At 43.0% G+C, this 144,179-nt stretch overlaps 2 protein-coding genes across 7 annotated transcripts in view; one reads left to right on the top strand and one right to left on the bottom strand.

The window, feature by feature from the left end:
- Positions 1–40,817: 40,817 nt before the first annotated feature.
- On the bottom strand, positions 40,818–108,440 carry LOC140194722 (cytochrome c oxidase subunit NDUFA4-like). The gene is made up of 5 exons (XM_072251982.1): positions 108,350–108,440; positions 108,075–108,193; positions 63,721–63,809; positions 41,345–41,405; positions 40,818–41,165 (listed from the first exon to the last, which is right to left on the bottom strand). The coding sequence occupies exons 2-5, from the start codon at positions 108,114–108,116 to the stop codon at positions 41,109–41,111; spliced, it is 249 nt and encodes an 82-aa protein (XP_072108083.1). The 5' UTR covers positions 108,117–108,193; positions 108,350–108,440; the 3' UTR covers positions 40,818–41,108.
- A 30,165-nt stretch (positions 108,441–138,605) lies between these two features.
- Positions 138,606–144,179, top strand: part of phf14 (PHD finger protein 14) — a 268,298-nt gene continuing 262,724 nt past the window's right edge. For 4 of the 6 annotated variants that reach the window (XR_011885414.1, XR_011885415.1, XM_072253394.1 and 1 more), the window contains exon 1: positions 138,607–138,747. Coding sequence is in view for 4 of the 6 variants with exons in the window: in XM_072253394.1 (XP_072109495.1) it covers positions 138,705–138,747 (43 nt within the window). In the remaining 2 variants the exon portion in view is untranslated. Of the gene's footprint in view, positions 138,748–144,179 lie in introns of all 6 variants that reach the window. The other 2 variants (XM_072253393.1, XM_072253396.1) reach the window with 1 other exon arrangement.

Below are 144,179 nucleotides of genomic sequence, written 5' to 3'. Positions count from 1 at the left end.
GTTCGTCTGCAGTCTGCATATGCATCACTTCTTTATGCTTCACTTTCCTAAATGAGCTGAGGTGTGGAGAAATTAAAATGACAACAAAATGAATTTTAAAAGTATTAATTAAATAGCAATAAATATTCATTAACAAACAAGAAAAGTTAAGAAATATTAATTTATTAACCTTTAGCAAACTTCATTTAAATTTCTACCTTTATCGGGTAAAAGATTAAATATACATTTTGCATGAATTATTTTGTCTGCCTTGATGTGATACTATGAGTTTTTCAAAGAATTTCCTTGGTTTCATTTTTACTGATATTTTCTCTAATATATGCATTCAAAATATTGCTTGAAGAGTTCTAACATCAGACGCAAAGCAATTGTTGAGAACTTTATAAAATTCTGTTTATTAGTTAGATATAATTATTTACTTTTCAAAGCACTCCAGCGTGTGGTGAAAACTGCCCAGGGGATTATCGGCACCCAATTGCCTATCATTGAGAACATCTACCATAAACGCTGCCTGGGCAGGTCAAAAAGCATTATCAGGGGTGCATCTTATCCTATCCATGGACTTTTTACTCTCCTCCCATCTAGTAGGCGCTACAGGAGCCTCCGCTCCCGCACCAGCAGGCACAGGAAGAGCTTCTTCCTGAGGCTGTGACACTGCTGAACCTCTCATCACAGCGCTAAGCAGTATTGCATCCATATTGTACTGTCTCAGTACTTTTATATTTGTGTGCTGTAGCACTTTTTTTATTCGCAGTTATTTTGTAAATAACACTATTCTTTGCATTTCTGGTCAGATGCCAAATGCATTTCATTGGCTTTGTATCTGTACTCGGCACAATGACAATAAAGTTGAATCTAATCTAACCTAATAATGCTTGTAATTCCAATCTGCCTTTCCTACTCTGCTCCAGCTGAACTTGTAGAAAAGAAAGGATGGTTTTCCACCTGATATTGGCAAGAATACACTCACAATTCAATACTAAATTTTTGGGGCATTGTCAACTCATTATCCACCTCCCTAATGTCACTCCAAAGTCTGGCTTTACGTAAAACCTGAGCTAGTGCCCAAGCCAAATGATCTGCCTGGAAGCTCACAAGCAAGGTCACTCTCCCTAGACCTACATTAATTTCAAGAAGGTGGACTTTTTGAATTGTATATATATTTAATCAAGGTGATTTTTTTCCTTTTTCCTTATATACAGGAAATGGTAGACACAGGATAACATGGTAATATGAAATTCAACTCAATATTATGATGGGGAAGTTAAGATATCAGGACGGTGATTTTCCTCAGGCTGAATGTTATTTTCTCATTTTTGTCTTCAATTATGCAGTATAATTTTATCACTGCAGTCAACTGGCACCTTGGGCTATAATTGCAGCAAAATATTCCTAAATGCATAGAACTGTTTTCCTCTTGTCTCTTTTCCTTCAATTATTGTATTCATATTGATGCTATTTGGGTGAGAAATGTCTGCATAATATTGTGATGTAGTAGTGGTGCCTACAGCATCAAATCAAGGCTGAAGATAGGGTTATGTCTTCAAATAATCAGGAATGACATGAATGATGATTGAGCTAACAGAAGAATTTTGACCTAATGTTTTCAGAAAAATTCATTAATATTGATTTCATGATGACAGCTCTTACAAGATAAATTCAATGGAAATGCATAAACATATTCAAAATGCAAATCTTCTACCAAGGAAGACACGGTTTCAAAATGAAGATGTTAGACGGGTACAGAAAAAAATTAGTAGTAGGTTTTGACATCACAATTGAGATTTTGGATATTTTCTGCATGATAAAGTATGGAGAGAAAATAGACAAATACTGCACGATGTAGAACGTTAATATGTTTCCTGGGTTTGGGAATTCAACTGTAAGATGAGTCTGGAGGTACTGGAGTACTTCTCCTTGCGAGACCATTTGCTAAAAGTGTCAAGATCATGACTGTTCAAGTTCAAGACCCTCTCTACCATAGCTACTCACTTTTCATTCCGCCAAGAGAAACTGATTTCATTTTTTTGCCTACTACATTAATCAGTAGGCAGAGAACCTGGAGTCACTCTTGGAACAGTTTATTCACCTGTGAGGTTTTTCTGGTACCCTCCTGTGTACAGTCAAATAGCATCTTTAAACTCTTCTAACAGTCCTTAAACTGTTTCACTGAATATAAATTCCAGAAAATGGGTGCAGAGCTAATGAATAGCAATGGAAACACTGGCTATGTTCTGTGAATCCTTACAATCAAGCACTTTAGCCATTGATTTGAAATGCTTATTCATCACCATCATCATAATGTGCCATGTCGTATGACATAGGCAATCATGATCCTATTCATGACCATGATTGTTCTTGGCAAATTTTTTCTACAGAAGTGCTTTGCCAATGCCTTTTTCTGGGCAATATCATGACAAGACAGGTGACCCCAGCCATTATCAATACTCTTCTGAGATAGTCTGCCTGACGTCAGTGGTCACATGACCAGGACTTGTGATACGCACCAGCTGCTCATAAGATCATCCTCCATCACCTGCTCCCATGACTTCATGTGACCCTGATTGGAGGGGGGCACTAAGCAGGTGCTACATCTTGCCCACAGGTGACCTGCAGGCTAGCGAAGGGAAGGAGAGACTTACGCTTCCTTGGGAAGAATGTATTTCCACTCCACCAGCCTAAAATACTTGCAGCATACACAAAATATTGGAGGGACTCATCAGACCAGGCAGCAATTATGGAAAAGAATCCTAATGAAAGGTCGTGGCATGAAACGCTGACTCTTTACTCTTTTCCATTAACGCTGCCTGGCTGGCTGAGTTCCTCCAGCATTTTATGTGCATTACTTGGATTTCCAGCATCTGCAAATTTCCTCATGTTTGAATCGAAATATTTATTACTGCAGGTAAATCTTAATTTACTTGTTCATTAACTCTGTAGACCTGATCTTTGTTTGTTTTAGCTGTGTACAAAACTGGGGAGCCGAGAGACAGCAGTCACTATTGAATATCACAAAGTTATGGCACGTCATTAGTATGCTTATTGAATAGAATCATCTCCAACCAACTTTATTATTGTTTTCTTTGTTGAAGCAATATGACTCTTAAAGGAAAGAAACACTTGGACCAAGCATGCTTCAATGAAGGATGCATTCAAGTTTATCTTCCTCCAAAAAGAAGAGACACATACATTTATCACGGCGGTGGATTTGGTCCAGGAAGAATACAAACTCACTGTTTTTACTTTTGGTACTGAAAAACAGGTTATTTGCATTACAGATTATTGAACTCTGTGCCCTGGTCTTCAACGAAGAATCTTAATAGGGCAGCTTTTTGGGCAGGGGCAATATATTCCAAGTGAAGCTTAAGCTTGCACTATAACTAAAGTGCTCTGTTTTGTTTTAAACCAAAAACTTATAATTAAAAATCAGCATGCTATGATACACAAGTTTACATCTGCCTACAGCCAATTAACAAAATTGTTCCCAAATATATCAAAGTTCAAAGTAAATTTATTATCACAGTACATATAAGTCACCATTTACAGGCCTGAGATTTGTTTTCTTGCAGCATGCACAGTAAATCCAAGAAACACAATAGAATCAATGAAAGACCACATAGACAAACCATGTATAATCTGTGCAAATACAGAAGAATAATAATTAGAATTAGAATAAATAAGCAATAAATATAAAGAACATGAGATGAGGAATCCTTGGAAGTAAGTGCATAGGTTATGGGAACTGTTCAGTGATGGGACAATGAGGTTCAGTGAAGTTATCCCCTTTGGTTCAAGAGTCTGATGTTTGAGGGGTAATAACTGTTCCTGAATCTGGTTTTGTGGGTCCTGAGGCTCCTGTACTTTCTTCCTGATGGTAGTAGTAAGAAGAAAGTACGAACTGGGTGATGGGGGCCCTTCACAATAGGTGCTGCCTTCCTGTGACAGTGCTCTGTGTAGATGTGCTCAATAGTAGGGAGAGCTTTTCCCGTGATGGACTGGGCCAACTCCACTACATTTGTAGGATTTTCTGTTCAAGGGCATTGGTGTTTCCATACCAGGCTGTGATTCAGCCAGTCAATATACTCTATAGAAGTATATTGACATCCACACATCCATAGAAGTTTGTCAAAGTTCTAGATGTCATGCTAAATCTTCGCAAACTTCTAAGGAAGTAGAGGCGCTGCTACGCTTCCTTCTTAATAGCACCAGCGTGCTGGGCCTGAGACAGGAGCTCTGAACTGATAACACCAAGGAATTTCAAGTTGCTGACCCTCTCCATTCTGATTCCCTTGATAAGGATTGACTCATGGACTTTTGGTTTCCTCTTCCTGAAGCCAATAATTAGCTCCTTGGTCTTGCTGACATTGAGTGAGATGTTGTTATGGCATCAGTCAAGCAGATTTTCAATATCCTTCCTTTGCGTTAATTCATCACCACCTTTGATTTGAGCATCAACAGTGCTGTCATCAGCAAGCTTAAACTGTGCTTAGCCTCACAGTGTTAAGTATAAAGCAAGCAGAGCAGGGGGCTAAGCACACAGCCTTGTGCTGACAGAGACTGGGAAGGAGACGTTGCTGCCAATTCAAAATAACTGGGATCTGCAAGTGAAGAAATTGAGGATCTAATTGCACAAGAATGTATTGACGCCAAGGAGTTTATTGGTTAGTTTTGAGAAGATGATGGTATTGAATGCAGAACTGTTGTCAATAAAGGGCATCTTGATGTATGCAGCTTTGCTGTCCAGATGTTCCAGGCTGAAATGAGTAGTCAATGAAATGGCACCTGCTGTGGACCCATTGTGACGGTAGGCAAATTGGATCCAAGTCACTTCTCAGGCAGGGGTAAACATGTTTCATCACCAACCTAACAAAGCATTTCATCACAGTGGATGGAAGTGCTACTGAACAATACTTAGTGAGGCAGGTTACCACTTTCTTCTCAGGCCCTGGTTTAATGGGAGCCTGCATGAAGTAGGTGGGTATATCAGACTGCTGAAGTGAGAGGTTAAAGATGTAGGTGAACACTCCATCGAGTTATCAGCCTAAGTCTTTCATACTCAGCCAGGTATCCCTTCTGGGCCAGTAGGATGCTCTCATGTCAGCCTCAGAGAATGAAATCACTGGGTCATTGGTGGCTGTGGGAATTCATGAGGGTTCCTCCATGTATTGACAGTCAAAGCGAGCATAGAAGGCATTGAGCTCACTGGGGAGTGAAGCCTCATTGTCACTTGTGTTGCTTGATTTCACTTTGTGAGAGGTGATAGCGTTCAAGCCCTGCCACTGCTGTCGAGCATCCTTCAGTGATTCAGGATTGGTCTGGAATTGTCACACGTGTGAGATATATATATAAATACATTGCAGGATTTCACCTGCTTTGTGTAATAATCTTAATAAAGCCAAAATAAAGCAGAAAATTCACTAGACTCTGAGAATATAAATACACAATATTTTGGAACATAATCTGTTCGATCTGAAGATTAAGAAAAGTAACAACTGCAATATAATTTAATGTATTACCTTCACACGTCTTCTTGAAACGAAATGACTTGCAAATTTAGGATAATGAATTGTCAGATTCATGTTGCCTGACTGCTATTCAGTCAGGCAGTCTGAAGACCTTATCAATTATGACTGAAGTTTATGCAGTTTATGAATGTCAGTGGAACGTCAAGACTGAATTACAGCTGTAAACTAATATCCAGCAATTTATTACTTGGTAAAAAACACATTTATATTTTGTTAAGAAGAGTTTGCTGTTTGACCTTATTTAGACTGAGGCAGTTTAAAGTGATAAATGCTAATAAAGACAGGAAAGACAATTAATCAGTAGCTTATGGAATCATAAGTCTGATATTTTTAACTAGTTAACAAATAATTTTGAATACAGCAGACCTGTGATACCATACTACAAACTTTGTTCAAAAATATATGTGAAAAATATTTAACTTTTGCATACCACAGCTACTGATTAGCCTTTGGTTGCACGCTGTTTACAGATGAAGGATTGAGGTGGTAAATCATTCCAGAGCACAATGTGCATTTATAGATTTAATGAGTATAATGGTGTGATACTACTCTGGTACTGAGGCTATAACTAATTTAAATCATTCAGACACACAGACTAGTGATTTAACCTCACAAATCTATTCTTTTTTTCAATTAAATACTGTTAATTTTAATTTAATACAAAAATTTGAACTGCCAGAGGTTGCTGTTCACCAAACAATAGCCTTTGGATTACAATTGTCCTTTATTTTGTGTTGACGCACGGCCAGTTGGTTAAAGCGTTCGTCTAGTGACCTGAAGGTCAGTAGTTTGAGCCTTGGCTGAGGCAGTGTGTTGTGTCCTTGAGCAAGGTACTTAACCACACATTGCTCTGCGATGACACAGGTGCCAAGCTGTATGGGTCCTAATGCCCTTCCCTTGGACAACATCGGTGGCGTGGAGAAGGGAGACTTGCAACATGGGCAACTGCCGGTCTTCCATACAACCTTGCCCAGGCCTGCGCCCTGGAAACTTTCCAAGACGCAAATCCATGGTCTCACGAAACTAACGGATGCCTATATTCTGATGAAAGACATCAGCAGCTACAATTGCATTCACTCACCTGCCTCAGTGGTGGTTGAAGTGAGTTCATTTATGAAGATATAATAGGCAGTTCTCATAATTAGGTTTTAAACTCTGTTTGAACTGCTGATGTGCCTACGGTGATATATTTACAGAGGAAGAAACAACTACTAGTAATCTTATTGGGACATTAGCAGTAGCAGCCAAAGATTGACCCAAAAGCTGCTAGTTGGCATTGCCTTATCCTTGAAGACTTACAGAAAAAAAAGTACATAGACTATATAATTCAAACAACAGGAATTCTGCAGATGCTGGAAATTCAAGCAACATACATCAAAGTTGCTGGTGAACGCAGCAGGCCAGGCAGCATCTGTAGGAAGAGGTGCAGTCGACGTTTCAGGCCGAGTCCCTTCGTCAGGACTAACCTGACGAAGGGTCTGGGCCTGAAACGCCGACTGCACCTCTTCCTACAGATGCTGCCTGGCCTGCTGCGTTCACCAGCAACTTTGATGTGTGTTGCTAGACTATATAATTGATCTCATTGTCCTTTTCTCTTAATTCAACTTTGCCTGTCAGGAAATCAAAAATATATAAATCTCCTCTAATACACTGATTCTATTGTCACTCTGAATACTTACTCCCTGTTGAACAAAGAAACATATCCCAAGTTCAATGTTTATTTTATTTTTCACATATTTAAAGACTTCTCTGATTAGACTGAACTTTTGTTGAATATTCTGTTTAATACTGCAGGTTAACCTCTTGAACTGTGAACCGGCAATTCTCTGACCTAGAAATTTGAGTGCCATCTTGCAGATAACAACTACTACATGAGAATGGACAACTTGAGGTTTTGCTCTCCAAGTTATCAAACTGGTAAATTCTGGGCGCTGTATTAATACCCCAGGCAACTCAAACAAGAAGACCTGGAGAATCGGGCTGGTGCAATACCAGCAGCTATCCTTAGGCAAGTCTCTAATGGAAACTAATGAAGAACTGTGACAGGAATTGAAGTTAGCAGTGACTGGGAGAGCAGAAGGAATGAGACTGGAAAGATAGTGACCTGTTAAAATGAGTATTGTTGGTTATCCAAATTTTCCAAACCTAAACTTTGTATGGATTGTAGTGGTGTTTTGGTTTATTAGTAATCTTTAAGGAACTTTTTGGAAACTAGAAAACATCATAATATATGGAATTGTGATGTAGTGGCCATTAGATTATGAGAACACTCAGTCCTCTTCCATTGTCATTTAGAAATGCATACACGCATTAAGAAATGATACAATGTTTCTCCGGAGTGATATCACAGAAAACAGGACAAATCAAAGACTAACACTGACAGAATCACATAATTATAACATATAGTTACAGCAGTGCAAAGCAATACCATAATTTGATGAAGAACAAACCATGGGCACAGTAAAAAAAAAGTCTCAAAGTCCCCGAGTCGATCGATTCCCAGGTCCCCGATAGTGGCAGCAAAAACCTGCCATAAATATCCAGGCACCGTCAACTTGCCGATGCCTTGGAAGCAGCCGACCACAGCCGACACTGAGTCCATCCATCCGAAAACTTCGAGCTTCCAACCAGCCCCTCTAATACAGCCTCCCGAGCACCATCCTCTGCCGAGCACCTTTGACCTAGCCCCGGCCGCTGAGACAAGCAAAGCCGAGTATTCGGGGCCTTCTGTTCCAGAGATTCCGGTTACCACACAGTAGCAGCGGCAGCGAAGCAGGCATTTCAGAAGTTTTCCAGATGTTCCTCCGTACTCTCACGTCTGTCTCTATCAAATCAGAATTGTGCACAATCCCCTACTTAACAGATTACATATACCATTCACCGGAGAGGCCGCGCGTGCTGCCGTCGCACCGCCATCTTCTTGGAGACTTGGCTGGCACCAGGGCAGGAATGGATTCTCAATATTCCTGGATTTCAGTGCTTTAAAAGGGATGGTGGGGGGAAGGAGGGGTGGGATTACTGGTCAGGGATACTATTACAGCTACAGAAAGTGTGGGTAATGTAGCAGAATCCTCTTTTGAATCAGTATGGGTGGAAGTCAGGAACAGGAAGGGAGCAGTTACTCTATTGGGAGTATTCTATAGGTCCCCTGGTAGCAGCAGAGATACCGAGGAGCAGATACTTTATACTTTATTGTGTTACGTACCCCGTAACTGGGTTGCCAAACCAGCAGAAATGGATCACTCAGTTGGAGTCTGGATTACTAGAACTAAGAAAGTTTTATTAAAGAAACAAGCAACACAGTACTCTAATCAAAAGGATAATAAATGCAACAGTTCAGCAATGATAAACATACATGTGCACAGAATTAAGATAACAGGATCAATCAAGCTCTATCGTTGTCTAGGGGTAAATGACCAATTTCAAAGTGACGCAAAGTTCAGTTCAAACAACAGGAATTCTGCAGATGCTGGAAATTCAAGCAACACACATCAAAGTTGCTGGTGAACGCAGCAGGCCAGGCAGCATCTGTAGGAAGAGGTGCAGTCGACGTTTCAGGCCGAGACTCTTCGTCAGGACTAACTGAAGGAAGAGTGAGTAAGGGATTTGAAAGTAGGAGGGGGAGGCGGAGATCCAAAATGATAGGAGAAGACAGGAGGGGGAGGGATAGAGCCAAGAGCTGGACAGGTGATAGGCAAAAGGGGATACGAGAGGACCATGGGACAGGAGGTCCGGGAAGAAAGACAAGGGGGGAGGGGTGACCCAGAGGATGGGCAAGAGGTATATTCAGAGGGACAGAGGGAGAAAAAGGAGAGTGAGAGGAAGAATGTGTGCATAAAAATAAGTAACAGATGGGGTACGAGGGGGAGGTGGGGCCTAGCGGAAGTTAGAGAAGTCGATGTTCATGCCATCAGGTTGGATGCTATCCAGACGGAATATAAGGTGTTGTCCCTCCAACCTGAGTGTGGCTTCATCTTTACAGTAGAGGAGGCCATGGATAGACATGTCAGAATGGGAATGGGATGTGGAATTAAAATGTGTGGCCACTGGGAGATCCTGCTTTCTCTGGCGGACAGAGCGTAGATGTTCAGCAAAGCGGTCTCCCAGTCTGCGTCGGGTCTCGCCAATATATAAAAGGCCACATTGGGAGCACCGGACGCAGTATATCACCCCAGTCGACTCACAGGTGAAGTGTTGCCTCACCTGGAAGGGCTGTTTGGGGCCCTGAATGGTGGTAAGGGAGGAAGTGTAAGGGCATGTGTAGCACTTGTTCCGCTTACATGGATAAGTGCCAGGAGGGAGATCAGTGGGGAGGGATGGGGGGGACGAATGGACAAGGGAGTTGCGTAGGGAGCAATCCCTGCGGAATGCAGAGAGAGGGGAGGAGGGAAAGATGTGCTTAGTGGTGGGATCCCGTTGGAGGTGGCGGAAGTTACGGAGAATAATATGTTGGACCCGGAGGCTGGTGGGGTGGTAGGTGAGGACCAGGGGAACCCTATTCCTAGTGGGGTGGCGGGAGGATGGAGTGAGAGCAGATGTACGTGAAATGGGGGAGATGCGTTTAAGAGCAGAGTTGATAGTGGAGGAAGGGAAGCCCCTTTCTTTAAAAAAGGAAGACATCTCCCTCATCCTAGAATGAAAAGCCTCATCCTGAGAGAAGATGCGACGGAGACGGAGGAATTGAGAGAAGGGGATGGTGTTTTTGCAAGAGACAGGGTGAGAAAAGGAATAGTCCAGATAGCTGTGAGAGTCAGTAGGCTTATAGTAGACATCAGTGGATAAGCTGTCTCCAGAGACAGAGACAGAAAGATCTAGAAAGGGGAGGGAGGTGTCGGAAATGGACCAGGTAAACTTGAGGGCAGGGTGAAAGTTGGAGGCAAAGTTAATAAAGTCAACGAGTTCTGCATGCATGCAGGAAGCAGCGCCAATGCAATCAGTTCAGTTCAATTTAGCTCAGTTCAGTTCGCAGACAGTGGGGGGAAGGAGAGAGAGAGCAAAACGAATGAATATTCAAACGGCTTCCACACACAGACCTTCGCAGTCAGCTTTCGTGCGAGCCCTTTGTGATGTCATCTGAGGTCACCGACCATGACCCCTCCGTTTCCAGATACGAATCGTTTCCCTGTGGTGAACCTGGCACCCAGGCAAGGGTGGACACACACCAGGTTCCCACCGATCGTGCCTTTCCACCCTGAGCGTCTATGGCTTGATCTCGCGATCAGCCGTCCAAAAGCTTCCCACCGACTTGTGAGAGGCGCACCGCTTCCAGGATCTCGTTACCTCGGGTGTCGTGTGTGTGCCTTAGCGAACCTGTCCCTTTTTATCCCCCTGCTGGGGTATCGCCTGTCCATCACTTCAAACAGTTCAGGGTTCAAAGGGGGAGCCGCTCTTGACAGCTCTCCTTCCTTCATTAACATCTCCACATGCTGCTCCATTGTTTTCCTTATCTCTCTCTCTCCTGGGTGGCAGACCAACTGCTGATCCCACTGGTGCCAGCACAGGACAGCTAACATCATAATCTATGTGTAGTCTTGTCACAATTGTCACCAAACAATTGATACTAGAACGTACAATCATCACAGCAATATTTGTTTCTGCGCTTCCCGCTCCCTGGATTACAAATCGATAGTAAATATTAAAAACTTCAATTATAAATCATAAATAGAAAATAGAAAAATGGGAAGTAAGGTAGTGCAAAAAAACCGAGAGGCAGGTCTGGATACTTGGAGGGTACGGCCCAGATCCAGGTCAGGATCCGTTCAGCAGTCTTGTCACAGTTGGAAGGAAGCTGTTCCCAAATCTGGCCGTACGAGTCTTCAAGCTCCTGAGCCTTCTTCCGGAGGGAAGAGGGATGAAAAGTGTGTTGGCTGGGTTGGTCGTGTCCTTGATTATCTTGGCAGCACTGCTCCAACAGCGTGCAGTGCAAAGTGAGTCCAGGGACGGAAGATTGGTTTGTGTGATGTGCTGCGCCGTGTTCACGATCTTCTGCAGCTTCTCCCGGTCTTGGACAGGACAACTTCCATACCAGGTTGTGATGCACCCTAGAAGAATGCTTTCTACAGTGCATCTATAAAAATTAGTGAGGGTTTTAGAGGACAGGCCAAATTTCTTTAGTTTTCTCAGGAAGTAAAGGCGTTGGTGGGCCTTCTTGGCAGTGAACTCTGTTTGGTTGGACCAAGTCAGGTCATTTGTGATATTGACCCCGAGGAACTTAAAGCTTTTAACCTGTTTCACTTGCGCACCACCGATGTAAATTGGGTCGTGCAGTCCACTACTTTTTGATTGGGAGATTGGGAGGCAGATTTTGGAAGCTGCAAAAATAACAAGGTTGTTATCATGGGTGACTTTAACTTCCTTAATATTGATTGGCACCTGATTAGTTCCAAGGGTTAGATGGGGCAGAGTTTTTTAAGTGTGTTCAGGACGGATTCCTGTCACAGTATGTTGACAGGCCAACTAGGGGGATTCCCATACTAGATCTAGTATCAGGTAACAAACTGGTTCAGGTCACAGATCTCTCAGTAGGTGAGCATCTGGGGAAGAGTGACCACCACTCATGGAAAAGGATAAAATCAGAGAGGACAGGAAAATTTTTAATTGGAGAGGGGCAAATTATGAGGCTATAAGGCTAGAACCTGCGGGTGTGAATTGGGATGATGTTTTTGCAGGGAAGTGTACTATGGACATGTGGTCGATGTTTAGGGATCTCTTGCAGGATATTAGGGATATACTTGTCTCAATGAGGAAGATAAAGAATGGTAGGGTGAAGGAACCATGGGTGACAAGTGAGGTGGGAAATCTGGTCAGGTGGAAGAAGGCAGCATATATAAGGTTTAGGAAGCTAGGATCAGATGGGTCCATTGAGGAATAGAGGGTAGCAAGAAAGGAGCTTAAGAAGGGGCTGAAAAGAGCAAGAAGGGGCCATGAGAAGGCCTTGGCGAGTAGGGTAAAGGAAAACCCCAAGGCATTCTTCAGTTATGTGAAGAACAAAAGGATGACAGGAGTGAAGGTAGGACCAATATGAGATAAAGGAGGGAAGAACACCGCACTGTGTTAAGCCCTTTGCAAAATTTGAATATATGTGCAATTCATGAAAACTGATTACTTGAAAATTAGCACTCTTTTTTAAGAATAATATCTTAAAATATATTCCACAATCCATACTGTTTTGAAGGTATTCTGAAGAAAATTAATAAACACTCCATAATATTCAAAAATTGTAAACGAGAAGGTATTAATGAAAACTGAAAATATCTTATGGAATCATTGAGTCAAATGCTGGATTTTCATGCTAAACGTCAATCAAACAATCAAAATATTAACCTCTGTGGTAGTTAATTATTTCACCATTGTATGTGTTGTCACTTCTGTTTCAATATTTATTGATAAAATATGTGAAGTAATTTAATACTGCAAAAAGTGCCCTAATATTGCAAAATATATGAGCAAAGCAAAAAATCAAATCCAGACTTTTATAGTCAAATATATGCAAACCTTTATTGGTCTGAAAGTAGTGCTTAACTTAGTAATTTTAAAATAAATTTATAGTCTTTCCATAGTTACAAATTAATTTTAATATAATTTGGCTTGGTTGTCCCAAGCTCTGCTCATGTGCCAGTCCTGCCATTTGAGAAATTAGTTTGCGGACCTTCACTGCACAGCACTCCCTCTTTGGAAACTGTATCTTTTCTTCAGTGAAAAGACCAAAATAACACACAATACTTCAGATGTGATCATAGAAAATCCCTGTACAACTGTAGTAAGATATCCCTGTTCGTGTACCCAAAACTTGTACTTGTCTCTGTAAACCTAAAAGGTTCAGGAATCATACTTCAGTTATTCAGTTTTTGTCCAGAAAAGTCGATTTGCAGTTTTTAATTGTTAATAGAACATAGAACATAGAACATAGAAACCTACAGCACAATACAGGCCCTTCGGCCCACAATGCTGCACCAAGCATGTACTTACTTTAGAAATTACCTAGGGTTACCCATAGCCCTCTATTTTTCTAAGCTCCATGTATCTATCCAGGAGTCTCTGAAAAGACCCTAATGGATGGAGTTAAGATGGCGCCAAGTGGCTGCCTCTTTGAGCTCATTTGCAGAAACAGCTTAAATTCCTCTCTTTAATGTTTCTTTTTCTCCTTTTCAAGGTGGATTGTGCTCTGTCAAAATCCTGATCTGCAACTGATGAGTTCCCGTTCCTGGAGCTTGCCAGCCGACCGTTTTCCGGGCACGGCTTGGAAGATGGCACCTCTGGGATGAGGCCTTATGCTGCTCTGTGGCTGACCAATTCTAGCCTGGAGTTGCCAACTGAGCTGTCGCAGGAGATGGAACATCAGGATTTCGCTGTGGTGGGGGTGAGGACAGACTCTCTGTAGTCAAGCAAATGACGCTCTTTCTCTCGATGGTGGGGAGAGTTTGCTGCCAATTCTCAATTCGGAAATCTCGGAATAAAAAGTGGCACGGCAGACTGTAATAATGTAACAGTGACTTTCAGTCTCCCCTTTCGCTGTGAAATAGATGATATCTCTCTGTCCCTCGTTAGTGAGAGAGAGAGAGAGAGTTTGTGGCATGTCGAATTATCAGGTAAACAATAGTTTTTGTTGACTGCAGATCAGGGACTCTCTGGTTGCTTTGCTGTTGCTTAGTTGGTGGTGGGCGCTGACACATCATGCTAAAGTGGGTCGGGGAGGGCGGAAATTGATGTGTTGATGCTTTGCTGCCTCTTGCGCAGGGGAGGAGGTAGAGTAAGCTCTGAGGTTCAACGTTTTTCTTTCCTTCATTCTCTTAGGGTTTTTATATTTTTTGTGGATGTCTGTGAAGACAAGAATTTCAGGTTGTATGCTGACTACATTCTCTGATAATAAACAGAACTATTTGAACTATTTTTATTACATTATTATAGCCGAGACTTAACGAGTGACTCTTTTTTTATCATCAGGTGTAGTGGATTGAAGGAATTACTAGTTCAAATCCAAGCTTAATTATTATACAATCATACATATGAATATATGTTGGCACGTTGCCAAGGGGTTAAGGCACTCGACTAGCGACCAGAAGGTCGTGAGTTCGAGCCCCAGCCGAGGTAGTGTATTGTGTCCTTGAGCAAGGCACTTAACCACACATTGCTCTGCAACGACACTAGTGCCAAGCTGTATCGGCCCTTGCCCTTCCCTTGGACAACATCAGTGGCGTGGAGAGGGAAGACTTGCAGCATGGGCAACTGCCGGTCTTCCATACAACCTTGTCTAGGCCTGCGCCCTGGAGAGCGAAGGCTTTCCAGGCTCAGATCTATGGTCTCGCAAGACTAAAGGATGCCTTTATTTATATTTATTTACATATGAATACAGCCAAATGAAGGAGTGTTCCTCTGGGATCACGGTGCAAAACACAGAACCGACTGTCACAGACAGCACACATAGCACATACCGTTTGTATAATTATGATAACAGAAAAATATACTGTACAGTTCCAAAGAATATTTTTAAAATATTAATATAGCTCAAGCCTCTGAGTGGCATGACCAGTATATGATGTTGCATGGATGTTGTCCTGGAGTCACGTTTCCGCAATTACAGCCCTCAGCAGTTTCTCAAATTGTGCAGTCCAGCCACAGATGAACACAATCCAGCTTGTGTCTGACTGAGCGAACACTGGAGGGCAGCAGTGATGGGAGAGACCAGCCTCTAACCCCGTGCGGAGTCCAGCTGCACACAGCCAGCTCCGGCTTTTCTTCCTTGGCAACCTAAACAGGAAACGCCAAGGCATGAACAAGGGCCTGGTACGTGCCACAACTGAGGCCATGCAATTCTCCCACTGTCAGTCTTGCCAATGAACTGATGAATCAACTCACCTATCCAACAGGGTGTGCAATCACAACAAAAACATCTGAGACAATCACCCGTACTATCCATTGTAAAGGACAATTACCCAGTTGGACCCAGAGAGACTGCTGCATCCAAGCACGCCACACCTTGCCACCTTCCTAAAATGCAATGTTAGCATATTGACTGTGCAACCTCTCGCTTCAGTACATAGAACAACTAAGCAGGACATAAGTAAAACAAAACTGTTCAGCATCCATAACTAGGCTGCTTATTTTCCTCGTATTATCTGTGTATACTCTTCATTCAGAATTGCAGTTTATTTTCTGTCACAGTATTCATATCAACGTTTATTTGGCTAGTATTCTCATAAATATGACTAATGAACAAATATCAGTTTAGAAGTTTTTCATATTTTCTATGTCTCATAAAAAGTTGTCTTCAGAAATTCTGTAGTCCACTTCTGAAATTGGATTCTATTGAAGCAAATGTCAAAGTGTCATAACATTTGCATACAGTTTATATGTAATGAATACATATGAAGCTGAGCACAAGTGTTATTGTTTCTTCACAACTTTCTTTTTTTTCAAATGGTATTGCATGATATTTGCACACTTCTAGTTATTTTATGGGCTTTAGGACTGCCAGCAAACCCAAGTTTACTGCTCAATAATAACTGACCTTGAGAAGGTGATAGCGATCAAACTTTTTGCACCACTGCAACCTCCCTTGTGAAATCACTCCAACAGTGCTTCATGCTTCATGCAAACCCCTGACACTGACGTTGAGGAAACCAGTAAAATCCTTCCAGATTAAGCTGATGTGCAACATAGTGATTTATTTCCAGTTTTCTATGTGCCTGGTACTCTTGCTGCATTGAGATAGAAATTGTGGGCATGGAAGTTGCTGGTAAAATGCTTTAGTTGTTTTTTATTTCACTGTAACAGCAATGCACTGATGCTAAAGGAAAATGAAGATTGTGGATAAAGGGCCAAATCAGGTGAACTGCTTTGGCTCAGACGGTGTTGAGCTTCTTGTAAGTAAATGATTGTTTGTGTCTTGATTTGAGAATATCTAAAGATTTATTATCCTCTACGGGATAGTTTCTCAAATTTTTCACAAAGTCGTCTCATTTTTATGTCCTGCTGAAGGGTCTTGGCCCAAAGTGTCGACTGTACTTTTTTCCATATATGCTGCCTGGCCTGCTGAGTTCCTCCAGCATTTTGAAGTTTCAAATGAGAACATTGTGAGATCACAAGGAGAACATGTGTATAGTTTTGGTTGCTCTGTTATAGGAAAGATATCCTTCATCTGCAGGTGTCAGGATGGAGATACGTCTCAACCAAAGGAGGTATAATGTGCTCCTTCCTTCTGCGAGCCTGCAGGTCACTCTTGGGAAAAGTGTAGTACCTGTTTAGCCCCCCCCCACCCCAATCAGGGTCACGTGAAGCTGTGGGAGAAGGTGGTGGATGGTTGTATGAGCAGACAGTGCATATCATAAATCCTAGTTATGCAACCACCAACACCAAGCAAACAAGCTCTAAAGAGTATTGATAATGGGTGGGGCAACCCATATTGTAAAGACATTGCCCAGAAGAAGGCAATGGGAAACCACTTCTGTAGAAAAGTTTGCCAAGAACAATCATGGTCATGGGACCATAATTGCTTATGTGACATGGCACATGATGATGATGATGATGATAAACCTTAAACTCGAAGGAGTGTAGAGAAGATTTACAAGAAATCAGGGGCCTGAGTTATATGGAAAGATTGGGCAGGCTACCACTTTATTTCTGGGAGCAGGGAAATTGATAGATGACCATTTAAATATGTATAAAATCATGAGGGCCATAGATTGAGTGAACACATAGATTTTTTCCCACACAAAGGGGGAACTTAAAACTAGTGGGCATAGATCTAAGATGAGAAGTGCCTAATAAAGTGGCCACTGAATGTATTTGCAGTTGAGTTGATCTGCTTGCCATAGGTGCGCCATTATTATGTGCTGGAAATAATCAGGATAGCAGATAATGACAATAGTGTACATATTAATTTGCTACCAGAACCATGAATTTTAATGTTGATGATACCCTCATGCTCAATTCACAAATATGTCCTAGTATTTTAACATCAGGCAGACCTTCTCCATGTAAGCAACAATAGGATTGTTACAAAACCACTGAGTTCCTGTAGCAACTTGTATTTTTTATCTTCCAGATCCCAGTATCTTCAGACCTTTGTGTCTTCTCCATGTGAGCTATTTAAAGGAATAAGCAACTAGATATGAGCTTGTTGCTGATTAACTTGTGGGATACTGCTTGGAATAGATCTTGAATTGATTTTTTTTCCCTGGAACTCTTGGTTATCTTCTTTGACTGGTATATAAAAGTAAGTGGACACATGTTGACTACAAGCTCCTGCTTCCAATCAAGTTACTTAACAAACATTCTACTAATAGTGTATCAAGATTAGTGGAACAGGAGAGGATATGCAGAACAGGGCAACCAGCCCAAAGTGGAAAGAGCATGAGGGAGAGAGGGTCACCTAACAAAAATATATCAAGCAAAAGTTCTTAGTGGGCAAGTCTTCTTTATGAATTTCAGCAGGGATCCATCCCTTAGGAAACTCTGCTTTACTATGGATGTCTTTAAGGAGAATTGCTGTCTCATTAATCAGGGCATTGAGTTTAGAATCATGTTGCAATTATATAACTCACTGGTGAGACAGCACTTGGAGTATTATGTGTGGTTTTGGTCATCCTGTTATAGAAAAGACATTGAGTTACTTGGAGGCACATATTAAAATAGGCTAAAGTTAGCATGGTTTCTTTAAGGAAAAATTTTGCCTGACAAATCTGTTAAAATTCTTTGGAGAAATAACAAGCAGGATAGACAAAGGAGAATTGATGGATGCTGTTTACAGTACTTAGATTTTCAAAAAAGGCAAGGTGCCGCACATGAGGTTGCTTAAGAGCACATGGTATTACAGGAAAGATACTAGCATACTTAGAGCATTGGCTGATTGGCAGGAGGCAAAGACTGAGCATAAAGGAAGCCTTTTCTGATTGGCTACTGGTGACTAGCAATGAGCCACATGGGTCAAAGCTGGGACCACTTCTTTTAACATTGTATGTCAATAATTTGGATGATGGAATAGATGGCTTTGTGGCCATGTTTTCAGATGATACAGAAAAAGGTGGGGGGGCAGCTTGTGCTGAGAAAGTGGGGCAGCTGTTTAGGAGAATGGGCAAAGAAGTGAAATTGGAGAGGGTTCAAAAGAGGTTCACGAAAATCATTCCAGAATTGAATGGCTTGTCATATGAAGACTGTTTGATTTGTCTGGGCATTTACCCTCTGGAATTTAGAAGAATGAGGGTTGACCTCTTTGAAACCTATCAAATATTGAAAGGCCTAGATAGAGTGGATGTGGAGAGGATGTTCCTTATGGTGAGGGAGTGTAGGACCAGAAGCCATAGCCTCAAAATAGAGGAACATCCATTCAGAATGGAGATGAGGAGGAATTTCTTTTGCCATAGGATATTGAAGCAGTGGAATTCATTGCAACAGGCAACTGCGGAGGCCAGGTAATTGGGTGTATTTAAGGTGAAGATTGATAGGTCTGTGATTAGTCAGAGTGTGAAAGGTTATGGGAGAAGGCAGGAGAATGGGTTGAGAGAGAAAAGAATTGGCTATGACATGAAACCATATCCTTAACAATCAACTCCAACATCTTCCCAATCATTGAGGGCAGGCTAACTAGACTATAATTTCCTTTCTTCTGCCTCCCTCCCTTCTTGAAGAGTGCAATGCTTCAGTCCTCCAAAAGCATACCAGAATCTAGTGATCCTAAAAGATCATTACTAATACCACAACAATCTCTTCAGTTACCTCCTTCAGAATCCTGGGGTGTAGTCCATATGGTCTAGGAGACTTATCTACCTTCAGACCTTTCACTTTCTCAAACATGTTCTCCATAGTAACAGCAATTGCAATTGTCTCTGCTGCCTGACACTCTCAAAATCCTATCATACTGCTAGTGACTTCCACAGTGAAGAGTAGTGCAAGATACTTACTCAGTTTATCCACCATTTCCTTGTTCCCCATCTCTTCAGTGTCATTTTCCAGTAGTCCTGCCTGTCTTTGAATTTTTATATAACTGGAAAAACTTTTGGTATACTCGTTGATTATTTGCTCTATTATATGCTCCCTGTTTTCTTTTTATGTGGGCTTTGATTTTCCTTATCAGCAACTGTAGTGTCATCCTGCCTTTAAAATACTTTCTTTTTAGGATGCATCTATTCTGGGTCTTCCAAATTGCTCCCAGAAACTCTAACCATTGCTGCTCTGCCATCATCCCTGCTAGTGTCCCCTTCCAATTAACTTTGACTCATTCTTCTCTCATGCCTTTGTAATTCCCTTTATTCCATATAACCATATAACCATATAACAATTACAGCATGGAAACAGGCCATCTTGGCCCTTCTAGTCCGTGCTGAACTCTTACTCTCACCTCGTCCCACCGACCTGCACTCAGCCCATAACCCTCCCTTCCTTTCCTGTCCATATATCTACCCAATTTAACTTTAAATGACAACATCAAACCTGCCTCAACTGCTTCTGCTGGAAGTTCATTCCACACAGCTATCACTCTCTGACTAAAGCAGTTCCCCCTCATGTTACCCCTAAACCACTGAAATACTGATTATTTTGACTTTAGATTTTCCTACTGAAACTGTAGGGTGAATACTATAATATTATGACTATTGACTCCTACAGGTTCCTTTACCTTAAGCTCCCAAATCAAATCCAGTTCATTACAAAACACTTAGTCCAGAAGAACTGATCCCCAAGTGGACTCACCCAAAAAGCCATCATATAGGCATTCTACAATCTCTGTCCCTTGGGATCCAGCACCAATCTGATTTGATTTTCCTAAGCTACCTGCATATTGAAATCCCTCATGACTATTGGAACATTGCCCTTTCGACATGCCTTTTCTATCTCCCACTGTAATTTGTAGCCTACATCCTGGCTACTGTGCAGAGGCCTGTACATATATATCGCCCATCAGTGTCTTTTTATCCTTGCAGATTCTTAACTCTGCCACAAAGAATCCACATCTTACACTCCTATGTCACCTCTTTCTAAGGATTTGATTTCATTTTTACTATCAGAGCCATGTCACCCCCTCTGCCTACCTGCCTGTCCTTTTGACACAGTATCCTTGGATGTTAAGCTCCCAACTATAATTTTCTTTCAGTCAATACTCAGTGGTGCCTGCAACGTCATGACTGTCAATCTCTAACTGCACTATAACATCATCTAGCTTATTTGTATACTGTGTGCATTTAAATAGAGTACCTTCAGTCCTGTATTCATCACCCTTTTCAATTTTGTCCCTGTTGCACTGTAACCCATTGACTGCAATTTTGCCCTATCATCTGCCTGTCCTTCCTGACAATCTCACTACGCACTGCCTCTGCTTGCACACCGACTGCCCCATCCTCAGTCCTATCATTCAGTTACCCTTCCCCTAGCCAAATTAGTTTAAACCTTTCCCAACAGCTTTGTCAAACCTGCCTGCAAGGATTTTGGTCCCCTCAGATTCAGGTGTAACCCATCCATCTTATACTGGTCACATCTTCCCCAAAAGAGATCCTAATGATCAAGAAATCTGAAACCTTGTCTTCTGCCACACATTCATCTGTCACATAATCCTATTCTTACCCTTACCGGCATTTGGAACAGGCAACAATCCAGAGATTACTACGCCAGAGCTCATGCTTTTCTGCTTTTTACTTGGCCCCCTAATTCTCTCTTCAAGACCCCCTCACTCTTCCTACCTATGTCATTGGTGCCAATATGTACGAAGTCTTCTGGCTGCTCACTGTCCTCTTGTAGAATGCCATGGACCCAATCTGAGATGTCCCTGAATCTGGCACCTGGAAGGCAAAATATCATCTGGTTGTCTCTCCGCATCAATATAATCTTGTGTCTTCTCCTCTAACCATGAAATCCCTTATCACTACTGCAGTCCTCTTCTTCCCCCTTTCCCTTCTGAGCCATAGTGCCAGACTCAGTGCCAGAGACCCAGTCGTTGCAACTCCTGCCAAGCACCCGGTAGATCATCCTCCTCACCAGTATCTGAAACGGTATACTTATTATTGAGTGGAATGGCTATAGGGTTGCCAGTTTCCTTTCTCTCTCCTGACAGTCATCCATTGACCTGCCTCCTGCAGCTTAGGGGTGACTATTTCTCTGTAGCTCCTATCTATGATCTCCTCATCCTCCTGTATGAGCAGAAGGTCATTGAGCTGCAGCTCCAATTCCATAGCATGTTCTCTGAGAAGCTGCAGCTTGGTGCACCTGGTGCAGATGTGGTTATCCAGGAGGCTGGGGTTCTCACAGAATTCCCACATTTCACACAAAGAACACAACATGGCCCCTGGAACTATTCTCAGTGCTGTAATTATGCACTAACAGATGAAGAATGAAGAAGAATAAACTTACCTGATATATACCTCACCCAAGTCTGTTTTTGCAGAAGCTTGATGACTCAAAGCTTCCCCACTTTAACACTGGTCCACTCACACAATGGCCGCTCCTCTTGTCCCTGTCATATTTTTGTTTGCCCTTGCTGACGAATTACAACTGCACTGCCGAAATAAATCCAAAATCCTGCAAAAGCTTCTTTTTCAAAAATTTGTCAGTTCCTGACTGCAAGATTCCCTAAAGGTTAACTTGCAGGTAGAGTCATTTGTAAGGAATGCAAATGCATGTTAACATTCATTTTGAGAGGAGTAGAACATAAAAGCAAGAATGTAATGCTAAAGGTTCATAAGGTGTGGGTCACACTGTATTTGGAGCATTGGGATCAATTTTGGTGCCCATATCTAAGAAAGAATGTGATGGCAGTGGAGAAGGTCCAGAGGATGTTAATGAGAATGATCCTGGGAATGAAATGGTTAATGTATGAGTGGTTATGATGGCTCTGGGCTGTACACACTAGAATTTAGAAGAATGGTGGGAATCTCACTGTAATCTACCAAATATTGAAATTCCTTGATATAGAGAGGATGTTTCCAATAGTGGGAAAATCTAGGATCGAAGTCTCAGATACAAGGAAATTCCTTTAGAACAGAGATGAGCAGGACATTATTTAGCCAGATGGTGGCGAATCTGTGGAATTCATTGCCACATATGGCCATGGAGGCCAAGTTATTGGGCATATTTTAAGTGGAGGTTGATGGGTTCTTGCTCAGTAGGGATATCAAATGATATGGGGAGAGGGCAGGAAATGGGGTTGAAAGGGAAAATAAAACAGCAGAATGGTGAAGCTAACTCTATGAGATGATTGGTCTAATTCTGCTCCTATGTCTTGTGGTCTTACGCCTGTAAGGAAGATTTTACTTTATCAAAAACTGGCCAAGAACAGTTTTGCTGTGACTGATTTCCATTCCCAGCTTATTGCCAGTCTGCTTGTATCTTATTTTGAGCAGACTCCGAGGGCCGAGCGGCTTAATTCTGCCCTTATGTTTTATGGTCTTATTCCATCGAGCATAGCAGAAGGACGGTTGACCTCACAGATTTTTTTTAAATCATGAGGGCTACGGACAACCTGGGCAGTCATACTCCTTACCCCAGGGATGGGGAGTCCAAAAGCAGAGGGTACAGATATAAAGGAAGTGGGGGAAGATCTGAGAGGTAAGTTCTTTACACGGGGTTAGTGAGAATGCAGAATAAGCAGCCAGAGGCAGGAACAGTTGCAGCTTTTAAGAGGTATTTGGATAGGGACATGTAGGGGAGGGGCTTGAAGTGCTATAGGTTGAACGCAGATAACTGGGACTAACAGGGAGTATGCTGTGGTCAGCATGGACCAGTTGGGTCATACAGTTTTTGTTTCCCTGGTCTATCACTCTATGACTATGAAAACTACAGAGAAAGAGTAATATTATTTGTGGTTTTGTTGGTCAATTTCATGGTTCTAACTCTTTCCGATATGGAAGATGGGGCATCTGCAACTTTTCAGTTTGCAACACATCCCTGCATTCGGAAGATCACTGGTGATCTGTACTCCAGAAGACTGGAAGTCATGCCATATCCAAGAGAGAGAATCACAGGAGAGAGAACACAAAGACCAGGGCACTCAGCACTCCTTTCTCAAGGATACCATGTTGAAAAGCTCTGTATTGCAAGGATTTTCATTTCCCCGAATGTGATCTGTGACTGTACCTCATGCATTTTGATGGTCGTGATTCATTATTCATACATACAGTCACGCAGCATGTTTTTGTACCTGCCTGTCATGTCATGAACATTTGAAAATTCATGTCAAATCAAAAAGGTTGGCAGGCAATAGTAAGAGAAGGCAATGCTGAAATCATGAATGCTGCACTTAGTGAGAGGAATGATACTTGGTGAGATCGCACTTGGAGTATTATGTACAGTTTTGGTTCTCCTTTGGCAGAAAAGATGTCATTAAAACAAGAAAGAGAGCAGAGCTCCAACGGCCTGAGTTATAGGGAGAGTTTGGACAGGCAAGGGCTTTATTCCTTGCAATGTAGGGGGGTTAAATAGTGACCTTATAGAGGCATATAAAAGGCCATAAAAAGGGTGAATGCACACGGTCTTTTTCCCAGAGGAGGGGAATTAAAAACTAGAGGGCATAGGATTAAGATGAGAGTTGAATGATTTAAAGGGGGCCCAAGAGGCAACTTCTTCATGCATAGGACAGTGCATACTGTATATGAAATGAGCTGCAGGGATAGTGGTTAAAGCAGGAACTATAACAACATTCCAAAGACAGTTGGATGAGTACATGGATAGGAGGAGCTTAGTGCGGTATGGGCCAAAGCACATGCAAATGGAAGTAGCTTTGTGGGCATCATAGTTGGCATAAAAAGATTGGGACGAGAGGCTTGCTCCCATGTGTATCACTCTATGACTCCATGATATGGGATTTTTGCTGAAGGGAGTCACTATTCTTGGCTAAAGCCAATGATTAGCATTACAGAACTGTTGGTTAACAGATTGCCAGAGGAGCATGATAGCCTGTAAATCCTTATCAAGTTGAAGCACAGACAGAATACACTTTATGAATGAAAGATATTGCAATATAAACTACACTTTCTTGATACATAATGAAATTTGCTCTAGAATGGAAAGCCCTTGTACAGATGCAAATACTGTATATTTTCACATGAAAGAGCTGGAATAAAAAGAAAATTGGTCATTCCACGCTGAGTTTTCTTGTCCTCCATTTAGCCTGAAGTGTGCTGATCATTTATAGCTGTTGTGCTTTAGTAATATAAATTGCACGATTTAAGTTAGCAACTGAGGAATTTCCTTACCTCATTACCTTGTTACCTCATCTTGATTATGGTTACCAACTTAACTGTCTAAAGCCTCCTTCCGTCTGTAACTACATAATAGTGAATAAATTGTTCTTTGTACTTATGACATGATGAAGTAAATATTAGTAATGACACCAGTACAACTGAATACAAACTAACAATGCCTACACAAAACTAAATATTAGACACTGTCATTCATACTACAGTTGTCCAATGCTACCATAAGTCAATGTGAATGTTGGCATTAATTAGAATAATAGTTTATTTTAATACCAAAAACGTTTTTCTTTGAATGAAAGATTTTTTGTGTCAAATTGCATCAGCAGCATAATTCACTTATTTTTCCAGAAGGGCGATGGCAATTAATTCTGCTCCTCTAGTTGATCAATAGCTGTTAGATTTGTTGGGACACTATGATGATTAAACAGATAATTTATGAAGCACGTTTACTGCAGAAAATAAAAGCATTTTTGTTTGTGTTTAACTTTACCTCTCAACATTTCTCAGTGTTGCTCTGGTATCCACGAGGCTGTTTTACATTTGACGTATGGTTTTTGGAGAAGTAGGAGCTTGCCGTACTTAAAATTTTGTGGGTTTTTTTCTGGATAGAAACATAGAAACATAGAAAATAGGTGCAGGAGTAGGCCATTCGGTCCTTCGAGCCTGCACCGCCATTTATTATGATCATGGCTGATCATCCAACTCAGAACACCGCCCCAGCCTTCCCTCCATACCTCCTGATCCCCGTAGCCACAAGGGCCATATCTAACTCCCTCTTAAATATAGCCAATGAACTGGACTCAACTGTTTCCTGTGACAGAGAATTCCACAGATTCACCACTCTGTGTGAAGAAGTTTTTCCTAATCTCGGTCCTAAAAGGCTTCCCCTTTATCCTCAAACTGTGACCCCTCGTTCTGGACTTCCCCAATATCGGGAACAATCTTCCTGCATCTAGCCTGTCCAATCCCTTTAGGATTTTATACGTTTCAATTAGATCCCCCCTCAATCTTCTAAATTCCAACGAGTACAAGCCCAGTTCATCCAGTCTTTCTTCATATGAAAGTCCTGCCATCCCAGGAATCAATCTGGTGAACCTTCTTTGTACTCCCTCTATGGCAAGGATGTCTTTCCTCAGATTAGGGGACCAAAACTGCACACAATACTCCAGGTGTGCTCTCACCAAGACCTTGTACAACTGCAGTAGTACCTCCCTGCTCCTGTACTCGAATCCTCTCGCTATAAATGCCAGCATACCATTCGCCTTTTTCACCGCCTGCTGTACCTGCATGCCCACTTTCAATGACTGGTGTATAATGACACCCAGGTCTCATTGCATCTCCCCTTTTCCTAATCAGCCACCATTCAGATAATAATCTGTTTTCCTATTTTTGCCACCAAAGTGGATAACTTCACACTTATCCACATTAAATTGCATCTGCCATGAATTTGCCCACTCACCCAACCTATCCAAGTCACTCTGCATCCTCTTAGCATCCTCCTCACAGCTAACACTGCCACCCAGCTTCGTGTCATCCGCAAACTTGGAGATGCTGCATTTAATTCCCTCATCCAAGTCATTAATATATATTTCATGTATTTTTAAAAGGTCATTTGGGCTTTCTGCAAACCAGCTCATTATCCCACTGCATTCTGTCAACTTAGACTTACTACAGGTGATCACATTGTATTAATGTATTACATTGTATCATTGTATTAATTTCAAGGCAGGATAATTCAAATCACACTAACATGCCATGACTTCTTTCCTACCAGCAAAATAGATGAGTAAAGGCACCTAAAACTTTCAAAGGAAATAATCAATACCTGCACAAAACATAACTTGTATTGAAGCCACCCTGTTTACGAGGATACCTTATCCATTTTTATTCTATCATCTTTATTTAAATGGGATTATCATAAGCAGTTATTTTCTTCCATCTCTTGATATGAAACTTTTAGATGTCCTGTTTCCTAGGGGCAATGTTTCATTGTTCTTTTGGCACTTATCTTTTTAGACCCTAGGTTGCCAAGATTGAAACAACATAATCATAAAATATAGTAAAAAAGAATATTATCCTGCATAATTTGTGTTCATGTCATAGCCATTTTCTGTTAAATTAATCTCTTTATTGTACTTTGTGATGCATTATGCATAATTTGTCGCGAAAAGTTGAAACAAATAATTCTGCTCCATTATTGCCTGGTTGAAACAAAAGGTTATCCGCTATTAAACAGAATGGCCGTGCACCTCAGGGACAAAAATATTGCAAAAGGATAAACACAAGTAACATTTTTGAGATGGGAACATCACAGCAGGTAACAAAATTATAATGACTACAGCCTTATCAGACTTCAATTAGATTAAGACTACAAGGTATTTTTACCCTCCAGTGAAGCAAACTATTCATTATCCTGTCCTGCTTTTGTAATATCAACAAAGGTCAGATTAGTTTAAAAACATAAGAACATAAAATGAGGAGCAGGAATGGGCTAAGTTGACTTCACTATTCAATATGATCTTGCCTGATTCTATATGTCAATTCTAGTTTGCTGTCCAGTCTTCATAACCCAACACTCTTTCAGTATACAACAAACAGTCTGATCCTTACTTGAATATATTCAGGAATTGTGCATTTGCAAACCTCTAAGGGAAAGAATTCCTAAATCTACTATCAAGTGAAATGAGAGATTTCCACTCATTTCACGTCAGTGGTTAAATCCTTCAACAGAGCTGAGGGCGAGTTTATTAGTTTTCAAAAGCGGAGAGGTACAGGAGAGATGGGAGGAACAAAGGGAAACTCTTTGATAGACTGAGACCAAATCTATCAGTGGCAGAGCTAGTATAGCAGTTAGCAGCTTGTGCTTCTTTGAATACTGTACTTTTAATAGCATCCCCTCCAGTTCGCCAACAAGCCCCGACTAGGAGTTGAGGATGCCATCATCTTCCTGCTGAACCGTTTCTACGCCCACCTGGACAAGCCAGCGAGCACTGTGTGGGTCATGTTTTTTGACTTCTCCAGTGCGTTCAACACCATCCGCCCTGCTCTGCGGGGGGAGAAGCTGACAGCGATGCAGGCAGATGCTTCCCTGGTATCATGGATTCCTGATTACCTGACTGGCAGACTACAGTACGTGTGCTTGCAACACTGTATGTCTGACAGAGTGATCAGCAGCACTGGGGCTCCACAGGGGACTGTCTTGTCTCCCTTTCTCTTCACCATTTACACCTCGGACTTCAACTACTGTCATCTTCAGAAGTTTTCGGATGACTCTGACATAGTTGGATGCATCAGCAAGGGAGATAAGGCTGAGTACAGAGCTACGGTAGGAAACTTTGTCACATGGTGTGAGCAGAATTATCTGCAGCTTAATGTGAAAAATACTAAGTTGCTGGTGGTAGACCTGAGGAGAGCTAAGGTACCGGTGACCCCTGTTTCCATCCAGGGGGTCAGTGTGGACATGGTGAAGGATTACAAATACCTGGGGATACAAATTGACAATAAACTGGACTGGTCAAAGAACACTGAGGCTGTCTACAAGAAGGGTCAGAGCCGTCTCTATTTCCTGAGGAGACTGAGGTCCTTTAACATCTGCTGGACGATGCTGAGGATGTTCTATGAGTCTGTGGTGGCCAGTGCTATCATGTTTGCTGTTGTGTGCTGGCGTAGCAGGCTGAGGGTAGCAGACACTAAGTGAATCAACAAACTCATTCATAAGGCCAGTGATGTTGTGGGGATGGAACTGGACTCTCTGACGGTGGTGTCTGAAAAGAGGATGCTGTCCAAGTTGCATGCCATCTTGGTCAATGTCTCCCATCCACTACATAATGTACTGGGTGGGCACAGGAGTACATTCAGCCAGAGACTCATTCCACCGAGATGCAGCACTGAGCATCATAGGAAGTCATTCCTGCCTGTGGCCATCAAACTTTACAACTCCTCCCTTGGAGGGTCAGACACCCTGAGCCAATAGGCTGGTCCTGGACTTATTTCATAATTTACTGGCATAATTTACATATTACTATTTAACTATTTATGGTTGTGTTACTATTTATTATTTATGGAGCAACTGTAACGAAAACCAATTTCCCCGGGATTAATAAAGTATGACTATGACTATGACTATGACTATGACTATCTGTGGTACTTGCCCTGCAGGCTTAACTATATTAATACAGACAAAAACACTTAAACCAAAGCTGTGACACGTTACATAATCAGTTCCAATACAGATGGAAGATATGTGTTACCTAAAATTGGAGAATTCAATATTCCATACAGAAGGCTCTTTATTTTTTATCTCAGATTTATAATATTTGCAGTATTCTGACTTCTATAAAATATGGAGCTTGCCTTTATGATCTTCCCTCCTTATAGTAAAGGCTAACATACCACTGGTCTTCTGTGCCTTTATTCTGTGCCTTTATGTTTGTTTTCTATGCATAAGAACATATGAATTTCTCTTAGATTAAATGTAAAAGAAATTGGGTTTCGTGGTACAGGGAAAGGCTATAAATTACATTTGAAAATTTTTAAATATTTAAAAACATAGATAGATTTATTCTGATCAAGTATATAAACTGTATTTTAATTCTTTAAACAGAACTAATGACAAAGGCTTAATTATTAGGAAGATACCCTGTAAATGAACTATTGGGTAAAAATTGTTCTTTAAAAATGGCAAATATATTAAAATCTTAATTTTTTTGGGGGGTGCTTTGCAGCAAATACATCAGGTAATGCAAACAAATGAAGGATACTCTGCATACAGCAAAGGTGTTGTTCCATTGCCTTCCAGAATATTAGTTATAACATAGGGGTCAAACTGAATGTCCATTTTTAGCAGAAAGCTAAATTTCCATGCTCAGCAGGTGAACAATTTAAATAAATTATTTTAAAAACTCCCTTCCTTACTACAGGGCCTAATATTCCTACCATTCCATCACTTTCCTTGAAACTAAAATTAATTCAAGATCCTGTTTTCTGATAAGGAAAGAAGTGAAGAATAAGGGCTTATAATGCAGATATTCAGTGCACCCAGGAAATCAGCAATATGAATCAGAAATTCAAGAACAGCTTCTTCCCCTCTGCCGATAGAATACTGAATGGACATTGAACCCATGAAACATATATATACTTACTGTAATTCACAGGTTTTATCATTCTGTATTGTAATGTACTGCTGTCACATTATAACAAATTTCACAAATGTATGTCAGTGATATTAGACCTGATTCTCATTTTGAGACTACAATTGTTCATAACATCAAACACTCTGCTTAGCAATGTATATTTATGCTTTGTTGCATCTCCACTCGGTGAATACCCCACCTCTCTCTCTCTCTCTCTCTCTCTCTCTCTCTCTCTCTATATATATATATATATATATAGAGAGAGAGAGAGAGAGAGAGAGCGAGCGCGAGTAAGTAAATAAATAAATACTGAAAATATGAGTTGGAGATTTCTTGAAAATGTGTCCATAGGTTATGTTCAGTGATCAATTCAGTGTTGTGGTCAGTGAAATTGACCAATCTGGTTCAGAAGCCTGATGGTTGAAGGGTAATAACCATTCCTGAACCTGGTAGTGTGGGATCTATGGCTTCTGCACCTCCTTCCCGACGGAAGCAGCAAGAGGAGAGCACGGCCTGGGTGGTGGGGATCCTTGATGATTGATGCTGCTTTCTTATGGAAGCTATCTTTGTAAATGTGTTCAATGGTGGGGAGGGTTTTGCCTGCGATGATCTGGGCTGGATCCACCATATTTTGTAGGCTTTTCCATTCTTGGGCACTGGTGTTTCCATTCTAGACCATGGTACAACCAGTCACGATACTCTCACTGTGCATCTACAGAAGTTTTTCAAAGATTTAGGTGACATGCCAAATGTACATAAACTTCTAAGAAAGTAGAGGTGCAGCCATACTTTCTTTGAAATGGTGCTTACATACTGGTCCCAAGACAAAGCCACTGAATTGATAAGACTTTAAAATTACCGACCCTCCCAAACTCCGATCCCCTCATCGACCTACGGTTTCCTCCTCCTAAAGTCAATTAATACCTCCTTGGTCTTGCTGACATTGAATGAGAAGTTGTTGTTATAGCACCACTTATCCAGATTTTCAATCTCCGTCCTGTATGCCAATTCGTCATCACCTGATTTGGCAACTTGAACATGACATTGGTACTATACGTAGCCTCACAGTCACAGACATAAAGTGAGTAGAGCAGGGAGCTAAGCACACAGCCTTGAGGTTCATAGACTGGAAAGGAGCAGATCAAAGAGATTTATCCCTTGATTTGGTGCACACACAAATAAACTTTGGAAGCCCATTTGTTTAGTTCACGGTCAGCTGAGACAGTGGAGAGGGACAATAAGGAACTCACCTGGAGTACATTCGGTGCCTTTGCCACTTCAGGGAGGAGCACTGATCTATCATTTCATGGAGGATTTCTTTGTTCTTATTTGACAGAAATTTTGAGTAAGATAACTTCAATGCTAGGAATTCATAGAATACTCTCTCCATTCCATTCCACCATGCCAATTCTTCTGTTCATAGAGTCATATAGCATGAAAATAGGTCCTTCGGCCCAGCTAGTTAATTCTAACCAAAATGTCCATCTAAACTAGTCCTATTTGCCAGTGTTTGGACAATGTTCTTCTATACTTTCCTATCCATGTTCCTGTTAAAAGTTATCATTGTACCTTCCTCAGCCACCTCCCCTGCAGCTCCTTTTCATACACGTTCCATTTTCTGTGTAAATTTTATTTAGCAATACAGTGCAGTGTAGGCTCTACTGGCCCTTTCAGCCATGCCACCCCAGCAACCCCGACGAACCTGGTTAACCCGAACCTATTAACCTATTAACATAACTGGTATGTCTTTGGACTGTGGAAGGAAACTGGATCATCCTGTCAAAACCCATGCATTCCATGTGGAGGAACTACAGACTCCTTATAGGACGGCCAAAATTGAACTCCGACTCCAGAATGCTCCAAGCTGTAGTAGTGCCGCACTAATCTCTATGCTGCCGTGGTACCCAATAGGAATAGACAAATAATAGGCAAAATAGGAAGTTGGCCCTTAGGTTCCTATTCAATCTCTCCCCTCTTACCTTAAACCTATGCTCTGTAGTTCTTGATTCCTCAAGCCCTGGGAAAAGACTGAGTGCACTCACTCACCATATTTATGTCCTTTGTGATTTTACACACCTCTATAAGATCACCTCTGATTCTCCTATGCTCCAATGAATAAGGTCCTAGCCTTCTCAACCTCTCCCTATAACTTACTTCCTCAAGTTCTGGCAACATCCCTGTAAATCGATTTTGCACCCTTTCCAGTTTAGTAACATCTTTCTTATAGCAGGGTGACCTAAAACTGAACACAATACTCCAAGTGTGGCTTCACTTGTGTCTTGTACAGCTGCAACATAACCTCCCAACTTCGATACTCAGCACGCTGACTAATGAAGGCCAGTATTTCAAAAGTCTTCTTCACTACCCTACCTACCTGTAATTCTACTTTCAGGCAACCATGTAAATGAACTCCAAGGTCTCCCTATTCTAAAACAATCTCCAGGGTCCTATCACTTACTGTGAAAGTCTTCCCTTTATTTAACCTCGTATTCATTTGGATTGAACTCCACTTGCTATTCCTTGCTCCACATACTCAACTATTCAAGAACTCCTTGTAATTTTTGATAACCTTCATCACTGTCAGCTATATCACCTATCTTAGTGACACCTGCAAATTTACTAACAATGTCTTGTATACGTTCATCCAAATTGGGGATACAGATGACAAATATAATGGACCCTTGACCTTAATTGTATGGTAGTTGCAGTCTATGTTAGGAAAGTTAAAATCCTCGATTACAATCATGTATTTCTTGCAACCCTCCACAATTCCCCTGCATATTTGTTCTTCTAATTCCTATGACTCTTCGGGGGCCTTTAGTACAACCTGAAGGTGGTCATCCCTTTCTTATTTCTCAGCTCCACCCATAAGGCTCAGTGAATGATCCTAGACTAATTAGATCTCTCACTATTTCTGTGCTGTTCCCCTTAATCAATAATGCAAATCCGGTTCTTTTGTTGAACCCCATCTCACCTAAAGCACCCACGAGGAAATCTGCAGATGCTGGAATTTCAAGCAACACACTTAAAAGTTGCTGGTGAACGCAGCAGGCCAGGCAGCATCTCTAGGAAGAGGTACAGTTGATGTTTCGGGACCTGACAAAGGGTCTCGGCCCGAAACATCGTCTGTACCTCTTCCTAGAGATCCTGCCTGGCCTGCTGCGTTCACCAGCAACTTTTAAGTATGTCACCTAAAGCACCTGTGCCCTGGAACATTAAGCAGCCAATCTTGTTCCTCCATTAGCCATGTTGCTGTAATGATTACAATATCCCAACCCCGCAAACCTATCTATGCCCTGAGTTCATCCGCTTTACCTGTCAGACTACTTGCATTGAAATAAATGCAATTTAATCCAATGGCCTTTTGTTGCTTCCTGCATACTCCTGCCGGTGTGCTCATGCTGACTTCTATGTTACTTTCCAGCTTCTGATTTGCCTCCCTGCTGCTTAGGATCGAACTCTGCCAATCTGGTTTAAAATCTCTGCAAAAGCACTTACAAATCTGCTTGCCAGGATATTGGTCCCCTTCCAGTTCATGTCCCTCTGTAGAGGTTATCTTGGCCCCAAAAGAGATTGCAGTAGTCCCAAAATCTGTATCCCTGGCCCAGCACCAATTTTTCAGCCATGTATTAATTTGCCATATCTCCTATCCTTACCAGCACTGTTGTGTTTGTTGTGCCAATGAGGTAAGATATACCAAGGATTTGTACTGATGGTGTCTGGCACATTGCCTGTAAGTTAAGATTCTGTAAGTACAGCTTAGTCAGATTTATGTGGAGCAGGTCAACCGATTTAAATATCAAAACTTAGAGAAAGAGGTCCTTAAGAAGAAAGATGAGGAGGAATTTCTTAAGCCAAAGGGTGATAAATCTGTGAAATTAATTGCCACCAACTGCTGTGAAGGCCAAGTTGTTGGGTATATTTAAAGTGGAGAGCGGTGGATTCTTGATTGGTAAGGGTATCAAATGTTACAGGGAGAAGGCAGGAGAATGGGGTTGAGAAGAAAATAAATTAGCAATGATTGAATGGTGAAGCAGACTCAATTGGCCAAGTGGCTTAATTCTGCTCTGCTGTCTTATATCTGTAAGGAAGATTTTGCAACTGGCCAAGAACAATATTGCTGTAGCCAATTTCCAAGCCCAGACCGATGCCAATCTGCTTGTATCTTATTCTGATTTAAACTCAGCAGATGATGCAACAGAGTGGCCTCCTGGAGCAATTTGTAGGGCAGCTAAGTCATTCATATTGCCGCTGTTGTAGGGTGTGGAAATGTATATCATTCACAACCACTGATACTGAGTTGGGATTTCACTATATGAGGCTGGTCCAATGTGATGATGTAATTTCGTGAAGGGCTCTTGGTGCGCTTTGAGTTCAGTTTTCTGATCTTCAATAATTGAGTTGCTATAGCTTTCCTGAAACATAAAATGCCTCCACTACTTCATTTGCAAAAACCTACACTGGTGACCATGATGCTCTTGAACAATTCCAGAGTTATTGAACATGTCGGTCAATGCAATTGTTTTGAAGCTGCCGGAGTTCTGGGAGCAAAAATGCCATCGCTTGTTTTGTACAAGCAGAGGCTCAAACTGCACTTTGAGAAATTTCTGCTGACAATACCTAATATTCCCATGTAGTAGCATCATTCAGCAACTCCACAGCTGCAAGAGTGGTGGGTCTAACAGAATGCCCCTCTGAACACGATAAATACCGATTGCTGTAGACTCGGCTTTTACAGACTTTTGGACTATTGGAGTCTGAGCACACTAGGGTGCTCTCCTTACCTGGTCTCAGCGATGCTCAGCCTTCAGAGTTGATGGACCACATGCTGTCTCTCCCAGGAAATCACCACCCTTGTTTTATTTTTAAAGAACATGCAGCAAATACCAGATCAAGTTTGCAAAGCCCTTGCTAATGCATCCATGAAGGACTATAGGGAATTTGCTAAAATAGCTGATACTCTACACTCAGCTATGCAGTGGCACATCATTCCTCCTGCTTTCAATGCCTCAGTAATCCTGGTCAGCAAGGCCCCCAACATAAGGACACCTGTGGCTGCGAAACAGACGGGGCTAGGCCTGTGCATTCACTATGCTTATTTTAGTAGGAACGCTAGGAAGTGCCAACTACCTTGCCACTTCGACAGTGCCAGTGAATCAGGACATCAGAGGTCTGTGAACACCATGGGTTCCAGCTGCCAGGGTCATCTACTGTTCATTAGACACCCTTACAGGGCAACGCTTCCTGTGTGACGCGGGTGCTCAAATGAGTGTGCTGCCAGCATCACCTATTGATGAAAAGGCAAAGAACACCAAAACCTCGCTGGATACCACTAACAGTAGCAAGATCCAGATTTACGGGACACAAAAATAAGTATATAATTATCTGGATAGACAGGGTCTGATTAGGAACAAGCAACATGGATTTGTGCATGGAAAGCCATGTTTGACAAATCTTATTGAATTTTTTGAAGAGGTTACTAGGAAAGTTGACGGGGGTAAAGCGGTGGATGTTGTCTGTGACGCCAAACCAAGTTATCAGACGATTGATGCTGATGAGAGAGATAAGGGAGACAATGGAGAAATGTTCAAAATGTTAATGAGAGAGGAGAGAGATAACAGCAAAGAAACACAATTCAGAATATTGACAGACCTGTTGCTTTGAACCTGAATTGTTTGAAGTTTGATGGACAGGCGATACCCCAGCAGGGGGATAAAAAGAACAGGTTCGCTAAGGCACGAGCCACACCATGAGATCACGAGATAACGAGACCCTGGAAGAGCGGTGTGCCCCCACAAGTGGTGGGAGTTTGGAGGTCCGGTTCGCGGGAACTGACCATAGACATACATGGTGAAAAGGTACAATTGGACTCTTGGACTGAGCAGTAGTGCCCTGGGGAAGAGGCACTGGCTGTCCACTCTATCTATTCCTCTTAATATCTTGTAGACCTCTATCATGTCTCCTCTCGTCCTCCTTCTCTCCAAAGAATAAAGCCCTAGCTCCCTTAATCTCTGATCATAATGCATACTCTCTAAACCATGCAGCTTATCCACTGATGTCTACTATAAGCCTACTATAAGCCTACTGACTCTCAGAGCTATCTGGACTATTCCTCTTCTCACCCTGTCTCTTGCAAAAATGCCATCTCCTTCTCGCAATTCCTCCGTCTCCGCCGCATCTGCTCTCAGGATGGGGCTTTTCATTCCAGGACGAGGGAGATGGATTCCTTTTTTAAAGAAAGGGCCTTCCCTTCCTTCATCATCAACTCTGCTCTCAAACGCATCTCCCCCATTTCACACACATCTGCTCTCACTCCATCCTCCCGCCATCCCACTAGGAATGGGGTTCCCCTGGTCCTCACCTACCACCCCACCAGCCTCCGGGTCCAACATATTATTCTCTGTAACTTCTGCCACCTCCAACAGGATCCCACCACTAAACACATCTTTCCCTCCTCCCCTTTCTCTGCTTTCCGCAGGGATTGCTCCCTACGCAACTCCCTTGTCCATTCATCCCCCCCATCCCTCCCCACTGATCTCCCTCCTAGCACTTATCCTTGTAAGCAGAACAAGTGCTACACATGCCCTTACACTTCCTCCCTCACCACCATTCAGGGCCCCAGACAGTCCTTACAGGTGAGGCAACACTTCACCTGTGAGTCGGCTGGGGTGATATACTGTGTCCGGTGCTCCCGATGTGGCCTTCTATATATTAGCGAGACCTGACGCAGACTGGGAGACTGCTTTGCTGAACACCTACGCTCTGTCCGCCAGAGAAAGCAGGATCTCCCAGTGGCCACACATTTTAATTCCACATCCCATTCCCATTCTGACATGTCTATCCACGGCCTCCCCTACTGTAAAGATGAAGCCACACTCAGGTTGGAGGAACAACACCTTATATTCCGTCTGGGTAGCCTCCAACCTGATGGAATGAACATCGACTTCTCTAACTTCCGCTAATGCCCCACCTCCCCCTCGTACCCCATCCGTTATTTATTTTTATACACACATTCTTTCTCTCACTCTCCTTTTTCTCCCTCTGTCCCTCTGAATATACCCCTTGCCCATCCTCTGGCTTCCCCTCCACCCATTGTCTTTCTCCCCAGACCTCCTGTCCCATGATCCTCTCATATCCCTTTTGCCAATCACCTGCCCAGCTCTTGGCTCCAGCCCTCCCCCTCCTGTCTTCTCCTATCATTTTGGATCTCCCCCTCCCCCTCCCACTTTCAAATCTCTTACTAACTCTTCCTTCAGTTAGTCTTGACGAAGGGTCTCAGCCTGAAACGTCGACTGTACCTCTTCCTAGAGATGTTGCCTGGCCTGCTGCGTTCACCAGCAACTTTGATGTGTGTCGCTTGATTTTCCAGCATCTGCAGTATTCCTGTTGTTTGAGCTTCCTGGTAAATCTCTGTACCCTTTCCAATGCTGCCACATCCTTCCTATGGTGAGGTGACCAGAACTAGACACAGTACTCCAAGTGTGACCTAACCAGAATTTTATAGAGCTGCATCATTACTTCGCTACTCTTAAACTCTATCCCTCAACTTATGAAAGCTAACACCACATAAGCTTTCTTAACTATCCTGTCTCCCAGTGAGGCAACTTTCAGGGATCTGTGGACATGTACCCCCAGATCCCTCTGCTCCTCCACACTTCCAAGTATCCTGCATTTACTTTGTACTCTGCCTTGGAGTCTGTCCTCCCAAAGTGTATCACCTCACACTTCTCCGGGTTGAACTCCATCTGCCACTTCTCAGCCCACTTCTGCATCCTATCAATGTCTCTCTGCAATCTTCAACAATCCTCTGCACTATCTACAATACCACCAACCTTTGTGCCATCTGCAAACTTGCCAACCCACCCTTCTATCCCCACATCCAGGTCGCTAATAAAAATCACGAAAAGTAGAGGTCCCAGAACCAATCCTTGTGGGACACCACTAGTCACAACGCTCCAATCCGAATGTACTCCCTCCACCACGACACTCTGCCTTCTGCAGGTAAACCAATTCTGAATCCACCTGGCCAAACTTCCCTGGATCTCATGCCTTTTGACTTTCTGAATAAGCCTACCGTGTGGAACCTTGTCAAATGCCGTACTAAAATCCATATAGATCACATCCACTGCACTACCCTCATCTACGTGCCTGGTCACATCCTCAAGGAACTCTATCAGGCTTGTTAGACGTGATCTTCCCTTCACAAAGCCATGCTGACTGTACCTGATCAGACCATGATTCTCTAAATGCCCACAGATCCTATCTCTAAGTATCTTTTCCAACAGCTTTCCCACCACAGACGTAAGGCTCACTGGTCTATAATTCTCCGGACTATCCCTACTACCTTTTTTGAACAAGAGGTCAACATTTGCCTCCCTCCAGTCCTCCGGTACCATTTCCATAGACAACAAGGACATAAAGATCCCAGCCAGAGGCTCAGCAATCTCTTCCCTCGCCTCGTGGAGCAGCCTGGGGAATATTCCATCAGGCCCTGGGGACTTATTCGTCCTAACATATTTTAACAACTCCAACACCTCCTCTCCCTTAATATCAACATGCTCCAGAACATCAGCCTCACTCATATTGTCCTCACTGTCATCAAGTTCCATCTCATTGGTGAACACCGAAGAGAAGTATTCATTGAGGACCTCGCTCACTTCCACAGCCTCCAGGCACATCTTCCCACCTTTATCTCTTATCGGTCCTACCTTCACTCCTGTCATCCTTTTTTTCTTCACATAATTGAAGAATGCCTTGGGGTTTTCCTTTACCTTACTCGGCAAGGCCTTCTCATGCTCCCTCTTGCTCTTCTCAGCCCCTTCTTAAGCTCCTTTCTTGCTACCCTATATTCCTCAATAGACCCATCTGATCCTTGCTTCCTAAACCTCATGTGTGCTGCCTTCTTCCACCTGACTAGATTTTCCACCTCACTTGTCACCCATGGTTCCTTCACCCTACCATTCTTTATCTTCCTCACTGGGACAAATTTATCCCTAACATCCTGCAAGAGATCCCTAAGCATCGACATAATACATTTCCCAGCAAAAACATCATCCCAATTCACACCCACAAGTTCTAGCTTTATAGCCTCATAATTTGCCCTTCCCCAATTAAAAATGTTCCTGTCCATCTGATTCTATCCTTTTCCATGATAATGCTAAAGGCCAGGGAGCGGTGGTCACTGTCCCCCAGATGCTCACCCACTGAGACATCTGCGACCTGACCCAGTTCGTTACCTAATACTAGATCTAGTTTGGCATTCCCCCTAGTTGGCCTGTCAACATACTGTGACAGGAATCCACCCTGGACACACTTAACAAACTCTGCCCCGTCCAAACCCTTGGAACTAATGAGGTGCTATTCAATATTAGGAAAGTTAAAGTCACCCATGATAACAACCCTGTTATTTTTGCACCTTTCCAAAATCTGCCTCCCAATCTGCTCCTCGGTATCTCTGCTGCTATAAGAGGGTCTATAGAATACTCCCAATAGAGTAACTGCTCCCTTCCTGTTCCTGACTTCCACCCATACTGACTCAAAAGAGGATCCTGCTACATTACCCACCCTTTCTGTAGCTGTAATAGTATCTCTGACCAGTAATGCCACCCTTCCTCCGCTTCCCCCCCCCCCCACCCATCCCTTTTAAAGCACTGAAATCCAGGAATATTGAGAATCCATTCCTGCCCTGGTCCCAGCCCAGTCTCTGTCATGGCAACTACACCATAATTCCATGTATGTATCCAAGCTCTCAGTTCATCACCTTTGTTCCTGATGCTTCTTGCATTGAAGTACATGCACTCTAGCCCTTTTACCTTACAACCTTTACACTCTTTATTCTGCTTCTCTTTCCTCAAAGCCTCTCTATGTTAGATGTGGCTTTACTCTACGCACTTCTTTCACTGCTCTATCGTTCTGGGTCCCATCTCCCTTGCAAATTAGTTTAAACCCTCCCTAACCACGCTAGCAAACCTAATGGCAAGGATATTGCTCCCCCTCGAGTTCAGGTGCAACCCATCCAATCTGTGCAGGTCCCACCTTCCCCAGAAGAGATCCTAATGATCCAAAAATCTAAAACCCTGCTCCCTGCACCAACTCCTCAGCCACGCATTCAACTGCCATCTCCCCCAATTCTTACCATCAGTATCACCTAGCACTGGCAGCAATCCTGAGAACGCCACCCTTGAGGTCCTGTTCTTCAGTCTTCTGCCTAGTTCCCCAAACTCACACTTCAGGACCTCATCCCTCTTCCTGCCTATGTCGTTGGTGCCAACATGTATCACGACTTCTGGTTGCTTTCCCTCTCGTACCAGGATGTCGTGCACCCGATCAGAGACATCCCAGACCCTGGCACCCGGAAGGCAACAAACCATGCGGGTATCCTTCTCACGTCCACAAAATCTCCTGTCTGCTCCCCTGACTATAGAGTCTCCAATGACGACAGATCTCCTCTTCTCCATCCCACCCTTCTGCACCACAAGGTCAGACTCAGTGCCGGAGGCCCTGCCACCATGGCTCACACCTGGTCAGTCGTCCCCGCCAACAGTATCCTGGACGGTATACTTATTATTCATGGGACTGTCTACAGGGGTGCTCTGCACTACCTGTCTGCTCACCTTCACTTTCCCCCTTCTGACTGGCACCCAACCACCTGCTTCCAACAGCCTCTGTGTGACTACCTCCCTGTAGCTCTCATCTATGACAGCCTCATTCTCCCTTCTGAGTCAAAGGTCATCCAGCTGCTGCTCCAGATTCCTTACACGGTCTTCCAGATCGCCCAGCCGTATGCACTTCTGGCAGATGTGACTCTGCGGGAGAGGGGAGTTCCCCCAAGACTGCCACATGTCACATGAGAGGCACATCACCTTCTCAGGAGGCATTGTAAAGACTAACTAGGAACAAGCTATTTTAATCAGGTAAAATACAACTCTTTACTGTCTACAACAGAAGTATTTACATGCTGCAAGTAAAGAATAAAGCAAGAAGAACTTTAAAAGTTTTATTGACATGATTGTTTAACAAAGCATGTGTGCATTAAACATCATACATAATTGATCTCAATATGATTTAATTTGTTTGTAAAAGTCAAAGCTAGTATAAAGTAGATTTCAAGGAGCCTATTATTTTTGCCTTATATGAAAACAAGAGCACAAGATCAATAAATGTCTACATTTGAAACACTAAGGTACGTAGTACATTTAGCAATTTAATTCCTTGGATTTAGCATGATTATAGAAATTCTGTGAAGATAGAGAAGCATTTTATCAATCAACTATTCAAAAATCAGGGCGATTCTTCTTAAGGTATTTATAATTGGTGTTGACTGCAATAAACTGTCAAGATAAGAATAAAACAAATTAGCAGGCATATTTCTCAATCATTTCACAGTTCATTTATTATGTTATGACTATTGCTTTATCTAGATTCTTTAAACGCATGAAAGGAAATAAATTTACTTCCAACAGTGCAATAACAAGTAAATCTTCTCAACAAATTTTCTTTCCACTATTACCTTGTATTGGCCATTATAGCCCAACTTGTTCCATGGCTCAGGGTTATTCTTTCTATCCCAGCTGAAGAAAACAATGAAAGTTTATAAATATACAAGATCATAAATCATCTGAATGATACAGCAGTAGTTAGTTCATTTATTCCGTTATGTCATGACAACACTTTGAGGGATCAATCCAATTACTTGTACTCCCATGTTTTTGCATGCTCGGCCAGCAAGTTGTTTCCACTTCACGGATGTAACCAATTACCATTAGAAATTATTATTGAATTTGCTTCTACCACCCTCTCAAAAACAACATGTAGCATAAAAACATTTATTTGACATCAATGGGAAAGCCAGTGCAGCCCTGTCACTAGGCTTATATGCAAATATGGCTCATTAATCAGCTCTGCAAACAGCCATAGGACAGTGGAGAGAAGGCCACTTTTTACAAACAATATACATCTAGGGTTGGTATGATTAGTTGTCTTTGTACTGACGCTCTGGACACACGGTCTGCGTGAAAGCACACACCACATTCCGAATGCCGCTCAAAATCCATCTCGAACAAATGGGCACTCTCTCGGGAGTATTGGCCATTCCTCCTTGGAGCCAGTCATCTGCACTTCATGCAACAGGGACACTCCTTCCCATGGCACTCTCAGCTAATCTTCTCCCCTGACGTCTCTGCATGTCCCGCCAAAAAAAGACCAGCAAACCACACTGACTGTCACAAATCTCACTCCACCTAGCTCCCTAGAGAACCTTGTCACAATTCCTGATTGGCTGACACAACATTCCTAAGCTGAACATCATAGGCCCTTTTCTTTTGGCTGTCACCAAAGCATTCTGAAAGCAGAGCACATTGGTTTTAAAGAACAGCTAAAATGAAATACCTGCAACATAGCAGTAAATATCTTAACCAGTCATTGCACTCTCCCACCAAAAACAGTCCTGTTCTCGCGACTTAGGAACTTATTAAACCATTGTTAATAACGCAGTAGTCAAATAAATTTCATGATTTCAGGACCCCGAATCCATTTGTAAATGGAAGTAGTATATCTGACCATGGGAATGGACATGATGCTCTGTTTCCCAGGTGTTTCCTCTGCCAGGCTAGCTAGGGGTTTCTTGACCCTCTGAGACCTCCTTATCTCATCTTCAGCCTCTCCAGCTTCAATCACTCCTTGTGACGCCATCTGCCTACTAGAGGATGTCTCCCACTGTCTAACAGTCACACCCCTGCTCCATGACTGAACTTAGCTTTCTTCAGTTTAAGCAGTTGCTGTTGAACATCTTCAACGTCTGCTGGTACTAACTGGTGAGTCCTCTCTCAGAAAGGGGTGTCCTTGGTCGCTCTGGTAGTATGGCAAGTACTCTTTGAGCAACCAACATCAGACTTGTCAGTAGAAAAGGCACCTTCTTGTTCCAACATCTTCTCGGTTATTCTCCTTTTCCAATTCTTGGGTATCAGTGAGTCACCAAAGTTGCATGACTTTGATGTCAACTTCCTCGATCCAGGAGACTGTTTCTCCTGTTTCCCCAGAAAAACTAGACACTACCATTACTGGAAAAAGATGGACAGTTGGCACCCCACATCTGAGGGTAACCTCTCTCCCTGAGGTGTTCTTGATAACCACTGTCATGCTGTTTAAATAGACAGCCAAAGATTTCTGCAGTTCAAGTCTCACCAGCACTCCTGTGGGTGAGTGTGACTCTTCTTGCTGGTCATCAGGAGCATCCACCTGGATGGCCGGGGCTTTGGGTATTCCGTCAAACTTGGGGGTTCCTGTCACCCTGGCTATTCCTCCAAGACGTAATAGGACAGGTTTAGACTGGGTGTACCACACAGTTTCTTGTTTCTGTTCATCATCCTGCTTTGGAGGAACTTGCACTTCTCAAAAGCAGCTTTGAACACCAGGTGAATGGTCAGGGATTTCAAAAAGCTCTTTCCATTTTTCTCTTTGCATGCTCCCACAAGCCTTCTCACAAAGAAAGTATTATTCCCACAAGAATGGAAGTTCCATCCTTTTTGACTGGATCCAGGCAGACCAAAACTGGTGTGTCAATAGTCTCATTTACTTCAACATCTACTTCCAAAAACTTCAGTTTCTACTACAAGTAACCATCATATGAGTACTCAGCAGTACTCCCCTGAATCTCAATGGATGGTCAATGCAGCAAATACCAGTTGTAAAAGGATCTATTGTTATAAGGGGGCGTTGGGAGTGGACCGAAAAGCAATATACAGACACTGAAGTACTAGGAACAGGACCAGGGTCATCGAGATAGCAAGGTGAGTCAGGAAGAAACGACGCTGGACAGGGACACAGGCCCTGGACGAGACTAGGATTCAGGGCCCGGGCAAGGACTTGGACTAGAAACACGGGACCCGGATGTGGAACTAGGAACAAGGAGCCTGGACTAGGAACTCGGAACTCCGGAACCAGAGCCTGGACAAGGACCCGGAACGTGGGTCTTGGTTGGGGATTTAGAACCTGGGTCTAGACTCAGAACTGGAACCCGAGTCTAGGCTAGGACTCGGGACTAGGATCTTGGCAAGGACAGGACGTGGCTACAGGACAGAATGAGGTATTCCAGCACAGGATGAGGTACCCCAGCACAGGACGAGGAATCTCCAGCACCGGGCTGGGTGAGGAACCCCTGGGATAAGGAACATGGACTGGAAGAGGCACCAGAACTGAATGAGGACACGAAACTCAGACTTGGACAGGGTTAGAAAACGGCGCCTGGACTTGGTCTTGGAGCACAGGAACATAGAGCCTTGGACTTGAGCACAGGAACACAGAGCTTTAGACTTGAGCACAAGAACACAGAGCCTTGGACTTGAGCACAGGAACACAGAGCCTTGGACTTGAGCACAGGAACACAAAATACAGAGCCAGGGCCCCTCCTTGGGAACAGGACTAGGGCCAGGACTCATACACGGAACACAGAGCCTGGACCCCTCTTTGGGAATAGGACCTAGGGCCGGGGCTTTAAACAGAGTCAGGACCCCTCCTTGGGAACAGGACCTAGGGCTGGGATTCTTCTTTGACACGGACACTAAATACGGGGACACTATGAGATACAGGTAGTTCCAAACTCAACAACAGATAGTTCCTTATCTTGGCATGGCAAGGCTCCGGTCTCACTCCAGCAGTTGAACTTGACGGGGATACCGACAAAGGTTGCAGGCGAGGTTCAGACCGGGATTCGGATGGGAGGGGAGAGGGAGCAAGAGAGAGAAAAAAAACAGTCCAGCACCCAATCCCTGGTTCGCAGAGGTATTTATGTCCAGCCTGAAACGAGAATCAGGTGTCTCAACGGAACCGGGGAAAACTGGAAAACCTGGTATAAGGATTGATGGACCGGATCACAAACTGGAATGTAGACATCATGGACCAGACCATGACATCTATAGAGCAAAATAACTTGAGAATCTGTGTCAAGTATGACTCTAGCATAAACACCTTCAATTCATATGGATACATCAAAGCTTGGTCCCACCAAACCTTCAAGAATAGTGTTTTGCACTTTAGTATTTCCCTTGATTCAAGGATTGGAACAAATCCTCTCTGAAATGCCAACCCATTCCTTTACTAGGGCCCCCCCCCCACACCCCACAGTTTTGCCTCCTTTCTTCTCTGCTTGATTAACCGCTGATTTACTTTTTTGAAAATTTACTTGTCCCTCATGATCTCGCTTGAGTTGTCCACCTTCTTAATAGCTGTAACAGAATATACCAGTTGCCTCTCTAGTTTAGCAGCATTCCTCTGCATTGTAAGTCCTACGGGTGGGTTGGGTTTCCCAATGGACGTATCATGTTTAGCTGAAGCATTAGCAACCATCCATCAAATCAGCTCAGCTTGAAAGTTTCCCAGCTCATTCCTCAGAAGCTCCACCTCTGTGGCATCAGGGGTCACTTTAGCAGCAGAAGCTACCACTGAAGACAGAACTCGGGTTTTTGGAAATGTTCCGCTTCTCAATCATGTTTTCCTCCTCTCTAAATTCCCAGAGTAACTTGGTAAAAGATGGAGGAGGGCGCATTGGTGGGTCATTTGAATAGGTAGTGCAATCATGTCATGTGACCGCACGCCCTTCACAATTTGTTCCATCCTCAAGCAATTTCTCTTGGACAGTTGAACACCTATTTCATGGCACAAACAATGTAGCAAATTCTCCAACCTGAAAAGGTAGGTAGACAGCTTCTCTCCTTCCTCCTAGACTGTGTGCCTAGACTTCATCCTAAGATCAGCTGTACTTTCAGCAGTGCCGAAAGCACCTTCGAGAGGTTGCAAGTAATTGGCTGATATGGCTAATGGGTCTTCTGCCTTTAGGAACCTCACCATATCAGCTGCCAGACCCTTTAAATTCTACCAGTCTCTGTTTTTTCATATAACCTGAGCACTGCCATTCACCCCATAACTGAGATGTCTGCTCAACCCAACCATAGATTCTTCTTCCTCATCATGTGTGGGGTTGACTCCAGATAACGCTCTCAGCCAATAATAACTTTGACTCTCTATAGATAACACTTCTGCATCGATCAACCAGTGACATAATAGCCAAAACTAGCTGAGAATTTAAATCAACCACTGAAGGACCTATTAGACTTTCCACATCAAACAACTCTTGACCCTCACTTTGCAGGAATGAGAACAATTTGTCTTTAAAGTCTTTGCCCTCAGCTATGTGCCCCTCTTCTCTAAAAATATGGACTGCCCATGGCCTTGCCTCTCCAGGGTCTGCCAACCTATCAGGCAGTGCGACTTCTATCACATCACTGCTAGCTTGAACTATCCTTACTAGCCAATTGGTCAAAACAGTGTTCAATCAATGTAACTTTCCCCAAAACCTTTAGGGAGCTTAGCACTCTGAATAAAAGTTCATCGGGAATTCAGATATCCACCCCGCTCAAAACACAAGCATTATTTGTGGATAATCTCCTTGCAATGAACCAATCTTTAATCCCTTTGTCATCCATAATTAACAGCCACTTTCCCCAACACTAGTTTAAACACAGACTTAAACACACAAACTGCCATATCAATTCTTAACAGTAAATACAGAGCATTCAGCGAATCCCAGATGATCCCCCATATCTGTAACCCGCTCACTGGGCTTATTTGCAAACTTGGCTCATTATCTGGCTCTGCTATCAGCCATAGGACTCAATGGTGATAAGGCCACCTTTCATAAATGATATACGTCTACAGTGAAACAAAAAAGAATGTTGTGATGTTCTGATTAAAGAAACCTAAATATGGGTGAAGACTGTCTAAATACTGCCCATCCTGATTGGCTGATACAACATTCTTAGATTGAACATCATAGCGCTTTATCTTTTAGATGAAACCAAAATGTTCTAAAAGCAGAACACACTGCTTTTTCAGAGCTGCTAAAATGAAATAGCTGCAGCACAGCAGTAAAACTCTTAACCAGAGCATTACACCAGCATTTATTATTTATCCTGAATTTACACAGGACAAGCTTGCCACTCTAAATCACACCAGTTCTTCTGGTGAATATATTCCCAGTGTGCTGTTAGGTAAGAGCTTCCATGATTTTCACTCAGTGACAATGAAGGAACAATGATATACAGTTGATTCCAGTTATCTGGGCTATTGGTTACTTGGAACAACTCTTCAAGAACAAAAACTAAATCGAGAAAATAGCCGGGATTCCCATCATTTATTTAGACACGGTGCTGCTTAATTTGAGGAAGGAGACTATTGCCGAACAGTTTCTAACTAGCGTCAGTCATGTGTCCTTGCGGGCTATCAGACACAACACAATTCCAACCTGAGTCATATTCACCTCTCTAAACTCCAGTGCGGTCACAATATAGAAACAAAGAAACACAGCAAATCTACAGCAAAACACAGGCCCTTCAGCCCACAAAGCTGTGCCGAACATGTCCTTACCTGAGAAATTACCTAGGGTTACCCATAGCCCTCTGTTTCTCTAAGCTCCATGTACCATATTTATGCAATTAACATGTTGTACCTAACTCATCACAATTCCAGTTAAGTTATATTGGTGGTGATTCCTCTAAGATACACTGTGGTAATGCTATTGATTTTTAAGGGTAAGCGGTCAGATCCTCAATGTTGGTAACAGCCATTAGCAGTCACCTGGTAGTGCAAATGTTACTTGTATTTACCACTTCAAGCTTGTGTTCTTATTTCCAAACTTGCTGCATGCAGCGCAATGTGTTTTATTATCTTTGAAACGTCCACATTTCTGACCCCACAAGGAAGGATCAATGTAAGACCAGTTGATGATCATTGGACTTAGGACACAAATGATCTGAGACTGATTAACTTTCAATAATCGCAACCATCTTCATTCCACTTTTAGTTCCTTTCCTTAGAACCTTAAATTTATAATGAGATGTCTGCTGTGATTTTCTATTCAATTTCATGTAGCAGGAGTCATAATTTGTTGTGAGGAGCAGGAAATTAAAAAAAAAAGCCACCTGTCAGGACTTCCTGTTCAGTTTCAGATTGACTGCGTAATTAAGCAATTGGCAAGGACTGAATAAACAAATGAGGTTTAGGTGGAGAGGCCATAGTATGCATGGACAAGAGTAGAGTGTGGAAATGAGACTTTAGTTCAAGTGGCTTCAGCAAAATGAAGTGGAGGCCAAGGTGAGTTTCTTGTAAGTTTCTCTTTCTTTATTATTGCATAGGAAGAGCAGAGGGAATGGAACCCAGGGCAGTGATGTGCTCCTCTTGCATTATGTAGGAAGACCAGTTCCCTGATGACTGAGGAATTGGAGCAGGAGGCAAGATTTCAGATTTGTGGGTCATTGTGATCTCTTTTGGGGAAGCTATGACCTGCACAAAAAGGATGGGTTACTTCTGAACATGAGGGGAATCAATTCCATGAGGGCAGGTTAGCTAGAGATGTTGGGGAGGATTTAAACTAATTCAGGAGGATCAGAGTGATAAATCAGAGGATGGGACAGTTGGTGTGTAGGTAGACATTGCATTTAGAAAAACTGTGAGGAAGGATAGACAGTTGACAGGGCAAGATTGCAGTCAGTGGGATGGGTTAAAATATGTCTATTTTTATGCAAGAGGAATCAGGAACAAGGACGATGAACTCAGAGCATAGTTCAGTATATGGAACCAAGACACTGTGGCCGTTCTGGAGATTGTTACAAGAGCAGGAATGGTTGCTGGATGCTCCTGGGTTTAGATGTTTTCGAAAGTGACAGGGAGAGAGGTAAAAGAGGTAGGAGAATGGCATTGCTAATCAGGGATTGTCACTATGTTCAGATATGGCCCAAGTGCAGAGCAAGCAACACTGAGGCAGGTCGATAGTTCACAGACTTTAATGTGAACAGAGTTAGAAGGAAAAGAAAACAATAAATGCTAGGCAAAACAGGGCTGTTAACTAAAACTCTCAAATGGAAAACAAAGCCTACACTGCAACTGAAAGGAATAACTAAATATAAAATGAATACCGCTGGTCTTCAGAGTCAGTTGACTCAACAGCCTAATTTCTCAGGCAAGGCTGAATGCAAGCGGGCAGTGAAACATTGTTGTGCTTATCTCAAGTCTCAGTGAGCACGACGACGAAAAGAATGGAGTTAAATACTATCACAATGAAATAATAATTAGTTGACACATGTTTACAAGTGCAATTGCCATATCTGCTATGCTGCTGTATTCACTGTTTTGAAAAGGCCCCCCTCCCTAGACACAGCCCCTGAGGCACCACAGACTTGTGTCCGCTGGAAATCCTGGATGAGCGACTTGTCCAAGGTGTCCTTTGCTGGGATCCAATTATGTTCTCAGGTAAGACCATACCCATCCCAGTCCACAAGGTATTGGACCTCACCATGTACCTGGCGAGATGCCAGGAGGTGCTGCACCGTATAGTCAAAGGAACCATCTACCAAGCGGAGAAGGGGGAGGTGGGGTGACTGGGGCCAAGGGAGAGGTCGTAACTGGCTTGAGCTGGGAGACATGGAATACTGAGTGGATCTTCAGAGATGCTGGTAGATGCAATCTATACGACACCTTGTTGACAGCCTTTTCTATTACAAATGGTCCCACGTAGCACGGTGCCAATTTGTGGCTCTCAACTTTCAGGGGAAGATCCCTTGATGCCAAGCAGACCTCCTCTACTGGCTTGAATGGCCTTACCTATCAACGGAGCTGATCAGCCTGCCGGGGATGTTGTTTCTGGGCATGCAGCAGAGAATTCCTGGCTGGTCTCCAGGTGCACTTGTAGCGCTGGATCAGCTGTTCAGCAGCAGGAACTCCCACGTCAATCTCCTGATCGGAGAGAGTGGGGGCTGGAATCCCTTCCAGCATTCAAAGGGAGACATACTGGTGGAGGACGACTGGAGGTTATTACGTGTGATCTCAGCCCAAACCAATTGGGAGCTCCAGTATGTGGGGTTGGAAGAGGCAAGGCAGTGTAGGGTTGTCTCCAACTCCTGCTTCACTCTCTCAGTCTGGCCATTTGATTGGGGGTAGAAACCAGACATGAGGCTAACTCTCTCCTACAAGAGAGCGCAAAGCCTTCCAAAAGTGGGAAGTGAACTGTGGTCCATGATCAGACACGATGTCTTGAGAAAAGCCATGCAGCCTGAACATATGTCAAACCATAAGTGTGGGAGCTTGGAGAGGGCAATAAAATGGGCAGCTTTGGAAAATCGATCCACAACAACCAAAATGGTGGTGTTTCCATTAGACCGGGGCAGTCCAGTGATGAAATCTATTGAGAGGTGAGACCAGGGGCGGTACAGCACAAGCAGTGGGCATAATAGACCTGCAGGATGCTGGCGTAATGTCTTGTTCCAAGTGCAGGTGGGTCAGACAGGTAGAAAGCTGTGGACATCCTGGGACACAGATGACCACCAAAATTGTCCCTTTATAAATTCTTGGGTCTATTGAATTCCCAGAAGTCCAGGCAGATGGGAGGAGGGATCCCATTCCAACACTTTGGAATGCAACACAGCAGGGACAAACAGCCACTTGGGAGGTCCCTTACCTGGGCCTGGGTCTGACTGTTGGGCAGCCCTCACCTCTGCCTCTCTTCCCCAGATGAGCGGTGCAGTAACGCATGAGTGAGGAAGAATGGGCTCTGGATCGGCATTGTCCTCAGATCCATTGATCAAGCCTCCTTGACAGCCAGATGTTCCTGGTTCCCAACGTCGTAATTCCCCTCAGCTAGAATCAAGAAATGGGAAAGAAAGGCACAAGGGTGCAGCTGGCTATCCGCAGACGAGCGCTGAGAGAGGAGAGCTCCAATGCTGACATCGACCTCGACAATGAATGGCTATGATGGGTCTGTGTGTTGCAGCAGTAGGGCAGTGGTGAAACATCGCTTTAACTCCAAAAATGCCTGGTCGGCACCTTCCTGCCGAGGTCCTCTTGGTGAGTGCATTTATAGGAGCCGCGACAGAACCAAAATTCCGGATGAAGCGGCGATAAAAGTTCACAAACCCCATGAAACGCCGTACCTGTTTGACTGTAGATGGCCACTGTGTAACTGGCTGAATTTTACTAGGGTCCGTTTGAATACTGGATGGGATACGTATATAGCCCAAAAACGACAACTGGTTTTTATGGAACTCACATCTTTTGGGCTTGGTGGACAGGTTGTTTTCAAGGAGCCATCTGAGAACTCTCCAGACATTCTGGACGTGCTCCTGATGAGAATGGATAAGAATGTCATCTAAATACACAAACACAATTTGGTTCAACATGTCCCTGAGCACATCATTAACAAAGGCCAGGAATACCGCGGGATCATTGGCCAGACCAAAAGGCATCACCAGGTACTCATAGTGGCCATTAGAGGTGTTGAAAGTTGTCTTCCACTCATCTCCTTCTTTTATGCGAACCAGACTGTCAGAATTGCACAGATCAATTTTGGAAAACATGATTGCTCCCTGGAGATGTTCAAACGCAGACGTCAGCAGGGGAAGAGGATCATGGTTCTTCACAGTAATGTTGATCAGGGGCTGATATTCGATGCAGGGATGGAGCTTGCCATCCTTCTTGCTAACAAAAAAGAAGCCTACTCCTGCCGGTGAGGTTAACGGACAGATAAACCCTATGGCCAATGCCTCCTTGATATATTCCTCCATGGTAACCTTTTCAGGACAGGAGAGGGAAAAGAGCCAGCCCCAGGGAGTACTAGTGCCAGATAGGAAGTCTATGGCATAGTCGTATGGCTGGTGTGGGGGCAGGGTGGTGGCCTTCCTTTTACTAAAGACCTCAAGGAGATCCGCATATTCATCTGGAATCCCAGACAGATCCACATCCTTAGCTGACACAGGAGGGGATTCATGGTACAGACCTTGAGCTGGACCCAGACAGGTAGACAGGCATGCCGGTCCTCACCCTTTCGAGTGCTTTCAGAGACCAATCGATCTGTGAGTTATGTTGGGATAACCAGGAGAGGCCAGAGGCAGAGTACAAGCGGCAGCTCAGGCAAGTCAACCAGGTAGAAAGAGATTTCTTCATGATGGTTGCCTTCGAGCACAAGTTGGAGGGATTGGGTGCAAAGGTGAATCTGGCCGGTGCCCAGAAGTCGATCGTTCAGCACCTTGACTTTGATCTTTTCTCTTAATTCTTGAGTCAGAACTGCCCACCTTTGAGCTAAAGAGATGTCCATAAGATTCCCAGCTGCACTAGAGTCAATAAATGCCTTAAGTTCACAGGTCTGAGACCTCCACAACAAGAAAGTTGCAAACATTACACAATTCGGGGAAGCTGACTGCAGAGAGAACCGACCTATCAGGACTCCTCTCCCTGCTGACGGGTATCCTCTTTTACTAGATGTTTGGGACATGCTGCCCAGAAGTGTCCTGGATCGCCACAACAGAGGCAGAAACCTTTTCTCTTGCACCGTTCTCGTTCCTCCTGAGACAGGCGCATGTGCCCTATTTGCATAGGCTCCTCTATGGACTGGGTGCTGGGTGGAGAGAGAGGGAGAGAGGGCAAGGAAAGATGGTGATCAACCAGTGAAACATTCTTTTCCTGCGCCACTCAGTTACCCAGCGTCAACTTGAACAGACAGATGAATTAGGTCATCCAGACTATCCTGCTCGACCCAGACAGCAATCTCATGCAAGACACCTGCGATCAGTTCACACTAGAAGGTAGTGATGAGAGATCTCTCAAACCAACCCATCTCTACTGCAAGCATGCGGAATTTCACTGCATAGGCTCTCACCGTTCCTCTGCCTTGGCGCAGGTGCAAAAGTTGGTGGGCAGTCTCCTGACCCCATACTGGAAGGTCAAGAATCCTCCTTAACTTTGCCACAAAATGTCCGAATGACTGGGCTGTGGGGTATCCTTGCTCCCGTAAAGCATTGAACAGGCTGAGTGGAGGTCGATCTAGAGGATTGACCACATACACCAGTTTTTGTGCATCATCACCAAAATGACCAGGCTGGGCTTGGAATGTCAGCTTGCATTGGGTAATAAAATTCCTGCAACCGTTAGGATCACCAGAATATCTGCCTGGTGGTGAAATACTTGGTGTTCCTGTATGGACGTGGGACTCTGCGAGAGTCCAAAGGCAGGAGTTAGTTCGGATCCGGGCATGGGAGTGGGAGCATTAGCAGCAGAGATTGTTGGGGCAGCAGAAAAGGTGGATCTGTGAAATACTGGGAGTGGTTCAGAGGTGGCCACAGGCTGCTGAATTACGTTGGAAAGAATGTTAAAGGCTATCAGCTGACACTGGCTGTACACAGTGAGCTCACGGACGGCAGCCATGAGAGTGGAAATCGCTGACACCTGACTCCGATTGTCTGTAGTGAGCTGTTCAATCGTTGCAGCTAGGGATGATATCTGTTCCATGACATGAGCCTGGGCTTGTCAGCATGAGATTATCTGCCTCATTGCTTCCATAACTTCACTCAGAATAGATTCCATTGCCTGTAGGTTGTCCTCTACCTGACCAATGCTCTCTTTCTCTGCTGGGCCCATCTTTGTGCGGCCGAGCTATGTTCATATATGGTCCAAGTGTAGTGCGAGAGATACTGAAGCAGGTCAATAGTTCACAGACTTTAATGCGAACAAAGTTAGAGGGAAAAGAAAGCAATAAACGCTAGGCCAAACAGGGCTGTTAACTAAAACCCTCAAATGAAAAACGAAGCCAACACCGTGGCTGAAAGGAATAACTAAATATAAGACAAATACTGCTAGTCTTCAGAGTCAGTTGACTCGACAGTCCAATTTCTCAGGCAAGGCCGAATGCAAGCAGGCAGCTTATCTCAAGTCTCGACAAGTACTACGACAAAAAGAATGGAGTTAAATACCATCTCAATGAAATAATAATTAGCTCATACATGCATATTCATGAGTGCAATTGCCGTATCTGCAGCCCTGATGAATCCATGGTTGTGACAGGGATAGTATTACATCTGCAGAAAGTGGGGGGTGGGGGAGAACTTCATGATGATATTGACTATTGACTACTGAGTCAACGTGGGTAGAAATCAGAAACATGAAGAGAACACTCTTTTGGGAGTATTCTTACACCATACCCCCAATTGTAACAGAATTACTGAGGGACAGATCTGGAGGCAGATCAGAAAGGTACAACAATAACAAGGTTGTTGTCAAGGGTGACTTCAACTTCCGTAAAATAGATTGGCACTTCCTTAGTGCAAGAGGTTTAGATGGGGCTGAGTTTATTAGATTGAAGAGGAAGGATTCTGACACAGTATGTAGACAGGCTGACCAGAAGAGATGTCATACTCTATATGGTGCTGAGCAATGAAGCCTGTCATGTGACAGATCTCTCAGTAGATAAAGCCCAACTCCCTGACATTCACCATAGCCTCACACAGGGATAGTAATAGATAGAATGGGAAAGAACCTAAGTGGGGGTGGACTAATTGTGATGCTATTCGACAGAAACTTGGGGGCATAAATTGAGAACAGATGTTCTCAGGGAAAAGAAAAGGTGTCGGTTGCTCAGGGAGCAATTGCATGGGATTCTGGGTAGGTTCAGCCCAGTGAAGCAGGGGAAGGACAGTTCGGTGAAGAAACCATGGTTGCCATGAGTGGTATAATATTTAGTCAAAGAAGAAAGAAGCATACTGATCAGACAGGACTCTTGAGAGAGATAAGGCAGCCAGGAGAGAGCTTAAGAAGGGACTTAGGAGAGCTAGAAGGAGACATGAGAAGGCCTTGGTAAGTAGGATTAAGGAAAACCCCAAGGCATTCTACATGTACATAAATAACAGGATTACGATTAGAGCAAGAGTAGGACCAATCATGGATAAAAGAAAAAATGTGCCTGGAGTCAGAGGAGGTATGTGTTGTGCTTTGTATCTTCAAAACATTAAACTAATTCAAAGGAAGGCACAGAAGTCTGAAATATGTCTAACTTTGTATTTACTTTAAGCGAGACATGCATGTATCACATGGTAGCGTGATGACGTATGCAATTAATGTATTTTTGCATATAATCTATATTTAATTTAAATGAAAAAGTATGCTTAACATAGAACATAGAATAGTACAGCACAGTACAGGCCCTTCGGCCCACAATGTTGTGCCGACCCTCAAACCCTGCCTCCCATATAAGCCCCCACCTTAGATTCCTCCATATACCTGTCTAGTAGTCTCTTAAACTTCACTACTGTATCTGCCTCCACCACTGACTCAGGCAGTGCATTCCACGCACCAACCACTCTCTGAGTAAAAAACCTTCCTCTAATATCCCCCTTGAACTTCCCACCCCTTACCTTAAAGCCATGTCCTCTTGTATTGAGCAGTGGTGCCCTGGGGAAGAGGCGCTGGCTATCCACTCTCTCTATTCCTCTTATTATCTTGTGCACCTCTATCATGTCTCCTCTCATCCTCCTTCTCTCCAAAGAGTAAAGCCCTAGCTCCCTAACAATCGACCAAAATATATATACAAGATTACAAAAATATTACACAACACTCCTCCTTGCTTAGCTATAAATTTCAACGCAATAGAGAATGCATCTCAACTACATACACAGTATGTTATATAATTCAACTACTATATACTGACATCTACAACATAGTAAATTTCAAATTGTTCCATTCAGGCCTAAAGGTTTAAATGCTGTGGAGGATTTCTTAGTCTTGTGGGGATAACATCTTTCCTGATGGTGGGGGGGGGGGAGAGGTTGGTTTTGGTTCACTCTGCTTGGCAGGTGAGACCTGTGGACGTGCAAACAATCACAGGTCCTGGGGCCTCCTCTGGGGTGGTTGTAGGAGCTGACGCTGAGACTGCAGGAAATGTTTCTGACTGTGGTAGCCACCTTTCTTCTTCTCATTTGTGGTTTTTGATCCAGGGAAGATGCATTTAGTTCACTGGAGTAGTTTCTTATTAATTCTTCCATTGCTCCCTTTACAATCTGATCTTTCCTCTCGGCTGCCTGCTCCACTACATTATCTGATGAGTCCTGTTTTCATTTCTCCAATGACTGCTTTCTTTCTGGCCTTTCATTCATCCAGCTGGGCTTTGGTCTTCACATCTACTTTTACAAGCAGCTTTTGTCTCCAACTAGAAGTACATACATATTGACCAGGACTCCCACATAGTGAAAGGGCTGGATGGCTTGGAGTTTGTCAAATGTGTTCAGGAAAGTTCTCTAAATCAATATATAAAGGTACCAACGAAAGAGGATGCAACACTTGATCTCCTATTAGGAACCAGACAGGTCAGGTGTCAGAAGTATGTGTAGGTGAAAATTTTGGGTCCAGTGACCATAATGTCATTAGTTTCAAGTTAATTATGGTTAAAGATAGATCTGGTCCTCAAGTTGAGGTTCTAAATTGGAGAAAGGCTAATTTTGTGGAGATGAGAAAGGATCTAGGAAGAGTGGATTGGGATAAATTGTTTTCTGGCAAGGATGTGTTCAGTAAGTGGAAGGCCTTCAAAGGTGAAATTTTGAGATTGCAGAGTTTGCATGTTCCTGCCAGGATTAAAGGCAAAGTTAACAGGCATAGGGAACCTTGGTTTTCAAGGGATATTGGCAATCTGGTTAAGAAAAAGAGAGAGGTGTATAGCAGGTATAGGCCACTAGGAACAAATGAGGTATTTGAAGAGTATAGAAAGTGTAAGAAAATACTAAGGAAGGAAATCAGAAAGGCATAAAGAAGACATGAGGTTGCTTTGGCAGATAATTTGAAGGGAAACCCGAAGGCTTTCTACAAGTATATTAAGAGTAAAAGGATAGTGAGGGACAAAATTGGTCCCCTAGAAGATCAGAGTGGTCGTCTATGTGTGGAGCCTCAAGAGATGGGGGAGATCTTAAACAGTTTTTTTTCATCAGTATTTACTCAGCAAACTGGCAGAGTGTATATGGAACGAAGGAAAACAAGCAGTAGTGTCATGGAACATATAGAGATTGAAGAGGAGGAGGTGCCTTACAGCGAATAAAGGTAGATAAATCCCCCGGGCCTGACAGGATATTTCCTCGGACATCGAGAGAGACTAGTGTAGAAATTGCAGGGGCCCTGGCAGAAATATTTAAAATGTCCTTAGCCACTGGTGCAGTGCCGGACGATTGGAGGGTGGCTCATGTTGTTCCGTTGTTTGAAAAAGGCTCTAAAAGTAAACTAAGCAATTTAGTTAAGACTGGTGAGCTTAACATCAGTATTAGGTAAATTATTGGAAGGTGTTCTGAGAATTGGATATACAAGTATTTGGACAGCCAAGGGCTGATTAAGGATAGTCAGCATGGCTTTGTGCGTGGTAGATCGTGTTTATCGAATCTTGTAGTTTTTTGAGGAGGTTACAAAGAAAGTAGATGAGGGAAAGGCTGTGGATGTTGTATACATGGACTTTAGTAAGGCCTTTGACAAGGCTCCACATGGGAGGTTAGTTCAGAAGGTTCAGACACTAGGTATCCTTGGAGAGGTTGTAAACTGGATTTGAAATTGGCTGTGTGGGAGAAGATAGAGTGGTAGTGGATGATTGCTTATCAGACCGGAGGCCTGTGACTAGTGGTGTGCCTCAGGGATCTGTGCTGGGACCATTGCTGTTTGTTGTCTATATCAATGATCTAGATGAAAATGTGGAAAATTGGATCAGCAAATTTGCTGATGACACTAAGATTGGAGGCGTTGTGGACGGTGAGGAAGGCTTTCAAAGCTTGCAGAGGGATCTGGACCAGCTGGAAAAATGGGCTAGATATTGGCAGATGGAATTTAATGCAGACAAGTGTGTGGTGTTGCATTTTGGAAGGACAAATCAAGGTAGAACATACATAGTAAATGGTAAGGCACAGAGGAGTATGGAGGAACAAAGGGATCTGGGAATTCAGATATATAATTCTCTGAAAGTGGCGTCACAGGTGGACAGGGCGGTAAAGAAGGCTTTTGGTATCCTGGCATCCATAAATCAAAGTACTGAGTATAGGAGTTGGGATGTTATGGCGAGGTTGTATAAGACATTGGTGAGGCCAAATTTGGAATATTGTGTGCAGTTCTGGTCACCTAGGAAGGATATCAGTAAGATTGAAAGTGTGCAGAGAAGATTTACTAGGATGTTGCCGGATCTTCAGGAGTTGAGTTACAGGGAAAGATTGAACAGGTTAGGACTTTATTCCTTGCAGCGTAGAAGAATGAGGGGAAATTTGATAGAGGTTTACAAAATAATGAGGGGTATAGACAGGGTAAATGAGGGTAAGCTCTGTCCACTTAGATTAGGAGAGATAAACATGAGAGGACATGGCTATAGGGTGAAAGGGGAAAGATTTAGGGGGAACATTAGGGGAATTTCTTCACTCAGAGAGTGGTGGGAGGTGTGGAACGAGTTGCCATCTGATGTGGTAAATGTGGGCTCACTCTTAAATTTTAAGAATGAATTGGATAGATACATGGATGGGAGAGGTCTGGAGGGTTATGGACTGGGTGTGGGTTCATGGGACTAGCAGAATAAAGTTTCCACACAGACTAGAAGGGCTGAATGGCCTGTTTTCTGTGCTCTACTGTTCTATGGTTCTACCTTAATGCATGCAGAGTAAATTCTGGATCTTTATACTCACAAAAGCAAAATGCTTTCAACTTTCCTGAAGCTCCTTGAACTCTCTTCCAACTTAAATCAAGCCACATTTCACAAGTTACTGCCTGATTAACATATCAGAAGTTTCGTCAGATACATTGCCTACAAAATCTGTTGTATTTAGACCACTATTTTCATCACTTTCATGCTTCCCCTGAGCAGCATGGTCCTTCTTTGGTCCAATACACTTTCCAAGCAGAGGCACAGAGATCGGCATCAACACCTGTTGGTCCTCTACTAGGTAACAGATCTCAGTGTTCAGCATGGAGACAGTTCTGCAATCACCCAGTATCTTTCTTAATTCATTTTTAGTTGGCTTCATCACAGGGAATATGGCAGGCAAATGGTGAATGGATCTCCTATCAAGTTGTAATTCTCTTAGCCAATCACATCCCCAAAAGGCTGGTCCTTCTGTTTTTACTACATATAAGCTCAATATGGCTTGTTGGTTGTTGTATTGCACTGCTATGGATGTCATTCCCATAGGAGTTACCTTTTCTCCTGTATAAGTTCTTAGACGGATATCTGCAGGCTTCAGTTTTGTATCTTTGAAATATCGCTCAACTCATTTTGTGGAATGACTGAAATAGCTGAACCAGTGTATAATTCCATTTTAATTAATCTGCCATTCACTACTATTAATAATTTTCACACTGGAATTCCCAAGGCTACACAGTCCTGTGTCTCTCCCATTGTTATGAGTTTTCATGAATAGCATGTAGATTAGTACCCTTTTTGAATTGACTCTTTAGCTTTTCGTCTTCCATGAGCAGTCCATTTATTTTTGTCTGCCCAACATGCTCTTCGTACATGTCCTACTTTGTTGCATTTTGTTCAAGTTTCACCATTAAATCAGCATTTCTGTGGTGTATGTGAGCCTCTGCCTCAGCAGTAACGCAACTTGTTCAGCCAGGCTGTTTCATGTTTAGATATTCCAATTTTGTTTATGCTCACCTTCTTCCTGACCACAACTGAATTATATCTCTATCTGCTGTTTCCATTGATACAGTGATTTCAACTGATCTTTTAAATGTAGGTTGTGCTTCAGTAATGAGCCATTTCTGAATGCTTTTTTTTAAAAGATTCTACAAACTAAACAACTTCTCAGTGTACCACTAAATCCATTACTGAACTGACAATGCACAGACAATCTCTTCAATGAAATAGACTCCTCTTCTTTTTGATTCTACTTACAAAACCTAAAAGCGTTCAACAAAGACTTCAGCTGCAAATGTTCCTGCAATACTTTCACAACAGCAGCAAAACCCATTACTGCTGGTTTGGTTGGAGCACCCAAACTTCAAAGCAAACTGTATGCCTTTAAACCCAATGTACTCAGCAAAATTAGAACTCGCTTCTCATTTGCTGTTTCATTTGCTTAAAAATACTCTTCCAATAGCTCAGTATACATGAGGCAATTACCCATTATGTAACCAAACTCGTTAATCTTTCTGATGTAGCCAGCCACTTCTGCTATTTTTTATGATTGTTATCACCTGGCACTCACTCTTTTTGAACCCTGAATTCTTCTGTTTATGACATTTTATTTAAATCAATTTTTGTGCATAAGCTGGGCTGCGTTTTTTACTCGCTATGTTTTTCTTAGTTCGAATGTCTCGCTGCACTTTAACAGGTCAGTAGTCATCTTGGGATCATCCCCAAGGTCGTCTTTTGCAAGTTCAAAACATTAAACTAATTCAAAGGAAGACACGGGATTCCAAAATGTGAGTTTAACTTCGTGTTAGTTGAAGCAAGGTGTGTACGTATCACGTGGTAGCATGATGACGTATGTAATTAAAGTCTTTTACATATAACCTGTAATTAATTATTTAAACAAACAAGAATACTTAATCAACCAATATATATACAAGGTTACTCAAATATTACTTAAGGATTAAATGCACAACAGTATGGGAGGTCATTAATAACTAACTATTTTAGTATTCACCAGTGAGAGGGACCTAGACAAATGTGGGGTCAGTGTAGAACACACTAATGTACTGGAACATAAAGAGGTTAAGGAGGAGGATATGCTTGAACTTTTGCAAAACTTCAGGATAGATAATTCTCCAGGGCCGGATGAGATACACCCCAGGACAGAATTTGGATCCCCACTGGCCACAGTAGTACCAAATGATCAGAGGATGGCAAATGTTATTCCCTTGTTCAGTAAAGGTAATAGGGATAATCCTAGCAATTATAGACCTCATCTGTGGTGGACAAAGTATTGGAAAAGATTCTTAGACACAGGAATTATGAACATTTGGAGAAATATAGCCTGATTATGCTTAGTCAGCGTGGCTTTGTGAGGGTAGGTCATGCCTCGCAAGCCTGATAAACATTTTTTGAGGAAGTGACAAAACAAATACATGAAGAAGGAGCGGTGAATATGGATTTTATTAATGCATTTGACAAGGTTCCCCACGCTTATTCAGAAAGTCAGAAGGCATGGGATCCAGGGCGTCTTGGTTGTATAGATTTGGAATTGGCTTGTCCACAGAAGGTAGAGGGAGGTATAGATGGAGCATATTCTGCTTGGAGGTTGCTGATCAGTGGTGATCTGCAAGGATATGGAACCCCTGATGTTCTAGGACCCCTGCTCTTCGTAATTTTTATAAATGAATTGGATGAGGATGTGGAAGGGTGGGTTAGTAAGTTTGCAGATGTTGGTACTGTTATGGATGGTATAGAAGTTGTAACGGTTATAATGGGACATTGAGAGAATGCAGAGCTAGGCTAAGAAGTGACCGATGAAATTTAACCCATAAAAGTTTGAAGTGATACACTTTGGAAGGTTGAATTGGAAGGAAGAATGCAAGGTTAATGGCAGGATTCTTAGCAGTGAGGCGGAACAGAGGGATCTTGCTGTCCACATCCATAGATCCCTCAAAAACATCACCCAAGTTGATGGGGAGGTTAAGAAAGTATATGGTGTGGCGGCCTTTGTTAGTCAAGATATTGCATTCAAGAGCTACAATGTAATATAATGTTGTAGCTAAAATAACTTTGGCTACACTCCATTTGGTTTTGATCGTCTCAATATAAGAAGGATGTGGAAACTTTAGAGAGGGTGCAAAGGAGATTTACCAGAACGCTTCTTGGATAATAGAGCATGTCTTATGAGGAAAGGTTGAATGAGCAAGGGACCTTCTCTTTGGAGCAAAGGAGGGTGACAGGTGATGTGATAGAGGTGCATAAGATGATATTAATAGGTTGAGCAGCTAGTGCTTTTTGCCCCGTGTAGCAATGGCTAATATGAAAGGACAAACTTTTAAGGTGATTGGATGAAAGTATAGAGCAGATGTCAGAGGTAAGTTTATTTTACAACAGAGAGTGGTAAGTGCATGGAATACACTGCTGGGGTTGGTGGCAGATACATTCTGGACATTGATGTACCAAAAAGTCTCTTCAATGAAAGGAAGATGGAGGGTATGTGGCAGGAAAGGGTTAGATTCATCATGAAATTTAGAAGTTGCCAAAGGGCCTGTACTGTGCTGTATTTTTCTATGTTCTAAATTATCATCCACTGCAAACATTTTAACTTTATGCTCTCTATCAAATATATCCTGAGTTGTACATCTATCCAGAGAAATGTAGGTTCTCTGGTCCATCTATAAAGTTCATCATTCCTGATACTAACAAGTAATATTTCATCTAAATTTCAAACTTTGAAATATTTTCTTAAGCGTAATACTTAGAACTGAATGCAGTACCACATTTGCAACTAAATCAATTCATAATAGAGTTTAATAAAGGTTAAATATAATCCCTGTGTTTTCACACTCTGTAAATATACAGTGCCTATAAAAAAGTATTCACCCTACCCCCTTGGAAGTTTTCTTGGTTTATTGTTTTACAACATTAAATCACAGTGGATTTAATTTGGCAATTTTGACACTGATCAACAGAAAAAGACTCTTACATGTCAAAGTGAAAACAGATCTCTACAAAGTGATCTAAATTAGTTACAAAGATAAAACACAACATAATTGATTGCATAAGTGTTCATGCCCTTTATCTTCAAATTATCACTGGTGTAGCCAATTGGTTATAGAAGTCAAATAATTAGTTAAATAGAAATCACCATGTGCAGTGAAGGTGTTTCAATTGATTGTAGTAAAATACACCTGTATCTAGAAGGTCCAACTGCTGGTGAGTCAATATCCTGGCAAAAGCTACACCATGAAGACAAAAGAACACTCCAAGCAACTCTGCAAAAAGGTTATTGAAAAGCACAAGTCAGGAGATGGATACAAGAACATTTCCAAGTCACTGAATATCCCTTGAAGTACAGTTAAGTCAATCATTAAGAAATGGAAAGAATTTGGCACAGCTGTAAATCTGCCTAGAGCAGGCCGTCATCAAAACTGAGTGACCGTGCAAAAACAGGATTAGTGAGGGAGGCCACCAAGAGACCTATGACATCTCTGGAGGAGTTACAAGCTACAGTGGCTGAGGTGGGGGAAACTGTGCATACAACAACTGTTGCCTGGGCGCTTCACCAGTTGCAGCTTTATGGGAGAGTGGCAAAGGGAAAGCCACTGTTGGCAAAAAAAAACTCACATGGAATCTTGGCTAGTGTTTGCCAGAAGGCATGTGGGATACTCTGAAGTCAGCTGGAAAAAGGTTCTATGGTCTGATGAAATCAAAATCAAGCTTTTTGGCCATCAGACTAAATGCTATGTTTGGCGTAAGATAAACACTGCACATCATCAAAAACAAACCATCCCTACTGTGAAGCATGGTGGCAGCTGCATCATGCTGTGTGGATGTTTCACTGCGGCAGGCCCTGGAAGGCTTGTGAAGGTAGAAGGTAACATTAATGCAGCAAATCCTGGAAGAAAACCTGATACAGCCTGCAAGAGAACTGTGACTTGGGAGAAGATTTGTTTGCTAGCAAGACAATGAACCCAAGCATAAAGCCAAAGCTACACAGGAATAGCTTAAGAACAACAAAGTTAATGTCCTGGCGTGACCATCAGAGTCCAGACCTCAATCCAATTGAGAATTTGTGGCTAGACGTGAAAAGGGCTGTTCACTCACAATCCCCATGCAAGGCTGTAATTACTGCCAAAGGTGCATCTACTAAATATTGATTTGAAGGGAGTAAGTAATTATAGAATCAATTATTTTGTGTTTAATATTTGTAATAAAACCAATTTGTTAAACTAATTTCACTCTGACATGAAAGAATCTTTTCTGTTGATTAGTGTTAAAAATGCCAAAAGTGATTCAATGTTGTAAAACAATAAAACATGAAAACTTCCAAGGTGGGTGAATACTTTTAATCAGCATTGTATAGTTATAAATTTAACCATAGTAGAAAGTAGAAATTAACATTAGCTACAGTATATTATTTTACATACCTGACATCAGGACTGAACAATGCCATGCGTGATAAGTAAAGTCCAGCACCAGAAATTCCAAGTGAAATGAAAGTGAACAATGGAATCAACTAAAGTAATGAAATAAATCAATGTTATTTTTCTACATTAAGTGGAATAAAATGTTTAATCACAGTTTTGAATAAGTGATTAATATTTATACTGTTTAAAGCAATGCACTACTTTTAAAAATTATATAATTACAGTAAATAATAATTCATTTGGTGAGTGCTGATAGGGAAAATATCACTGTAATGAGCTGCAGCATTTGCAATGGTATTGTACTTTTGTACATACAAATTCAAAGCCCCATATATTTTTGGGAATCCAGTAATGTCTCTCTTTCAACTTACATTCTCTCCAAGTCACTGAATGTAGTGAGGCAATTGAGGGAAAGAGTTGCAATTTATGTGAATTATCTGTGGTGTAACTTACTTCTCAATTGGAACGTTGCACTCCAATAATATATGACACAAAAACATTCTGGAAATACTCAGCATTTCAGGCAGCTGCTGCTGAGAGAAGTACAGTCATTATTTCAGGTCGATAAAGTGTATTTGATTTCCTAATTCTGATGAAGGTTTAATCTATAGTGAAGTGAGAGAGGAACTGGGTCTATTTTCAGCTTTTTCTGTTTTATTTCAATTTTTCAGCATCTAGTTTTTTTGTTTTTCAATTACTGTAATCCCATGGTGATGATGATGTGCCTGCAGTCCAATTCCAGCCCACTGCACCGTTCTGTCCAGACCGTCTCAATGTGCAGTGAAGCACCAGTACTTGTTAATCCCATACCCACTTTGCAAAACGTAATTGATGGATGAGATCCCAAGCTGTTTGCTGTTGGCTGGCAGTAATCCTCCTGAAGGACATAAACTAATTCAACTTCACCAGCCTGGTTCCTCAAGCTGGGTCTTAATTAGCTAGACCCTATGGAGCATTGTCAGCCATTTAAGTCATAACCCCAAGCTCAAGAATCTGTTAGAATTCTTTGAGTACTGTACACATTCACAAGCTTTCAAAAATAGGAAAACTATTCAACATTAATTGAACTATTAAACTATTTAATTGCTTTTATTAAATTGTAAATAAAAGTTAACATAAAACAATGAAATGCAATTATCAACCCAATTAATTCAAAAACATTGTTCTGAAACTTGCTTTTCTATGGAAGCTGGAGGAACCTGGCACGCTGCCATTGGATTCCATAAGGAATCCATCACTACTGCACTGTCAAAAAGACAACAGAAAGGACTTCTCAGGAAGTTAGTCAGCTTCCTCTTCACATCACTTGGAAGTGTTCTAGATTGTCAAGCTAGCCCTTCCAACACTTCACAAAACTACTTCCTTTACTTCGTTTTCTTCTTTCAAGTATGATTCTGCTACGATTGGATCCTGTGATGGCGTGTCTTCGGGCCGATTGAGCAATCTGGCACTTCCTGTCTCCGAGGGAGTTCAATAAGGTTTGGTGCAGAGTGTGTAGCCTGGAAGCCAAGAAGCCTGGAGATGGGGTGCGGGCACGTGTTCGACTCCATTTCTCATTGATCGCAACAATTAAAGCATCGAACAAAATTGAAATCAGTGAGGACGAGAGGGAAAGGCAAGTGGATGTTCAGCGCCTTTTGCCTGCGTTTGACCAGTCTCTCTCTCCCTCCCTCTCACTCACTGCTGCCAGAGGGATGTGCCTGCATGTGCTTGTCCTCCCTCTCACTCTTGTTCGCTGCTCTGGAGGAAGGAGCCTGTGGTTGACTGGTCTCTCGCTCTCCATCTCCCTCTCACTTGATGCTGCCAGAGGAAGGCACCGGAGTCTTGGGTCTTGGGGAAGGTTTAATTGATGCGGCTTGTGAATTGGACTCCGTGGTTCATGTTATGTGTGTTTCTAGATACTCATTTTTATTGCTATATTGTGCAATTTTGATCAGAGTGGACTGGCTCTGTGGCCTGAAATCAGCAAACAACATAGCACAAAATTAAACTGAACTGAACTAAACTAAACATTCCTAGGCTGTTTCAATGACTTCATGGTTTGATGTTTTATATTCTGTGATTTTCACTCATTTTTTACCATTTGTGCAATTTGTATTTTTTTGTGCATTAGGCGTTTGATGTTTTCTGTGAACAGGTTCCATGGTGTTTCTTTGTTTCATGGCTGCCTGTAGGAAGGTGAATCCCAGGGCTGTATAATAATAATGTAGGTCGCATCCGGAATTTTTCCCGGTAGCGGACGACTTCCTCCCACGCCGTTCTGACGTAGTTGGAATTCGGGTACGAGGCAAGTTACAGCGGTGGTTTGCCATTGCCTTCTGCCGGGTGAGTTTTTTTCAAAGAGATCACCAGCTCTTAACCCCGCACGGATGAAAAGCGTGCCGGGGGGAGCCAGCTGGGTTTGAACTTCGGAAGCTCCACTCCGCAGTCCATCGCTGATGTCACGACGCCACCAGCCGGCTACAGGGCTGTATACTGCATACATACTTAAATAACAAATGTACTTTGAATCTTTGAATCTTCATATCATGTTCTCAATATTCATTGTTTAGTTATTTACTATCACTATTTCTTTCTTTTCGTATTTGCACAGTTTGTTGTCTTTTGCACACCGGTTGAATGCCCAAGTTGGTGCAGTCTTTCATTGATTCTATTATGGCTGTCATTCAATTATGGACTTATTTTGTATGCCTGCAAGAAAATGAATCTTGGGGTTGTATATGGTGACATATGCACTTTGATAATAAACTTACTTTGAATTTGGAAACCCATTCCGTTCCCTTGAAAATAGACATTTCCAGGGTTTTCTTCTCATTACGAATTATCATTCTTAGTCTCTTCTGAAAACTTCTCTACATCTTTTTCTTGATATTACAGTAACATTTCAATAATCCATTAATCTGGTAACTGGGAAATAGTGTTCGTGCAGCATTTGGCTGTGCTCCGTTGACACTGGCCGGAGCCCTGGTTCCTGCACAGCATTTTAATGCTGGGCTCCTCATTCCCATGTTCCTCTTTCGCTCACTAGGCCTTGGTTCCCATTCTTCCTCCAATTCAACATGGCCCCAATTTATTTTAATGACAATATACTTTACTCATAAAAAAATTAATTATGAGAATAAACTGTCCAATGCTTTTTCATTCTTACATTCATAGTCAATGCGTTAAGTAGTGTTTTGTTACATTCCTTACTGTCCCCACTCATGTGGCCTCCTAAGGTGGTACACTACTGCAATAATTGGCTCCAACTGGCCCCTTCCCATCCAGAAGCAGAAGAACCCTACACTGTATTCCTTCCTCACCAAGACCTTATGCTGGCTGCACCATATCTCGATGTGACCCTCAGCGCAAATTCCTGTAGCTGGGAATGTGCTAGTCAGTAACATTCCTCTAGGCTGGCAGACCTAAGGCATTTTTCAGCATGTTGATGATCCTCCAGCAGCACTTTATGACCACCTCTGAGTGTGTCACTGGGAACTGCCCGTAGAAGGGAGAGTTCTCTGTCACACATCTGCTCGTGAAGGCTCCATTTGCCATTCTTCCACTCAACTCACAGGTACCCATGCTCTTTTTAAACTGACTAAGGTGCAGTTGCTCATGCACTCCTTAAGCATATTAGGGTTTATTGGGAAATTTATTATACTATTCACATCTAAATATTATGAATTAAAAGTAGTCTGGGGTATCATTAGTCCAGAAAATGAGCACTAACGAAGTCTCATGTGGGATTATCAGAATTGTACTGTACTGATATGGCAAGGGTTCAAGAACCTAAGTGAATAGATCAAGTAACTATGTGTCTCCTTAACCAACCAGATTGAAGAACAAATAATGAGACGCTATCTGTCCAAGGAAATGATAGAATATTTAGTTCAATATAAGTAATATACAGTGGAATAGCAGGGGAAATAAGAGATAAATAATGGAAAGTCGAAAAGAATTATTTTAACATTTTCTTGATTTTATAAACCATATGAATAACAAAAATCTAGTAGAATTCCACACTGAGTTGCATTGCCAAAGTTGTTTGGCAATTATTAAGATATATTATCCTTTGTCTCTTATCACTGCCCCAAAAAGCCTTTGCTAAGCCTAGTTCTGTTGAAAGATTTGAGACCTGAATTACAGTAACTGTCAAATTAATTTCCAACTGCTGTGAACTAACCTATGGTTTTTCCAAACCTTTTTGATTGTGTTCTTGATCATCTCTCCTTACACTCACAGAATATGTTAGCATCTGCCCTTTTGTTAGTATGTAAAGAGGAATGAAATTATTTTCAATGTTGCTATTCCTGACATAGAATAAAACAAATATACCAATCTGCAGATAGAAACACAAGAGACTGACGATGCTAAAATCTGAAGCAACACACAAGATAATGGAGGAACTCAGCAGGTCAGGCAAAATCCACAGAGGGAGATGGACTGTTGATATGTTGGATTGAGATGGGTCAATGTACAACTGGGTTGAGCTCTCAGATGATATATGCTTTCCTGTCTTAAACTCTTGTAAAGGATATGAAGTATAAGGGAAAATTGTACTGTAAAGAGGGAGGTGGAGAGTGCAGATAAAGAAAATTGTTGCCTGAAATTTGCAGCAGCAGTACAATGCTTTGTGTGATAACAGAGGGGAAAAAATTGAATTACAGTAAGCCTATATATTAAATGGTTAAATTAAGTAAATAGTGCAAAAATAAAAACAAATTATTAAAAAATTGTGAGGTAGTGTTCATGGGTCCAATGTCCAGTCAGATATCAGATAGCAAGGGAAAGAAACTGTTCCTAAATCGTTGAGTGTGTGCCTTTAGGCTCCTGTACCTCCTTTCTGATGGTAGCAATGAGAACAGGGTACGTCCCCAGTGATGGACAGAACCTGTTGTTTATGTTGTTTCACATTGTAAAACAGATTTGGGAGTAAATTTATATTCAGAGTACTGTAGCAATTCTAGTTAGGACTTAAAATCTAATCCTCTTGCCTCAACAAAAATGAGGTATCAACTTCTTAGTGAGTCTTAATTCCAAATGTACTGTGGCTGATTTGGCAGGATGAACATGTCTATCTCATGTGAACATAAAATGTTCTAAACTTGAAACAATGCAATGCATAGATTTAGTATTTAGAGTATACTGATGACCAGTAAGTATGAAAGGTGCATAGGATTCATGATCACTTAAGTAGGTTAAAGGCAGTCTATATGCTGCTCTTTCAAGTGTTTTTGTCTATATTCTACAGGGCACTCAACAGGCTTTAAATGTTTCAGAAAGGATAGAGAGGGAGGCAAAAGAGGTGGGGCGTGGCACTGTTGATCAGAGATAGTGTGAAGGCTGCAGAAAAGGAGGAAGTCATAGAGGGATTGTCTACGGAGTGTCTGTGGGTGGAGGTTAGGAACAGGAAGGGGTCAATAACTCTACTGAATGTTTTTTACAGACCACCCAATAGAAACAGGGACATCAAGGAGCAGATAGGGAGACAGATTCTGGAAAGGAATAATAATAACAGGGTTGTTATGGTGGGAGATTTTAATTTCCCAAATATTCATTGGCATCTCCCTAGAGCGAGGGGTTTAGATGGGGTAAGAGTTTGCTAGGTGTGTTCAGGAAGGTTTCTTGACACAATATATAGATAAGTCTACAAGAGGAGAGGCTGTACTTGATCTGTTATCGGGAAATGAACCTGGTCAGGTATCAGGTCTCTCAGTGGGAGAGCATTTTGGAGATAGTGATCACAATTCGATCTCCTTTACCATAGCATTGGAGAGGGATAGGAACAGACAAGTTAGGGAAACATTTAATTGGAGTAAGGGGAAGTTTGAGGTTATCAGGCAGGAACTTGGAAGCATAAATTGGAAACAGATGTTCTCAGGGAGTACAGAAGAAATGTGGCAAATGTTCAGGGGATATTTGCGTGGAGTTCTGAGTAGGTACTTTCCAATGAGACATGGAAAGAATGGTAGGGTACAAGATCCGTGGTGTACAAAGGCTGTTGTAAATCTAGTCAAGAAAAGAAGAGCTTACAAAAGGTCAAAAAACTAGGTAATGATAGGAATCTGGAAGATTATAAGGCAGCAGGAAGGAGTTTAAGAATGAAATTAGGAGAGCCAGAAGGGGCCATGAGAAGGCCTTAGAGGACAAGATTAAGGGAAAACCCAAAGGCATTATACAGGTATGTGAAGAGGAAGAGGATAAGATATGAGAAAATAGGACCAATCAAGTGTGACAGTGGAAAAGTTTGTACGGAACCGGAGGAAATAGCGGAGGTATTTAATGAATACTTTGCTTCAGTATTCACTAGGAAAAGGATCTTGGCGATTGTGCGGATGACTTGCAGTGGACTGAAAAGCTTGAGCATGTAGATATTAAGGAAGAGAATGTGCTGGAGCTTTTGGAAAGCATCAAGTTGGATAAGTCACCGGGACCAGACAGGATGTACTCCAGACTACTGTGAGAAGCAAGGGAGGAGATTGCTGAGCCTCTGGCAATGATCCTTGCATCATCAATGAGGACGGGAGAGGTTCTGGAGGATTGGAGGGTTGCGGATAGAAACATAGAAAATAGGTGCAGGAGTAGGCTATTTGGCCCTTCGAGCCTGCACCGCCATTTATTATGATCATGGCTGATCATCCAACTCAGAACACCGCCCCAGCCTTCCCTCCATACCCCCTGACCCCCGTAGCCACAAGGGCCATATCTAACTCCCTCTTAAATATAGCCAATGAACTGGCCTCAACTGTTTCCTGTGGCAGAGAATTCCACAGATTCACCACTCTCTGTGTGAAGAAGTTTTTCCTAATCTTGGTCCTAAAAGGCTTCCCCTCTATCCTCAAACTGTGACCCCTCGTTCTGGACTTCCCCAACATCGGGAACAATCTTCCTGCATCTAGCCTGTCCAATCCCTTTAGGATTTTATACGTTTCAATCAGATCCCCCCTCAATCTTCTAAATTCCAACGAGTACAAGCCCAGTTCATCCAGTCTTTCTTCATATGAAAGTCCTGCCATCCCAGGAATCAATCTGGTGAACCTTCTCTGTACTCCCTCTATGGCAAGGATGTCTTTCCTCAGATTAGGGGACCAAAACTGCACACAATACTCCAGGTGTGGTCTCACCAAGGCCTTGTACAACTGCAGTAGTACCTCCCTGCTCCTGTACTCAAATCCTCTCGCTATAAATGCCAGCATACCATTCGCCTTTTTCACCGCCTGCTGTACCTGCATGCCCACTTTCAATGACTGGTGTATAATGACACCCAGGTCTCATTGCACCTCCCCTTTTCCTAATCGGCCACCGTTCAGATAATAATCTGTTTTCCTATTTTTGCCACCAAAGTGGATAACTTCACATTTATCCACATTAAATTGCATCTGCCATGAATTTGCCCACTCACCCAACCTATCCAACTCACCCTGCATCCTCTTAGCATCCTCCTCACAGCTAACACTGCCACCCAGCTTTGTGTCATCCGCAAACTTGGAGATGCTGCATTTAATTCCCTCATCCAAGTCACTAATATATATTGTAAACAACTGTGGTCCCAGCACTGAGCCTTGCGGTACCCCACTAGTCACCGCCTGCCATTCTGAAAAGGTCCCGCTTATTCCCACTCTTTGCTTCCTGTCTGCTAACCAACTCTCCACCCACACCAATACCTTACCCCCAATACCGTGTGCTTTAAGTTTGCACACTAATCTCCTGTGTGGGACCTTGTCAAAAGCCTTCTGAAAATCCAAATATACCACATCCACTGGTTCTCCCCTATCCACTCTACTAGTTACATCCTCAAAAAATTCTATGAGATTCATCAGACATGATTTTCCTTTCACAAATCCATGCTGACTTTGTCCGATTATTTCACCGCTTTCCAAATGTGCTGTTATCACATCCTTGATAACTGACTCCAGCAGTTTCCCCACCACCGACGTTAGGCTAACCGGTCTATAATTCCCCGGTTTCTCTCTCCCGCCTTTTTTAAAAAGTGGAGTTACATTAGCCACCCTCCAATCCTCAGGAACTAGTCCAGAATCTAACAAGTTTTGAAAAATTATCACTAATGCATCCACTATTTCTTGGGCTACTGCCTTAAGCACCCTGGGATGCAGACCATCTGGCCCTGGGGATTTATCTGCCTTCGATCCCTTCAATTTACCTAACACCACTTCCCTACTAACATGTATTTCGCTCAGTTCCTCCATCTCACTGGACCCTCTGTCCCCTACTATTTCTGGAAGATTATTTATGTCCTCCTTAGTGAAGACAGAACCAAAGTAATTATTCAATTGGTCTGCCATGTCCTTGCTCCCCATAATCAATTCACCTGTTTCTGCCTGCAGGGGACCTACATTTGTCTTTACCAGTCTTTTCCTTTTTACATATCTATAAAAGCTTTTACAGTCAGTTTTTATGTTGCCTGCCAGTTTTCTCTCATAATCCTTTTTCCCCTTCCTAATTAAGCCCTTTGTCCTCTTCTGCTGAACTCTGAATTTCTCCCAGTCCTCAGGTGAGCCACTTTCTCTGGCTAATTTGTATGCTTCTTCTTTGGAATTGATACTATCCCTAATTTCTCTTGTCAGCCACGGGTGCACTACCTTCCTTGATTTATTCTTTTGCCAAACTGGGATGAACATTTGTTGCAGTTCATCCATGCAACCTTTAAATGCTTGCCATTGCATATCCACCGTCAATCCTTTAAGTGTCATTTGCCAGTCTATCTTAGCTAATTCACGTCTCATACCTTCAAAGTTACCCCTCTTTAAGTTCAGAACCTTTGTTTCTGAATTAACTATGTCACTCTCCATCTTAATGAAGAATTCCACCATATTATGGTCACCCTTACCCAAGGGGCCTCTCACGACAAGATTGCTAATTAACCCTTCCTCATTGCTCAAAACCCAGTCCAGAATATCCTGCTCTCTAGTCGGTTCCTCGACATGTTGGTTCAAAAAACCATCCCACATACATTCCAAGAAATCCTCTTCCTCAGCACCTTTACCAATTTGGTTCACCCAATCTACATGTAGATTGAAGTCACCCATTATAACTGCTGTTCCTTTATTGCACACATTTCTAATTTCCTGTTTAATACCATCTCCGACCTCACTACTACTGTTAGGTGGCCTGTACACAACTCCCACCAGCGTCTTCTGCCCCTTAGTGTTACGCAGCTCTACCCATATCGATTCCACATCTGCCCGGCTTATGTCCTTCCTTTCTATTGTGTTAATCTCTTCTTTAACCAGCAACGCCACCCCACCTCCCCTTCCTTCATGTCTATCCCTCCTGAATATTGAATATCCCTGAACGTTGAGCTCCCATCCCTGGTCACCCTGGAGCCATGTCTCTGTGATCCCAACTATATCATAATCATTAATAACAATCTGCCCTTTCAATTCATCCACCTTATTACGAATGCTCCTTGCATTGACACACAAAGCCTTCAGGCACTCTTTTACAACTCTCTTAGCCCTTATACAATTATGCTGAAAAGTGGCCCTTTTTAATGCTTGCCCTGGATTTGTCGGCCTGCCACTTTTACTTTTCTCCATAGTACTTTTTGTTTCTACCCTCACTTTACACCCCTCTGCCTCTCTGCACTGGTTCCCATCCCCCTGTAGTGAACTAACCTCCTCACGCCTAGCCTCTTTAATTTGATTCCCACCCCCCAACCATTCTAGTTTAAAGTCACCTCAGTAGCCCCCGCTAATCTCCCTGCCAGGATATTGGTCCCCCTAGGATTCAAGTGCAACCCGTCCTTTTTGTACAGGTCACGCCTGCGCCAAAAGAGGTCCCAATGATCCAAAAACTTGAATCCCTGCCCCCTGCTCCAATCCCTCAGCCACGCATTTATCCTCCACCTCATCGCATTCCTACTCTCACTGTCGCGTGGCACAGGCAGTAATCCCGAGATTACTACCTTTGCGGTCCCTTTTCTCAACTCCCTTAAGGGATGTTGTTCCCTTATTCAAGAAAGGGAGTAGGGATAGCCCAGGAAATTATAGGCCAGTGAGTCTTACTTCAGTGGATGGTAAATTGATGGAGAAGATCCTGAGAGGCAGGACTAATGAACATTTGGAGAGGCATAATGTGATTAGGAATAGCCAGCATGGCTTTATCAAAGGCAGGTTGTGCCTTATGAGCCTGATTGAATTTTTTGAGGATGTGACTAAACACATTGATGAAGGTAGAGCCGTAGAGCCGTAGATGTAGTGTAAATTTTTTAAGGATGTGACTAAACACATTGATGAAGGTAGAGCCGTAGAGCCGTAGATGTAGTGTATATGGATTTTGGCAAGGCATTTGATAAGGTACCCACGCAAGGCTTATTGAGAAAAGTAAGGGATCCAAGGGGACATTGCTTTGTGGATCCAGAACTGGCTTGCCCACAGGAAGCAAAGAGTGGTTGTAGATGGGTCATATTCTGCATGGAGTCCAGTGACCAGAGGTGTGCCTCACGGATCTGTTCTGGGACCCCTGATCTTTGTGATATTTATAAATAACCTGGATAAGGAAGTGGAGGGATGGGTTAGTAAATTTGCAGATGACACAAAGGTTGGGGGTGTTGTGGATAGTGTGGAGAGCTGTCAGAGGTTACAACAGGACATGGATAGGATGCAAAACTGGGCTGAGAAGTGGCAAATGGAGTTTAGCCCAGATAAGTGTGAGGTGGTTCATTTTGGCTGGTCAAATATGATGGCAGAATATAGCATTAATGGTAAGACTCTTGGCAGTGTGGAGGATCAAAGGGATCCTAGGGACTGAGTCCATAGAACACCCAAAGCTGCTACGCAGATTGACTGTATATGGTGCATTAGCCTTCATCAACTGTGGGATTGAGTTTAAGAGCCGAGAGGTAATGTTGCAGCTATATAGGACCCTAGTCAGACCCCACTTGGAGTACTGTGCTCAGTTCTGGTTGCCTCACTACAGGAAGGACGTGGAAACTATAGAAAGGGTGCAGAGGAGATTTACAAGCATGTTGCCTGGATTGGGGAGCATGACTTATGAGAGTAGGTTGAGTGAACTCAGCCTTCTCTCCTTGTAGTGACGGAGGATGAGAGGTGACCTGATAGAGGTGTTTAAGATAATGAGAGGCATTGATCGTGTGGATAGTCAGAGGCTTTTTCCCAGGGCTGAAATGGCTAGCACGAGAGGGCATAGTTTTAAGGGTCTTGGAAGTAGGTACAGAAGAGATGTCAGGGGTAAGTTTTTTTATGCAGAGAGTGGTGAGTGCGTGGAATGGGCTGCCGGCAGCAGTGGTGGAAGCGGAAATGATAGGGTCTTTTAAGAGACTCTTGGATGGATACTTGAGCTTTGTAAAATAGAGGGCTATGGGTAAAGCCTAGACAGTTCTAAGGTAGGGACATGTTCGGCACAGCTTTGTGGGCCGAAGGGCCTGTATTGTGCTGTATGTTTTCTATGCTTCTGTGTTTCTAACAGTTCAATCAGTCTCACTCAATTTGGGATGTCCTTCTGTTTTACTGATATCAGCAATGTCTTCAAAGCAAAGTCTAATTTTAGTCTGATACACAGATCACTGCTGACATAGAATTTGCTGTAGAAGGGGCATTTGCAGCCCTAGACCTGACTTAGATGTCTTTCATGCACTTTAACTCCCATTATTTTTGTGCATCAAATAGTTGTAAAAGCAACTCTATATTGGAACTTCACAGAATGATTGGATCATGGTAGTGATAGGGGACTCGATAGTTAGAGGTGCAGATAGGAGGTTCTGTGGTCGTGACAGAGAATCCAGGATGGTTTGTTGCCTCCCGGGTGCCAGGGTCAAGGATGTCTCTGATCGCTTGCCTGACATTCTGAAGTGGGAGGGTGATCAGCAAGATGTCGTGGTGCACACCGGTACCAATGACATAGCAAGGAAGAGTGAGGAGGTCCTGGAGAGTGAGTATAGAGAGCTTGGTAGGAAGTTGAAAAGCAGGACCTCGAGGGTGGTAATCTCAGGATTGCTACTTGTGCTACGTGCCAGTGAGGGTAGGAATAGAATGCTCTGGAGGATGAACAAATGGCTGAGGAACTGGTGTAGGGGGCAGGGTTTCAGATTTCAGGATTATTGGGACCTCTTCTGGGGCAGGTGGGACCTGTACAAGAGAGACGGGTTACACTTGAACTACAGGGGGACCAATATCCTTTCAGGGAGGTTTGTTAGTGCTATTGGAGAGGCTTTAAACTAGATTTGCAGGGGGATGGGAACCAGAGTGCCAGAGCTGACAGTGTGGCTGGGGTGAAAATAAATGATGTTAAAAGTTCAAGCAAATCCGCTAATAGAAAGGTTGTGAGTGGTGGTAAAAATCTTCTGAGGTGTATATATTTCAATGCTAGGAGTATTGCGGGGAAGGCAGATGAGTTGAGGGTGTGGATTGACACGTGGAATTATGACGTTATAGCAATTAGTGAAACTTGGCTACAGGACGGGCAGGACTGGCAACTTAATATTCCAGGGTTCCGATGTTTCAGATGTGATCGAGGCAGAGGAATGAAAGGTGGGGGAGTAGCATTGCTTGTTAGGGAAAATATTACAGCAGTGCTCAGGCAGGACAGATTAGAGAGCTTGTCTACTGAGTCCTTATGGGTGGAGCTGAGAAACAGGAAAGGTATGGCCACATTAGTGGGATTGTATTACAGACCACCCAATAGTCAATGAGAATTGGAAGAGCAAATCTGCAGAGAGATAGCAGGCAACTGCAGAAAACATAAAGTTGTGGTGTTAGGGGATTTTAATTTTCCATATCTTGATTGGGACTCCCATACTGTTAGGGATCTAGATGGTTTAGAGTTTGTAAAATGTGTTCAGTAAAGTTTTCTAAATCAATACATAGAGGGACCAACTAGAGGGGATGCAATATTGGATCTCCTGTTAGGAAACGAGTTAGGACAAGTGACAGGAGTCTGTGTAGGGGAGCACTTTGGTTCCAGTGATCATAACACCATTAGTTTCAACTTGATCATGGACAAGGATAGATCTGGTCCTGGGGTCGAGGTTCTGAACTGGAAGAAGGCCAAATTTGAAGAAATGAGAAAGGATCTAAAAAGTGTGGATTGGGACAGGTTGTTCTCTGGCAAAGGTGTGATCAGTAGGTGGGAAGCCTTCAAAGGAGAAGTTTTGAGAGTGCAGAGTTTGTATGTTCCTGTCAGGATTAAAGGCAAAGTGAATAGGAATTAGGAACCTTGGTTCTCAAGGGATATTGCAACTCTGATAAAGAAGAAGAGGGAGTTGTATGAAATGTATAGGAAACAGGGAGTAAATAAGGTGCTTGAGGAGTATAAGAAGTGCAAGAAAATACTTAAGAAAGAAATCAGGAGGGCTAAAAGAAGACATGAGGTTGCCTTGGCAGTCAAAGTGAAGGATAATCCAAAGAGCTTTTACAGGTATATTAAGAGCAAAAGGATTGTAAGGGATAAAATTGGTCCTCTTGAAGATCAGAGTGGTCGGCTATGTGCGGAACCAAAGGAAATGGGGGAATCTTAAATAGTTTTTTGCATCTGTATTTACTAAGCAAACTGGTATGAAGTCTATGGAGTTAAGGGAAACGAGTAGTGAGATCATGGAAACTGTACGGATTGAAAAGGAGGAGGTGCTTGCTGTCTTGAGGAAAATTAAAGTGGATAAATCCCTCGGACCTGACAGAGTGTTCCCTCGGACCTTGAAGGAGACTAGTGTTGAAATTGCAGGGGTCCAGGCAGAAATATTTAAAATGTCGCTGTCTACAGGTGAGGTGCCAGAGGATTGGAGAGTGGCTCATGTTGTTCCGTTGTTTAAAAAAGGATCGAAAAGTAATCCGGGAAATTATAGGCCGGTAAATTTAACGTCGGTAATAGGTAAGTTATTGGAGGGAGTACTAAGAGACAGAATCTACAAGCATTTGGATAGACAGGGACTTATTAGGGAGAGTCAACATGGCTTTGTGCGTGGTAGGTCATGTTTGACCAATCTCTTGGAGTTTTTCGATGCGGTTACCAGGAAAGTGGATGAAGGGAAGGCAGTGGATAATGTCTACATGGACTTCAGTAAGGCCTTTGACAAGGTCCCGCATGGGAGGTTAGTTAGGAAAATTCAGTCGCTAGGTATACATGGAGAGGTGGTAAATTGGATTAGACATTGGCTCGATGGTAGAAGCCACAGAGTGGTAGTAGAGAATTGCTTCTCCGAGTGGAGGCCTGTGACTAGTGGTGTGCCACAGGGATCAGTGCTGGGTCCATTGTTATTTGTCATCTATATCAATGATCTGGATGATAATGTGGTAAATTGGTTCAGCAAATTTGCTGATGATACAAAGATTGGAGGTGTAGTAGACAGTGAGGAAGGTTTTCAGAGCCTGCAGAGGGACTTGGACCAGCTGGAAAAATGGGCTGAAAAATGGCAGATGGAGTTTAATACAGACAGGTGTGAGGTATTGCATGTTGGAAGGACAAACCAAGGTAGAACATACAGGGTTAATGGTAAGGCACTGAGGAGTGCAGTAGAACAGAGGGATCTGGGAATACAGATACAAAATTCCCTAAAAGTGGCGTCACAGATACATAGGGTCGTAAAGAGAACTTTTGGTACATTGGCCTTTATTAATCGAAGTATTGAGTATAAGAGCTGGAATGTTATGATGAGGTTGTATAAGGCATTGGTGAGGCCGAATCTCGAGTATTGTGTTCAGTTTTGGTCACCAAATTACAGGAAGGATATAAATAAGGTTGAAAGAGTGCAGAGAAGGTTTACAAGGATGTTGCCGGGACTTGAGAAACTCAGTTACAGAGAAAGGTTGAATAGGTTAGGACTTTATTCCCTGGAGCCTACGTAGAAGAATGAGGGGAGATTTGATAGAGGTATATAAAATTATGATGGGTATAGATAGAGTGAATGCAAGCAGGCTTTTTCCACTGAGGCAAGGGGAGAAAAAAACCAGAGGACATGGGTTAAGGGTGAGGGGGGAAAAGTTTAAAGGGAACATTAGCAGGGGCTTCTTCACACAGAGGGTGGTGGGAGTATGGAATGAGCTGCCAGACGAGGTGGTGAATGCAGGTTCTTTTTTAACATTTAAGAATAAATTGGACAGATACACGGATGGGAGGTGTATGGAGGGATATGGTCCGTGTGCAGGTCAGTGGGACTAGGCAGAAAATGGTTCGTCACAGCCAAGAAGGGCCAAAAGGCCTGTTTCTGTGCTGTAGTTTTTCTATGGTTTCTATCACTAATGTGTGAAAGGATAACAAAGAGAGGGAATATAGATAAATGAAACAGAATGATTAAAGTCAAAGTAGATACTGAAACCAAACCGAAGAGGGGTAGAATGATTGGAATAAGCGAGAAAAACAAGCCCAATTTAAAAAAAGCTTTTAAGAACATATGAGTAAGGAGAAGGAAAATATCACTCAGCCCGTCAGGTCTGTTTTACTATTCAGTAAGATTTGATCTTCCAATCCATATTCCTGCCTAGTCACAGTAATCTTTAGTTACGATGAATCTACCTTAAAAATAAATTATTCTTCATTGTACCTGTTGAGAAAGAGAATTGCAAAATCTCATGACACTCATCAGAGGAATAAAAATTGCCTATCACTGCCTTAAATGAGCAGGCTTATATTTTTAAGCAGTGAACATGAGTTTTAGACTCACCGGAAGAAAGTGCCATCCTTCACACATCCATGCTATTAAGATCCTGATCTGAAAGGTTTCAATTCTCTTTCTTCCAAGCTCCAATGGGTATATCCTTCCTGAAATTGTAGGACAACCCACCCATTTGCAGGTCCCAGTTTTGCAAAATTATTTTGAACTAGAACCAAACATGGAGCAGTACAGAACAGGAACAGGCCCTTTGACCCACAATATCTGCACTGAACATGATGCTGAATTAAACAAAAACACTCTTCCACCTGTACATGATCCATATCCTTCCAAACACTCTTGTATTTAGGTGTCTATCTAACAGCCTTTTTCATATCTACTTTCACCACGACACCACAGACATCCCACCTGTCCTGGAACTTCTGGGAGTCTCCCGCATATTAATAGTGGCTCCCTGATGCCCGCAAATTATATACAATATCACGGAAATCAATTTTTTTGGAGAGCAAGCAAGAGAGAGCGCGTGCGCGTAGGCAAGCGAGCGAGAGAGAGAGCAAGCGATCACGAGAGAGAGAGAGAGAGAGAGAGAACGCGCGAGCAATAGCGCGCCATGGCAGAGTGTTCCAAAAATATATAAAACGTACATCATCCCAGACTACACTAAAGTGTACCCCTGCCTAATAGGGGTCAAAATAATGACAGTGTTGCTCACTACACTGTTTGCATCAGTGACTTTTCTATTGCCCATGGTGGGTTAAGACTGTAAAAGACATGTTGAAGTGAGTTTAACAGGTGTCATTCGTTCATTAGCATAGCTAACGTTATTTAAACTAGCTGGCCAGCTGCTAAGGGGCTACTCTATTGCAGACATCCCACCTCTCCCGGAAGTCTCCCACAAATTGATGGTGCTACCTCCCCGAAATGAGTTTTTGGAGGGTGGGATGTCTGACACCAAGCTGCTCATTCCAGGCACCTATCACACACTCAGTGTCAAAACAAATTTGTCTCGCACATCTCCTTTGTATTTTCATCCTCTTACCTTATACATATCCTCTAGTACTTGAAAATGACTCTGACCCTCTACCCTATCGGTGCTTATCATAATATTATAAACTTCAGCCACCCCACCGATGCTACAGAGAAAACAATTCAAGTTTCTCCAATCTCTCTTTATAGCTCATAACCTCTAATCCAGACAGCATTCTGGTAAACCTCCTTTGTACCTTTCCAAAGTCATGTCACCATTCTTCCTGTAATGGGGGTAACTGAACTGCACACAATACTCCAAGATCGGTTTCACTGAAGTCTGATATCTCTGCAATGTGACTTTCTTATTCTCAATGCCCCAACAAGTGAAAGCGAGCATACCATGTGCCCTTCTCTACTACCCATCTACCTCTGTTGATCCCAAGATCCCTTCATGCTGTTAAGGGACCTGCCAATCACTGTAAACTTCCCTCTTTTATTTGACCCCCTCAGGGTGCAACACCTCACACTTACTCAGATTAAACACCCTTTAACATTTTCTCACCCTTATCTGTAACTGATTTATATGCTGTATCCTGTGACACCTGTGACGAGAATACACATAGATAAGATGTTAGCTGTCCTGTGTGATCAGCAGTTGGTCTGCCACCTGTCTTCAGGGGGGAAGGAGAGATAAGGAACAATGAAGCAGCATGTGGAGATGTTAATGAAGGAGCCATCAGTCTGGGTATTGCCAAGATCGGCTCCCCCTTTGAACCCTGAACTGTTTGAAGTGATGGACAGGCGATACCCCAGCAGGGGGATAAAAAGGGACAGGTTCACTAAGGCAGGACACACGACACCCGAGGTAATGAGACCCTGGAAGCGGTGCACCTCTCACGAGTCGGTGGGAAGTACCGGACAACGCACAGGGTGGAAAGGTACGATCAGCGGGAACCCGGTGTGTGTCCGCCCTTGCTTGGGTGCCGGGTTCACTACAGAGGATCGACCGCATCTGGAGGAGGGGTCACAGTCGGTGACCTCAGGTGACATCACCAAGGACCTGCCCAAAAGCTGCTTGTGGGCCATATCGCCAGTCTGTGAGTGGAAGCCGTGTCTGAATGATCAGTCATTCCCGTTCTCTCTCTCTCTCTCTCTCCCCCCCCCACGTTGTCCATCGCCATGGCAACGATTACTGCGAACTGAACTAAATTGGACTGAACTTTTGTGTCACTTTGAAATTTGGTCATTTACCCCTAGACAACGATAGAGCTTGATTGATGCTGTTATCTTAATTCTGTGCACATGTGTGTTTATCATTGCTGAACTGTTGCATTTATTATCCTTTCGATTACTGTGTTGCTTGTTTCTTTAATAAAACTTTCTTAGTTCTAGTAATCCAGACTCCAACTGAGTGATCCATTTCTGCTGGTTTGGCAACTCAGTTACGGGGTACGTAACACACCCCTCACCACTGTCCACAACACCTTAATTCTTTATGTGAGTAAATGAATGAAATCTACTTTGGTCAGTACAAACATAACAAAAAGCATCATTTCCAACGATGATTTCATAACGATGATTTCAAAGGACAAAATTACAACAAAAAAACAGATATTCTTTAAAACAGACCGAAAGGGTGTAGGCTGAAGCTACAGCTTATCACGCCTACCCCCTTACTTATACAACATATTTGGCATCAATCATCACACCAAAACAAAAAATTTCATAATCTTTTAATACAAAATCCAATTCCAAGTATCATTTACTTACATTACTCCCATTCATTTTAAATCATGTATTTTATATTTGTTTATTAAATTATTTTTATATAATTTTTTTAACTTGTTAAGTGTGGTGCATATTTTTAAATTCTCACTATAACTGTTCCATAGATTTACCCCTCTGACTGAAATACAATGAGTTTTACATTTGTTCTTATCCTTTGTTTTTGAAATATACATGTTCCTCTCAAATCATGTTGACTTTCTCTCATTTTAAACAACCTTTGGATACTTTGCGGTAGTTGTCCATTTTTTACTTTATACATAATTTGTATTATTTTAGAATCTACAAAATCTCTGAACTTTAAAGTGTTTAGTTGAATAAATAGTGGATTGGTTGGCTCATAATAACTTGTCTTACTTACAACTTTTATGACTTTCTTTTGGAGTAGAAAAATCGAGTTTGTATTTGTTTTGTATGTATTTCCCCATACCTCTACATGGTAAGGCATGTATGGGACTATAAGTGAACAGTATAATGTATAGCAACACACACAAAATTCTGGTGGAATGCAGCAGGACAGGCAGCATCTATTGGAAGAGGTACAGTCGATGTTTCGGGCCAAGACCCTTTGGACGAGACCTTTCAGGGCGAAGGGTCTTGGCCTGAAATGTCGGCTGTACCTCTTCCAATAGATGCTGCCTGGCCTGCTACGTTCCACCAGCATTCTGTGTGTGTTGCTTGAATTTCCAGCATCTGCAGATTTCTTCGTGTTTGCAAGTACAATGTATACAAAGATTCCTGATTTAAGAAATCTTGCGCTTTGTACAGTATTGCAATAGATTTTGACATTTTTGCTTTAACATAATTTATGTGGTTTCCAACTTAATTTATTATCTATTACCACTCCTAAAAATTTTGTTTCAAATACCTTATCAATTTCAACATCATTTATTCTAAGTTTACTATATGAGTTTGGTACACAGTTTCCAAATATTACTGCATTTACATTCTTCCCTAAATAAGGAAACTGATATTGTGTCCTTTATTCCACCCCTTCAGCAATAAATAATAACAAACCATCAGCATTTGTATTTACTTGCTATATCTCTAGGTTAGAATTTTCGCAAATCACACACTGGAATGCGTGATCTTCAAAACTCTGCAATCTTTCTGCACTTAGATACTTTCTTTTATTTTGCTTATCAAGATCTACTATTTCGCTTCCGTCATTTTGTCAATCCTTTATCCATTCACTTAATCTACCCATATAGCTTTCTAGCTCTTTGACAACTTTACTTCCTAATTTATTTTGCTACTTACTTTTACATCATTGGACAAATTGAGCGACTATATTTTCAATCATTTCATCCTAGCCTTCCATATATAATTTTAAAAGTTGAGGTTCCATCACTGATCCCTGTGGTATATGAAACATTACATATAGTTACACAGTTACAGAGAAAGTACAGTCTTCTGTAAGTAGACAAATCAAGTGTAAGGACCATGACAAATCCTTGATTGAGAGCTAAAAGTTCATCCTTAGTATATCAGGGGTCCATTCAAGAGTCTTGGATCAGCAAGATTGAAATTGACCTTGAGCCTGATGGTATGTAATCTCAAGATTTTATATGTTCTCTTTAAAGGGGGTGGGAGGAGTGAGAATGAGTGGGGTGGGAGGGGTCCTGGATTATGTTGGCTGCCTTCATATAGCAGTGGGAAATGTCAATAGAGTCAATGGTGAAAGGCTAGTTTTCATGATGGACTGGGCTGCATTCACAACTCTCTGCAATTTCTTACGATCTTAGGCATAGCAATTAGTATTACCAAGCTCTGATGTATCTAAATTTAGGATGTTTTCTATGGTGCATTTTTAAGTACAGGTGTCCCCTGCTTTTCAAACGTTAGCTTTATGACATCTCGCTGTTACGAAGACCTACATTAGTTACCTGTTTTCGCTAACAGAAGGTATTTTCACTGTTAGGAAAAAAGGCAGTGCATGAAGAAAGGCAGCGCGCGCCCCGAGCAGCCAAGCTCCTCCCCCGGAACTGCATTCTAGCTGGCATTGCTTAAAAACGTGTCCGTGAGCATCTGTGCTTTATGTCGATTGATTTTGAGCATCCATTAGCAAGGTGAGTTCTAAGGTATCGGAAAAGCCTAAATGAGCTCATAAGGGTGTTACACTTAGCGTAAAACTAGACAAAATTAAGCATTTCGATCGTAGTGAACTAAGTAAGGACAAAGTGAGTTTGGCTTGTGGAAGTTGACGAAGATGATGTTGAAGAGGTTTTGGCATCCCATGACCAAGAACTGATAGATGAAGAGCTGATGCAATGGGAAGAGGAAAGGATAACAATCAAAACCGAATGCAGTAGTGAATGGACCGAAAGTGAAGTCGTCCACAAACTGAATGTGAAGCAACTGCGTGAGATTTTCACTGCAATGATTGCAGAAAAGTACGACTTTAATTTTGGAAGGGTACGTAGGTTTAGGGCATATTTGCAGGATGGTTTGAGTGCTTACAAAGAACTGTATGATAGAAAAATGCGCGAGGCTAAGCAATCAAGCATATTGTCGTTTTTCAAGCCTTCCACATCAGCCACAGCAGACAACGAACCTCGACCTTCGACATCGAGGCAGGCAGACATAGAAAATGACCTGCCTACCCTGATGGAAACAGACGACGATGAGATGACACCCCAGTGTCCCACCACCCCAACCTCCAGGCCGCGGACCGATACATTGCCGCGAAGAATGCAGTGGTCCAGCAGTAGCCTGGACGCACCCAGCACATCTTTAAGAAAAAAGCTTAAATAAACAAGCTAAGTTAATTAGGTGCCCCCTGGCAAGTAAATGTCAGCCCAGATCAGAGGCGATGCAAACGGCAATCACTCGAGATATCCTGATCTCAGCCGATATTTACGTGCCGGGCGGCACCTAATTAATTAGCTTGTTTATTTCAGCTTTTTTTAAAAAGATGTGCTGGATGCGTTCCGGCTACCACTGCACCACAGCATGCTTCGCAGATCGGTATCGGTCCGTGGCCCGGAGGTTGGGAACCACTGCACCACCCCAACCTCCGAGGACTCAGCCTAACACACCATTGTCAGTGTGCTCGGCGCTGTCTTCCTGATTCCCGTAAGTGATACTACACTGTATATACATTATTTTTACTTTATATAGGCTGTATATTTTTATGTGCTATTTGGTATGATTTGGCAGCTTCATAGCTTAAAGGTTACTGGAGAGAGTGTTTCTGCCGAGAATGCTTGCGTGAGATTTTCACTACAATGGACAGTGCAGCAATGATTATAGAAAAGTATTTCTACTTTATATAGGCTGTGTATTTATCATATCATTCCTGCTTTTACTATATGTTACTGTTATTTTAGGTTTTATGTGTAATTTGACATGATTTGGTAGGTTATTTTTGGGGTCTGCGAATGCTCACAAATTTTTCCTATATAAGTAAATGGTAATTGCTTCTTCACTTTACGACATTCCGGTTTATGAACTGTTTCATAGGAATGCTCTACCTTCGGATGGCGGGGGAAACCTGTACTAGAAAGAATCATCAAGGACATAGTGAATTTCCATAGCTTCTAAGGAAGTAAAGGATTTGGTGCTTTCTTAGCTGTAGTGTCAACATATCTAATAAAGGACAGAAGTTAATATCACTAACATCTAAGAACTTGAAGATTTTAACCATCTCCACCTCAGCTCCACTGAAACGGACTGGGACATTTTTCTGAAGTTGATAATGAGCTCCATCATTTTGCTGATATTAAGAGAAAGGTTGTTGTCTTGGCATCATGCAACTTGAACGTGAATCTTCCTCCTGTGGTCTCATCATTGTTTGAAATGAGCCCAGGAATTAACATAATGAGTCTCCCATCGACTGCTCCAATGCTACTATATCCCTTCTTTAGGTAAGAAAACTAAGCTGTGCACAGTATTCTAATTGAGACCTCATAAAAACTTTGTATAACTGTAACAAAATTTCCCTATACTTCAACTCCAAACCATTTGCAATTAAAGCCAACAGGCCATTTGCCTTCTTACCTATTCATTGGATCTGTCTGTTCGTGCACATAGTTCATCCAGATCCCTATGAATCACAATCTTTTTCAGTCTTTCTCCATAGTACCATAAGACCATACAACATAGAAGCAGAATTAGGCCATTTGGCCCATTGAGTCTGCTCTGCCATTCTATCATATCTTTTATTATACCATATCTGCTCTGCCATCCTATCATATCTTTTATTATCTTTTTCAATCCCATTTTTCTGCCCTCTCCCCACACCCAAGAACCTGCCAACCTCCACCCTAAATATACTCAATGACTTGGCCTCTACAGCTGTTTGTGACAGTGAATTCCACAGGTTCACCACCCTCTGGCTAAAGAACTTCCTCCTCATCTCTGTTCTAAATGAACATCTCTCTATTCTGAGTCTGAGCCCTTTGGTGCTAGACTCACACGATAGCTAACATCATCCCCACCTGTGCTCTATCTAGGCCGTTCAATATTTGATAGGTTTCAATGAGATCACCCCTCATTCTTCTAAACTCCAGCAAGTCCAGGCCTAGAGCTATCAAATGTACCTCATGTGGTAACCCTTTCAGTCCTGAGATAATTCTCGATCTTCCTCTGGACCCTCTACAAATGTCAGTAATTTTTTCTTTCCTTAGATTAGTAGCCCAAAACTGCTCACAATATTCCAAGTACAGTTTGACCAATGCCTTATTGGGAACCAGTATGATAGAGCTGAGGATGAACCAGCAGGTTTATAAGTAGATGATGAGTGTAACATGAATGTAAGGAAGGACAAGCCAATGTTTGGGTATATATTGGGATAGAGCAAAGAGCTAAATTGTACCACAGAGGCAAAATTCAAAAGGGTGAAGAATGTAAGAATGCAGGACTGAAGGTGTTATATTTATATTCAGAATAAGGTGGACGAACTTGTGGTGCAATTAGGGACTGATCGGTATGACGTTATGGGCATCACTAAGTCCTGGCTGAAAGAAGGCCATAGATGGGAACTTAACATCAAAGGATATACTTTGTATTGAAAGGACAGGCAGAAAGGCAGAGGTAATGATGGATGTGGCTCTGTTGGTAAGAGAAGGAATTACATTCTTTAGAAAAAGGTGACATAGGGTCAGGGAATATTGAATCTCTGTGTGTGGAGTTAAGAAACTGCAAAGGTAAAAAGAAACATGATGGGAATCATATTTAGGCTTCCAAATAGTAGCCTAAATATAGGGTTGAGATTGCAAAGGGAGCTGGAAAAGGCATGTAATAAGGGTAATTTCACAATTGTAATGGGGGACTTCAATATGCAAGGGGATTGGGAAAATCAAGTTGGTGTCAGGTCGCAAGAGAGGGAAGGCCTAAGAGATGGCTTTTTAGAGCAGCTTGTGCTTGAGCCTACCAGGGGAAAGGCCTTCTTAGATTGAATGTTGTGTAATAACTTGGATCTTATTAGTCAGCTTAACGTAAAGGAGCCCTTAGGAGGCAGGGATCATAATAGGATTGAATTCATACTGCAACTTGAGAGGGAGAAGCACAAGTCAGATGCATCATTATCACAACGGGATAAAGGCAATTACAGAGGCATGAGAGCAGAGCTTGCCCAGGTGGATTGGAGGGGATACCGGCAGGGATGGCGGCAGAGCAGAGATGGCTGAAGTTTCTGGGAATAGTTCACAAGGCACAGGATAGGTATGTACCACAGAAGAAGTACTTCTCAAATGGCACCGCTAAGTAACCATAGCTGACAACGGAAGTTAATAATTGCATAAAAGCCAAGGAAAGGGCATATAAGGCAGCAAAAGTGAGTAGGAAGTGGGAAGATTGTGAAGCTTTTAAAATCCAATAAAAGGCTACTAAAACAAGCTACAAGAAGGGAAAAGACGAAATATGAAGGCAAACCAGCCAGTAATATAAAATAGGACATTAATTTTTTTTCAGTTATATAAAGAACAAAAGGGAGGAGAAGAGTTGATATTGGACCACTGGAAAATGATACTGGTGAGGTAGTAATGGGGGACAAAGAAATAACAGATGAACTTAACAACTACTTTGAATCTGTCTTCACTGTGGAAGACATTAGCAGTGTGCCAGAGGTCCTTGAGTATCAGGGAACTGGAGTGAGTGTCATTGCTATTACAAAGGAAAAAGTGCTAGGCAAACTCAAAGGACTTAAGGTGGATAAGTCACCTGGGCCAGATGGACTACATTCCAGAGTCCTGAGAGAGGTTGCTGAAGAGATAACGGATGCACTGGTCATGATCTTTCAAGAATCACTTGATTCTGGCATGGTCCCGGAGGATGGAAAATTGCAAATGTCACTCCACACTTTAAGAAGGGAAGAAGGCAAAAGAAAGGAAATTATAGGCCAGTTAGCCTAAACTCAGTGGTTGAGAAAGTGTTGGAGTCTATTATTAAGGATGAAGTTTTTTGGTACTTGGAGACTAATGATAAAATAAGTCAAAGTCAGCATGGTTTCTGTAGAGGGAAATCTTGCCTGACAAATCTGCTAGAGTCCTTTGAGGAAGTAACAAGAATGATGGACAAAGGGGAGGCAGTGGATGTCATTTACTTGGATTTCCAGAAGGCATTTGATAAGGTGCCACACATGAGGCTACTTAACAAGATAAAATCCTATGGTGTCACAAAAAATATACTGGCATGGATAGAGGAATGGCTGGTAGGTAGGAGGCAGTGAGTGGGAATAAAGGAGGCCTTTTCTGGTTGGCTGCTAGTGACTAGTGGTGTTCCTCTGGTGTTAGTATTGGGACCGCTACTTTTCACTTTGTTCATCAATGATTTAGATAATCGAATTGATGGCTTTGTGTCAAAGTTTGCAGATGATATGAAGATAGGTGGAGGGGTAAGTAGTCCTGAGGAAGCAACACAATTGTAGCAAGACTTAGACAAATTGGGAGAATAGGCAAAAAAGTGGCAGACAGAATACAGTGTTGGGAAATATATGACAATTTTTTTTGGCAAAAGGAACAATAGCGCAGACTATACGTAAATGGAGAGAAAATTCCAACATCAGAGGCGCGATGGGATTTGGGAGTCCTCGTGCAAGGCTCACAGAAGGTGAATTTACAGTTTGAGTCTGTGGTAAAGAAGGCAGATGCAAGGTTGGCATTCATTTCAAGAGAAATAGAATATAAAAAAACAAAGGGATAATGTTGAGGCTTTATAAGACACTAGTCAGGCTGCACTTGGAGTATCGTCAACAGTTTTGTGCCCCATATTTCAGAAAGGATGTGTTCTCGTTGCAGAGAGTCTAGAGAAGGTTCACGAGGATGATTCCGGGAATGAAGGGGATAACTTATGAGGGGCATTTGGCAGTTTTGGGCCTGTACTCACTGGAATTTAGAAGAATGCGGGGGGGATTTCATTGAAACCTACTGAATGTTGAAAGGACTAGATAAGGTGAATGTGGAGAGGATGTTTTCTGTGGTGGGGGGTATCCAGAACTAGAGGGCACAGCCTCAGAGTTGAGGGTATTCTTTTAGAATAGAGGTAAGGAGGAACACACACAAAATGCTGGAGGAATTCAGCAGGCCAGGCAGTATCTATGGAAAAAAGACAGTCGACATTTCGGGCCAAGTCCGGTTGGCAGGACTGGAGAAAAAAAGGCTTTGGCTGATATTATCATGTGCCTCCAAGTACCCTGAAACCTCATCTATTTAGATAATAACCCATATTTGACATCTTTTTCCAAAAAGCATGACCCCCACCTATTACATTCCATGTATCAGCTTTCTATGCAATCACTATCAATCCACATCCTGTTGCAGAATCACATTTTCCACCTACTTTCATACATTAATCAAACTTGAAACATTACATTTTGTTTCCTCCTCCAGGTCATTCACGTAAGTAGTAAACGCTTGAAGGCCAAGAACCAATCCCTGGAATACTCTACTAGTTACACACTTCCAACCAAAAGAACACAATTATTTCAACTCATTGTTTTCAATCTATGCTTATACACTTCCTCCAATGATTTGGGCTCTTAATTCTAGCACCAGCCTTTTAAATGGTACCTTCTCCTTTATCTATAACACAAGTTACTTTTTCAATAAACTCTAATACATTGTTCAATCATGATTTTCTTCTTTAAAAAGGAAGTTGACTTTGCCTTGTTAATTTATTTTCCTTCAGTTCCCTGATACAATGTTTTAGCAATAACTTACTATATTTCCCTCTGAACACATTCTTTCTCTCACTCTCCTTTTTCTCCCTCTGCCCCTCTGAACACATTCTTTCTCTCACTCTCCTTTTTCTCCCTCTGTCCCTCTGAATATATCTCTTGCCCATCCTCTGGGTCACCCCCCCTTGTCTTTCTTCCCGGACCTCCTGTCCCATGATCCTCTCGTATCCCCTTTTGCCTATCACCTGTCCAGCTCTTGGCTCTATCCCTCCCCCTCCTGTCTTCTCCTATCATTTTGGATCTCCCCCTCCCCCTCCAACTTTCAGATCCCTTACTCACTCTTCCTTCAGTTAGTCCTGACGAAGGGTCTCGGCCTGAGACGTCGACTGCACCTCTTCCTACAGATGCTGCCTGGCCTGCTGCGTTCACCAACAACTTTGATGTGCGGTGCCAGTAATTTCCTGCTTTCCCTATCCATCTCTAAATGAGATAGTTACATTCACTGTTCACTATTAGTGAATTAAGGGAAATTAAAACCAATGAATCAACTATTTGACTGTCCACTTTATTTTTGTCCTGAGGGGAAGTTCATAAGGACTTCAAACCATTTTTAAATACTTGTTAGTTATTCTTTTTTTGTCTGCAGAAGTGAAAATTTCATTTATTTTATTTTTGAGATTCCAAGATTGAGAGATCAGAACCATATATCACATGATTAATCAGTGTGCCTATGTTATGGAGAAGCAGCTGTAACTTGCACATTTTAATTTGAATTTGCTGGGAAAATGCAGTAAATTCTCCACACACATTAGATAACAAAGAGATCCCATTTATTTAAGCTAAAAACACTGCTGTTCAGCAATTTGTGTTGAAATACATCTCAAACTATCCCTTGTTTGCAACCATTTGCTGTGTGCTTTTTATGTGCTAGTAATGGTATATGTCTGCAAATTCTGGGCTAAATGCAATCACTTAATCGCTAGAAATACGAGTTCTCCCCAGAAGTCTGACACAATAATATAAACAAAATTATACAATGTACCAGAAATCATCAGATTTGGACTTAAAATATGTATTGAGTGTCTTCTATTTTGATTGGAGTTCTACATTTCTATTCCAAATCTTACTCTTAAACAAGTTCCCTTTTATCTTTGCCACAACATGGACGGGCTTCTGATATCTTGTATTTATCATTTTATGGTGTAGATAAACTTACTTCTTCCACATTACCTACCTTGATGGTAATCCCCAAGATGCTATACACTAGTTCCTCTGTTCTATTAAGAATGCATGAACATAGCATTAGCATTCATGATCGGGCATAAATTATTGTCTTCAGGAAAGCAAGGGGGACAAAAAAACACTTTTTGGTGTAAGCCCTTGATAATTTCATTATTCTCAAGTATAAATACAAAGATCAATTGCTGTAATCACATATCACTATCCACTTTGCAAGTTGCCACCCCCTGCCCCCACAACCTATTCCTGACTATAGAACTAAAACTCATCAACAGAAGTATGGAAACGTGTAAACCATGTTACTAATTGACCTCTTCTGGTCAAGATGGAGCCAGTAAACAAAGCTACTTCAGGTGACATCTTCCAGATAGTCCACAAAACCGTTTCTTTCACGCCTTTTACATCTTCTTTTTATTTTCAGTATGTTTCTGGTACTATTAGAGCCTGTGACCAACAGTTTGAAGATCGATTGAGTGATCCGGCATTTTGCTGTCTCTGAGAAGGTTCCAGAAGGCGAGTGGCCTAGAGGCCAAGAAGCTTAGAAATGGGCACAAGCCCATGATCAACTCCATCTCTCCCTGATCTTGCCAATTAAAGAGTCAAGGAAGATTGAAACAACAAGCAACACACATCAAAGTTGCTGGTGAACACAGCAGGCCAGGCAGCATCTCTAGGAAGAGATACAGTCGACGTTTCAGGCCGAGACCCTTCGTCAGGACTAACTGAAGGAAGAGTTAGTAAGAGATTTGAAAATGGGAGGGGTAGGGGGAGATCCAAAATGATAGGAGAAGACAGGAGGGGGAGGGATGGAGCCAAGAGCTGGACAGGTGATTGGCAAAAGGGATATGAGAGGATCATGGGACAGGAGGCCCGGGGAGAAGGAAAAGGGGGAGGGGGAAAAAACCCAGAGGATGGGCAAGGGGTATAGTCAGAGGGACAGAGGGAGAAAAAGGAGAGTGAGACAAAGAATGTGTGTATATAAATAAATAACGGATGGGGTATGAGGGGGAGGTGGGGCATTAGCGGAAGTCAATGTTCATGCCATCAGGTTGGAGGCTACCCAGACGGAATATAAGGTGTTGTTCCTCCAACCTGAGTGTGGCTTCATCTTTACAGTTGAGGAGGCCGTGGACAGACATATCAGAATAGGAATGGGATGTGGAATTAAAATGTGTGGCCACTGGGAGATCCTGCTTTATCTGGCAGACAAAGCGAGAGCATAGGTGTTCAGCAAAACGATCTCCCAGTCTGCGTCAGGTCTCGCCAATGCATCTCCCCCATTTCACGCAAAACGCATCTCCCCCATTTCACGCACATCTACTCTCACTCCATCCTCCCGTCACCCCACTAGGAATAGGGTTCCCCTGGTCCTCACCTACCACCCCACCAGCCTCCGGGTCCAACATATTATTCTCCGTAACTTCCGCCACCTCCAACGGGATCCCACCACTTAGCACATCTTTCCCTCCCTCCCTCTCTGCTTTCCGCAGGGATTGCTCCCTATGCAACTCCCTTGTCCATTTGTACCCCAATCCCTCCCCACTAATCTCCCTCCTGGCACTTATCCCTGTAAGCGGAACAAGTGCTACACATGCCCTTACACTTCCTCCCTTACCACCATTTATGGCCCCAGACAGTCCTTCCAGGTGAGGCGACACTTCATCTGTGAGTCGGCTGGGGTGATATACTGCATCCGGTACTCCTGATGTGGCCTTCTATATATTGGCGAGACCCGACGCAGACTGGGAGATCGTTTTGCTGAACACCTACGCTCTGTCTGCCAGAGAAAGCAGGATCTTCCAGTGGCCACACATTTTAATTCCACATCCCATTCTCATCCTGATATGTCTATCCACAGCCTCCTCTATACACACATTCTTTCTCTCTCTCTCCTTTTTCTCTCATTTCAGATCTCCCCCTCCCCCTCCCACTTTCAAATCTCTTACTAACTCTTCCTTCAGTTAGTCCTGACGAAGGGTCTCGGCCTGAAACGTCGACTGTATCTCTTCCTAGAGATGCTGCCTGGCCTGCTGCGTTCACCAGCAACTTTGATGGGTTTTGTTTGAATTTCCAGTATCTGCAGAATTCCTGCTGTTTGTGATTGAAACAACAAGCTGAGTGCAGAAGGCAGCGAGTGTTCAGCACCGTCTAATGGCCTATCACTCACTGCTGCTGGAGGGAAGTGTCAGCGTGAGATATTCTACCACCTGCTGCTCCCAAGGGAAGGCCCTTGCATTCGAGTAGTCTCTCTCTCTCCCTCCCTCCCTCTCTCCCTCCCTCAATGCTTTTGGAGGATGGTACTGAAGTTCTGGATCTGCAATTTCTGGATTGGACTGTAGTTCACTTGGATTCTTTCAGTTTTATGCGTTCATATTCTGTATTTTTGCCTGTTCTTTCTTTTACAGTTTCACGATTTGTTTGTTTTATCATGCGGGTGGGGGGGAGAATGTGGGGTTTGATGTCCTTATTGCCATTTGCACTATTTGTGTTTTGCACGTGGGGGGGTCATACTCTTGCTGCCATTAGCACAATTTATTTTTTTGCACATGCGTGGGTGTTGATGTTTTCTTTGAGCAGGTTCCATTGTTTTCTTTGTTTTGTGACTGTCTGGAGAAGATGACTGTCTGTTGAAAGGCATGGACAGAGTGGATGTGGCCAAGTTGTTTCCCATGATGGGGGAGTCTAGTACAAGAGGGCATGACTTAAGTATTGAAGGGCGCCCATTCAGAACAGAGATGTGAAGAAATTTTTTTAGCCAGAGGGTGGTGAATCTATGGAATTTGTTGTCACGGGCGGCAGTGGAGGCCAACTCACTGGGTGTATTTAAGGCAGAGATTGATAGTTATCTGAGTAGCCAGGGCATCAAAGGTTATGGTGAGAAGGTGGGGGGAGTGGGACTAAATGAGAGAATGGATCAGCTCATGATAAAATGGCGGAGCAGACTTGATGGGCCGAATGGCCAACTTCTGCTCCTTTGTCTTATGATCTTATGGTCTTATGAATCTCAGAGTTGTATACTAAATCATACTTTGATAATGAACCTCGAACTTTAATTATATCTTGAGAATGTCAGGGACAATTTCACTTTCCCTTCACTCAATATTGTCTAACACCTGCTGTGCATCAATTATAATCCTTGAAGAGTACTTACGATCATAGCAATAGTAGTACAGGTGCCCCCGCTTTTCGAACGTTCACTTTACGAAACCTCACTGTTACGAAAGACCTACATTAGTACCCTGCTTTTGCTTTCAGAAGGTGTTTTCACCGTTACGAAGAAAGGCAGCACGCGAAAAATCAGCGCGCGAAAAAAGGCGGTGTGTGCCCCGAGCAGCCGCTCTGCCCCGGATTCGGAACGGCATTGTTTTAACACGTTGCATTGAGCAGCTGTTAGCAAGATGAGTTCTAAGGTGTCGGAAAAGCCTGGGAGAGTAAGGGTGTTACACTTAACGTAAAACTAGACATAATTAAGCGTTTCGATCGTGGTGAATGAAGCAAGGACAAAGTGAGTTTGGCTTGTGGAAGTTGACGAAGATGATGTTGAAGAGGTTTTGGCATCCCATGACCAAGAACTGAAAGATGAAGAGCTGATGCAATTGGAAGAGGAAAGGATAACCATCGAAACCGAATGCAACCGAATGCAGAAAGTGAAGCAACTGCGTGAGATTTTTGCTGCAATGATGAAGTATGACTTTAATTTTGAAAGGATACGTAGGTTTAGGGCATATTTGCAGGATGTTTTGAGTGTTTACAAACAACTGTATGATAGAAAAATGTGCGAGGCTCAGCAGTCAAGCAAGCCTTCCACATCAGCCACAGCAGACAACGAACCTCGACCTTTGACATCGAGGCGGGCAGTCATAGGACAAGATGAGCTGCCTGCCCTTATCGATGATGAGATGACACCCCCGTGTCCCACCACCCCAACAGCCCGGCCCCGGACAGATACTGTACTGATTCGCAAAGAACGCAGCAGTAGCCGGGAAGCACACAACACATCTTTAAGAAAAAAGCCAAAATAAACATGCTAATTAATTAGGCGCTGCCTAGCATGTAATTGTCAGCCCAGACCAGAGGTGATGCAATCGGCAATCGCCTCTGATCTGCGCTGACATCTACGTGCCTGGCAGCACCTAATTAATTAGCATGTTTGTTTCAGCTTTTTTCTTAAAGATGTGCTGGGTGCCTCCCGGCTACCGTTGCGTTCTTCGCGGCAATGTATTGGGTCGGTGGCCCGGAGGGTGGGGTCCACTGCACCACCCAGCCTGTGACGACTCAGTCTAACACACCATCATCAGTGTGCTCGATGTCTTCCCAATTCCAGTAAGTGAAACTACACTGTACATACATTATTTCTACTTTATGTAGGCTGTGTATTTTTACATGTTATTTGGTAGATTTGGCAGCTTCATAGTTTAAAGGTTCCTGGAGAACGCGTTTATGCCAACAGCGCTTGCGTGAGATTTTCTGCCGAGAGCGCTTGCCTGAGATTTTCGCTACAGAAATCTGTGCAGGCAATCGTTGTAGAGAAGTATTTCTACTTTACATAGGCTGTGAATTTATCATATCATTCCTGCTTTTACTATATGTTACTGTTAGTTTAGGTTTTATGTGTTATTTGGCATGATTTGGTAGGTTATTTTTGGGTCTGCGAACGCTCACAAAATTTTCCCATATAAATAAATGGTAATTGCTTCTTCGCTTTACGACATTTCAGTTTACGAACCGTTTCATAGGAATGCTCTACCTTCAGATGGCGGGGAAACCTGTATACCATTTCATTTCTCTAACCTAGTCTGTTGATCAACACGTGCATGTAATAAAATGATGGAAACATTTAACAGATCAGGCAGCATTTATAGAAGGAGCAAAAGAATTAACACTTCAGTTTGAAGACATTTTGTAAGTAATGATTGCTGTGTCTCGCTTTTTAAACATGCTGTTTGACCTGCTGTATTTTCTGCATTTTCTGTTTTTTTTTTAATTTCTATTTCCATGCCATTGATTAATGTTTGACATTCTTAACAAACAGAAGTTTCGTGTTGATTTACAACTCGCACTATCCCTTCCTTGCCATAATTTTTATGTGTGTTTTTATGTTGTAATAATATTCTATGCTTGCAAATTCTGGGCCAATTATTATCACAGAAGTTGTCAACTGTGTTGCCATTAAAATATTGAGGAAAAAGTTCCTGCATTCTAATATAACAGAAAGAACTACCGGGTTCAGGAACAGTTATTACCCCTCAATCATCAAGCTCTTGAATCAGTGGGGATAACTTCACTCAACTTCACTTGCTCCATCACTGAAATGTTCCCACAACCTATGGACTCACTTTCAAGGACTCTTCATCTCATGTTCTCGATATTTATTGTTTATTTATTATTATTATTATTGTTATCATTTCATTTTATCTTCTCTTGTATTTGCACAGCTTGTTGTCTTTTGCACACTAGTTGTCCACCCTGTTGGACGCGGTCTTCCATTGATTCTATTATGGTTATTGGATTTTTACTGACTATGCCATCAAGAAAATGAAACTCAGGGTTGTATTTGGTGACATATATGTACTTTGGTAATAAATTTACTTTGAACTTTAACATGTTGCTCTTTCTTTCCTATTTCTCAATTCAGCTAGATCATCTAGATCCTCAAGCTGCTAAACAAGGGGATATAAGCCATGCCAGCTCAGAGGTTGAGAATCCTATGGTAAGCAACTCACTGCCTCACTTACCATCCAGAAGATCCACTAGTGAATCCAGGACCAGCCTTCTTGCCTGGTATACCACTGGCCAATCGCCATTGATGCTTAGTAGTAACTTCAAAATCTGCTGTCGCTATTCATCTAGCTACAACAAAACCATAACCTCTTGCATCAACATGGGCACCAGATGCTTGGAAATATTTGAAAATTCCCTTCTAGGTTACACAACCATTCACTGGTTCTTCATTGTCATTGGGTCTAAATCCAAGCTTTCTCTTCCTCTGCTATCATTGGGGGAGCACCTTCACCAGAAAAACAGTCGCTTATCTCTGGAGGCAATTAGGAATGGGTAACAAATGCTGGTCATGCCAGCAATGCCCAATTCCTGGAAAAAAATAAAATAAAATCTGTGCCACATAATCCTCCAAGCTCAATAGCTCCTTCCTTCTGTTCAAAAAATAAGACATAGTACTCGAGATTGATTCTGGATGGGGCTCTTTACAAATGGTCTAACCCAGGGGTGGCCAACCTTTTACATTCCATGCGTCATTTTTTCAGGCATGAGTTCAGATGCGATTTTTTCTCACATGAGTTCTATATTAACATATTTTTACAAGAATTGAATGGGGGTACAAGAGTTGTATGGCGCATCTGAATGCGAGCATGAAAAAATTGATGCATGGAATGTAAAAGGTTGGCCACTCCTGATTAACCTCATTTCTACTTAAGAATGTACAACAATCATGAGAATTTTCGACAGTCGGGGACACCCAAATGACTTTGTTCCTGCACTGTTCTTTGTCTCTCACTATTACGTGACATGCGGCAAGGGTTCCATACCATTGCAGACTTCAAAACCAAACATAGTGGTACCGCCAACATCGCGGCCTCTCTCCTAGATTACCTCAATCACTTTTATGCTCAGTTTGATGTCACTAACTCTGAGCCTCTGAGGAAAGCCACTGCTACAACCTGCAACCTGATCATCTCTGAGACTGAGGTATGCAGACGTTTCCAATGAGTGGACAGACGCAAAGCTACAGGACTGGACGGCATCCCAGGGCGAGTACTCAGGATGTGCACAGCACAACCAGCAGGTGTGTTTACAGACATTTTTAATCTCTCCCTCTCTCAGTGTAGAGTGCCCTCCTGCTTCAAATCATCCACCATTATCCCTGTACCAAAAAAAAACAAGGTAACATACCTGAACAACTGGCGTTCTGTCAGACTCACCTCAATAATAAGCAAATGCTTTGAGGGGCTGGTCAAGGATTACATCTGCAGCATGCTACCACTCAAAGTGGACCCCCTACAATTCACCTATCAACACAACCAATTGACAGACAACGCAATAGCCACTGCTCTACGTACCATCCTTACAGATCTGGAGAAGAAGGATGCTTATGTGAGAATGATGTTCTTGGACTACAGCTCAGCATTCAACACCATAGTTCCATCCAGGCTCGACAAGAAGCTCAGAGACCTCGGCCTTGACTCTCCCTTGTGCAGCTGGATCCTGGACTTCCTATCAGATCACCGGCAGGTGGTAAGAGTGGGCTTCCTCACGTCCACCCCTGAGTCTCAACACAGGAACCCCTCAGGTCTGTGTACTAAGTCCCCTCCTTTATTCCCTGTATCCTCATGGCTGTGTCGCCAATCACAGCTCTAATCTGATAATTAAATTTGCCAAAGACACTACATTGATTGGCCTAATGTCAAACAATAACCAGGTGGCCACAAGGGAAGAAGTCATCTCTCTGACACAGTGGTGTCAAGAAAATAACCTCTCCCTCAATGTCGCAAATACAAAGGAGCTGGTTCTGGATTACAGGAGGAATGGAGATGGGCCAACCCCTATTGACATCAATGGATCTGAGGTACAGAGGGTAAACAGCTTTAAGTTCCTCGGCAACCGAGGACCTCACATGGTCTGTACACATCAGCGGTGTGGTGAAAAAGGCACAATAGCGCTTCTTTCACCTCAGACGGCCGAGGAAGTTTGGTATGGGCCCCCAAATCCTAAGAACTTTCTACAGGGGCACAATTGAGAGCACCCTGACTGGCTGCACCACTGCCTGGTATGGGAACTGTACCTCCCTTAATCACAGGACTCTGAAGAGTGTGGTTCAGACAGCCCAACACATCTGTAGTTGTGAACTTCCCATGATTCAGGACATTTACAAAGACAGGTGTGAGAAAGGGACCTGAAAGATCATTGGGAACCCGAGTCACCCCAACCACAATCTAGTGCAGCTGCTACCATCTGGGAAATAGAACCCCAGCATAAAAGCCAGGACCAACGGGCTCCAGGACAGCTTCTTCCACCAGGCTATCAGACTGATTAACCCACACTGATTTGAGTGTATTTCTATGTTACATCAACTCTTCTATTTATTATAAATTACTATGATTGCACATTGCACATTTAAACAGAGACAGAATGTAAAGATTTTTATTCCTCATGTATGTGAAGGATGAAAGAAATAAAATCAATTCAATTTAATAAATTCTAGATGAATGCTACTGGAAGATAATAATGACTATTTTGGTTGTGGACTGTTTACTGTAAACTAGCACCTAAAGCCTTCCATGTTGGTAATGTACCTTTTAGGAGTTTGGTCAAAGGAAATAGTTGGGAAATTGGGCTGGCTTGGCAGCAATGATCAGGAATGCTGTGTCCTGGGTTTGGGAACAATGATCGTACTTTCAATTTTGAATTAAGGTGGGGAAGAGAAAAAGAACAGGAGAATCAGGCCAGTCTTGAGGCCTGGGTAGGGAGTAGGAGGAAGCAATGATTAGGCAAGCGGTTTAAGATGTGCAGAAGAAAAATCAAGACTTCCCATTGAACTGATACATCCTAGCTGAGAATTTTGGGGAGCAGTGAAATAACTCGCAGAGAGAGGTACTGTAGGGTGGATAATTCATTGTGGTTTTGTGGAGTCAGATAAATATCTATGAGCTGGGGGGGTTCTGAGGAGGCACAGAGAGTGTCAAAATTATTAAAGATAATGGATTTATCTGTGTAATGATGGGGACATCTGCTTGGATCACTCTATGATAATTTACTTCACATTTTCCCTCAAAATTCCTAGAGAAATTTTGAATGGATATTCATAATGAAAGGCCTCAGCCTGAGATATTGACTCTTTATTCATCTCCAGAGATGCAGCCTGATCTGATGAGTTCCTCCAGCACTTTGCGTGCATTACTCTGAATTTCCAGCATCTGTAGAATCTCTTGTGCTGAGTCGACATGCTTGTACACCTGATGTGTCAGGAAGATCACATTTCTGGTATAATGCAAAACAAACTGGAAATTGTTGCAGTTGTAGAAAAAAAGGCTAGATTTGTGACAAATCTTGCAAGAATGCATACATACTTTGCTTGGGTTCCCAGCCAATAGAAAATATTAGAGCCATGTACATTCCTAATCCTTAGGAGTTACAGATATTGAGACGGTCATGGCCCATATGTACCTAGAATGCCAATGTATGTAGATGACTAGTATTGAGCCAACCATGTCCATAGATGGCAATTTCTGTTTTATGTGATATGTTGAAGTCATTGGCAAGGTAGAAAATACAAACAGAGATGAGAATCAAGGGACGTTTAGGGAGCAGCATACAGCTATATCTGTAAGTATAATTAAAGTATCAGTACCTTGTTCCGAATGGATAAAGTAAATGTGTCAGGTAAGTGGCCCTTGAAAGTGTTTTATTTTTCTCATTCTACAGCACAGAAGCAGGTCCTTTGGCCCATCTAATCCATGCCTAGTTCACCTACCCACACTTGGACCGTCGCCCTCCAAACTCTCCCCAGCTTTCCTTTCAACATTACAATCAAACCTGTATCCACCACTTCTGCTGTCAGCTCATTCCACACCCTCACCACCCTTTGATTGAACACGTTTCCCCTCAGACTCCCCTTACATATTTCATCTTTCCACCTAAACCTACGATCTCTAGTTCATTTCACTCAATCTGAGGGCAAAACCCTGCATAAATGCACCGAATCTATACCCCTCATAAATTTGTATATCTCTATAAGATCTCCTCTCATTCTGTTGCACACCAGGAAATAAAATTCTAACCCATCCATTCTTTCCCAAAAAGTCAGGTCCTCAAGTCCTGACAACATCCTTGTAAATTTTCTCTGCACTCTTTCTAGCTTAATGGTATCTTTCCTGCAGATAGATGACCAGAACTGTGCACAGTTTTCTAAATATAACTTCACTAATGTCTTGTATAACTTCAAGACAACACCCAAACTCCTGTATGTAATAAACAACAGGAATTCTGCAGATGCTGGAAATTCAAGCAACACACATAAAAGTTGCTGGTGAACGCAGCAGGCCAGGCAGCATCTCTAGGAAGAGGTGCAGTTGACGTTTCAGGCTGAGACCCTTCGTCAGGACTAACTGAAGGAAGAGTGAGTAAGGGATTTGAAAGTTGGAGGGGGAGGGGGAGATCCAAAATGATAGGAGAAGACAGGAGGGGGAGGGATGGAGCCAAGAGCCGGACAGGTGATACGCAAAAGGGATACGAGAGGATCATGGGACAGGAGGTCCGGGAAGAAAGACAAAGGGTGGGGGGACCTAGAGGATGGGCAAGGGGACAGAGGGAGAAAAAGGAGAGTGAGAGAAAGAATGTGTGTATAAAAATAAGTAACAGATGGGGTACGAGGGGGCGGTGGGGCCTAGCGGAAGTTAGAGAAGTCGATGTTCATGCCATCAGGTTGGAGGCTACCCAGACAGAATATAAGGTGTTGTTCCTCCAACCTGAGTGTGGCTTCATCTTTACAGTAGAGGAGGCCGTGGATAGACATGTCAGAATGGGAATGGGATGTGGAATTAAAATGTGTGGCCACTGGGAGATCCTGCTTTCTCTGGTGGACAGAGCGTAGATGTTCAGCAAAGCGGTCTCCCAGTCTGCGTCAGATCTCGCCAATATATAAAAGGCCACATCGGGAGCACCGGACGCAGTATATCACCCCCAGTCGACTCACAGGTGAAGTGTTGCCTCACCTGGAAGGACTGTTTGGGGCCCTGAATGGTGGTAAGGGAGGAAGTGTAAGGGCATGTGTAGCACTTGTTCTGCTTACACGGATAAGTGCCAGGAGGGAGATCAGTGGGGAGGGATGGGGGGGACGAATAGACAAGGGAGTTGCGTAGGGAGCGATCTCTGCGGAATGCAGGGGGGGGGGAGAGAAAGATGTGCTTAGTGGTGGGATCCCGTTGGAGGTGGCGGAAGTTACGGAGAATAATATGTTGGACCCGGAGGCTGGTGGGGTGGTAGGTGAGGACCAGGGGAACCCTATTCCTAGTGGGGTGGCGGGAGGATGGAGTGAGAGCAGATGTACGTGAAATGGGGGAGATGCGTTTAAGAGCAGAGTTGATAGTGGAGGAAGGGAAGCCCCTTTCTTTAAAAAAGGAAGACATCTCCCTCGTCCAAGAATGAAAAGCTTCATCCTGAGAGCAGGTGTGGCAGAGACGGAGGAATTGCGAGAAGGGGATGGCGTTTTTGCAAGAGACAGGGTGAGAAGAGGAATAGTCCAGATAGCTGTGAGAGTCAGTAGGCTTAAAGTAGACATCAGTGGATAAGCTGTCTCCAGAAGGATCTAGAAAGGGGAGGGAGGTGTCGGAAATGGACCAGGTAAACTTGAGGGCAGGGTGAAAGTTGGAGGCAAAGTTAATAAAGTCAACGAGTTCTGCATGCGTGCAGGAAGCAGCACCAATGCAGTCATCGATGCAGCGAAGGAAAATTGGGGGACAGATACCAGAATAGGCACGGAACATAGATTGTTCCACAAAGCCAACAAAAAGGCAGGCATAGCTAGGACCCATACGGGTGCCCATAGCTACGCCTTTAGTTTGGAGGAAGTGGGAGGAGCCAAAGGAGAAATTATTAAGAGTAAGGACTAATTCCGCTAGATGGAGCAGAGTGGTGGTAGAGGGGAACTGATTAGGTCTGGAATCCAAAAAGAAGCATAGAGCTTTGAGACCTTCCTGATGGGGGATGGAAGTATATAGGGACTGGACATCCATGGTGAAAATAAAGCGGAGTGGGCCAGGGAACTTAAAATCATCGAAAAGTTTAAGAGCGTGAGAAGTGTCATGAACATAGGTCGGAAGGGATTGAACAAAGGGGGATAAAACCGTGTTGAGGTATGCAGAAACGAGTTCGGTGGGGCAGGAGCAAGCTGAGACAATAGGTTGGCCAGGACAGGCAGGTTTGTGGATCTTGGGTAGGAGGTAGAAACGGGAAGTGTGAGGTGTGGGAACTATAAGGTTGGTAGCAGTGGATGGGAGATCCCCTGAGCGGATAAAGTCAGTGATGGTGTGGGAGACAATGGCCTGGTGCTCCTCAGTGGGGTCACGATCAAGGGGTAAATAAGAGGAGGTATCCGCGAGTCGCTGTGCCTCGGCAAGGTAGAGGTCAGTACACCAGACTACAACAGCACCCCCCTTATCGGCGGGTTTAATAATAAGGTTAGGATTAGTGCAGAGGGAGTGGAGAGCAGAGTGTTCCGAAGGAGTGAGGTTGGAATGGGGACAAGGTGCGGTGAAGTCGAGACGGTTGATATCCCGTCGGCAGTTAGCGATAAAGAGATTCAGAGCAGGCAGAAGACCAGAGCGGGGTGTCCATGAAGAAGAGGAGGGTTAAAGACAGGAGAAGGGGTCATCGGTGGGGGTGGAAGAATCCTTGCCGAAGAAGTAGGCTCAGAGACTGAGACGGCGGATGAAAAGTTCCGCATCATGGCGATCCTTTAGGATTCGTTTCCAAGCCTCTCAATTTGGACCTCCTGAGGATCCCAGGTACTCACATTTTATTGACTCTGCCTCTCGCCGCTTCTCCCGTCAAGCTCTGAAGGCGACTCTCTCCGCCATGAGGAGGTACTTGGTGTCCCTATCCCAGACCCTTCCACACCTTCGGGACACTTTCTTCGCCGTCTGTAATGGTCCTACCCGTTATTTCATCCTCCATCAGATTCACGCCTGCAATCGCTGTTTTTTTGACTTTGTCATGTTAGGCAAAGATCGCAAGATCCTACATCTACGGACTCCAGAGCCTGCTGGCCATGAAACTAGCAGGCATGAACTTCAGATTGCAGCTCCTGCCATTGATTTTGCCAGCTCCAACACCTCAGGGCATATTCAAAACCCGGACTCCAGCAACGACCATGGAGACATTCAAAGTGATTGCGCAACCACCAACTGTGACTCCAGCCTTGAACTCCAGGCCGGGTCTTTATGTGCTGCTGTTGTGACTCCTGTCTCCCCTTCCCCCACCACCACTCTGCAACCCCATCTCCCTCAGATCCCACCGTCAGCTCCTGGGTCCTCAGAAGCTCTATCTTCCTCTCACTCCAACCCTCCCATCTCCATTGACACACCCAGCCTCCCCACTCCCCCCTCTGATCCCAGCTCTCATCCATGCCGGGTCTTTACCATCCCCTCCGACCTTCAACTATCGGAGGCAGAACGCTCGGTCCTCAGTAAGGGCCTCACCTTTGTCCCCCTTCGCCCACACCTCAGCGAGTTCCGTGTTCGCCACGATGCGGAACTCTTCTTCCGCTGTCTCCGTCTCCGAGCCTACTTCTTCGGCAAGGACTCTTCCACCCCCACCGATGACCCCTTCTCCCGTTTTCAACCCTCCTCTTCTTCATGGACACCTCGCTCTGGTCTTCTGCCTGCCCTGGATCTCCTTATTGCCAACTGCCAACGGGACATCAACCGTCTCGACTTCACCGCACCTTGTCCCCATTCCAACCTCACTCCTTCGGAACGCTCTGCTCTCCACTCCCTCCGCACTAATCCTAACATTATTAAACCCGCCGATAAGGGGGATGCTGTTGTAGTCTGGCGTACTGACCTCTAACTTGCCGAGGCACAGCAACAACTCGCGGATACCTTCTCTTATTTACCCCTCGATTGTGACCCCACTAAGGAGCACCAGGCCATTGTCTCCCACACCATCATCGACTTTATCCGCTCAGGGGATCTCCCATCCACTGCTACCAACCTTATAGTTCCCACACCTCGCACTTCCCGTTTCTACCTCCTACCCAAGATCCACAAACCTGCCTGTCCTGGCCGACCTGTTGTCTCAGCTTGCTCCTGCCCCACCGAACTCGTTTCTGCATACCTCAACACGGTTTCATCCCCCCTTGTTCAATCCCTTCCGACCTATGTTCGTGACACTTCTCACGCTCTTAAACTTATCGATGATTTTAAGTTCCCTGGCCCACTCCGCTTTATTTTCACCATGGATGTCCAGTCCCTATATACTTCCATCCCCCATCAAGAAGTTCTCAAAGCTCTACGCTTCTTTTTGGATTCCAGACCTAATCAGTTCCCCTCTACCACCACTCTGCTCCGTCTAGCGGAATTAGTCCTTACTCTTAATAATTTCTCCTTTGGCTCCTCCCACTTCCTCCAAACTAAAGGTGTAGCTATGGGCACCCGTATGGGTCCTAGCTATGCCTGCCTTTTTGTTGGCTTTGTGGAACAATCTATGTTCCGTGCCTATTCTGGTATCTGTCCCCCACTTTTCCTTCGCTGCATCGACGACTGCATTGGCGCTGTTTCCTGCACGTATGCAGAACTTGTTGAGTTTATTAACTTTGCCTCCAACTTTCACCCTGCCCTCAAGTTTACCTGGTCCATTTCCGACACCTCCCTCCCCTTTCTAGATCCTTCTGGAGACAGCTTATCCACTGATGTCTACTATAAGCCTACTGACTCTCACAGCTATCTGGACTATTCCTCTTCTCACCCTGTCTCTTGCAAAAACGCCATCCCCTTCTCGCAATTCCTCCGTCTCCGCTGCATCTGCTCTCAGGATGAAGCTTTTCATTCTAGGACGAGGGAGATGTCTTCCTCTTTTAAAGAAAGGGGTTTCCCTTCCTCCACTATCAACTCTGCTCTTAAACGCATCTCCCCCATTTCACGTACATCTGCTCTCACTCCATCCTCCCGCCACCCCACTAGGAATAGGGTTCCCCTGGTCCTCACCTACCACCCCACCAGCCTCCGGGTCCAACATATTATTCTCCGTAACTTCCGCCACCTCTAACGGGATCCCACCACTAAGCACATCTTTCCCTCCCCCCCCCTGCATTCCGCAGGGATCGCTCCCTACGCAACTCCCTTGTCCATTCGTCCGCCCCAATCCCTCCCCACTGATCTCCCTCCTGGCACTTATCCGTGTAAGCGGAACAAGTGCTACACATGCCCTTACACTTCCTCCCTTACCACCATTCAGGGCCCCAAACAGTCCTTCCAGGTGAGGCAATACTTCACCTGTGAGTCGGCTGGAGTGATATACTGCGTCCGGTGCTCCCGATGTGGCCTTTTATATATTGGCGAGACCCGACGCAGACTGGGAGACCGCTTTGCTGAACATCTGCGCTCTGTCCGCCAGAGAAAGCAGGATCTCCCAGTGGCCACACATTTTAATTCCACATCCCATTCCCATTCTGACATGTCTATCCACGGCCTCCTCTACTGTAAAGATGAAGCCACACTCAGGTTGGAGGAACAACACCTTATATTCCGTCTGGGTAGCCTCCAACCTGATGGCATGAACATCGACTTCTCTAACTTCCGCTAAGGCCCCACCTCCCCCTCGTACCCCATCTGTTACTTATTTTTATGCACACATTCTTTCTGTCACTCTCCTTTTTCTCCCTCTGTCCCTCTGAATATACCCCTTGCCCATCCTCTAGCTCCCCCCCCCCGTCTTTCTTCCCGGACCTCCTGTCCCATGATCCTCTCGTATCCCTTTTGCCTATCACCTGTCCAGCTCTTGGCTCCATCCCTCCCCCTCCTGTCTTCTCCTATCATTTTGGATCTCTCCCTCCCCCTCCAACTTTCAAATCCCTTACTCACTCTTCCTTCAGTTAGTCCTGACGAAGGGTCTCAGCCTGAAACGTCGACTGCACCTCTTCCTAGAGATGCTCCCTGGCCGGCTGCGTTCACCAGCAACTTTTGTGTGTGTTCCTGTATGTAACACCCTGCTTTATGTTGGCAAAGTACCAAAAGCTCATGGGGTTTGGACTGCAAATCCATACGTTGTACAGCCACTGATATGGGAATACCTCATCACCATCCTGCTGGTAATTTATTGAAATTGGGATCAAATACATTTGGCTCTCAAGGAGGGTGGCAGCTCAGGCTGCAAGGAAGATGCAAACTAGCCTCTGGGGTATATAAAAAGGCCAAGTGGTATCTCCCTGCCTGAGGTGTCTGGAACCAGAAATCAAACATCCAGGATTCAGCTGAAAAGAACATGTCTTCAGCAAGAGAATAGTGAAATTTTGGAATTTTCTATCCAAGGGGGCTGTTACTGGGTACATACAAGACAAAAATCAGTACATTTGAAAATATTAAGATTATCATAGAAAATGACATTCGAACAGGAAAATTGTTAAAAGATGAGCCATGGTGGCCTCAATGAATGCTGGAATAGATGCAAAGGGGCTTGTTATTAGTTTTATCTTCCTTGTGTTGAGGTTACACTAGGAATGACACCTGATGTTCCTGCATTGTGAGTATTGAATCGCATGTACCCCAACTATCTACTGATTGATCATGTTGAGCAACAGGTTTTCAAATGCCTTTGGATTAAATTACTGGGCTTTACACGTTCACCCAATCAATGCCCACGGATTGTTCTGTTATGCCGATTGCAAACGCAATTGAGTTTCTTTTGCTGAACCAAGCGCTCTTAGATTGCAAGTGTTGAGCTAAGAAAGTCTCCGATGCTCATGTATTGCAATTGTTGGGACACAAACGTTTCCAATGTCCTCAGGTCGCGTGTGTTGATCTATTCTTGCCCCATTACCCACAGTTGTATCTACTGGCAGGGTTAGTCTCGGTGTGTAAATCACATGCCGCGCAAATGTCGTCACCCCTAACGGACCGGGACAAGTTGCCATCTGAAGTTTTTGCAGATGAATCGACAGATTTTACTCACGCTTGGGTGCTTCTTCGCTTGTCTTATCATGAGACGGAACATTGCGTCAGGCTAGGAACCGAGCCTTGCGGCCAATGGACTTCACTCCCAAAGCCTCTGCGCCAGGACACCAGCTAAAACTAACCAAACATCTCTGCCTGAGTAAAAGCGAACTGAAGTAAATCCTTGATATGTGTCACAGATCACAGTAACAAAATTTAGAACACGTATTTAGTCCCGCAACAGGAAGGGTAAAAACTGCTACTCTTGCTATTCAACGCCACCGACCAGCTTACCAGCTCAACCTTGAATGTCCTCGTCACCAGTCTGAAGGGAACAACGTCCAAAAATACTTCGGGGCGGTTCTAGGGTCAGAAACTGGAGCTGTCAGCAGGTGGCCTTGCGTATGGTTGCATTGGCTGGCTGGATCAGAACAAACTGACGCCAAAGGCGAGGATACTTCAATTCATTTGATCTCTTAAGCTCTCTTTTTGAGTTGCTTTTTCATATACAAGTTGTAAAGTGCTGTCAGCAGGTTCTATTCCTTTATCAATTAATATTACTAGTGGATCAGGTTAGTAAGAGTGATGAATTGGTGGTAGTATTTCAATCGCGGGAAATAACTAAATATAAATCAAAACGCGCATGCTACCAGAGTTATACAGCGTAGCAACAGGCCCTTCAATGTGACCTTCCCGAACTGTTCCCATTTTCATGCGTTTGCCCGTGTCCCTTTAAAGCTTTGCTGTCCCGGATATACCTATCCAAATGTCCTTTAAGCACTGCAAGTACTGTATGCCCACCACTATAACTTCCTCTGTCAGCTCATTCCATATACCCGCCACCCTCTGTGTGGTAAAGCAAGCCTCTCAGCTCCCAATAAATCTATACCCGCTGACTTTAATTCTTTTCCATTAGTTTTAGACTCCCCACCTCTGAGAAAAAGACTGACCATTCTATGTCTCGTGATTTTGTGCACACACCTCTATAAGGACACTCTTCAGCCTTCTGTACTTCAGGAAATAAAGTCCCATCCTATCTAGTCTCCCCTTGTAATTCAGACCCTAATGTCCCGGTACCATCCTTGTGTTTCTTCTTGATACCATTTCCATGTAATTTACATTCTTCCTACGGTTAGATGATCAGAACTTCATACAATATTCCAGCTGTGGTGTCGCCAACATACTGAGCAGTTATAACATGGCATCCTAACACTTGTGCCCAATGCCATAAGGCAAGCATACCATAAGCCTTATTCACCATCCTATCTACCCATGTCACCATTTTCAGGGAACTATGTACTTGTATTCTGAAGTCTTTCTGATAGCCACATCATCCATGGCCCTACGATTTACGATGTAAGTTCTGTCCTACATTAACCATTATTCAACACTTTGCACTCATTTCAGAATCAGGTTTAATATCATTGGCATATGTTGTGAAATTTCTTGTTATGTTGCAGCAATACTCTGCAACACTAAATAATAAAAACTGTAAATTACAGAAAGAAGTAGATATATGAAAAAGGTTAAATTAAATAAGTAATGCAAAAAGAGAGACAAAAAGGTAGTGAGGTAGTGTCCATGGGTTCAATGTGCATTCAGACATCTGATGGCAGAGGGGAAGAAGCCATTCGTGAATTCTTGAGTGTGTGCCTTTGGGCTTCTATACCTCCTCCCTGATGGTAGAAATGAGAAGAGAGCACTTCTTGGGTGCTGGGCTTCTTTAATGTTGGCCATCGCCTTTTTGAGGCATCACTCCTTGAAGATGTACTGGATGCTGGGGAAGCTAGTACCCATGATTGAGCTGACAGAGTTTACAACTTTCTGCAGTGACCACCCCCCGCCCCCCCCCATACTTGATGGTGTGCAGCCAGTTAGAATGCTCTCTGTGGTTCATCTATAGACATTTGTGAGGTGTCATTTTGGTGACATACCAAATTTCCTCAAACTTCTAATGAAATATAGCCACCGTCATGCCTTCTTTGTAACTGCATTGATATATTGGGCCCAGGATAGATCCTCAGCAATGTTCACACCCATCTGATAATCCTTGGCTCACTTCCCCAGTTGATCTAAATTCTATTGTTATGTAAGATAACCTTCTTCATGGTCTGTTATACCACAAATTCTGATGTCATCCATAAACTTACTAAAATGCCAATTACATTGACATCCAACTTGTTAATACAGATGGCAAAAAACAACCCTCCACTACCACCTTCTGACTCCTACCATCAAGATAATTTTATATCCAATTTGGTACCTCACCCTGGATTCTGCACGATCTCACTTACAAAACAGCCTGCCATGCAAGGCCTAGCAAAGGCCCTGCTACAGTCCTCATAGACCACCCTCCCAGTGTCTACTGCCCGTCTCTCATCAACTCACTTGCTCATGTCTTCAAAAAAACAAAATCAAATTTGTGAGACATATTTTGTTTAATCAGTCCTCTTTGCTTTTCAAAATGCAAGTAAATCCTGTCTTTCAGAAACCCTTCTAGAAAGTTTTCCACTACTAATTTTAGGCTCACTGGTTCCCTTACTTGTCCTTGCAGCTTTTCTTAAATAAAGGCACAACTTTAGCCACCCTCTAGTCTTCTGGTACCTCGCCCTTGCCTAACAAGGTTGTAAATATCTAAGCCAACTCCTGAGCAATTTATTTGTTGGTTTCCCTAAATGTGCTATGTACACTTAGTCAGGCCCCAAGGACTTATTTACCTCTATGTGTTTTAAGACTGCCAGCACCTCCTTTTTAATAATATGGATATGTTTCAGGCCATCATCAATCTCTTCTCCAAACTCCCTAGCTTCCATGACCTTCGCAACAGCAATACAAACAAGAATTGTTAATTGAGACCTTGCCCATTTCCTCTGGCTCCACACATTGATGGCCATATCCTTAAAGGGCCCGATTCCCTCCACAATCATTGTTTTACTCTTAATCTACTTATAGAATCTCTTAGGATGCTCCTTTATCTCATGCGCAAACTGTACCTTTTAAGTATGCTGCAGGTCAGTTTGCCTCAAAAAAGCACTTTTGAATTATGTAAATAGAAATGTGAATGAATAAGTATTTAAAAAATCAATCCAACTCAACGAATACTTATGCCATCATCCTGTGTACCCGTGTTAGATGCAATATCAGTCCTTTAGAGTCAATGCTAATTATAGCACAGAAACAGGCCTTCAACCTATGATGCCAAAAATCTATACTCGCATGGGCCCTAGCTATGCCTGCCTCTTCATTGGCTATATAGAACAATTCATGTTTGAAGCCTTACCCGGTTATACTCCCCAATTCTTCCTCCACTACATTGACGACTGCATTGGCACTGCTTCATGCACCAGTGCTGAGATGGTCAATTTTATCAACTTTGCCTCTAACTTCCACCTAGCCCTTCACTTGGTCCAACCTGAACACTTCCATCCTCTTTCTCGATCTCTCTGTCTCCATTTCTGGAGACAAACTGTCACTGACAGATTTTATAAATCTACTGATTCCCATGGTTACTTCTTCCTACCCTATCTCTTGTAAAAATGCTATACCCTTTTCTCAGTTTCTTTGCCTCCACCGCATCTGTTACCAGGATGCAGCTTTTCATTCCAGGACATCAGAGAATGGGGTTTCCCTCCCTCTACTATTGATGCTGCCCTCACCTGCATCTCTTCCCATACTCACCCCATTTTCCCAACGCCTTAATAGTGATCGAGTTCCTCTTGTCCTTATCTACTACCCCATAAGCCTCCACATCCAACACATTATCCTCCGCAGTTCCAAAGGGATCCTAACCCAAAGCATATCCTACCTCCCCTCCTCCACTTTCTGTAGGGATTGCTTCCTCCATGATTTCCTTGTCCATTCATTCCTCCCCACGAATCTCCCTCCAGGCACTTATCCCCGCAATCAGCACTTATACCTGCAAGTGCTACACCTGCCTATACACCTCCTCCATCACCTCCATTCAGGGCCCCAAACAGTCCGTCCAGGTTAGGCAACACTTCACCTGCAAATCTGCTAGGGTTGTCTTTTGTGTCCAGTGCTCCAGATTCAGCCTCCTCTACATTGGTGAGATCCACCGTAAATTGGGGGACCACTTTGTTGAGCTCCTCAGCACCATCCATCATAAGCCAGACTTCCCTGTGGCCAAACATTTTAATTCCCATTCCCATTCTAACGTGTCAGTTCTTTGGCCTCCTCTTGTGCCAAGATGAGGCCACCTTATATTCCATCTGGGTACCCTCCAACTTGATGGTATGAATAGCGATTTCTCCATCTGGTAAACAAATCCCCCAACCCTTCCTCAATTCGCCACTCTGACCTTTTACTTCCCCTGGGTACCCTCCTCCTCCTTCCATTTCTCCTATGGTCCATTCTTCTCTCCTATCAGCTTCTTTCGTCTCCAGATTGACCTTTCCCACCCACCTGGCTTCAGCTATTACCTTCCAGCTAGCCTCTTAACCCTCCTCCTACCATTTTATTCTGCCGTTTTCCCCCTTCCTTCTCAGTCCTGAAGAATGGTTTTGGCCTGAAACATCAACTACCTATTCATTTCCATAGACGCTGCCTGACCTGCTGAGTTCCTCCATCAAGATGTGTGTTTTGCTTTGGATCTCCAGCATCTGCAGACTTTCTCACATCTATACCATTCCCATTTTCTAGCACTTTGGGCTGTAGTCTTCAATGACTTATTGATTCACAAGTTCATCCAGCTATTTCTAAAATGTTATAAGGGTCTTTCCTCTAACACTGACTAATGCAGTTTGTTCCATGTCCAACTCTGCCTCCTATTATTAAGACAATTTTGGATCTAGTTTGTTCAGATACCATGAGTTCTTATCTTTGAGCTGGTCTTCCATGTGTTACCATATCAAGGGCCTTAGCGAAGGTCATATAGACTACATCAAATGCACTGCCTTCAACTTTACTTCTGTTACCTCTTCAAAAAAAAAAATCAATTAAGCTGGCAAGGCAGACTTTTTCCTAACAAAATCATGTTCTATATTTGATTAATAACACTGGACAACTAATTTTTTTGAAAGTGTTGCTTCCTCAGAAATTTCTCTTGTTTGTGATAGACCACCGGAAGCTGAACACAGATATAACTTCAGACTAGTTGTATCACATAGCACTTTGGAGAAACAAGAAATTAACTTTTATTGAATATAATGCATTTACTTGTATAATGGTGCTGATGTTTTGCAATAGTCCAATTAAGCTAAAAATATTTTGTTGATTTTCATTTGTATTTAATGGCTGATGCTTCTCGCTGAAGTGTCCAACAATAATCAGCAACATTCACGGATTCCAGTTCCCTGATACTGTTTCTCCATGACTGCAATATACTGGTGAAATCTTTCACCATATTCACCACTAACAGCACCAAGATTTGCAAAGGAGATGTCTAAATAGGAACGTTGGAAATGAATCTTTAGTAACATGTTGCATTTCATGGTTTTGTATACTTGAAGCATGTTATCAACTAGTTGCACATAGTTTGGTGTTCCGTAGTTGCCAAGAAAAATTTCACCAACATCCTTGAATGCCTTCCATGTAACTTTCTTGGCTCCCACGAGAAGTTCTTTGAATTGCCTATCATTGATGTTTGATTTGTGGGCCAGCAAAAAATACCTTCTTTAAACTTGGCATCAATTATTCTGACTTGAGTTATTAATTGAAATAACAAATATAGGTGATTTCAAAAATATGGTGTCTGATAAGGAATTTTCATGGTGATTTTCATAATCAGCAAACCAAAATCCGTAAGATATACAAAAAAATATTCAGGAAGCAAAATCCTTGTTGTCCAGTGTTATCCCTGATATTCCAAGTGTAGATAACCCTGTCCCTCATAATCTTTTTGATGTTACACTCACTGGTCTCTAATTATTGGACTTAACCTGCTGCTCCTCTAAATAAAGCAACACATTTGTTGTCTGGCATTTCATTTTAGCCAAGATTTTTACACCCTCACCACCCAGCAAATTCCTCCTTGCCTCTCATTGCCATGGTCCGGTCCAAAGTTCGCATTCTGGTTCATGGTCCGGTCCGTGGACTCCGGGTCTTCCAGCTGTCCCTTGTTTTGGTTGGACTTAACCATAAGCACCTGATGCTCATCTTGGGGCTGAGGATATAAGTGGCCCTGGGATCAAGTATGGCTGCTGGTTGTCTCATCAGTCTCCCCTTAGAGCAACCCACTTTTGGAAGGCTAGTGCAGCCATCAAGATATGGATTTGGCTGCTCTGTAGCCTGCTGAGGTTACCAGCCACCTTGAGTCTTGGAGCCACCCTGGACCTAGCTCCCTTCCTGTCCCTTGCCTCTGTCGGGTAAGCCAGGCTGTTTGCTGTTACCCTGCGGTTGGGTCCATCCCTCCCTGTCCCATGCCTCTGTCGGGTGAGACAGGCAGTTTGCTGTTACGCTGCAGTTGGGTCTGTCCCTCCCTGTCCCGTGCACTGCACAGGAGTTGCCTCGAAGTACCCTTGCCCTGAAGTACCCTTGCCCCATCACGTCTTCGCCTGGCCTCCAAGAACCCAAGCCTCGTCATGTCTTTGCGTGGTTTTAGGGTTCGAGCCTGAGTCAAGACCCAGGTTCTGGGTCTTTGTCCAGTCTCTGGCTTGGAGTCCACGCCCAGGCTCCTTGTTCCCAGTCCCTTGTCCTGGTCCTGCTTCCCTAGCCTAGTCTGTGTTCCTGTCCCTACTCCTAGTCTGCGTCCTGTCCCATCATTTAGTTTTGTTCGTTCCTGTTCCTAGTACTTCAGTGTCTGTGTCTTGCATTTGGGTCTGTTGCAAACGCCCCCCATTGTGACACTCATAGCAGTCTCAAATACATTTCATCAGACTCCAGGGATTTATTCAGTATTAAGTCCACTAAAACATCCATTTTTTGTCTGTTTTTAATGGTAACTTGTTGTGGAATTTCACTGCCCTCTACATGAGTTTTCCAATGACAATATCCTTCTCTTTACATAAAGAAGTATTGAATTTAGACCTCATATTGTATATCTTCTGGCTTAATACAAAGATCACCCCTTTTGTTCCTAATGTCCCTATTCTTTCATTAGTTACCTACTTGCCCTTGTGATTTTCTTTAATCCTGTCCACCAGTGATATATCATGGCTTCACTTTGGTCTCTAAAATTTCTTTGAAATCATCTTAATTCCTGCTGACCAGAACCCTTTCCATGGTTAAACAGTGACGTGCATACTATTTCCATTGTACTGCATTGAACATTCAGGTTACAGATTAGAGACAATAAACGTGAAATACGAAATCTTTCTGTTGAATCCATAAAGGTGACCCTGAAGTTTCAGTTGCCTGCTATTTTGATATGCCATCTCAATCTAACTGAACCCTGAATACTCTGCCTTTGGCTTTCTACATCATTTCAACAATTTCAAAGTAAGCTCGGAACAAAACCTCATCATCCAACTAGGCACACTTTAGCCTCTCATACTCAACAATGAATTTAATAGCTTAAGATAATCATTTATTCTTGTCCAACATCTTGAACTTCCAGCATTCATTTTCCTTTTCTCTCTCCTCCTGTAGTAATTTAATGCTTTCTTATTCACTTTCCTTTACCGGCGGCTTCTACCGAGCATTGTCACTGTCATTCAATCTCTCCTGGTGTCCTCTCAATCAGAAACCTTCCCTTTTGTCCACTCCATTCTCCTTGCACCACTTCCTACCCCAATCTTCCTCTCCCATATAACATTTCGCTTTAATCATGGATCTGACTTCAAAAGTTAACTCTGTTTCCTCAAATTGCATAGTACCCGATATGTTGAGTATTTCCAACAGTTTCTGTTTTATGGATTTCCAGTGAGACTTTAATTGCACTGGAGTGAGAGTTGTGAGTGTAATTTTAACATCATCATGAGTATAAAAGGAACTTGAGGTGGAAGATGTTGAAAATATACCGTTGTAAAACCTATCTACTGTTGTAAAATGACATTAGGTAAAAATGCTAAGCTGCTCCAGAACCAAGCAAAAGAAAGTATGCCAATTCTGGAACTTCTTAAAATGTTCTGATATACATTTAAATAAGTTTGAATGTACTAACCCCTTACTACTTGAACTACTCTGGGAAATTTAGCTTTACTCAAAGCTTCTGCAATGCAAATCCACATACTGTATATCGTTTATTATAAGACACATAAAAAGAAATCAGCTGTCAAACAGAAGTCACCTGGGAATTTATTGACTCCTGGTCCACAAAATTTAGAAGTATCTTTGCACACACACGATGACACCATGTGTTTGCTGGGGGGAATAAAATGTATGTTAGAAGTGATTACCCTCCTACATTGATGACCCTGACTTTTCTCCAGACAATTCTGGAGTGCCATTTTCTCTGTGACATGCGTGCTCAAGTGAGCATCCTGCCCACGTCAAAAATGGACATACAAACTGGGGAATATGGACCATCTTTCGAAGCTGCAAACGGCAGCATCATCTGAACTTTTGGTAAGTGTGAGATGGCATTGTGCTTCAGCGGGCAGAAGTTCTGCTGGAATTTTGTGTTGGCGACCGTGTCTACACCACTCCTGGGGGCTGACTTACTCTGTGCCAACAACCTTTTCATTGATGTCCAGAACCAGCACCTTGTCAACACAAGGACTTTCTACTCCCTCTCTGGCACACTCAGTGCCACCAGCTCTGTAAAGTTGTCCAGCGCCCTTTCTACTTGACAGCTTCTTGCCTTTTTTGAGCCACCAGCTTCGCCCCTGCGAGCACAAGAACAGCACGTTTGACCCTGAGCTTCTCGGCCTGTACTTGGCAGTGTGGCATTTTTGTTTTCTCCTAAAGGGCCGTTCATTTATGGCTTTTCTGGGTCATAAGTCCCTAACATTTGCCATAGCTAAGGTCTCTGAACCTTGGTTTGCTCAACAGCAGCGCCATCCTTTTTTAATTTCAGAGGTCACGATGGACATCCAGCATGCTGCGAGGAAGCATAACATCGTGGCTGACTGCCTTTCCCAGTCCTTCATTGATGCTGTCCATTTGGGCGTGGACTACGCTCAGATGGTGGCAGGCCTGGTTTCAGACCCGAGCGTGCATTCGCCAGACACAATTGTTGGATATTGATTTTGGTGACAGCTCTTTGAGTGATTATGCAGAAAGTTTGAAGTGAATAACTCAGCTCCTTCTACCTTAGGCCACAAACTTATCAATCACCCCTGTTGAGTTATTAACTTCAAACTTTCTACATAATCACTCAGAGTTGAACTGCATGTGCATGTAACAAGAGCTGAAAACTCATCTCCTTTTACCTTAGGCCACGAACATATCAATCACCCCTGTTGTGGGCACTTTCTGGTGATCCAAGATCCGTATGCTCCATGACCGCTGGACTAAGTGTGTAAATGTAGGAGAGGACTATGTTGAAAAATAAATGTGCTAGGTTTTCTAAAATTGACTCCTTCTACCTTAGGCCACAAACTTATCAATCACTGCGTGCTTGTGTGTGTGTGTTTGCCTTTTTTTTTGCTGGGGGAATAAAGTGTATGCTAGATGTAATTACACTCATGTTGACTTTTGTTAACACTCCTACAACACAATACTTTCAGTGTGGTCTGGTCAAAGTTTTGTATGGCTGCAAAATGACGATTCACTGTTACTCTCAAAACCATGGCTTATGAAGGCAAGCATACTAAACATGTTTTTCACTAGCTAATCCACCTGTGTTGTTATTTTTGGGGAGATCTCAACTTGTACCTCAAAATCTTTCAACATCAGGGCCCTCCCATTTACTCTGTATGTCATAGTAAGTATTAACAAGACCATTTTACAACCAAAATGATTGAGAATGGAATTCCCTTAAATTGTTTTAATTTCACAGTTTAGTTCAAGATAAGCAAAGCTCAACTGGTCTCTGCTTTGTATGATTTGCGGTCCTTTCAGTTTAATGGAGGAGAGTGACCCTGAGGAACAACCAATGAATCTTGCAGCAGTTCATAAGACCGCTTAGAAAGAGTCTCTAATATATCTCATCATTCAGCCGTGGTAAATTTATGCCACTCTATTTCCTTGTGCAATCAAAGGCTTCATTTCAAACAAATCTGAGCTCAGTTTTGTTTTGAGGTCACTCTAGATTGGGAAATACACACAAGCCTCGGAAGTTTCAGTTTGAGAGCTAGACATTCATTTTGGTACCAGAGTTTTAAAAGGCAATGTTCATACCATAATAGAATTTCTGTTCCAGTTGGTACTTGCATCCCTACAAAACTGACAATTAAGTACTCTTTCCTAATGATTTCTATTCCACCGCTCTCATTTTATTTTTATTTTCCCCAGTGCTGTACCCAATTTTGAAATTATTGTCTTTTTGATCATGGGGGATTTGAAAGAAATTAAGAGTATGCTATTAAATTAAATTTGGCTCACAAGGTATTAAATTGGCAAATCACATGTGCTTAGTGTTGATCTTTGTAGGTTTTGATTCTTAATTAAAATTACTCAGAACTTTTCCCACAGAAGTTAGAGTCGTTACAAAAATTTAAAAATAATTAAACATAGGCAGTTAATGAGATAAATATCATTCTAATTTAACTGATTCCAAATAAGAAAAAAAGAAGTTTAGCGATTCATTTCCATCCACAACTTGGGGAAATTGAAGTTATCCCCTACGACAACCCTGCTGCTTTCACATCTTCCCATAGTTTGCCTACTGTACATATTTACTCCCTTCTCTTACTGGCTAATATGAAGCCTACAGGATACTCAGAGAAAAACTGAGCCTGGAGTTTGGAAAGAAACACAAGGGCCAGGAGTTGAGGCTAGAAACCAGACATTTCCATCATGGGCACAAGATCCCTCCATCGAGGACATCTCCAAAAGGCGGTGCCTCAGGAAGACACCATTCATTAGTAAGGGTCCTCACCTCAGGGGCATGCCTTCATATCACTACCATCAAGGAGGAGGTACAGGAGACTGAAGACTAACATTCAAAGTCTTAAAAACAACTTCTTCACTTCCGCCTTCAGATTTCTGAAAGGTCTATGAATTTATGAACACTTCATCATTATTCATTTTTGCACTATTTATTTTGGTAACATAGCAATTTCTTTGTTATTCACTGCAAAACAATACATATAATGATATGTATCAGTGAATAATAAACTAAAAATAATGATCTAAAAATAACATCGAAAAACCAAGACGTGTTTCAGCACAACAGAGACAGGAGAATGCAGATGGTGGTGTCTGGAGCAACAAACAATTCACTGGAGGAACACAAGGGGGGTTGAGCAGCATTTATGGGGGCAGAAGGATGTGTTAGTGATTCAGGATGAAACACTGCATTATTCTTGCTGAAACAAACTTTCAATGGATTGTGAATGCTGTCTGGAATGTTATTTGTATTTACATTATTTTGAAAGTGGGTAATTGTGTTACAGAAATATAAGAATTTTATTTTGGAAAAAGTATGTCAATATGTCACTATCTCTTCTCAGCGGGCCATTAGACTTTCAAGGAGAACTTTTGGTTCAGCCTGTGCATTTAGAAATGAACAGGTGTTTAAGGTAAATTGACTATGGAAAAAACACTTTACAGAATGTGCATTTCTTATCCATTTGTGTGTGACTTAACTGATTAGGCTACTTAAGTGGTATTTCTCCCTTGTTAATTAAAACCTGATAGAATGCTCGGCACAGCTTTGTGGGCCAAAGGGCCTGTATTGTGATGTAGGTTCTCTGTCTACGTCTAATTGATCAATTGAATGAATGTAAGATATCAGATGGGAGTGCTGTTACAAACCCACAGGTTTCGTTTACTGTGGACTGTCACTTCAATAGCGCCTAAATGAGGTGGGACTATGATGTTGTTCACTGATGGACTTGCAGCTTGTTTCACTTTAAAAGAAGGACACAGACAGTCACGGTCATAAGGAGGGAGGGGGAGGGGTAGATATATATATATAAAACATCAGCATGGAGTGCATAACAAAATGTGTGTCTGTCACTTTGTACAATCCCAAAGGAGTGGATTTTTTGGGATATCCTGTAGAGACCACTCCTGTGTTAACCCTTGCCAACCACTAGTATGTTTTGTGGTAATCCCTTGAAGATGATATCCATGTGACAGATCACTTTCGGTGATAACTTGTATGTGGATTTGGAACAAAAGGATGGACAAGATCTTCAACGACAATACTTTCGTTTACCTGGGGAATTCGATGTAATCACCTTTTCTCTACGTTTCACCCTGGATTACAAATATCTCTCTCCTATCACTTATTCCGTGGATGACTGAACTTTCCCTACTTTACCATCTTAACACTTTAAGCTTTATTTCCCCAAGCTAAACTTAGTTTGGGAGCTATATTACACATATATGCACAAATAGGAGCCGTGGACAATTCTGATTTGATGAAGACAGATGTAAGAAGCACAGAGGAACATCTGGAGAAATTCCTGAAATGCCTGGTTCACTGCCGCTGCTACTGTGCGATCGAGAGTCTTTGAAGGGAAGGCCCCAAAATCCCCGGCTTTGCCTGCTGCTGGCGACTGAGGCTGAGGTCGAAGCATTCGGATAGAGATGGTGCTCGGTACTCGGTGTCGGAGGGCTGATCAGAGATTGAAGTTTTCGGATGACTCAGAGTCGGACTGTGGTTGGGCATGGCAGGGAGAGTTTTCTTCCTTCTCCCGTCTGCGTGAGATCTGGGACTCTCGAGAGACTTTGAACTTTTTTACTATGCCATGGCCTGTTCTTCATCAAGTTATGGAATTGTTGCACTGTTGTAACTATATGTTATAATTATGTAGTTTTTGTTAGTTTTTCAGTCTTGGTCTGTCCTGTGTTTCTGTGACATCACACCGGAGGACTATTGTATCATTTCTTAATACATGCATTACTATAAAAGAGGACTGCGTGTCCTCATAATCTAATCTAATAATCTAATCTAATCTAATAGCACTGTTAACATTTGTTTATCTTGGTTAAGTTACCATATTATAAGTAGAGACTAATAAAGATAGTGGTTTTAACATTAAAACCCGACTCAGTGTGAAATCTCTTGCTGCTGGCTTATTTCTAAAACGTTACAGCTCGTAACAGTGCGTAAAAAAGTTTTTCTGATCTTGAATAAATGATGTAAATTATCTTATAAGGATGTCTAGAAGCTCTTGATTTTTACAGTTGTTCATTGTATTATGTACAATCAAATTTTTGTTAGAGAAACATAGAAAGCCTACAGCACAATACAGGCCCTTCGGCCCACAAAGCTTTGCCAAACATGCCCTTATTTTAGAAATTATCTAGGATTACCCAATTCCCTCTATTTCTCTAAGCTCTGTGTACCTATCCAGGAATGTCTTAAAAGACCCTATCGTATCCGCCTCCTTCACTGTCACTGGCAGCCCATTTCACGCACTCACCACACTCTGCATAAAAAAACTTACCCCGACATCTCCTCTGTACCTACTTCCAAGCACCTTAAAACTGTGCCCTCTCACGTGAGGCATTTTAGCCCTGGGAAAAAGCCTCTGACTATTCACACAATCAATGGCTCTCATCATCTTATACGCCTCTATCAGGTCACCTCTCATCCTCCGTCGCTCCAAGGAGAAAAGGCCAAGTTCACTCAACCTATTCTCATCAGGCATGCTCGCCAATCCAGGCAACATCCTTGTAAATCTCCTTTACACCCTTTCTATGGTTTCTATATCCTTCCTGTAGTGAGGTGACCAGTACTCCAAGTGGGGTCGGATCAGGGTCCTATATAGCTGCAACATTACCTATGGCTCCTAAACTCAATCCCACGATTGATGAAGGCCAATGCACCGTATGCTTTCTTAACCACAGAGTCAACCTGCGCAACAGCTTTGAGCATCCTATGGACTCTGACCCCAAGATCTCTCTGATCCTCCACACTGCCAAGAGCCTTACTATTGATATTATATTCTGCCATCATACCTGACCTACCAAAATGAACCACCTCACATTTATCTGGGTTGAATTCCATCTGCCACTTCTCAGCCCAGTTTTGCATCCTATCAATGTCCCACCGTAACCTCTGACAGCCCACCACACTATCCATAACACCCCCAACCAATGGATCACCAGAAAATTTAGTAACCCATTCCTCCACTTCCTCATCCAGGTCATTTATAAAAATCATGAAGAATAAGGGCTCCAATACAGATCCCTATGGCACACCACTGGTTGCCAACCTCCAAGCAGAATATGGCCCATCTACAATGACTCTTTACCTTCTGTGGGCAAGCCAATTCTGGATCCACAAAGCAATCTCCCCTTGGATCCCATGCCTCCTTACTTTCTCAATAAGCCTTGCCTGGGGTACCTTATCAAATCTCTTGCTGAAATCCATATACACTACATCAACTGCTCTACCTTCATCAATGTGTTTAGTCATATCCTCAAAAAATTCAGTCAGGCTCATAACGCCTTTGACAAAGCCATGCCGACTATTCCTAATTATATACAGGTATGACTCTCCAAATGTGCACAAATCCTGCCTCTCAGGATCTTCTCCATGAACTTACCAACCACTGAAATAAGACTCACTGGTCTATCTCTACTCCCTTTCTTGAATAAGGGAACAACATTAGCAGCCCTCCAATCCTCTGGAACCTCTCCCGTCCCCGTCAGAAATCTCCTCCCTTGGCTCCCACAGTAGCCTGGGGTACACCTTGTCCGGTCCCGGTGACTTATCCAACTTGATACTTTCCAACAGCTCCAGCATATCCTCTTCTTAATATCTATATGCTCAAGCCTTTCAGTCTGCTGTAAGTCATCCCTACAATAGCCAAAATCTTTTTCTGTAGTGAGTACTGAAGCAAAGTACTGTATTCATAAGTACCTCTGCTATCTCCTCCAGTTCCATACATACTTTTCCACTGTCACACTTGATTGGTCCTATTCTCTCAGGTCTTATCCTCTTGCTCTTCACATACTTGTCCTGTCCAGCAAGGTCTGCTCATGGCCCATTCTGGCTCTTCTAATTTCATTCTTAAGCTCCTTCCTGCTAGCCTTGTAATCTTCTAGATCTCTATCATTACCTAGTGCTTTGAACCTTTCATAAGCTTTTCTTTTCTTCTAAACTGGATTTATAACAGCCTTTGTACACCACAGTTCCTGTACCCTACCATCCTTTTCCTGTCTCACTGGAACGTACCTATGCAGAACTCCACGCAAATATCCCCTGAACATTTGCCACATTTCTGCCATACATCACCCTGAGAACATCTTTTCCCAATTTATGCTTCCAATTTCCTGCCTGATAGCTTCATATTTCCCCTTACTCCAATTAAACACTTTCCTAACTTGTCTGTTCCTATCCCTCTCCAATGCTATGGCAAAGGAGATAGAATTATGATCACTATCTCCAAAATACTCTCCCACTGAGGGATCTGACACCTGACCAGGTTCATTTCCCAATACCAGATCAAGTCCAGCCTCTCCTCTTGTAGGCTTATCTATATTTTGTATCAAGAAACCTTCTTGAACACACCTAACAAACTCTACCCCATCGAAACCCCTTGTTCTAGGGAGATGCCAATCAATATTTGGGAAATTATAATCTCCCACCACGACAACCCTGTTATTATTACACCTTTCAGGGATCTGTCTCCCTATCTGCTCCTCGATGTCCCTGTTACTATTGGGTGGTGCATAAAAAACATCCAGTAGTTATCCACCCCTTCCTGTTCCTAATTTCAATCCACAGAGACTCCGTAGACAAACCCCCTATGACTTCCTCCTTTTCTGCAGCCGTGACACTATCTCTGATCAGCAGCGCCATGCCCCCAGCTCTTCTGCCTCCCTCTCTGTCCTTTCTGAAACATCTACAGCCTGGCGCTTGAAGTAACCATTCCCGCCCCTGAGCCATCCAAGTCTCTGTAATGGCCACAACATCATAGCTCTAAGCTCATCCTCTTTGTTCATAATACTCCTTGCATAGACACATCTCAGACCATCGGTCTGAGCACGTCCCTTCTCTGTCACCTGCCTACCCTCCCTCTTGCACTGTCTACAAGCGTCTTCTATTTGTGAGCCAACCACCTCTTCCTCCGTCTCTTCAGTTTGGTTCCCACCCCCCAGCAATTCTAGTTTAAACTCACCCTAATAGCTGTAGCAAACCTCCCCGCCAGGATATTGGTCCCCCTCAGATTTAAGTGCAACCCGCCCTCTGCTCCAATCCCTCAGTCATGTATTAATTCTCCACCTCTTTTTATTCCTATGCTTGCTGTCATGTGGCTCAAGCAGTAATCCCGAGATTATTACCTTTGAGGTCCTGCTTCTCAACGTCCTTCCTAACTCCCTGCAGTCTGTTTTTAGGACCTCCTCCCTTTTCCTACTTATGTGGATGGTACCAATATGTACCACGCCCTGTTGCTGTTCTCCTTCCCACTTCAGGATATTGTGGACATGATCAGAAACATCCTGGACCCCGGCACCTGGGAGGCGAACTACCATCCGTGTTTCTTTCCTGCGTCCTCAGAATCACCTGTCTGACCCCCAGCTATAGAGTCTCCTATCGCTACTGACATCCTTTTCCTTTCCCTACCCTTCTGAGCCACAGGACCAGAGATGCAGCCACTGTTTCCCCCCAACAGTACTTAACCAGGAGTACTTATTGTTAAGGGGGATAGCCACAAGGGTACTCTCTAGCATCTGACTGTTGCCCTTCCTTCTCCTGACTGTTACCCGCTTATCTGTTTCCCGAGGCCCCGGTGTGACTACTTGCCTATAGCTCCCATCTATCAGCTGCTCACTCTCCCTGACCAGACGAAGGTCACCGAGCTGTATCTCCAGTTCCCTAACGTGGTCCCTCAGGTGATGCAGCTCAACGTACCTGGCGCAGGTGTGGCCATCCGGGAGGTTGGGAGTCCCCAGGACTTCCCACATCTGACACCGAGCACAGAACCCTGACCTCACACATGTACTTCTTGTCTGTATTCTACACAAGTAATGCACCTTGCCATGACCCATTATTGCCGAAGCCCTGTTGAGCCAAAGCCCTCCTACTCCATCTCCCTCTACTCTTGTGTCTTCTCTATAAAGCTGTTTCCTTTTAGACTCTTCTTGTTGTTCGAACTGGGTAGGTTTGATAGGTTTCAATGAATAATATCACCCGTCATGCCCCACCTCCCCTTCGTACCCTATCCCTTATTTATTTACAGTATTGTTATTATTATTTGTTTTTCTTTTCCTTTTTTCTCTCTTTTTTTCTCTCTCTGTCCCTCTCACAATAACTCCTTGCCCATCCTCTGGGCTTCCCCCCCCCGCCTTTCTTTCTCCCTAGGCCTCCCGTCTCACGATCCTCTCCCTTCTCCAGCCTTGTATCCCTTTTTGCCAATCAACTTTCCAGCTCTTAGCTCCATCCTTCCCCTTCCTGTCTTCTCCTATCATTTTGGATCTTCCCCTCCCTCTCCCCCTTTCAAATCTCTTACTATCTCTCCTTTCAGTTAGTCATGACAAAGGGTCTCGGCCCGAAAAGTCGACTGTACCTCTTCCTATAGGTGCTGCCTGGCCTGCTGTGTTCACCAGCATTTTTATGTGTGTTACCTGTCATTCTTTGATAAGTTGGACTTCCTCTCCCCATGGCACAATCTCACCTTGGGCATCAATTGAGTAAATTTCCGCAGCACTACTTTTGAGATTAAAATATTTCCTTCCTTAACTAAGGTCAAAAGTGCATATGGTGCCCCTGGTGTGATTCACCTTTATGCTGACCTTGAAAAGCCCTGTTCTGCATTCCCAAAGATAAACAAACAGATCATCTTGGGTAACTTCAACACCATGGTGTAAAGGGATGCACACCTCTGGCAAGTTATAATCAGCAAGGAATAGGTAGGGGTCCTTCTCTTGACAAAGAACTTGAAGCAACAAACATCCTATTTAATCAGAGAGACAGGCACAAGATAGCTTAGCAATGTCCCTAGTCCAAGCATTGGCACCTGTTAGATAGCATTATTGGAATGGGAAAATACAAAGTTGTCCACGTCATTCAAGGCATGACCAGTATTGAAAAGCTGAAGATTGCTGGACTGATCATTCTTGTTTCTTCAATGTGACCCCAAGTATCATTGTCAGCAGAAGTATTTTATCAAGAAGGTTCAAAGGATCCCAGAAAACTACCTCTTCTCATCCAGCAAACAATGGAAATCATTCCACCTAAGATGAAAAAAAATTGTAGAGTTGTGAATGGAGCCCAATCCAATACACAGATCCTCTTCCCCTCCACTTATTCTATCTACACTTCCGGATGACTCAGGAAAGCTGCTAACATAATCAAGGATCCCTCCTACCCCCTAGTCATTCCCTCTTCTCCCTTCTCCCATCAGGCAGAAGCTTGAGAGTACATACCATAAGGATCAAGTACAGCTTCTATCCCACTATCAGACTCTTGAAAGGACTTCTCATAAGCTAAAAGGCAAACTCTTGACCTCCCAAACTACCTCATTGCGACCCTTGCACTCTACTTGCCTACCTGCGCTGCACATCCTCTGCAACTGTAACATTATATTCCAAATTCTGTTTTTCTTTTTACTACCTACAAGTACTGACTCATGGCATGATCCGGCTGAATGGCATGTCAAAGTTTTTTGCATGGAAAAGTCCCTGTGCATGTGACAACAATAAACTTCAACTAAAAGGAACTGCAAAGTGTCCACAGCTCATGGTCTGCTTTGCTCTGAAGTCTGCTAAGATGTGTAACACTGAGGACTCTTGGCTTCTCAACCAAGTAGAAACAAGTTCAAGTTCAAATTCAAATTTAATTGTCTTTCAACCATACAGCTATATGAAACAACATTTCCCTGAGTCCAAGGTGCAAAACACAGTACATACAGACACACAGCATTTTTAGTGAAAACTAATCAATAAGCTTCAAGACCTTTGGTTTCAATACCTCCTTGTGCAATTAGGTACTTGATTTCTTCCCTTGCTGACCCCAGTCAATTTGGATTGGCAACAACATCTCCTCAACAATCTCCATCTGCACAGGTGCACCACAAGGCTGTGTGCTAGTCCCCTGCTCTATTCACTTTATACTCATGACTGTGTGGCTAAGCACAATCCAATGTCATTTTCAAGTTTGCTGATGACACCACTGTCATGGGCCAAATCAAAGACGGTGACAAGTCAACATATAGGAGTGAGATTGAAAATCTGGCTGAGTGGTGCCACTGCAACAGCTTCTTACTCAAAGTCAGCAAGACCAAGGAGTTGATTATTAACTTCAGGAGGAGGAAACCAGAAGTTCATGATCCAGTCCTTATCAAAGGATCAGAGGTGGAGAAGGTCAGCAACTTTAAATTCCTCAGTGTTATCGAGAACCTGTCCTGGGTCCAGCATGTAAGTGTAATTGTGAAGAAAGCACAGCAGTGCCTCTACTTCCTTAGGAGTGTGCGAAGATATGGCATGACATCCAAAACTTTGACAAACTTCTATAGATCTGTGGTGGAGAGTATATTGATTGGCTGCATCATGGCCCGGTATGGAAACACCATTACCATTGAATGGAAAATCCCACATAAGGTAATGTATATGGCCCAGTCCATCAGGGGTAAAGCTCTCCCCTCCATTGAGCACATCTACACAAAGCATTGTTGCAGGAAAGCAGCATCCATAATTAGTTATCCCCGCCATCAGGTCATGCTCTCTTCTCACTGCTACCATCAGAAGGAAGGTACAGGAGCCCCAGGAATCACATCACAAAGTTCAGGAACAGTTATTACCCCTCAGCCATCAGGCCTTTGAACTAAAAGGGATAACTTCACTCTACTCCCCTTGCACCATCTTTGAAATGTTCCCACAACCAACAGACTCACTTTCAAGGATTCTTCATCTAATGTCCTCAATATTTATTGCTTATTTATTATTTCCTTCTTTTTGTATTTGCCCATTGGTTGAACACCCAAGTTGGCGCAATCTTTCATTGATTCTACCCTGGTTATTATTCTATTATGGATTTATTGAGTATGCTCATAAGATAATTAATCTCAGGATTGTATTCTTTTTGTTTATTCATTTAAGGGATGCCGGCATCGTCAGCTAAGCCAGCGTTTATTGCCCATCCCTAGTTGTCCTTGAGAAGGTGGTGATGAGCTGCTTTCTTGAATTACTGCAGTTCCTGAGGTGTAGGTACACCGACAGTGCTATTAGGGAGGGAATTTCATGATTTTGACCCAGCGACAATGAAGGAACGATGATATTTTTCTAAGTCAGGACGGTGAGTGACATAGAAAGGGATTTCCAAGTGGTGGTGTTCCCAGGTATCTGCTGTTCGCGTCCTTATAGATGGGAGCAGTCATCCGTCTGGAAGGTGCTACCTTAGGAATTTTGGTATGTTGTTGCAGTGCATCTTATAGATAGTGCACACCACTGCTACTGTCCATTGATGGTGGAGGGATTGGATGCTTGTCAAGTGGACTGCCTTGTACTGGATGGTATCAAGCTTCTCGAGTGTTGATAGAGCTGCACTCATCCAGGTGAGTGGTGGGTATTCCATTACACTCCTGACCTGAGACTTGTAGATGATGGACAGGCTTATATGGTGACATATAAATTTAATTTGAAATTTGAATTTTTATATAATTACAATAGCACATAGTCACAAAATAATATTTAGCACAAATCACTGAGTGGCATGGCCTGAAGATTGATGGTGCATGGAATGTTGTCCTGGAGACATGTTTCTGCAAGTAGAAGCATGCAGCAGTTTCAGTAATGGTGTAACAAGGAAATTGAGCAACCATTCCACTGCAAATACAAGGCACTCCTGGATCAGAAGTTCCACCTGTCCTTAGGGGTAAGAAACAATTCTACAGGGACCTGACTGTGAAGTTCAGCAGTAAAGGGTAGAAGGCTGTCAAGGTTTACAACGGGACATTGATTGGTGCAAAGCTGAACTGAGAAGTGGCAGATGGAATTCAACTCTGAGAAGTGTGAAGTGATTCACTTTGGAAGATCCAGTTTGAAGGCAGAATACAGGGTTAATGGCAGGTTTCTCAGCAGTGTAGAGGAGCAGTGGGATCCTGGGATCCAAGTCCATAGATCCCTCAAAGTTGCACTGCAAGTTGATAAGGTAGTTAGGAAGGTCGAGGGTGCTTGACCTTCATTAGTCATGAGATTGAGTTCAAGACCCAATAGGTAATGGTGCAGCTCTTTAAAACCTTTCTTAAACCACACTTGGACTATTGTGTTCAGTTCTGGTTACCTCATTATAGGAAGGATGTGAGAGGTTTTACAGGGCACTGAAGCAGGGACCCAATCGCAGACCAAGTACTGTGCGCACTGTGATATTTACTGAATAGCAAATCCAGATGGGCAACAAAGTAGGCGTCAAAGTTCAGACGGATATCAAAAATTCCAGAGAAATCCAAAAATCAGAATCGGGAAACTGGCAGAGTTGATATTCTGACGGATAGCGTTCAGATATGAATGCTGGAAAGGCTCAGGAAAACTCACTGGCACAAACTGGCAACTAACAAGTGAAAACACAGGACTAAAATACACTGAGCAACAAACAGAGAGGCAGATGATAAGTAGAGCGCAATGAGACAGAAGTGGCAGCAAAACAGGTAATAATGAGAATCAGGTTAGAGGCGGAGTACAGTACTCAGTAATACAGGGGCCGGAGCAGAGCAGGAGCGGAGACAAGATAACATGGCAATACAAAACCACAGACTGATGGCTAGGGGGAAAACACACAAAAAGACAAAGTTCAACTGGAGGTACTGATAGGTCTAGAGAAGGTGCAGAGGAGATTTACCAGGGTGCTGTCTGGATTGAAGGGCATGTCTCATGAGGATAGGTTGAACGAGTTAAGTTTCTTCTCTTTGGAGCGAAGGAGGATGAGAGGTCACTTGATAGAGTTGTAAAAATAGCAAGAGGCATAGATTGAGTGGATAGTCAGAGACTTTTTCCCGGGGGAAATGGGTAATACTAGGGAGCATGATTTTAAGGTGATTGGCAGCAAGTACAGTGGGGATGTCAGAGAGGAATGGGTGCACGAAACACGCTGGCAATGGTGGTGATCGAGACAGATACATTAGGGACATTTGAGAGACATCTATGTATGAGACATCTTCCTGAAAAAACTAAAGAAAGTTGGCCTGTCCCCTAAAACCCTCACTAATTTTTATAGATGCACCGTAGAAAGCATTCTTCTAGGGTGCATCACAACCTGGTATGGAGGTTGTCCTGTCCAAGACCGGAAGAAACTGCAGAAGATTGTGAACATGGCGAAGCACATCACACAAACCAATCTTCTGTCCTTGGACTCACTTTACACCGCACGCTGTCGGAGCAGTGCTGCCAGGATAATTAAGGACACAACCCACCCAACCAACACACTTTTCGTCCCTCTTCTCTCCGGGAGAAGCCTCAGGAGCTTGAAGACTCGTACGGCCAGATTTGGGAACAGTTTCTTTCCAACTGTGATAAGACTGCCGAACGGATCCTGACCCAGATCTGGGCCGTACCCTCCAAATATCCGGACCTGCACCTCGGTTTTTTTGCACTACCTTACTTTCCATTTTTCTATTTTCTATTTATGATTTATAATTTAAATTTTTAATATTTACTATCGATTTGTAATCCAGGGAGTGGGAAGCACAGAATCAAATATCGCTATGATGATTGTACGTTCTAGTATCAGCTGTTTGGCGACAATAAAATATAAAGTATAAGTATGATAGAAGCCATGTGGGACAGAATAATTAGATTGATCTTTGAGTAGTTTAAAAGTTCAGCACATTACCACGGTAAAAGAGTTGCTCTGTGAATCACAGATCGGATTCTATCTATCTCAAGACACAGTGCACATGCTCTTCACTGTATGTATGATTTCTCCTCAGAAAAATATGGGGAATAGCACCATCGACAATGTATGGCCTTCTTTTACTTCAATAAAGCTTTTGAGTACATGAGTAAGGACAGACAATGGAACACAATTTTTAAATCTTGCTGCCCATAGAAATTTGTCTCTATCTTATATTCGATCCACGATGTTATGTAAGCCATGATTCTGACAACTGTTTCTACCACAGGACCAATCTAGATGATAATGTCTCTACTTCCTCAGGAGGCTAAAGAAACTTGGCATGTTCCCACTGACCATTACCAATTTTTATCAATGCGTTTAAGAAATCATCCTTTCTGGACATATCATGGCCTGGTGTTTCCATACCCAAGAACGGAAAAGCCTATAAAAAGTAGTGGATATGGCCTTGTTCATCACAGGAAAAGCCCTCCGCACCATTCAGCAGATCTATAAAGAGTGCGCAAGAAAGCAGTACACACCATCAAGGACCACCAGAATCCAGGCCGTGCTTTCTTTTTGCTGCTACCATCAGGAAGGATGTACAGGAGCCTTAGGTCCCATACCACCAGGTTCAAGAACAATTATTACTCTTCAACCATCAGGCTCCTGAACCAGTGTAGCAACTTCATTCACCACAGCACTGAGCAGATCACTGAACACAACCTATAGACTCATTTTCAAGGACTCTACAATTCACGTTCTCAATAGTTGTTTGCTTACATTGTTTATGATTATTTGCTTTTTTGTAGTTGCATAGTTTGTCTTCTTTTGCACATTGGTTGCTTGTAAGCCTTTGTGTGCAGTTTTCAATTGATTTTATTGAATTTCTTTGTTCTTCTGTTAACGCCCGCAAAAATATGAATCTTAGGGTAGTATTGGTGACATACAGTATACATAATTTGATAATAAATTTACTTTGAACTTTGACTTTGGTTTGGCATCTGCTCTGCACGTGACCACAGGAAATAGCAGGAAGTTGTGGACACAGCTCAGCACATCATGGAAATCAGCCTTCTCTCCATGGTTTTGGTCTGTACTTCTTGCTGCCTCAGCAAAGCAGCAAGCAGAATCAAAGACCTCACCCACTCCACACATTCTTGCTTATTCCTTCTTCCATCAGGCAGAAGATAGAAAAACCTGAAAGGGCATACCACCGCGCTCAAGGACAGCATCTACCCTTCTGTAACAAGACTTATTGAATGGTTTCCTAGCAGAATAAGATGAACTCTTGACTGTACAATCCACCTCCTTATCATCTTGCACCTTATAGTGTACCTGCATTGCATTTCTACTCGAGCTGTTTCACTTTATTCTGCATTACGTTATTGTTTTACCTTGAACTATTTTGATGGAATATATAATGCATTGATCTGTTTTATGCGAGAAAAATCTTTGCACTTCACCTCAGTACATGCGACAATAATAAACCAATTCCAGTTCTAATTCCAACATAAAACAGGGTTGAATCATTGCTTGATGATTTTTCTTAATTTTTCTTGCTGCAATGTTTCACCCTAATTCCATCAAATTTCCCATGGGGGCAGGGGGTGGGGAGCTAATCTTTAGAACTAATGGGAACTGTTCAACTTACAGAAACTAAAGAATACCTGAACTTCAGTACTTGATTTGCAGTTTTCTGAAATATACAGGGCTTAGGATTTATGCTCAGTATTCACAAAACAAAGGATATCTAGCAATTTGCCCCTGTTGCACGTAACTGGCCTCCAAAAGCAAATATTCATGTCCAGACCTTGGAAAATATGGACCACCTTCCCATGTCTCTGGAACTACCTCTTGGTGAAGGCTGCCATCAATAATGAAGCAGGCGCGTGATGTCAGCCAGTTGAGCGTGAACAGTTTAAAAAGAGGAAGAAAGTCGCAGACTTTTTTTCTTCGGATCAAGAAGACAGCGGTAAGAGGCTAAGAATTTCCAGCGAGAAGACATTTTATTTCTCGGAGTAGGAGAGAGGCCAGACTGCGCAGGCGTGTGACGTCAGCCAGTTGAGCGCGAACAGTTTAAAAAGAAAACCACCATATCCAGCGGGCAGCGTCGGAATGGGCTGCAGAGTGAGAGGGTGCAGAGTGAAAGGGCTTTGGTTCAACGGGCTTCGGCAGAGACGGGAAGAGGCCTCCTGCGACCGTTGAGTCTCATAGTAACGGAGTAAGTTACAGTTTTTTGGTATTTGGTACAAACAGTAGCATTAGAGGTATGCATCTAGGATTAGTGTTGTGCTTGGAGTGCCAGATGTGGGGACCCTGGGAGACTCCCAGCCTCCCCAAGGATTACATCTGCACCAGGTGCACTGAGATGAGGCTCCTGAAGGACCGTGTTAAGGTACTGGAGATGGAAATAGATGACCTTCGGCTAATTAGGGAACGTGAGGAGGTGACAGATACTACCTATAGAGAGGTAGTGGATAGCACCTCTGTGACAGTGCCCCTCAGAAGTCGATATATCGGTTTGGATTCTGTTGAAGAGGCAGACCTGACAGAGGAGGACCACAGTGAACGAGACTCTGGCATTCTGCCCAGTGCCAAAATCAAGAGAGCAAGAAGAAATGCGGTAGTTATAGAGGATTCCATTGTAAGGGGGACGGACAAGAGATTCTGCGAGCCGGACAAGGATACCTGGATGGTGTGTTGCCTCCCTGGTGCCAAGGTACGGGATGTCTCAGATCGAGTCCAGAGTATTCTGAGGAGAGAGGGCGAGCAGCCGGAAGTCTTGGTACATGTTGGTACCAATGACATAGACAGAAAAAGAGAGGAGGTCCTGAAGAAAGATTACTGGGAGCTAGGAAGAAAATTGAAAAGCCGGACCTCCAGAGTAATAATATCAGGATTGCTGCCTGAGCTGCACGCTAATGATGGAAAGAATAGCAAAATTAAGCGGATGAATGTGTGGCTAAGTAACTGGTGCAGGGGGCAGGGTTTCAAATTCTTGAATCATTGGGATCTATTTTGGGGAAGGTATGACTTGTACAAAAAAGATGGATTACACCTGAACTCAAAAGGTACTAATATCCTAGCGGAATTGTTTAATATAGCTGTTAGGGAGGGTTTAAACTAAGTTGGCAAGGGGAAGGAAACCAAGGTGTTAGGATTGAGGAAGAGGAAAATAGAAATAAGTCAAAAATACTGTACAGCAAAGATGGTAAGAAGGACAGGCCGGTGAATATACAGGATAATTTGCTGAAAAATAGAAATATAGCAAAATCGGCAACAGATACTGATCTAAAGGTACTGTACTTAAATGCACGCAGCATTGGAAATAAAGTGGGTGACCTTGCTGCACAGCTGCAGGTTAAAAGATATGACATTGTGGCCATCACCGAGTCATGGCTAAATGATGGATGTGATTGGGAGCTGAATATCCCAGGATACACAGTGTATAGGAAAGATAGGAAGGTAGGTAAAGGGGGTGGCGTGGCCCTGATGGTAAGTAACAATATCAAATCAATAGAAAGAAGGGACATAGGATCAGAAGAGGTAGGATCCTTATGGGTAGAATTAAGAAATGGCAAGGGTAAAAAGAAACTAATAGCAGTTATATACAGGCCTGCAAACAGCAGTCAGGATGTGGACTACAAGTTGCAGCTGGAAATAGAAAAAGCGTATCAGAAGGACAATGTCAAGATAATTATGGGGGATTTTAATATGAAAGTGGATTGGGAAAGTTGGGAAGGTAATGGATCTCAGGAGAGGGAGTTTGTAGAATGCCTACAGGATGGCTTTTTGGAGCAACTTGTCCAGAAGCCCACCAGGGGACCGGCTGTTTTGGATTGGGTGCTGTGTAACGAACCTAAGGTGATTAGGGAGCTGGAGGTAAAGGAACCTCTTGGAAGTAGTGATCATAATATGATTGAGTTCAGTTTCAAATCTGAAAAGGAGAAGCTGGTATCAGGTGTATCGATATTTCAGTGGAACAGGGGAACTTACAGTGGTATGAGAGAGGAACTGGTCCAAGTCAATTGGAAAAGTAAACTAAATGGAGGGATGGCAGAGCAGAATTGGATGAAATTCCTACAAGAAATAAGGAAAATGCAGGAAAAATATATTCCAAGAAAAAAGAAAATCATGAATGGAAAAATGGCACAAATGTGGCTAACGAGAGAGTTTAAGGCAAAAATAACAGCAAAAGAAACGGCGTACAAGGAAGCAAAAATTAGTGGGAGAAATGAGGACTGGAAAACTTTTAAAAACTTACAGAAAGAAACTAAGAAAGTCATTAGGAAAGAAAAGATGAATTATGAAAGTAAGTTGGTGATTAAAATTTTAACATAAAGAAGGATACTAAGAGTTTTTTTAAATATATGAAGAGTAAAAGAGTGACAAGGGTAGATATGGGACCGATTGAAAATGATGCTGGAGTAATTATAATGGATAAAAAAGAGATAGCGGAGGAACTGAATGAGTATTTTTCATTAGTCTTCACAGTGGAAGACATGAGCAATATACCTGATAGCCAGAGGTATCAGGGAATAGAATTAGGTACAGTCAAGATAACTAGAGAGAAAGTGCTTGGGAAGCTAAGTGGACTAAGAATAGATAAGTCTCCCGACCTGGATGAGGTGCACCCAAGGGTTCTGAAGGAGGTGGCTTTGGAGATTGTGGAAGCATTGGAAATGATCTTCCAGGAATCAATAGACTCTGGCATGGTTCCGGAGGACTGGAAGGTCGCAAATGTAGTTCCGCTATTTAAGAAAGGAAGGAGGCAGCAAAAAGAAAATTACAGACCTATTAGTCTGACATCGGTGGTTGGAAAGATATTGGAGTCAATCCTCAAGGACAAGGTTATGAAATACCTTGAGATGCATGACAAGATAGGCCGAAGCCAGCATGGTTTCATGAAGGGAAGATCCTGCCTTACCAACTTATTGGAATTTTTTGAGGTAATCCCGAATAAGATTGACAAGGGAGAGGCTGTGGATGTTGTGTATTTGGACTTTCAAAAGGCCTTCCATAAGGTGCCACATATGAGGCTGCTTAATAAGATGAGAGCCCATGGAATTATAGGGAAGATATTGAAATGAGTGGAGCATTGGCTGATAGGCAGAAAGCAAAGGGTGGGAATAAAGGGATCCTATTCTGATTGGTTGCCGGTTACTAGTGGTGTTCCGTGGGGGTCGGTGTTGGGGCTGCTTCTTTTTACGATGTATATCGATGACTTGGATTATGGATTAAATGGCTTTGTGGCCAAGTTTGCGGATGACACCAAGATAGGTGGAGGAGCAGGAAATGTTGAAGAAATGGAAAGGTTGCATAGAGACTTAGTCAGTTTAGGAGAGTGGGCAAAGAAATGGCAGATGAGATACAACGTTGACAAATGTACAGTTGTACATTTCGGAAGAAGAAATAATTGGGCAGATTATTATTTAGATGGGGAGAAAATTCAAAAATCGGAAGTACAAAGGGACTTGGGGGTCCTCGTGCAGGATACCCTAAAGGTTAACCACCAAGTTGGATTGGCGGTAAGGAAAGCGAATGCTATGTTGGCATTCATTTCAAGAGGAATAGTGTATAAGAGTAAGGAGGTGTTGATGAGGCTCTATGGGGCATTGGTGAGACCTCATTTGGAGTACTGTGTGCAGTTTTGGGCCCCCTATCTTAGAAAGGATATACTGATGTTGGAGAGAGTTCAGAGAAGAGTTACGAGGATGATTCCTGGAATGCAGGGGCTAACATATGAGGAGCGTCTGTCGGCTCTTGGATTGTATTCATTGGAGTATAGAAGAATGAGGGGGGATCTCATAGAAACGTTTCAAGTATTGAAAGAGTTGGACAGAGTAGATGTGGAAAGGTTGTTTCCCTTGGTGGGTGAGTCCAGGACAAGAGGCCATAGTCTTAGAATTAGAGGGTACCCAGTTAAAACAGAGATGAGGAGAAATTTTTTTAGCCAGAGGGTCGTGGATTTGTGGAATTCGTTGCCACATATGGCTGTGGAGGGCCGATCATTGAGGGTGTTTAAGGCGGAGATTGACAGGTATCTAATTAGTCAGGGTATCAAGGGATATGGGGAAAAAGCCGGAAATTGGAACTGGATGGGTGAATAGTTCAGCTCATGGGGGAGCTGCGGAGCAGACTCGATGGGCCGAATGGCCTACTTCTGCTCCTTTGTCTTGTGATCTTATTACCTTCATTGATACATAGCATAGCTTTGGTCAATAGAGGAAAACAGTCTTTTCTGTTTGAAGATCAAGATCTCAAATGTCATGATTTACTGGGCAGCAATGATTCCCGACCTCCTAAATGCTTCTGGGGACCTGGATGACCCAGAGAGGCAGTGCAAGGCAGTGAAAAAATACCATCAACAGACTCCACAAACTTCTCCAGTGAACAGGTGTCACTGTTCTCTTCCAGGCCAAAAATCCCAGTTTTGCTGCAATTATATTCAAATCAGCTACACAGGTCAGGCCACCGTCCTTCACTTACCAAACAACAGACTCTCACAACAAAAACTGATGCATCTCTGCTGTGGGTAAGGAATATCAGGTGGATAAAGGAAAAGATTAATGGTTGTGCTCCCTCACTAACATTCAGGGCCCCAGACAGTTCTTCCAGGTGAGGCGACACTTCACCTGTGAGTCTGCTGGTGTGATATACTGTGTCCGGTGCTCCTGGTGTGGCCTTCAATATATTGGTGAGACCCGACGCAGATTGGGAGACCGCTTCGCTGAACACCTACGCTCTGTCCGCCAGAGGGAGCAGGATCTCCCAGTGGCCACACATTTTAATTCCATGTCCCATTCTGATATGTCAATCCACGGCCTCCTCTACTATCGAGATGAAGCCATACTCAGGTTGGAGGAACTATGCCTTATATTCCATCTGGGTAGCCTCCAACCTGACGGCATGAAAATTGATTTTTTCTAACTTCCATTAATCCCCCTCCTCCCCTTCATACCCCATCCCTATTTTTGTTTCTCTCTTTCCCTCTCACAATTACTCCTTGCCTGTTCTCCATCTTCCTCTGGTGCTCCTCTCTCCCCTTCTTTCTTCCAAGGCCTTCCGTCCCATGATACTCCCCCTTCTCCAGCCTTGTATCCCTTTTGCCAATCAACTTCCCAGCTCTTGACTTCGTCCCTCCCCCTCCTGTCTTCTCCTATCATCTTGGGTCTCCCCCTTCCCCCTCTCAAATCTCTTACTATCTCTTTTTTCCATTAGTCCTGACGAAGGGTCTCAACCCGAAACGTAGACTGTACTTCTTCATATAGAGTCGGCCTGGTCTGCTGCGTTCCACCATCATTTTGTGTGTGTTGGATGTGCTCTGTCTCTTCTTCAAGAAAAGCAAAGCTTCCACTGACTTCTGGGAATCTCTAGCTCATGGCTACTTGCAGTCAAGAAGGAGCATTCAGGAATGAGAAATTTGAAACTACGAACAAGGAGCACAACAAAAGCTTTGCATGAGAGCCGAAGGAGGTGCATCGCATCTCAAGCTAATCCATCAGGCAACTTCTGCTCCATTTGCATGAGCTTTTGGTTCCCACAGTGGCCTTGCTAGTCACCTCAGAATTTATCCATACCAACTTGGCTGAGGTCTGAATAACAGGTCTGCAACTTGAAAAGTTAACACTTTTTTCATTCTACACAGGTATTTGCTTACTCGCTCAGTACTTGTACCTTTACGTTCTAAACGAAGATATGATAATTCTAAGTGGCCGGATGGAGCAGACCGGAAATCCTACAGTACTTTCACTGCTGCCACTCTCGCACCCCACGCGACTAGAAAACAGAAACACGAGAGCCGGCACCGCACATGCGCGGCACCCATGCCCCCGCCAGAGTCGCCAGTCGATGTGAGGGGGCGGCGCTTCAGGTAGCGCGAGCCGCGGCCTAGGCGACAGAGGCGGCAGTTGAACGATGTCCTGGAAAGAAGAGAGCGATGCGGCCATGAAAAGCATGTGTAAGTAAAGAGCCACCTCTCCTTGCCCATCGCTTGCAAGCGCATTTGGGGACAGCGGCCGGCCGCAGCTCGCAGCCTCCCGTTCTGCTTAGTAGCTGGGCCGCTGAGGACTGTAGTGCAGGCAAAGCCATTTCTATCGCCAGTCAGCCGGAGTTGGTGCCGCTGCTTCCCCCCGTTTCTTCACCGATAACTCGGTGTTTATGTTCTGCGGGAAACCTGGCCCTGAGCAGCCGCTGCCGTGAAGGCCGTTACCCCGCTGCGGCCTTGACTTTTGCTGACGTTAAAACATCAGTCCCAACGTGCCGGGAATGTTGTGGATGCTCCGCAGCTCAGGTAGCATCCCTTAAGGCTGCAGGGCAATTAACATTTCAGGCCTGATGGCTCTTTGTCAGAACCAGGTTTCTGCCCAACCTCGAGGGAGCCGCATTCAAGAGCACCAGCCACAGATGGGTCTCCAGTTAAGATCATCATTGCCCAGGGAATAAAAATACTAGACCTAATATTGGGGGTCTTGGGGGTCATTCATGGCACCAAATTTTGGGCTGTTTGTTTCAGGTAGAAGGGATGGGGGGGGTGGTCTGTGGTTATTTATCAGAATTGTAATATGTTTTTGGAACACAAGAACTTAAGGAAGAGCTTACTGCTCTTGGAGCTCAGATCCCCAAGAAGTCTTACTGTCTTAGGTCAAGACTGTATGAAAAAATTATAATAAAATTATTATATAGCTATGCCTCAACAAATGAAGTTTATTTATGATGGGACCTGGTGCAATTACTTTAGTTGAAAGAGATTTAAGCATAAAATGGTATGCATTGGGCAACCATTTGACAACATGGACACAGTAATGGGGTTGAAAGAGATGGTAGATGTTGTCAGTCATAGTCATACTTTATTGACCCTGGGGGAAATTGGCTTTCGTTACAGTTGCACCATAAATAATAAATAGTAATAAAACCATAAATAGTTAAATAGTAATATGTAAATTATGCTAGTAAATTATGAAATAAGTCCAGGACCAGCCTATTGGCTCAGGGTGTCTGACCCTCCAAGGGAGGAGTTGTAAAGATTGATGGCCACAGGCAGGAATGACTTCCTATGACGCTCTGTGTTGCATCTCGGTGGAATGAGTGTACTCCTGTGCCCACCCAGCACATTATGTAGTGGATGGGAGACATTGTCCAAGATGGTATGTAACTTGGACAGCATCCTCTTTTCAGACACCACCGTCAGAGAGTCCAGTTCCATCCCCACAACATCAGTGGCCTTACGAGTGAGTTTGTTGATTCTGTTGGTGTCTGCTACCCTCAGCCTGCTGCCCCAGCACACAACAGCAAACATGATAGCACTGGCCACCACAGACTCGTAGAACATCCTCAGCAGTGAAGGATAGTCAAGAGTGAAGGATAGATTTACAGGGAGACTTCACAGGTAATTTTTTGACAGTGGGAAGATAAATCATTACAAGTGATTGTCTAAAACTGGATAGCTAAGAACCTAGGCCTTGAAGATGTTCAGTAGTAAAAACAATGTCGGAAATAACCAGCAGATTAGTCAGAATCAATGGAGAGAGAAACAGTTATCCTTTGACCAATTTTTGATCATACTCAACTTGTTCCCCTTCTTGAAATCTGCTTCCACCACCATTAGAGACACTGAATCCAGAAATTGATATGATTGGAGGTGGTTTATAAATCAGAATTCTGTTTTGCACAGTAATAGAAAAAGGGTATTAAGGTTGACAATGAAATAGAGCCATTGAATACTCCAGCACAGAAACAGGCATTTGGCCCATCTATTAATCTGCCTAGTTCCTTTGACCTACACCTAGATCATAGCCTTCTATCCCTATCCCATCCATGTATCTATCCAAATTTCCCTTAAATGTTGAAATCAAACCTGCATCCACTGCCCTCACCATCCTGAGTGAAGAAGTTCCCTCTCATGTTCCCCTTAAACATTTCATGTTTTACCCTTTAACCCGTGACCTCTGGTTCTAATGTCACCCACCCTCGGTGGGTAGAGCTTGCTTGTATTCACCCTTTCTAAACCCCTATAATTTTGTATACCTTTATCAAGCCTCCTCTCAATTTCTTAATGGTCTAGGGAATAAAGTCCTCACCTATTCAACCTCTTGCTAGAATGCAGGTCCTCAAGCTGTGGCAACATCTTTGTAAATTTTCTCCGTAATCTTATACCTTGATATCTTTTCTAGAGATATATGACCAGAACTACACACAATACACAGAATTGGGCCTCACTAGTGTTTTATGCAAGTATATGAGTGAACAATAAGGGAATAAATTTGTGTGCAAAAGTTGTCAGCTGATTGTATTTCTTTGTCTTTAATTGTGATTCCCTCATGTTGGCTATTGTTTATAAACACTAAAGGTAAATTGGATTATTATTGTTACATGTACCAAGATAGAATGCAAAACATTTTCACTGCTTTTTGCAGCAGTGCATTGAGTACAAAGTAAAGCAGTAACAGAAAGCAGAATGAAGTATTATAGTTACAAAGAAATTACAGTGCAGGTAGACAATAAGCTGCAAGACCATAATAAGGTAACTTGTGAAGTCAAGAGTCCATCCTTTCATACTAGTCTTATAACATCAAGATAGAAGTTGTTCTTGAGCCCCCTTTCAGGTTTTTGTATCTTATGTCCAGACAAAGGATTATAACAGTGGATTATTAATAATAAAGTTGATTTTACTATGAGGTGATATTTGAACATAGTTGACTTGAATTATGGCGGTTCACCTAAGTAAACTAGTTTTTTATTTTGTTGTGCTGGCTGTAACTTTGAGCAAAGAACAGTAATGTTGAATATGAAATACTGAATCCACTTGACTTGTTAAGAACACTAGATTTGTTCCTAGTTTTTCTGATGGTGTTGGCAATACATGGTGAGTTTTTGCAGGCAACTCACAAAACTTCTAGATATGCTTCTGAACTACTATCTCTGTAAACTGTAGCCTGTAATTTCGCTTTAAGTATTGTTCTTTTAAGCCATCTAAATGAACTAGCGATTTTACGATATCCTGATGGACTCAGCAGAGTCAAGTCTCAGGAATGCAGGTATGGCACCTTTAAGTGGATGAAGGTACAATGCCATGGCTGAAAGAGAGGAAGGAGGGGAGGTCTCTAAGCTGGACTTAAATGTTGGGGTATAAAACTTCCTCTACCCAGTATCTTGTTGGCAAATGTACAGTCACTGGAGAACAAGATAAAGAGGACTTAAAGGCAAGTTTGCTTTGTCGGAGGGAAATGATGGATTGATGCGTTCTGTATTTCATGGAGACACGGCTCACTTCAGTCAAGTTGGATATGGCAGGCAGGCCTGAGAGCTCCTTGATAAATTGGATGGACCGGACTCCTGATTCAAAGAGAGCAAAAGATGTGGACAGTATTTCTTGACAAACTCTTCATGGTGCTCGGATGTATCAGTCTTGTTGCACTCACGTTCTCCTGACCTGGAACATTTAATGATTAAGGCTGTCCATTCTATTTATCAAGAGAGTTCTCCTCTGTGATCCTGATCGGTTTATGTAGCTTGAAAGGCAGATGTTAAGCAAATACTTTATGTATTGAGTGCCACGATTAGCGAACAAGAAACTGCCTACCCAGGCACCTTTCAGATCATTGCCGGGGACTTCAATCAGGCTTGCTTAAGGAAAACTCTGCCCATTTATCATCAACATATCGTCTGTAGCACCAGTGGTCCCAATACACTCAACCACTGTTATGCTACGATAAGGAATGCTAACCGTTTCATCCCTAGACCACAGTTTGGGAAATATGATTATCTGGCATTCCTCCTCCTACCTCCATACTGGCAAAGGCTAAGTAGCAAGACTCTAGAGGGTAAGAACAACAAAGAGGTGGTTGCGGGAGGCAGAGGAGTGGCTCTTGAGATTTCTTCGAGTTGGTAGACTGGGCCATGTTCAAGAACTCATCAAAGTGCCTTAACCAATACACCATAGTTGTACAGACTTTATAAAGATAGTTATGGATGAGTCTGTTCCCAAAAGTTCATTCAGAATCTACCCCAATGAGAAGCCCTGGATGAACCAATAGATCCACAATCTGCAGATGGCCAAATCAGCGCATTCAGGTCTGGAGATCAAGTGAAGTACAAGAAGTCCAGGTACGACCTCTGGAAAACCATCTCACACGTGAAGTGGCAGTTCTGGATCAAACTGGAATTACAGAAGGGTGCTTGACAGCTGTGGTAGGGCTGGAATGCTATCACCTCCTACAAAGTAAAACCTAGCACCATATGTGACAACAAGGTTTCGCTCTCAGATGAGCTCAATACCCTTTATGCTCACTTTGTGCAGCAAAACATGATGGTACGCTGATAAACTCCCGCACCCTTCGATGACCTTGTGATTTTCTCAGAGAGCGATGTGGAAGCATCCTTCAGGAGGATGGACTCACTAAAAGCATCTGACTTGGACGGAGTATATAGCCAAGTACTAAAGGCTGGAGTGTTCACTGACATCTTTAACCTCTCGCTTTGGCAGTAGGATGTCACCACCTGCTTCAAGCAGGCTTCAATTATACTGGTGCCCAAGAAGAATGTGGTAACTTGCCTCAATGACCATCATCCAGTAGCACTTACATCCATTCTGATGAAGTGCTTTGAGAGGTAGGTGATGAAGGGTATCAACTCCTTACTGGGGAGCGAGTTGAATCCGCTTCAATTGGCCTACCATCGTAACAGGTCATCAGCAGATGCAATTTCATTGGTTCTTTAATCAACCCTGAGACATATGAATAGTGAAGATGCATTCATCAGGATGTTCTTCATCGACCACAGCTCTGCATTCAATACAATTACACCCTAAAAACTAATCAGTAGCTCCAAGACCTAGGCCTCAATATCTTCTTGTGCAACTGGATCCTCTATTTCCTCACTTGCAGATCCCAGTCAGTTTTGGATTGGCAACATCTCCTTCACAATCACCATCATCACATGTCCACCTCAAGGCTGTGTGTTTAACCCTTGCTCTACTCACTTTACACTTATGACTGAGGCTAGGCATAGCTCCAATGCCATACTTAAGCTTGCTGGTGATGCCCCTGATGTTGATCAAATCAAAGGTGGCGATGAATCAGCATAGAGGAGGAAGATTGAAAATCTGGCTGAGTGGTGCCACAACAACAACCCCTCACTCAATGTCAGCAAAACCAAGGAGCTGACTATTGACTATAGGAGGAGGAAACCAGAGCCGGTCCTCATTAGGGGATCAGAAGTGGAAAGGATCAGCAGCTTTAAAATGCTCAGTGTTACCATTTCAGAAGATCTGTCCTAGGTCTAGCGCACAAGTGCCATTACAAAGAAGGCACGGCAGCGCCTCTGCTTTCTTGGACGTTTGGGAAGATTCGGCATGTCATCTAAAACTTTGACACACTTCTATAGATGCATGGT

This window comes from Mobula birostris, chromosome 3, assembly GCF_030028105.1.
Source record: "Mobula birostris isolate sMobBir1 chromosome 3, sMobBir1.hap1, whole genome shotgun sequence".
In the NCBI taxonomy this organism is placed as follows: Eukaryota; Metazoa; Chordata; class Chondrichthyes; order Myliobatiformes; family Myliobatidae; genus Mobula; species Mobula birostris.
Note: the sequence above shows the minus strand (reverse complement) of the source record. Positions and strands in the feature narration are given on the sequence as shown.

What these genes read in the sequence shown, in the direction of transcription:
- LOC140194722 (XM_072251982.1), bottom strand. Translation starts at nt 108,116, where the DNA reads ATGTTCCGTCTCATGATAAGACAAGCGAAGAAGCACCCAAGC. An exon ending in AAGCGAAGAAGCACCCAAGC is followed by an intron (nt 63,810 to 108,074) that starts GTGAGTAAAATC and finishes TCATTACTTTAG; the next exon opens with TTGATTCCATTGTTCACTTT. An exon ending in GCTATAATGGCCAATACAAG is followed by an intron (nt 41,166 to 41,344) that starts GTAATAGTGGAA and finishes TTATCTTGACAG; the next exon opens with TTTATTGCAGTCAACACCAA.